Raw genomic sequence first — 144,179 nt, forward strand, 5'->3', positions numbered from 1 at the left:
CACACACACATCCTCATAACTCATCAATTGCAGAAATGCAACACCCAAAAATATAAGTGGGAAGTCAGAGAAACCCATCAGTATAGGTCTGACAGATTCATATTCCAGAAGAGAGAAAAGGAGTGGGCTGTAAAAAGATCTGAGAACACACACACATTCAAACTCGTGCTTTTTCTCTTCGTTTCACACAGATGCAAACACACACACCACCTACACATCCTTCCTCCACTGCCACCATCATAGGTTGAAGAGTCTTAGAGATGGCAAAACAATGGTATCCACAAAATAATATTTCTGCTTAGCAGAGGGAAAAAAATAAGAGAGAGAAATAGGAAGAAAGGGAGAAAAAGGTATGGTAAAGTGCTGAAGGAGTCAGGAAAGCAACAAGATTTGTCTTTCACAGAATGGTATGGCTGCACACAACTTGGATGGTCTTCACTCTGAGATGGGTCTGATTCTCTCCATTAAGAGAGCAGACAGTGAGTTTGGCACAATGGACCTGATTAGCTAATGGCTTAAAATGAAGCATTTTCCTAAGCTTTAAGTCACAGCTTGCACTCAGTCACAATTGAGAAAACTGCACAAATTTACTCAAATCTGTACCTTTCATTAGCAATGTTCACCAGGCCCACTCTCTCCATTCAACAGAAGCAAGAGATTCTAGTTCTATTTATAGAAGTACGATTTTCATTTCCCTCAATTAGACATTCGCGTGTGAAATCCAGGGATGTATCTTAATAAGATGGAGGAGGAATCTGAGTCTTTTCTACTTTAACAGTCGCAGGGTTGAGAGAGTGCGGAGAGTGATGAAGGTAGTTGTTTAGGCACTGATGAATATACGGATGTGACGCTTTTTTTTGCTTTGGAGGAAGTCATCTTAAAAACAAAATCAATTTGATAGCCCAGATGGTTTTTTGACGAATTACTGGCCATTGCTTTTTATTTTTATATCTAAATATGGTGACCAGAGGAGGATGTGTTCCTCCACCGAGTCTTGGTTCCTCTAAAAGGTTTCTTCCTCATGCTCTTAGGGAGTTTTTCCTCACCACTGTCACTCTTGGCTTGCTCATTGGGGGCTGAGACTCGGACACTTGTAAAGCTGCTTTATGACAACAACTGCTGTAAAAAGCACTATATACAGTTGTGATCAAATTTATTCAACCCCCACTGAAATAAAGTGTTTTGGCCAGTTTGACATTGATTTTGATCATTTCAGTCATCTTATTTACAATTATATCAAAGAGGCACTTATAAATTAGACAAACATAACATAATATTTATGATGGAATAACCACAAATGTCTTTACTGTGCTCACATCATTATCAGTTTTATTCAACCCCCTAGTGACATTATTTTTTAGTACTTAGTACAACATCCTTTTCCAGTTATGACAGCTTTCAAGCGTGAAGCATAGCTTGACACAAGTCTCTTGCAGCGACCTATGGGTATCTTAGCCCATTCTTCATGGGCAAAAGCCTCCAGTTCAGTCACATTCTTAGGCTTGCGCACTGCAACTGCCTTCTTTAGGTCCCACCAGAGGTTCTCAATTGGATTTAAGTCTGGTGATTGCGATGGCCACTCTAGAATGTTCCAGCCTTTCATGTTCAACCATGCTCTAGTGCAGGGTTTTTCAAACTATGGGTCGCGACCCTAAAATGGGTCGCGAGGCAAAAAAAAAGGGTCGCTAAAAAATAAATGTTAATATATTTAATAAATTATATTTATAGCGCGCGACTGCGCGAACGGCGGGGGCGTTAATACTTGGCGATCGATCGCGATATAATAGTTAAACTCCGTCAACAACTTACGTTCGCCGCCCCCCCCCCCCCCCCCAGTCAACAACTTACTTTCGCCTTTCGCCACCCCCCCCCCCCCCCCCCGGGCAACAACATGCGTTCGCCACCCCCGTCAACATCTTACGCTCGCGACCAAGTATACTGTATATATATTTCTTAGTAGGCTGGGTCGCGGGAAAGATCAGGGACAAAATATGGGTCGTTAGAAAAAAAGTTTGAAAAACACTGCTCTAGTGGACTTGGATGTGTGCTTCGGATCATTGTCCTGTTGGAAGGTCCAACGTCTCCCAAGCCGCAGCCGACTCCATCACATTTTCCTCCAAGATCTCCTGGTACTGAAGGGAATTCATGGTACCCTGCACACGTTGAAGCTTTCCTGTACCATTAGAAGCAAAACAGCCCCAAAGCATAATTGACCCCCTGCCGTGCTTCACAGTAGACAAGGTGTTCTTTTGTTCATAAGCCTGGTTCTTCCTCCTCCAAACATAGCACTGGTCCATTGGCCCAAACAGTTCTAATTTAGTTTCATCTGACCACAGTACACTGTTCCAAAACCTTTGTGGCTTGTCCACATGACTTTTGGCATACTGCAGTCGACTTTTCTTGTTCTTTGGAGTCAGCAAGGGGGTGCGTCTGGGCGTTCTGGCATGGAGGTCTTCGTTATGCAGTGCGCGCCTTATTGTCTGAGCTGAAACTTCAGTGCCCACATCTGACAGGTCTTTTTTCAGTTCCTTAGCAGTCACGCGGGGATTTTTCTCCACATTACGCTTCAGGTAGCGCACAGCAGTCGCGGTCAGGATCTTCTTTCTGCCACGACCAGGTAACGTTTCCACTGTGCCCTTTAACTTGAACTTGCGAATGATACTTCCGATAGTGTCTCTTGGAATATTTAACAACTTCGCAATCTTTTTATATCCATTGCCATTCTTGTGAAGAGCAATAACCTCTTCTCTTGTCTTCTGGGACCATTCTCTTGCCTTCACCATGCTTGGAAACACGCCAGTAGATGTCTAGAAGGAGCTGAGTATCACAGTCCTTTTAAATCTGCCTAATTGGTGCTTATCATGCTTGATTGCTGCTCGTTGACATCCACAGATGTTTTCAATACCTGATGGAAAACACTGGAATGAACCTCTGTTCTTAGGAGTGGTAGTCGTAAAGGGGTTGAATAATTGTGTCAATGAAGAAATCACAAAAAGGCCATTTAATACTTTATGACAAAAAAAAATTGATGCTATCTTAGTTGCATTTAGTTCTTTAACAAGTCCTTGTAAGATTTCATTATGAACACAATTACAAATGTGCACTGAATTCCATAAAACCCTTCGCAGCATTGGGGGTTGAATAAATTTGATCACAACTGTAAATACATTTTGATTGATTGATTGATTGATATGATAAAAAAAAATCCTGTTGAAATGAACTGCACACAAAGACCCCACTGTGAGTACATTTTGATTTGTTTGATTATTTTTATATCTAAAAAAATTGTATTGCTTTTTATACAGATATGTAAATACATCAAAAGTATCCATCAGGTTTATACTAATGTATCACAGTAATGATGTGAACACCACAACACTTTTGCAATTGAGAAAACTGAATAATATTCTTGGTATGCTTTCACTACAAGAGTTTGGCACTGCTCCACAAAGACCCTAGGGAGGCTGTGTTTATATAGGGATGTGCAATGAGGTGCATGTGTGCTCAGTAATGAGGAGAGAAGGATCAGGTCAGTCTGTGCTGTGCATTCTGGGAGTTGGAGTATTCAGAGCCTTGTCGCATTACCACAAAAAACTAAAAAAATAGCCTATTCTGTACCATTTAGAAAATTGAGCTAATATATAAATAACTTTGTTATTTTGTTTTGTTTATGTTTGGGGCAGGTTAGGAAACTGGTCTTGTGAACGAAGGGCCGTGAATTCGATTCCCAGGCATAAGGCCATGACTGAGGTACCCTTGAGCAAGGCACTTAACGACATCTGCTGCCTGGGTGCTGGGCTAGAGCTGCCCACTGCTCTGGGCACATGTGCACCACAACCCCGTAGTAATCACTAGTGTGTGTGTTCTAACTGCACAGATGGGTAAATACAGAGGACACATTTCTATTGGGGTGAAAATCACAATTGACAAATATGGCATGTTTATGTTCGCTGCTGATTTTTTTTTTACCTTTAAGTGATGTACCGGAGGAGTGTTCAACAGAGCAGGACCTCTCAGAAAAGAGGAAGCAGGAATTCAGCATCAACATATTTGATTGATCTGGTTTGGGCTGTGTCACTAGATGTACTGTCCCCTTCTAACACTGTGCCTGTGTTGTTTTTGTCCACTTACACACACGCTGTGCATGCTGTCACCTCAGAAGAATGTGCTACTTCAACCATTTCTAAGCATTCCAGTATCTACATTTTTGATCCCAGAGAGTTACAAACAGGGCCGGCGCCAGAACATATACAGTGGGGGGGGGGGGGGGGTGTCAGAAAATTTTGGGGTGGCGAAAGTAAATTGTTGAGCAGGGGGTGGCATGTAACGATTGTTTAGCGTGCGAGGGGGCGCCATGTAGCGATTGTTGTAAAAAAAAATGGGTCTTATTATTTACATTGAGGGGACGGGACTCATAATTATATTATTATGTAAATAATATAATGTATTATTTACATTGAGGCGACGCCCCCTTTCGCACCCCCCCACCCCATGGCGCCAGCCCTGGTTACAAATCCACAAGAATATTCCTCACAAACACCGTTGATATGATTATGAGGGCAAAGCATTACAGACCTCAGTTAAGACAAGGTTTTTTGTATTGATCAAATTCATACATGTACAGAGCCCCTCAGTTATGGAATAGCCTTCTAGCTCCGATCCGGGATTCTGAAAGAGTTCCACTTAAGACTCATCTATTTACAGTTTTTTATGACTGCTAACATCCTTTTGTCCAATCTGTAATCACATTTTCAAAACCCTAAACACAGTAAACACAACATCAGTCTTCAGTGACTATACAATTAGTAAAATTCATTTAATTCATAAAATTCATGCTGTCATTTAACATTCTATAATGCTTGCATTTTCCATTCACACAAGGTTATTCAATAACAAAATTCTGGATCATTTTTTGTCTTATTTACAAATGCTTGCACAAAGCATGTCAAAAATAAAAACCTAAGGTTCAAAACCTTAAATATTGTATAAAATGCAAAGTTCTGCAAAAACAAAGGCAGCTGAAAAGCTATTACTGTAATATACATTTTTGCACATATAGATCAATGAAATAAAATGAAGTACAGTAATGTACTGGGTCTGAGAGGAGCAAATATATTTGGTCCTTCACAAATGCCAGATTGGTACCTATAACAGTGACCTCCTTCTTTCATTTTTGAATGAACTCTACCAACAACTGGTTCCAGAAGCAGAAAAGGAACAGGTGGGAGGAAACACAAGGACATTTGTGATAGGACACTGTAGTATTCTGTCATTCTTATGTCATCACAAACTGGTTTATAGACCATCCAAGAGTTATGTCCCCTTTCCTCCCACCCTACACGCCTTTCCTCAACCCCACTGAGGAACTTTTTTCAGTCTGGAGGTGGAAGATGTATGATCATCGGCCCCATGACCCAATGTCCCTCCTAGATGCAATGGATGCCGGCTGCAAAGACATATCTGCTGAAGACTGCCATGGGTGGATAAAGAATGCCAAGCATTTCTAACCCAGGTGCATGGCAAGGACCAACATCAGATGTGGAACTATAACTATAACTATAGAACTATATTTGAACTATAAATACAGACTTCTGCTAACGGGCCTCCCAATGGAGGATGGGTTCCCTTTTGAGTCTTAGGGCTAAGATATACTTGCTGTTAACTACGTGTTCACATCATGGCTGCTTCGCGTATCCTGCGTCGGTTTGGCGCGTAGATCTTGCACGTCCTCCAATAGTTAACGCGACGCGTACGCAAACGTTGTCTACGCAAACGCATGGGCAAACAGCAAGTATGTTTCCAGCCTTAGTCCTCCCAAGGTTTCTTCCTAATCCATCCATCTTCCAACATAGGGAGTTTTTTTTCTTGCCACTGTCGCTTCTGGCTTGCCCATTAGGGTTCTTGACCCATACAATTGTAAAGCAGCTTTGTGACAACATGTGTTGTAAAAAGCGCTATATAAATAAATTTGATTTTGACTTTGACTTACAGATCAAAGTGGAGGGAAGTTACAGAGCATAGAGGGGCAGAATATGATGACTGCCCAGCAAACTCAGTTTGGCGATGATGGTTGTGTATTCTGTTTTGTGTGTATTCTTCTTATGTTTTGTGTTTGTGTATTCTATTATGTGTTTTGTGTCTGTGTATTGTTATGTATTTGGAAAAAACATTCCTCTCTCCCACTTACAAAAACCATGCCAGTCTGTGTGATTTTTGTGTCAGACAAATAATAATGAATTATGAATGAATAATGAATTATTATCGAATGTACATATCTATTTTGTATGTTGTGGTTCTGTGCCCTGTTTTAAGAAAGGTATATATTCCTTACACAATTATGAGTCCCAAAATAAAACCTCACAAAACTTTGGCCCTCAAATATGGAGGTTATTCTTTGTCAATATTAAAATGAAAATGTAATATGCAAAATGGCAATCTAATCCTAAATTCAAATGCAATTCTTAATGTGTGTCTGGTTCAGTGTTAACTGCAGCTCCCCGGTGCTTCCCTCCTAATGAATGTGCCTATTTGTTTGCTCTTGAAGAAAAAAAGAAGCCCCGACTGTTTCATCATCTCAAAAGGCCTCATTCTGAATTCCAGGCACTAAATGTAGGACTCCAGCATCTCACCACCAATGATACTCAGCCACTACAATCAATAAGGAACATGTCCCAAAAGAGGCAAGAAATAGTCCTAAAACTTAGTGGCAAACCACAATTCCTCCTTTTTATTTTAGATAATTGAATTATGTTGCATTTCTGTTGCAAATGCTTTTGTACATTTTGCAAATGGTCATGGAAAATTGTCTGTTGTTTTTTGCATTATCAATTGCTTATGTCATGTTTATCATAATGTGTTGAACAGATTGTCTGTTGAATTACCCTCCAAAACATTTAGTGTTTAGGTCATCACCTAGGTCATTACATGCAAAAGTGCTGAACATGTCAATTTCTAAGGCATCATTTAACATTTTTTATATATTTAGTTCTTTTGTTACATTTTAGTAATTTATCCTAATTTGATTAAATTTTTACAGGTGAACATTCAGTTACAGTAAGAAAGGGAATTTGTGAATGTTCAGAAGAACCAATGGTCTCAACCATAGGTCAGAGGTGCATCTCATGAACCTTTACTACAATTGGCAAACATTTATAGATGCTAAAAACTGCAGTATCACAAAGTCTCATAATGGAAAGACAAGGGCTATTCAACTGGCGGCCCGCGGGCCGGATCTGGAGTATATGTATAAATATTTAACTTAAATAAGTTTACCATGCTGGGAAATATTGAACTGGACCCTGAAAGTGACGTACAAGTGCTTTAATTCCACCTTATAAAGGTGTATGAACCCTGCAAACACGACTTTGTTCATTGCGCTGAGGCGCGGCATGCGCGAAGTTCTCGCGAATCGACAGCGCGCGAGGCCCTTGCGCACGGGCGGAGCCACAGCGATTATGTAATTTTCGCCGTGCGGACGCTCGTGCCGCGTCAAGTATAATTAACCAGGCTCTATGTTCGCCACCCCCCCCCCCCCCTCAACAAATTTCTGGCCCACAGGTCAGAGCTCTCTGCTAAATCTGGCCCGCAGATAAATATAGTTGAAAAGCCCTGCTATAGGGACTTTTGTAGTAAAAAGCAAGCAACTAGCGAGAGACTCTGAACACACACGCTCTTCAGTTGCTGTCCTCCCGCCCCACAACACTCAGTGCAGTCTCACACTCAGAGCAGACCCTCATCGCTCCACGTCCACACTGTAAATGAACTGCGCATGCTCAAAGTTGCCGCTGACGCCCCGCCCCATATTTAGAGAGCGGGATGTAAATATAAATGCTTTAGTCTTCAGTGAGACACGAAAAGAAATCACTGCATTTAACTCACCCTGTCTCAGTCATTCTTCACCTCATTCATTCCTCAACTGCTACTCTTATACTAACATTTAACAACACAGCAAAAAACTATTTATGTAATTTATGTAAAAATTATTTATACAATGCATTAAAGTCACGTAGTTCTTTTGAGAAGTGACTGCCTATTTCAAAGGCAACAGATGTTTTTCATTTGTAGTTCTAACATATATAGGGTGTTTTTTTTACTATTTTCTTCTCTTCCAACGTTATTCCTTTACAGCTTCAAAAACATGTATTATGCAAATTAAGTGGTGACGTCATTTAGCGACTTCTAGCGACTTTAAGGACAACCAATAGCTACTTTCCTTACTGAGGAGTTGGCAACACTGTTTGAGTGAGAGCTGTCACACTTCTTTGAAGTGGGCAGGGATAGCAGACTCCTCTCTCTCTCTCTCTCTCTGCTTGTGCCCTCTGAAGTACATTTTGTAGGTGGAAATGACAGCTGGTCAAATTTACTCAGAGCACACAAGCACAGAACTGGATTCAAAACCAACCATTGTTTCCTCTTTGCTATGGATAATTTCTGAGGGACTGGAAGGAGCTCAGTCTAATCTGCACCTGCAAATCTCATTTAGAGGCTGTGAAACTAATGATGGGAATGACAGCTCTGTTCTGCAAAAAGCATATTTAAGACAGGAAGTGTGGAAAATTGCATGGAGCAATGAGAAGAACACAAAGGAGTTCAGGTTGTTCTCTGCACACCACTTAAGCTTTGTTTTATTACCTATGAGATTATTGCCTATTTCACCTATCAAAGTTTCGAATGAGTTAATAGAGGTGGTTGGTTTTACAGTAAAACCTATATCTGTGTCATATTGTGGCTACTCCACCTCCACGCCCTGTGATACGGGGTTGATGAACATAACTGTATCCAGGAGGAGCTGCTTCATTAAAACTTACACATTCATCTACTCTAGCCCATGTCTCTGTTAAACAGAGTGCATTTAGTCTGTTATCTGAGATTATTTCATTTACTATCACAGCTTTTGATGCAAGCGATCTAATGTTTAGAAGTCCTAGCCTTAGCTTAATATTGCTGCTCACTTCATGTTGATTATTTAATTTAATTTTAATTAGATTTTTAAAACATATTGCCCTGTTATTCCTATATCTGCCATGGTTAACAGACACAGTCTCAATGGTTTGGTAGTAAGTTTTACTTAGCTGGGAAGGGAAGTAAGTTCTACTTAGCGAATAGCCGTTGGAATTTTATTATTATGCTGTTTTATTAAAACAGCAAACACTACTGAACAGGTATGAAGGTAGACCAAACAATACTCAACTAAACAAACAAAAAGCAGATACAAAACAGACTGAACAGGGGACATCTAAGGATCTTAACATAAGAACAAGGAAACATACCATGGAGTCACGGGATCACACACAAAGAACAACCGACAAGGGAACAGGGCAAACATGGGGCTTTTAAACACTGACTACAGGGGACTCAAACAAGACAAGGCTGGGAACGAATAACTAGAGGGGCATGACAGGGAACAACAGAAGACACGGACAGGACTGACTGGGGAGCGGATCCAGACAGGGTAAAATCAAAGACATGGACAGGACTAACACTAGGAATGGATCCATACATTACATCACAGTTGAGCCAACTTATTATTTCTTGTTCCAATTGTTTATTTTTCACAGGTATATAAACTTCAGATTTTAAGTCTTGCATACAAATAATTCCAAATGTTTCAAGTATGCTAAATTATTATATCTTGTTCAGATAATTTATCTTTCTCATGTATATGAACCTCAAAATTTTTGTTTTACATAAAAGTTTGGATGGGGGCCAATCTTCTCTGTGGCCAGTTTGGGCCCTTGGGGGCACTTTCAGGTGCCAGGGGAGCTCTAGAAACCAAATTTGGGGTACCCGATCTCATTCGTGACATCCCCAGGGTTCCTGGGTGCCCGGTTCACCCTAAACCCAGAATCTACACAAATCTTGTACCATGTGACCTCTTTGGCAAGGAGGCGGGACTGTGTTGTTAGAGAGGTGGGACAATGATGACAGAGGGTGGGACATGTCTTGCATGTTGAGTAGCCATATGCTTTACAATTTGCATGTCAAGTAGCCATGTGCTATGTACAACAAATGTTATAAACTATTGAATTTCATCATATTTATTATTTTTCTTTTATCATATGTTGATATTATGTATATATTTTTATCACACTTTTTATCATAATTTTTATCATCTTTATATTGTAATTCTCTATCATATGTTGTTAACTATTGAATTAAATTATTTTTATTATGATTTAGGAATTTCGGTTATGTTACGGTGGGTCAGCCCAGACACCACCAGAGGGCTCGTGCACACACACCTCCCTCCACACACATGCCCACTCTAGGGGCAGTCATGGCCTGGCGCTTAGGGAACTGGTCTTGTGACCGGAGGGTCGTGGGTTCGATTCCCAGACAGGCCATGACTTAGGTGCCCTTGAGCAAGGCACCTAACCCCAACTGCTCCCCGGGCGCCAGGGCTAGGGCTGCCCACCGCTCTGGGCACGTGTGATCCACAGCCCCCTAGTAACCACTAGTGTGTGTGTGTGTGTGTGTGTGTGTGTGTGTGTGTGTTCTGACTGCACAGATGGGTTAAAAGCGGAGGACAAATTTCGATTGGGGTGTAAAAATCACAATTGACAAAATATGGCACACACATAGCGCTGCGCACACCCTCTCACTCCCGGTCACTCCCTCACTCCCAATCGCCCGAGTACTGACACCTGTCGTTAATCAGATTCGGGCTCTTTATATTCTCACAGGTCGCGCTGTCCAGTGCTGTGCATACTTCCTGCACGCCTCGCCTCGTGGGAGACTGCTGCACCACTGTTCCTGCCCGACGTCGTTCTACAGCCTTACTTACCTTCAGTATTCCTTTGTTTTCCTGTTTTTTCTATACTGCCAAGTGGCCTGAGTTTTTTGGTTTTATGATGGAGAATAAACCTTTCGATACTCAGCCTCTGCCTCCTGCTGCCTCCATCCCCGCGTCACAGGGTATTGTCACGGGGACAGCTCCGGACCCCTCCTTGTGGGCGAGTCATGTCATGTCGTCTATGTGCAGTTATGTCCATGTTTGTAGTTCCGTGGGTGTGGATTGTTTGTGAGCGTGTTCGTAGTCTCACCTGTGCCTTGTCTCGTGATCACTGGGGAATGTATTCAACACCTATTTGTCGTCTATTTAATGTTTAATGTCATCTATTTAATGTGCGTTCGCGCAATGTCTCGTGCTCGTCTTTGTCTTGAGTTTGTGCCTGCGTGAGTTGTCTGTTTGTGCTTGCACTATCACGCTGGACTTTTTTTTGTGTTTGTATCATTAAAAGTGTATGTTCACCACATTACTGGTCATTGTGCCTGCCTCCTCCTCCACACGTTACAAAAAGACAAGCCAACAAAATGCCAGGTTATGTTATCCGGCCGAAGAAGTGGAAGAAGAAGGCTAAGCACCTTCACGCTTCTTCCTCTGCCTCTGTGCAGGCGAACGTAAAGGAGAGGAATGCCGATGTGTTCTTCGAGGCTGCGTGGCGAGAGGGCTACCATGCGCTTATGAGGGAGTCCATTCCCTTGGCATACCCGGAGGAGGAATCCAGCGAGCCCATCGTAGTGGGTACAGGTGTGTGGGCCTTAACCCCCCCCGGAATACGAGTTTTGGAGTGACGAGTCAGAAGAGGAGGAGAGTTTTCCCCCTTCAGAGGGCTTGGAGGATGAGAGCGAAGTCAGCTTCGCTCCACCCGAACACTCTGCTACTCCCAGGACTGAAGAGTGCGCTCTCCTGGAGCGCCAAAACCCACTTTGCGCGCTGGACAGTCAGCTCCGAGGAGCGGAGGGACTCCGTCTCTCATTTCGCCTGTGGTCCAAGGAGGGCTCCCGCCACTGATCGCACTTCTGCAAATGGGGAGAGCGATTACTTGGTTGCCTGTGCCCGTGTGTGTCAGTCCTGACGTTTCTTCCTAATCCCCTTTTCCCTCTTGTGCCCCTTGTGTTTCATGTGCCAGTGTGTGTGATTGTCAACGTGCCTCTGTTTAAGTCTGAGTCAATTGCACCACGAACCAAATGTTCAATATGCACTTTGTCCTTCTCACTAGCTAAGACACCTCCCTTCTTCACCACATTGGCCAGAAAGGGTTCAATTCTGCGAACATAGTCTGACAGCTTCTCACCGACTTTCTGCTGTATGAGCCGAAAAGAAAAGTACAGGTCTTCAGCAGACTCAGCGGAACCAAATGCACTGTCCAGCGCATCAAGAAACTCTTGGGCTGTGGCTCCTTGCTTACTGAGGCGTAGTGCCTTGATAATTTCGAGAGCAGGCCCTCTCAAGCACTCCAGGATTCGTCGCCTCATCTCCTGATCAGTGAGTTCACTCTCTTAAACCATCAATGTCACCTGCTCCAGCCAATATTCTAAAGATTCCTCCCCAGCCGGGGTGGGAGTGATTCCTGAAAAGATCTGCAGGCGGCGGTATCCATGGCTCTCCGTTTGATTTTTAGTAGTGCGGCTGACCAGGTCGACCATGGCGCGCAAGACTGACTCATCAGTGGAAGACATGCCTTGGATATCGGCAAGGGTCCTTCCTTCTGACATTAGAAAGTGTTGCAAACTGGTTGAAAAGTCCTCAGCAGGAGCAGTAGTAGTAGTAGGCTGTTGAGAATGGGTTATGATCTTCCAAAAGGCGCCATCTTTGGATCGGACTTCAGGAGGAACTACATTTAGATCAATGACTTCCCTGCATTCACAGAGAACTAGTAAGCCATCACCATCACTGTAAGGCTTGGTCCCCCTTACTCTCATACGACCCCAGCATCGTACTGTATGTAGCTCTTCTTCGATTTCGGCCACCCCTAGATCTGACCCCACCCCAACTACTAGTATGGCGTGAGTGACCTCAACAGTAGCAGTGTCGCACCACTCAGTAAGTTCCACCTGCAGTTTACTATCAGCCATGACTGAAATTAAAAGTTTCTAAATCACAACAAAATGTTCAAAAAATACACTAGGACAAAAGAAATAACCTTACAAACTCATAACAATCCCAGCGATGCCTCCATTTTGTGTAGCGCCCCTTTGCCTACATTACATGGCAAGATCTCTAAAACAGGTAAATCAACTAAATAATTATGGGGCACCCTGAGTTCTTATCAGTTGTGGTGATAAAACAGCAGTAGTTTTAATCGGATTGGTTATGAGTGCTATTACCTTGTAAATGTCTTGAAATACTCTCAATATTTTAAATAAGTAATAGGATAACAATGGAATAATGAGTTGTAAATAAAATGTCTTTACTTTTTATCTAAAAATATATTTCAATGAAATTACAATGGATTTTAAATAAAACAAAATGAAACGTGCAACAACACTTCAGCTCTATACCAGTAAGCATCCTAAGCTATGCCGGCTTTTAATATAAACTAAAATTTCCAACAAAAGTACCCTGTTGCAGGCCTGGTCGCCGCTTGGGTGCGTTGAGGCCTGGAAATTTAACACTGGCCGCTTCACTCAAAGAGTAAAATAAAAATGTAAGCGGACTCTGTACCCGTCCATTGCGAAGAGAAGGAGAGTAGAAGTGAGTGTTCACGTGCTCACGGCGTGATCGCGCAGCTGAAGCGTGGACCTGTTGTGGTGCGTTCCTCGCGGACATCGCCTGCGTTGACTCCCTCTAGGAAAGGTTGGGTTTAGCATATGCTAACGGGAGGAAAGTCGTCCGTCCGTCCGTCCGAATGAAGTCTTATCAGTGCTAATTGTGCCAGATTTGGCCACAGCTACAAAACATTCAGGTGTTTTAATGCAGGATTCCAAATAGTAATTGCTGAAGGGGTGTTACAGCTGCACACTTTGCTGGAGGTGTTCTGCTTACTTGTCTCAGTACCAAACACACACACAAAGGTCACCAGAAACCCATGATTGTGTTTCAACTGTGATTCGTTTTATAGCCAGTCAGTTCAGTTTGATAGTTTTTTGTTGTTTCCTTGTTCAAACTTTGACATTTCTATCAATCAAATGATCACTGGCATACCTAGATGTCACCATGATGAGATTCACCTATAAATGACATACTAAATGTTTTGGGTTTAGTCAAACTGCTGACTCTGTAAGTTCAGTCTTGAACTGCATATGATAATGGAGCAGTTTGACAAGGACCACAGTCCTGCAGCACCCCATGTCCTTGCCCAGGGCTAAAATGGCAGTGCACAGTGATCTCAAGTATTGGAAGCCTGTACAGCAATCCATATTTGTGGTCCAACATGCATATTTACCACCACTACTACTACTGTCCTTTTCAGTTTCTATAATGTAGGTGAAGTTACTCATCTCTCCAGTGGTCAGTTAGTAAGTTAAGATGTGACAAATGATGGATTCATTCCTTAGGAACACCTGCGTTCATAACGTTAAGAATGAACTTCACAACAAGAAGGAGATTGCAGGGTTTTAATAGCTATGGATTTGCACAAATGTACCACATCATCTTGTAACAAAGGAAAAATACAGGGTACACATGTTCTGTAAATAACATTAAAATGCCTTTTAAAGACAATTTACTGAAGGTGAAAATGTTTTACATATTTCATTCAGCTGAGGAATTCAATCAGATTGCATCCGTTTCTTTTTAGATTGATATCTCTAATTTCAGAAAGGAAAATGGCTAATTAAATGAGAAGAGAAATGCTGACAGAGCTTGTGATTTATTGTAAGAATGCAGGTTATTACCAAAAGCAGTCTAACTAATTACTGGAAGGGCAACTCAATACAAATGCTTGTGCTAGCTTGGAGACATCTGTCAATTCAAGTTTTTTATTTTATTTTATTAGCCAGTGTTACAAGCACTGGATGCTAGTCTGCTTTTGCAAACATCATTCTCCATCTGCAGACCACACATTGCAGGCTGTCATTACTTTGCAAGGCCTACAAGTCCTTCTATAGACCCACAAAGCAGGAAAATTGTGCTGAGTGAATCTCATGTTCTACATGAAGTGCTACAGGAACCTTCTGAACTCACTTCACTTCTGAACTCAAGAAATAAGAACCCCCCCTCCCTTCAGGTTCTAAATTTGGGTACCAGTGTTTTCACAGTACCGCCCACTTGATCTACTCCACTCAGTTTGAGACATCCCTCAGCCTCTGCATCCTGTATACTATTTTTGATCATATAATAGACTTCTATATAAAATCTAGTTATACAATTAAGGCTAAAATGAGAAGGTCAAGTCATTTTTCTTCTTGCATTCTAAAACGACACCTCAAAGTTATTCACTAAAATGAACTTTTCAAGGGAAAAGCTTTCTTAAACACAATGAATCATGAGAAATAAAACTTTCCATGAGCTTTGTTTTATCTTCAGCATGTGTGCATCTCAATCACTTCATGTTTTACATGTTTTGCTCTTGTACATTTTCCCCAGACTGAAATTGTAGGACTGGCTAAACACAAAGAATTTCAAAGTGATACATTTTCTTTGACATCATGTTTAAATTTACTGTTTGTGTTCATGTGCTTTGTTTTTATCCTGATGTTTGGAATTAGAATTTTTTTTTTACAACTTTCCATGATAAGCTGACACGTTTCATTAAACACAAGTAAAAAGTTAACCTTCAAGCCAACAGATATGTTCAATGTATGTAGTTATTTTTCATTTCAAATAGAACTGGGGGCTTTTAAATACAAACTGAGCACCAAGAAATACCAGCTGTTTACAACCCTTGCTGCACTCTCTTCCCGATTCCCTGTAGCAGTTTTTACGTTATGTTAGGTAAAGTGGCTGTTCCTACAAAATTCTCAGTGTGTGTGTGTGTATGTCTCCATGTCTAATAAACTGTTGTCTGAATGTGTGTGAATGAATGTGAGGCTGTATGCCCAGTGGTGGAGTGTGCTTTGTCATGGGTGTTGTGCTTTCTCCCCTCCCTGCACCTCATTCAATCCCCCAGGGGGTACTGGTTTCTGGTAGAGTACTGTGTGCGCAATTGGCTGAAACACTGTCTTTCTTCAAAGACTGAGTGTCCTCTTTAAGCATTGTTGACACTGGCCTATACTTCTACTAGCATGAGGATATTTTGATAGAGATTACTAAGCACTTACTTTAATCACTCTGGACAAACATGCCTGCCAAAAGCTGTAAATGTAAATATAAAAACAATATGGCAAATATGGCCCCCTCTGCCTTGCTGTTTGCTACATATTAAATTAACCTTTTAAGTTCCATATTTGTATTATTTATTAATAAAACACCCAGTAAGCACTATAAATCATTCAGAAACCACATTAAACAGATTATTGTACAGATTTGGAATGAGGAACTTTTGGACATCGACCTTCGTATTCTCCGACAGTTTTATCACCAATTTTGCACTCATTCTTGAGATCTCCAGGACAATATGCACTCTACCCTGCTGGGCAGAAGTGCTCAGAGATGATGTTGACATCTCTGTAAACAAAGGTGAAGCTAAGATAAAAGCAATGCTAAATCTAACACCACTCCGGCTTTTGTTGGCCAGCATTTTCTTTGCTGGCGTGCGGTCTTTGGTGAACAAATTGGATGATATTGGATGACAGTGTTACAACACAGATACAGATCACCATGTAGCCGAATCCAAAAATAGGTGCATCTTGTGCTGAAGACCCACAACTTCAGATTTTTCATTTTAATTTAGTTTTTATTTAATTGTGACTTTTTTCTATTTCAGTTAGTTTTAATTCGTTTTTAGCGCATGTTTGCTAGTTTTTATTAGTCAAAAAAAAATTTAAGCTTAGTTTTAGTTTAGTTTTCATTAGCTCTAGTATTAGTTTTGTCACGTTACGGTCCCCGAACCCTTCCTTTGGGGCGTGTGTTAACGTTGTCTGCGTCTATTCGTCTGCGTCAGTGTATCTCCGTGGGTGCGGGTGTGTCTTGTAATTGTCCGTCTCACCTGTGGCTCGTCTCGTCATCACGTGGGGTTGATGTGGTCTGTCTATTTAATGTGCGTTCGCACAGTGTCTTGTGCTCGTCGTTGTCTAAAGTCTGCACATTGTGTGTGCGCGTTTGTTACTCTTGCACTATTGCGCAATATCTGTGTTCTCAATAAACATGTCGTTGTTGGAAAACCAGCGGATCTGTGTCTCATCCGTCTGCCGCCTCCCAGCGTCACAAGTTTTTGTTTTATTATACTTTGGGTTATTGTCAGGTGCAGGATTCAAAAAGTTCAAAGTAAATATTGTGTAATAAAAACTCAAAGATATCATTAAAAAAATTGTTGAACAACCAACAGTCCACAAGATAGAAGCCTTAAGTGCAAAATGTGTAATATTGCTGCTGAAAATTGCCAGACTAAGCAAAGAAACAAACATAGGAGCGTAACCCTATTTGGTTCGTGTGAAAAGCCAAATTTTTTTAAGGCAAGCAAGCCACACAGTCGACATCCAGTCTCAACACATTAACTATAGTGCATCCACCCGCTTGGGGTTTTTCTGCATATTAACTAACCAGCAACTATTTGATGGTGAAAACGGTCCATTATGGTTTTCCTTCACGGTGCTACCTAGCCGGGATGGTGCTTCTCTTTTGCCGGAGCTACTCAAAGGCTATTGTCAAGATTGTCAAGGTACTGGCAGTTAGCCCTATTGTGTGAGCTTTGAGATTCGTGGGGATTTTCTTCTTGAGAACTACTCCATATATTTTATCACCTCTTTCCACTACAAGATATGTAGTATTTCTCGTACTCGTATTTAAAAAATCCCATACAGGACTCGCCGTTTTCTCCCAACTTTTGTCGTAATTTTGCAGGCTAGCATGGCAAGCAGGAGCTCTAAACAAGAGACGTGACGGACCATGAGGTACCGTACACTTCTGCCAGGTAATATAAAACTTCTAGTGAAAAAAATTGATTGCATTTATCAGTCCACAAGACTTATAAATAAATTGACAAAAACGAAAACGAAGGGTATCCTATCTATAATTTCAGAACATTTTAGTTAGTTTTCTAAACATGTAATATAGTTAATTAGTTATAATTTTTTTCTTTTAATTATCTCTATTATTTATTTCAGTTAACGAAAATGTTTTTTCAATATCAGTTTTTGTTTTTTTGTTCATTTTCGTTAACAATTATAACCTTGCTTCAGATCAGGCAGGCCTACAGCTTATCCAGGATAAACCTGAGAAAAAGCATCAAAAAGGTCAAACACTGCAACAGGCTAAAGGTAGAGAAAAAAATGTGAGTCGTGATGCATGTGGTAGGGGATCTAGACCATCAGTGACTACAAGACCAACAATTCCACCCTGATGTCTACAGATGTCTCCTTCATGAATGAGCTAAATGACTTTCATGCTGGCTTTGATGGACACTACAGGGAGATGGCTCCCAGCACCAGACCCTCACCAGCCCCTTACACGCTTTTCCGCAGACAACTACACTGCACCGAGTCAGATCAATGCACGCAAGGCTAATGGCCCACAATGACTTTCCCAGGCATGTTCTGAGAGCATGTACGGAGCAGTTCACTGTATTTCTTCAGACATTTTCAGCCTGTCCCTTGCCCAGGCAGCTGTGCCTAATTTGCTTCAAATCCACCTAGTAAAACTCTGGTAATCCACAACAGTTTCCAAGAAACAAAATCATTTCTTGAATGTCTAAAGTCCCTTTCAATGTTGCATGTGTGGCCAGTGACAATACTCTGATCTGCATATTTGTTCTCAACCACAGTTTTCAAAACAAAACAAAACAAAACCCTTCGCAAAAATAAAGACAAAAATGACAGGAAGACAAACAGGCTTGTGAAAACTTGAGGTAGGTCAGGGAGCGACGCAGGAGAGATATCTCGAAGGAGAGCAGGAGACAAAACAGAGAGAGAGAAAGAGAGAGAGAGGTGATGAGACACCTTGTACTTGAGAGTAGTAACCACAGAGAATGAGGATACCGGCTGAGAACGCATAGGGAAACCATAACGAATCAGTAATGATCAGTTTCCCAAAGTTTCCTTAAGACAGCTGAAACGGATCATTGCTGATTACATCCCGCAAGTCTGGGACTGACTCGGGTGCCCCTTCTGGTGGTAGAGGGAGTGGCAGCCAAGCCAGCCCTGACAGTATCTTCCTTTTCTCCTATTTTTGTGGGAGAATAGAGAGTTAGGGAAGATTGCAATACGGTCAATACGAGGCGCAGGGGCGCTGCCCCCTTAATATTGTTCCGATATTATGAGTTCATTATAAATTGCGATAGTGAGGAAATTACTTAGTCACACTGTGTGTCTAATATAGCCATGTTTGAATTTATTAAAAGAGTAAACAAATAATTGTATTTAATTGCTTACATTGTGCACACTCCCTGGTTGGGGCGCCGGTCTAATGGGAGTCAATGTAGATGCGTAAACTTTTGCCAAGCACATGATGTGAAGCTGCAGTTTAATTGGTCGGTTTCAGATTTTCCACGGGGTGCAGCTCTCTGCGCCCCGGACACTCCCACTCTGGTTAGACACCCCCCACTCTTGTTGGTAGTGTCAGTCATCTGCGGTTCGTTAACTTGGTTCACGTTGAATACTGTAGCTACAGGTTGGAGCAGCATCTTTTACAAAATGAGAGAAACTTCCGTTTTAGCTTTGCAAAAAAAATCCTTTCACACAGCGTTCAATTGAAGAAAAAAAAAGGATGAAGGAGCTTGGCCCGGATCAACCAAATTTACAAATTCGGCAGAACGCGAGTGATCGAGGACGAGCTTACACCCGAGCCTTTTCCAGGTCTTCCTATGACAAACGGAGTTGGCTAGCTGGATGCGATGTAAGCAATGCCTTTTACTGCTTCCCATGTTTGCTTTTTCAAAGTCTTGGCACAGAAAAATTGTGGACAAGGACCGGGGTATGAGACTTAAAACATCTTTCAGATAAATGCAAATGGCACGAAAACAGCCACAGCCACCTAGACAATGCGATGAAGCTAAGTTTTTTCGGGAAACTTAGCATTGCTCAGCAGCTGGATGAAGGCTACAGGATTGCTGTTAGACAGCACAATGAAGAGGTGACCAGAAATCGTCACATTCTCTCGAGGATAATAGACTGTGTTAAATTTTGTGGAGCCTTTGAGCTGGCCTTGCGTGGCCATGATGAAAGTGTGAGCTAAGAAAATCCTGGGATTTTACGTGGGTTGGTAGATTTTGTTGCTTCCCTTGATGGAGTGCTGAAAGAGCACCTTGAGCATGCTACTGTGTTTAAGGGAACTTCTAAAACTGTGCAGAATGAGCTACTGGACTGTATGCTATCTGTTCTGAAGGAACATATAATCAAAGAAGCCCAGAGCAGTCATTTTCTTTCAATCCAGGCAGATGAGACCGTGGATATTGCTACGCAGTGCCAACTTGTGCTGGTACAAAGCTATATTGATGCTAAACATACTGTGCAGGAAAGGTTTTTTGAGTTTATCCCTCTGCAGTCAGCTACTGCTGATTCCATTGCTACATCCCTAAAAGAACGTCTTGCAACCATTCTTCCTGAGGATCAAAAGGGTAAGCTCATCTGCCAGACATATGATAGAGCCATAATTTTTCCAACCAGTGTGATGCGAGGTGCCACTGCAGGCGTTCAGAAGAAGATACAAGATGTGTACCCAAATGCTCACTACATCCACTGCTATGCTCATCAACTCAATCTAATAATGCAACAGGCTACTTCTCGCATAACCAAAGTCAGGATTTGCCAGCTTTTTTTCCAGATCGGACAAGCGCACAAGCATTCTTGATAAAGTTGTGGCCCACAGACTACCAGCATCCAGCAATATCAGATGGAACTTTCACAGCTGTGCCATTAATACTGTGTTTGAGTACAGAGAGGACCTCATGCGCTGTTTTGAAAGCATATGAGACTCTGGTGACTTTGACCACATTACCGTCAGAGAGGCAGGAGCATTTGCCATGCTACTGGAGGACCAGGATTTTAAGTTCTTTCTGCAACTTTTCCACCATATCATGCCTCATGTGGACCTCCTCTATGCCAAGCTCCAGAAGAAGGACATAGATTCAGTCTATATCCAGGAGAGCATCCAGCAGTTCCAGCAGGACATTCAAAAGATCAGGTAATAGTTGTGAGTTTTCTTCGTGTATTATTAATAATAATAATAATAATATTAATAATAATGTACATTCTTTCTCTTTGGTAGAACTTCTCTCCACACCATGGTTGGACAAAGCAGTGTAGATAGCAGTCAGGCAGTAAAGAGGTGCCGGACACTAAATGTAGAAGACCATGAAAGGATTGCTGCAGAGGTGAGCTGTTGCGGAAATCACAGTTCATGTTACACAGGTTTATAGTGGTCTTACTTTAATCTAATAGGAATTTGTGCTTTGATATTTATAGTTATAGAATTAGATTTGTTTAGTTGTTTATTGAATTTTTATTGAATGTTTATTGTTAAATGATCAAGGTATGTTGATAAATGTTCGCCTGCAAGATATTTTATTATATCCTTAAGACTTTTCTGAGAAACTCAATGACCCAGGACAGACTGAATGCATTGGCCATGTTGTCAATGGAGAAAAGACTAGTCACAGAGATGACTGAATTTAATACAAATGTAATAGAGAAATTTGCAAGCCAGGAAAGAAGGGCAAAATTCATGTTCAAATAAATAAAGAGCACTAAGACTGCTTTATTTGTTTTTCATTTTTTGGCGCCCCCCTCAATTTTTTTCGCACCAGCTGCCACTGGTTTTGAGGGTAGGCCTGGCCTTTTGAAGCAGGACGGCATTCACCCCTCTTGGGAGAGTGCTGCTCTCATTTCTAGTAGCATATCTGCAAATTTTGTGAGCCTTCCGCAGGCATCTCTTGGGATGTATGGTCTCAATGGTGGGGAGTGAGGAGGCAGTGATGTGCTGGGCCATTTTCACAACTCTCTGGAGTGACTTTCGGTCCGCCGCAGTGCAGCTGCCATACCATACTGAGATGCAGTTGGTGAAGATGCTCTCAATAGTGCAGCAGTAAAAGTTCATCAGGATCTGAGGGGACAGCTCAGCCTCCTCAGAAAGAAGAGTCATTGGTGTGCCTTTTTCATAAGGGTTGAGGTGTTGAGGGTCCAAGAGAGGTCCTCGGAAATGTGGACACCAAGGAACTTAAAGCTGGTGACACGCTCAACCTCCACCCCATGGATATGGATGGGGTGTGTACTCCATCTTTAGTTTTCCTAAAGTTTACAATAAAATCTTTCTTGGTGTTGAGAACCAGGTTGTTAGTGGTGCACCACTCTGCTAGGTGCTGGACCTCTTCTCTGTAGGCAGACTCATTGTTGTTGCTGATGCAGCCAATCACCGTTGTATCATCTGCAAACTTAACAATTATGTTGGAGTCATGTATAGGTATGCAGTCGTAGGTGAAAAGAGAGTATAGCAGAGGACTCAGCACGCAGCCCTGTGGGACACTGGTGTTGAGGTTGAGAGTTGAGGAGGTGTGGTTCTGTAATTGGACGTGTTGGGGTCTGTTTGTTAGAAAGACCAGTAACCAGTTGCTGAGGGAGGTGTTAATGCCCAGATCCTTGAGTTTGGTGTGTAGTTTGGAGGGGGCGATGGTGTTGAACACAGAGCTAAAATCCATGAACAGCATTCTCCAGCATTGCACCAGTGACAGGTTGAAGATGTCAGTCAGCAGTCCTCACCAGGATTTTGCTCAGGCTTCCTGGATTGTGTTGATTCCACTAATTTTACCTGGATTGCTAATTAAAAAATCTAGCAAGCTTGAGCAAAATCCTGGTGAAGAGTTTTACTTTCTGAACCTGGAATTGACACCTCTGCATTGAGCTCTCTCTGTCCACACTTTGACTGTCCTCATTGTAGGTTTCACTCGTTTGATGAGAGGTGTGTATTTGGGGAGCAGGAACAATGAGACGTGGTCAGACTGACCAAGGTGGGGGAGGGGAATGGCTTTGTAGGCGTCCGCCATGTTTGTATAAAACATGTTAGTCAAATTTGAGGAGAACAGTCTTCAGGTGTGAGTGGTTAAGATCACCTGCAATAATGAAGGCTGCCTCCGGATGTAAAGACTGTTGTTTGCAGATGGGTGCATGAATTTCTTTCATTGCCTCCTTAGAATTAGCATCCAGTGGTACATAGGCTGCAGATACAGGGTTGCCAACTCTCACGCATTGAGCGTGAGACACACGCATTTGACCGTTTTCACACGCTCTCACGCCACACTTCCGATATCTCATGCCGAAAAAAAATATCCAGTTTATTTACCTCAGATCCACATATATGATTCAATACGTTACTAGTTCGCTAGCTCTGGCGCCATCCACCGGCGATATAACACTGAATCTGTGTCCATTTTACGTTCGCCACCCCCCCCCACCCCCCAACAACTTTCGTTCGCCCCCCCCCCCCCCCCCTTCAACAAAATACACTCCCCACCGGCTCCAGGTTAAAATCTCACTCCAAGCGAATGTCAAAAGTTGGCAACCCTGCAGATACGATAGTAGATTTGAATTCCCTGGGCATATAGAAGGGTCGACACTTGATCATGAGATACTCAAGGTTAGCAGAGCAGTGACTCTCAATGATAACAGTGTCCGTGTACCAAGCGCTGTTCATGTAAATGCATACACCACCACCTCTGTTTTTACCGGAGCCAACCAAGGACGTAGCGCCCAGTTAGCTTGATGGCGCTATCAGGAACGCTGCTGTTTCAACGAAGATCAGCATGTTGCAATCTCTGATCCATCTGTTGGTGGTGATATGCAGCTGAAGTTCATCTATTTTGTTTGGCAGGGACCGAACATTTGCAAGAAAAATGCTGGGTAGAGACTAGCTCTTTAGCCTAGCTCTTAACCCACCTCGTTTCCCCCGCCTTTGTTTACGGTCTTAACGGCGTCTGTGAGTCCTTCCAGTCAGCTTAGCCGGGTTGATAGCCACCGGTGTCCTGCGTACCTCTGGAGCGAGCCATAGATTGTCGATAAAGTTGTTGCAGGCGTAAGGCTGGATGACCAAAAGTTGTTGTCGGCTGTATGAGATGTCCGCCAGACTGATCTTGATGAGTAGACTCGTGATAAGCAGAAAAATTATTACTAATTATTAGTAGCCTGGCAGTTAGGGAACTGGTCTTGGGACCGGAGGGTCGGGGGTTCGATTCCCAGACCTAAGGCCATGACTGAGGTGCCCTTGAGCAAGGCACCTAACCCCAACTGCTCCCCGGGCACCGGGCTAGGGCTGCCCACCGCTCTGGGCATGTGTGATCCACAGCCCCCTAGTAATCACTAGTGTGTGTGTGTGTGTTCTGACTGCACAGATGGGTTAAAAGCGGAGGACAAATTTCGATTGGGGTGTAAAAATCACAATTGACAAAATATGGCACATTACATTATTATTATAATAATTATTACTAATTTGCAAAAACTGGAGAGACACTGAGCACGTTGTGCATGCGCTGCCAGCATGTTAATCATCTTAATAGTTAATAGTGTAAGTTAAGCTTAATAGTGGTAGTGTAGGAGTAGTTAATGGGGATTGTCAAACCAGAGCCAAGGCCAGGCAGCAGACAAACAGGCTAAACCGACTGTCTGCGGGCTGCAGGGAGATGACACCTAGGTCACACCGGATTTAAACTGTCTGTTCCTCGAGTACCAAAAAACAGTTCTCGCAAAATTTGTAGACAAAATTTTATCAATCTTAAATTCAATTACGCTGCCTCTAAGAATAATTTAAATCTGAAATTAGGACTGCTAAATATTAGATCTCTGTCATCTAAAGCATTACTTTATGCATGCTTTGCTTGACGGAAACCTGAACCCTGCCAGATGACTATATGGCCCTAAACAAAGCATCTCCCTCTGGCTATAGATTTGTTTATATCCTCCATCCAAATGGTCATGGAGACATTGTGATGACATATATTGTCACCAAAATATGACTCCGATATAGGCATCTCTCAAAAATGCGGCCTCAAGTTTTATTTTTTTGAATATCTCATCCTCACTGGATCAAATTTATCAACCACAAAGCGATGCAGTCGTTTATGTAGCAGCTCAGTGTGCTGAGTGAACGCTGGCGCGACTTGCTGCCGCTGCTCACACGAAAATTGCTAGTTTTATTAACGCTTAACTAAGTTGTGTCCAAAGTTTTTCTCCTTATCTTTTAAATATTTTAAAGCAAGCCTACATTGTCTGCCTGGACTATTGCTGGATTATTGCTATTGCTATTCTAGAAGAAGTTTTACACCTATGTCAAACGCGACCCCGTGGTCTTTTAACTGCAATGCAAACTAGTAAGATCCACACCTGGTCAGCGTTTGTCTGGATTCTGCTGGTACTTACTCACAAACTTATTCACAAACCTGTAATGGTCTCGCTTCAGTATTCTGTTGCTGAGCTTCTCCGTTACCGATTCAGTCGGTTTGCTGCTCCATCGGATCTACTGCTACACCCGGACATAATCTTCACTCCTCGGCGGAGATACATCCACCGCGGGTCTCGTCGGAATGTTCTTGAAGACTCATCAAATGCAATAAAATCTATCTGGTCCATCTCTCGCCGACCCCGACGCAACACAGGTCAGACTGCTGACCACAGGGTGCTAGCCTGCCTAGCCCGGTCGGCGAACACCCCAGCTACATCATTTCCCAACTCCACTGTCAACTTCGGTCTGCTTAACATCCGCTCACTCACGAACAAAGGACATCTCATCCGAGATCTCATCACGGACCGTAAGTTTGACTTTCTCTGTTTAACAGAAACCTGGCAAGTAACCAACAACTATACACAACTCAATGAATCGACTCCATCGGGGTTTGTTTACACCTGCAAACCACGTGACACCAGTCGAGGAGGTGGTATCGCGATAATTCACAGCGAGAAGTGGAAAGTCTCGCCAGTATCTGTCCCGACCTTCTCTTCGTTTGAATTGACAGTATGTAAACTGTCTGGATCTACCCCGATCATATTTACAGTCATCTATCGCCCACCAAAACCCAACAGTACATTTTTAAATGACTTCGCCACTCTACTCACACACCTGTCAACCCTGTCACCAAATAACATTGTGTTGGGTGACTTTAATATTCATATGGACAACATAAATAACCCTCTCACCAAAGATTTTATGTGCTGTCTTGAGGGTTTTGGGTTTCAGCAGTACACCGATGCTCCCACTCACTCTAAGGGTCACATTCTGGACTTAATTTGCTGCTCAGGTGTCTCTCCTCTCGACCTTACAACTGATGAACTCCCAATAACCGACCATTTCCTCCTCTCATTCAATGTCAGTCTTTCGATAAATGTCACCAAACTTCCCCGTCTCATTTCTTTCCGTAATATTAAGGACATTAATTTGGATTCTCTCTCCTCCAGTATTAACTCCATATCTGACACTCATCACCTAACCACCCCCGACGATCTTGTTGCTCACTATAATACTGGACTTCACTCTGTACTTGACTCACTAGCCCCACTAAAAACTAAGTCTGTAACTTTTACAAATTCAGCCCCTTGGTTTACACCCGAACTTCGGCTTATGAAGGCCAAAGGACGGAAACTAGAGCGGCTCTACAAGAAAACCGGACTTTCTGCTCATAAGGAAATGTATAAAAATCATATGTTACAATATAAGGAAAACATTATTCATACCAAAACAAATCATTATACTGATATAATCTGCTCTAATGAAGGAAATGCCAAGTCACTTTTCTCATTATATAAAAATATAACCCAAGCCCCGGACTCTATCCCATCTCACCTGTACTCTACTGATTTCTGTAACTCACTCATGTCATTCTTCACTGATAAAATCCGTACAATCCACCACTCTCTCAGTTTACAATCCATTCCCAGTTTTCTCCCTGACTTTTCTCCTCCTGCTCATCCTTGGTCTGCCTTTCATCTTCCTTCTGCCTCAGAAATCTCTGATATAATCCAGAAGCTGAAGCCATCCACCTGCAAACTAGACCCTCTCCCTTCAGTTCTAGTGAAAGCCTGTCAGTCTTCACTAGTCCCTATCATCACCAACATCACACACTCTTCCCTTACCACTGGGACTGTTCCTGCTCATCTTAAGACTGCTGTAATAACTCCGATTCTGAAAAAACTTGGCGCAGACCCCACTGATTTTAATAACCTACGGCCCATCTCTAATCTACCCTTCATATAAAAAATTCTCGAAAAGGTAGTAGCTTCGCAACTTCATAATCACTTAAAAAATAATAACCTCTATGAACTGTTCCAATCTGGATTTCGTCCACTACACAGCACGGAAACTGCCCTTATAAAAGTCACCAATGACCTCCTTATGGCGGCAGATTCAGGATTACTCTCCATCCTTATCCTCCTTGACTTAAGTGCAGCATTCGATACCATCTGCCACACCACCCTCCTAAACAGACTATCTTCCATTGGTATCACTCAAACTCCCCTAAACTGGTTTAAATCATATCTCTCTTGCCGCACTCAGTTCGTTCATATCAATACATTTACTTCTCAACCTTTCCCTGTTACTTCAGGTGTGCCCCAGGGTTCTGTTTTGGGGCCCCTTCTTTTCATTATCTACCTCCTTCCTCTTGGCCATATCTTTCGTAAGCACAACATTAGTTTCCATTGTTATGCTGATGACACCCAGCTCTATTTTTCCTGTAAACCCACTCCCACTCTCCCACTCTCCACCCTTACTGATTGTTTGACGGAAATAAAATCCTGGTTCACTGCAAATCTGCTAAAATTAAACAGTGATAAAACCGAGGTTCTACTTGTTGGCACTAAATCAACACTCTCTAAAATTAACAGTCCCTCCATTGACATTGATAATACATCTGTTTTCCCTTCCTCTCAGATAAAAAGCCTGGGTGTCATCCTCGACAACTCTTTATCCTTTAAATCACATATCAATAAAATTACCCAGTCCGCCTACTTTCATCTACGTAATATCAGTCGCCTTCGTCCTGCCCTTACACCACATACCTCTGCCATCCTTGTGCACAGCCTCGTCACTTCCCGCCTTGACTATTGCAATTCCCTGCTTTTTGGTCTTCCACACAAATCTCTCCATAAGCTTCAATTGGTTCAAAACTCAGCTGCCCGTATCATCACAAAAACCCCTTCATTCCACCATATCACACCTGTACTGTCTCAGCTCCACTGGCTCCCAATCAAGTTCCGTGTAGACTATAAAATTCTTCTACTCACTTTCAAAGCCATCCATAACCTTGCCCCACCCTATCTCTCTAATCTTCTCACTGTCGCTATTCCATCTTGCACTCTCAGATCTTCCTCCTCTGTTCACCTGACTGTCCCCTCTGCCCGTCTCACCACCATGGGGAGTAGAGCTTTTAGTCGCTCTGCTCCCCGGCTTTGGAATTCGCTGCCACCTGACATAAGGAACATAAACTCACTTCTACAGTTCAGATCCTCATTAAAGACTCACCTGTACAAGATTGCTTTTAATGTTTAACTGATCCATGTTTTACTGTGTCATATTTTATTGTTTCTCTTACTTGTATTTTATGTATGAGTTTATTTATTTTTTGCTGTTGTAATTGTAAAGTGTCCTTGAGTGTTAGAAAGGCGCTATTAAATAAAATGTATTATTATATTATTATTATGTTAATTACTATTTACCACCCCCCTTGTTGATACTGAGTTTTTGCAGGAGTTTTTGGACTTCCTGTCTCATTTGTCCCACGCAAATCTTGGAGCATAAATGGTGAAATTCTAAATTAGAAGTACATGGTATCATGGAAAAACAGCCTTATTCAATATAAGCATGCCCTCCATACGAAAAAATCCTCATACTTATCGGCCTTAATAGAAAAAAAGCCTAAAGGCCCATTCACACCCTACGGTAATTACGGATACGGACCCTTTCGTCCGGTTCCGGAGGTCGTTTCATCCGTCAGTGGGTCCGTTGCCAGAGCGCTTACGAATCCGTAGTAACGGAGCAATATAAACCAGAAATCAGGGGGCAGTAGAGAGTCAGAAGCATCAGAAGTACACCAATTCGGGAAAATCAATGAAGAAGAGTACTGGACTTAAAAAAATGGCACTCGAGTTAGAAGAGAAACTTTGCGAGTTGGTTAGAGGCTACATTGTGCTACGGTGCCAGGTCATCGTGATAAACAGCGATGCAAAAACAGCTGGGAGGAGATTGCTGGTGCGCCGGTGCCGGAAATTTGACTATACTGCCCTCTAGAGGATGTATTTAAAAAAATCATAACAACGTTGGAACCGGAAAGAGGTATAGTGGTCCCCTACGGAGGCTACGTTTGGTACGGACGGACGAAATTCGTCCGTGTCCGGAGGTATAAAGCAGGCTTAACTAGGTGTCATGAACAAATCAAATCACTAGTGCAACAGTAACAATTTTATTAAATTCTTTAATGATAAGTGATAAAATTTGGGAAAAAATTGTCATACTATCTCAGAGCCTGTTAAGCTGCCAATGCACCCTGATAGCTGTCTGGTCAGCTCTGATGCCCTGTTAGAGTCCTTCTCCCCAATTGATCATGATGCAGTCGAGTTCCGAATCAATCATTCCCATAAGAAATAACTGAAAATGGATGAACCCCTTCTAAACCATCAAGTTAAATTCCAATGCTAAGTCCATCTGTAACATACATAAGCAATAAATATATCTATATATATGTAAAATAAATATATACTCAACGGCTATAATAAAAAAATTTATAACTTACATTTGCATATACCAGGTAAGGTACAGCTTGGCCATTTGCTCCTTCTACCTCAAGTAAATCACCTAATGACTTGATCTGAAGGTTAGGCAAATGCGGGTTGACGATATCGTGGTCACTTGCGACCCGGTGTCCAACAGTTAGTTTTGACTTGGCCAATCTTTACTTCAGCAGTACACTTTGTTCCAACTAGCCCTCTATGAATAGTACGGGAAGGCTTTGTCTGTGTCTGTTCTAGCAAGCAGGTTTGTTTTCTGTTTATGGAGTTTAGTAAGTACCAGTTTCTGTCTGTCCCTTGAGAGAAACAGCAACCAAAGCAGGATTTGCATCAGCTTCACAGTTGGCTACGATGTGCCCATCATAAGCTTTGGCTTAGAAATGGCATCTTCACTGGTAATTTAACACTTGGTTTCTGTACACAGTCAGGTTTTGCAGATTCAGATGGGTTCCATGAACATTTTCTTTTAGGTTCAAGCTTTGAACTAGCTCTTTGTTCTTTTCTCTGTCAAGACTGAGGCTCTTGATTTGAGCTAACTCCTTCTTTAACTCACTCATTTCGTTTGGGACTAGTTTAACTTCAGTGCTGTTGCAGACACATTGCAACTGAATTGTTACTTTGGGTTTGAACCCAGCAAGGTGCTGTTTCTTTTGGACGACCTTGGCCTCCTGCTTGTTCTATGCTGTACGCAAATGGCGGTGGATCTTTCGCCCTGTGCTCTAATTGCAGGTCAGTAAGCAAACTGTTGTTCCAACAGCCTCTGCAGAATTGTTTGAGAAGGTGCACATTCATAGGGTAGGTGGGTAGGAACGCGTTACATTTACTCCGTTACATTTACTCAAGTAGCTTTTTGGACAAAAATGTACTTGTAGGAGTAGTTTTAATATGAAAGACTTCTACTTTTACTTGAGTAAATATGTGATGAGAAAAACGCGACTTTTACTTCGTTACAATCGGATTTGCGCCACGCGCTACCGTTACTTTCATTTTGTAAATAATTCGTCTTTTCCATTACAATAGGTCACATGCCCAAATCATGTAAATTAGCAGTTATTAAACCTCTGATTAAGAAACCAAATCTTGATCCTACTGTACTATCTAATTATAGACCCATTTCAAACACATCATTTATATCTAAGATCATAGAAAAAGCTGTTGCCCAGCAATTATGCCTATATCTGCATAGGCATCACATATTTGAAAAGTTCCAATCTGGTTTTAGGCCCCATCACAGTACTGAAACAGCATTAGTTAGAGTAACAAATGACCTCCTCCTTGCTTCAGATCAAGGTTATGTATCGCTGTTAGTGCTTCTTGATCTTAGTGCAGCTTTCGACACAATTGATCATAGGATCTTGCTAGAAAGGTTAGAACGCTGGGTTGGAGTCTCTGGCACAGCCCTTTCATGGTTTCATTCTTATTTAACAAATCGCTATCAGTTTGTAGAGCTCAATAATATTCCATCCAAACGTACAAAAGTTAAATATGGGGTCCTGCAAGGCTCCATTCTAGGACCACTATTATTTACATTATATATGCTACCATTGGGCACAGTTATAAACAAACATGGTGTCAATTTTCACTGCTATGCAGATGACACTCAACTTTACATGATGACAAACTCAGTTTAAGAAAAATTGAGGCCTGTGTAAGAGATATTAAATGCTGGATGTCTCTAAACTTCCTCCAACTTAATGAGGACAAAACAGAAGTTCTCCTTAAAAATTCCAGATCTAATGCTTAATCTCGCAGGCTACCCCATTACACCTGGCACAGTAGCCAAAAACCTAGGCGTCATACTCGACTCTGACCTATCATTTGATAAATACATAGATAATACTACTAGGATAGCTTTTCTACATCTCCGTAACATTGCTAAATTAAGAAATGCATTATCACAGGATGATGTGGAAAAATTGGTGCACGCGTTTGTTAGCTCTAGATTAGACTACTGCAATGCACTACTGTCAGGATGGTCAAATAGGAATCTAAATAAACTTCAAATAGTTCAAAATGCCGCAGCCAGGGTTCTGACCAGAACTAGAAAATTTCAGCATATCAGTCCAGTCCTATCAGCCCTGCATTGGCTCCCAGTTAAATTCCGTATTGACTTTAAAATTCTTTTATTAACTTATAAAGCATTGCACGGGCTTGCTCCTGAGTACCTTCAGGAACTTATTTCCTATTACGAACCCCCACGCCCACTAAGATCACAGGGTGCTGGTCTTTTATTAGTTCCAAAAATTAATAAGGTAACAGCAGGGGGAAGAGCCTTTTCTTGTAAGGCCCCCCAGCTTTGGAATAATCTTCCTAAATGCGTCCGGGACTCCGACACAGTCACAATCTTTAAGTCTAGGTTGAAAACCCACTTATTTAGTTTAGCGTTTGATAATTAATATCCCCCCTTAGATAAAGGTACAGATCCAGGGGTTCACAGGCGAAGGGTTTTATGGTAGACTGGGGCGCTGGTGCTGTCGTCCTGTCACTGCTTGTGGTCACTCAAGTTTGTTGACAGTGCAGTGGACGGATGCCATTGTCTCAGAATGCCCCCAAGCCTATGTTACCTTCTGGTTCTGCCTTTTTAGCTAGGCTGTAATAATTTAACTAAATGCCGGAGTTGCTGCCACACTCCGGAAATGTTTATAATTTCACCTGTCCTGTATATGTCCTCATACAGAGCTAATTTTCCCTGTTTCATTTCTCCACATGGCTGCCCGCCTGCTTGAGGAAAAATGAGATGAGGAGACCAGCGATCCATCCTGGGCCAGCCACCTCCTGCCTAACCGGATGCATACATCATGATGGACATTATTACATATTTTTCCTTTTCTTTCTCTTCTTTCTGTCTAAATTGTTGTTGTTGTCATGGTGACCGGTGTCGGCCAGAGGAGGATGGGTTCCCCCCCTGAGTCTTGGTTCCTCTCAAGGTTTCTTCCTCATGCAAAAAACTAGGGAGTTTTTCCTTGCCACTGTTGCCTTTGGCTTGCTCACTGGGGGCTAGGACTCGGCACTTGTAAAGCTGCTTTGTGACAACAACTGTTGTAAAATGCGCTATATAAATAAAATTTGATTGATTGATTGATTTTCAGTGAGAAGACTGACCAACGTCTCGTCAACTGAGTATGAGTGACCAATCAAATGAAGCCGGTCAATCACATGATCACATACGCAAACTTTCTCCACCGGTAGCAAGAAAGTGACAGAAAAACTTACCGAGCATCCCTGACCTCATACAGCCAATATTTACATTACAAACGTGTAAAAGGACAGCTATATTATGCGCTGCAGGGTTGCCAAGTTTTCAAGATCACTTTTAGTAAGATTTAAACGGGGGTGGGGGTTTGGGTGGTGAACGTAAATTGTTGGGGGGGGGGGGGGGTGTAAAATGGACACAAATTAAGTATTATATCGCGATCGATCGATCGCCAGTGGTTGGCGCCAGAGCGAACTTGTAACTCATTGAATCATAGATGTGGATCAAAGGTAAATAAACTAGATTTTTTTCGGCGTGAGAAATCGGATGTGTGGCGTGTAAACGTGTGAAGACAGCCAAATGTGTGTGTCTCACGCTCAATGCGTGAGAGTTTGCAACCTTGGCGCTGCCAATTGTGTCTGCAAACGTGTGGACATTTCAGCCTACAAGAACTCAACATCAAATATGAGGAAACATGATGCGATAACATTTGTATGATGTAATTATTAAATGTAACGCAGTGCAATACTAAAAACCAGTTCTCACACTGATTGTACACACTAGCAATATAGGATGATTAAGTCTGCTATAAATTTATTCAGTTGGTGTCAAGTTGTAGCTACACGTATTGGCTGACAGTCTCATCAGTTAGTGCCTTTGTGGAACACATTAAAGTTACACAGGCCTAATAATTAGGAACAAACAAAAATACATATTATTTATAATAAATAATTTATATATATAATATTTATTTATAATACATTATTTTTATCATTAAAAGTCATTGTTTCCCATAATTCAATTTCCCATGATGTAATTTACTGACACAAGACAGTACTCATGCATTTACTCACTACTTGAGTAGCTTTTAATCAAAGTACTTTTTTACTTTTACTCAAGTAAATTTTTGGGATGCATACTTTTACTTTTACTTGAGTAACATTTGGTTCAAGTAACTGTACTTTTACTTGAGTAAAATTGTTGAATACTCTACCCACCTCTGTTCATATCGCGGGTAAGAACTCCTCCAGCTCTTTCAGCAAGACTCAAAGCGGATTGCAAACGCTGCAGAAAAACTGCGGGTTTTTCACCTACATCTTGTAGTGTACCCATGAACTGAGCAAACAACTCTTCTCCATCTTCTACAGTGCCATAAGCTGAATCCAACAGCTGTAGGTAAGTAGTTGCTTCTGCTTCAAGAGGAATATGTTTAACAAGATCAGCAGCAGTTGGAAGCAAGCCCTCCAAAATTTTTCTTACTTTCTCTCTGTCTGGAATTGATGGAATGTCAAGCATCAGTCCGATTTGAGAACGCCACGAGTCATAATCAACTTCACTATAAGGTTTGGGAATTTTCCCAGAGAAAGCCCTTAATCTCACAAGTGAACCAGCATACAAGGAATTGTCTTCACTCCTAACAATGTGTTCTGAACGTGTTCTTTGTATGTGTTCAAAGTTTCTGAACTTCAGGTGGATTAAGAGTTGCAGGATCAATTGTGGAAGAATCAAGCAATGATGCAGGTTTGTGCTTTGACATTGGAAGACAATTTTCACAGTCACCCAAGACAGGCTTCATTGAAACATCAGACAAGCTCAAAGTTTCAGTCTTTTTCTTCTCTGGAGACTTGTCAGAATGCATTGCAGGTTGCACATCAGTAGCATGCTCACCATCAGATGAATCTACAAGTTCACCTATTTGCTCCAAACCATCTTTCAGAACTGCTTCTAGCCCTTTCCCACTTAACCTAGCTACTCGTTGTAGTTCACCAAGACAGATGTGTGCAAGTTTACTACTGTACACATTAGCTAGTGCTTGTACACAGCACGTCAGTAAGATCAGTGGTAAGTGCACAACGATAAGGCAAGTAAGGCTCTAGTGTTTGTAAAGCAGAACCATACTCTACGATTACTTGAGAGTGTAAATCTGAACTAGTATCACTTCCTCATCTCTATCAGACCCAGTTAACCCACTAACTATGACAGAGTTAGGGACCTTTACACTTTTACTTTCATTAAACTCCATTATTCTTAAGTTTAGTTGCATAGCAACGTACCCCTTGATAAGCAACAGTGCAAATAAGTTCTTGAGTTCTTAAAACTAAGCTCCTGGCTGGCTCACCAATTTTATGTAACGTACATAAGCAATACATATATCTATATATATGTAAAATAAATATATACTCAACGGCTATAGTAAAAAATATATTAACAGGTAAGTATATAAATAATCAGAGTTTAGATATGTGGACAGAGTATGTGTACGTTAAACTAGTATACACATGGGCCAATCAGAAGAGTACCAGGATCGCTACAGAGCTCAGGCAACCAGCAACTCAATAAAATTACGTGGCACTGTTGGGCATTTGAAAAGGCATTCACAATTTATTTACAAAGGGTAAGTGAACAAACAAAACACAAAATAACATTAGAAAGGACTATGTCCAGTCGGGGTAGAAAATAAATAAATCAAAATATTCAGGGTGATTAGATCAATGTAAATTCAATGTGTCTTTGTGTTAATGTCCTTCTATTTTAGTGCCACAGTTGATGGAATTATTCAGTCCATGGAGTTTGCAAGGTAAGTGTTCCTCCTACCAGTTCTTGTTGATATCTTCAGCTCAACTCAAGGAATCAAGTTTCAGTTCACTGGTTGTCCATAGAATGTAGAAAACACTCTAGGTTAGTCTGGGAGTCTCGCCATCAATGGATTGGTCCAAATGTGATCATCCAACCAAAAAAAAACCTGACCAGTACAAAAGTGTCATACATTCGTCGTTCCTCGACGAAATACTTTCCCTCAGGTGTTTTCAGATAAACAACAGGTTACTAAATATCTTATTAGATTGTCATCTCTTAATTTTAAATGTTTAATTCGTTTTCATCTGTTTTGCAGCAGGAGAACACTTAGTCTTGTCTGCTGGCAGGATGCAAAAATAACTGAAATCTCTGTCAGCGGGAACAAACCCTCCCCTTCTGTCCAAGCCGCCACCTGATTGGCAGGCTGGATTCAGTGTAAACCAATGGAAAATTTACAAAATAAATGAAATAAGTATTATTTTTTGTCATTTTTGTATTTATATCTGGAAAATGATTTCTTAATTAAATTAGAATATTTAATAACAGCTTTCATATTAAATTATGGTGTCCTGGTTTATAACCTGGGTTACACGTCGCACAAATGCCTTTTTCATAATTCTCTATGATCGCCTTTTTCAACTGTTGTTCTTACCGTTTTCCTCTTCTGCTTTTCTGCTATGTCTTTCTTGGGACCCATGTTTTTTGTCTAAAACAGTAAAAAAAACAACAAAAAACAGCAAATTTCAAACTGGTTTAAAACCCATTGAACAATAATGCCAACTTGCAGCATGTGACTGAAGCATGAACTGTATTTTGTTTACAAAAGTTACAAGAGTCGGGTCAGATTTTGAAGTTTTGTTTTGTTTGATGATATTCTAATTGATTGAGATACACATGTAAATTCTATTTTAGTTATTTACTAACACGCACTAACCTCACCTATGACCGAGAAAGAAACTTAGACTTGGTGAAACGCAAAACTACCTTTTCCCCCTCAAGTACATACAGGATTGTGCTTGGGCAAGCACATTGCAGCTAATTTACAAAAAGCTTCTCTGACATAAGCACAACGTGGAACATTTAACATAAAACCCAAGTAATTTTGCTTACACTCAAGCAGCAAAGACATACGATTATGCAGATAATTAATAACAGTAGCAGTACACTTCTGAACGATAGCTAGATATGTCCACAGACCCTCACACTGGGAGCACCAATATATGTAGCGGAAATACTGATTGCTCAGGAACCAATGTTTTGATAACAAGAACAGGTGGAATATTGTTGAATCAGTGCTATTACCAAAGGGTTAAGTTCTGAATCCACACAGTGACCTATTACCATTGACCAAAATATGTATTTACCACCGTGACCAGATTAATGAATAAATGTTCATATTTATTGAATGGTTAATATCACAATTGATGCATTATAGGGAATATAGTTGTCACGTTGAGGACCCCGGCCCCTCCCTTTTGGGCGTGTGTTTACGTTGTCCATGTGTACTCGTCTGCATCTGTGTGGTGGTGGTTGTGTCTTGTGATATCGGTCTCACCTGTGGCTCGTCTCGCAATCACGTGGGGCTAATGTGGTTTGTCTATTTAATGTGCGCTTGCGCAGTGTTCTGTGCTCGTCGTTGTCTAGTCTACACGTTGCCGTGTCCGTTTATATGTTCTACGTGCGCTATTGCACAATATCAGTAAAAATAAAAGTGACGTCTGTCCTAAGCCAGGGATTCTGTGTCTCGTCCTTGGCTCCACCCCAAACGTCACAGAACGACGAGCCATTGTAGAGACACCGAGAATATGCCAGGCTACACCACCCAGCTGAAAAAGGGACAGCACCCCAGCAAGCGGCATCACCGCGCATCTTCCTCTCCACTACGTCGAGAAGCCACGCCGACGCTGGAGCAGCTGGAGTCGGACCCGGTGTGCGCATACATGATGTGCGCCGCTCGGGAGACCTCCGCCCCCGATAAGGCGGCATACTACCGCGAGGAGGCGGTGCGGGCGTCGCGGGAGATGCATCCCTCTTCTTCCCGGGAACTCTCGCCCCTGCGGGTGGGCGTCCAGGAGCTTGAGGGGGACCCTCCCCGTCAGGAGGAGGGAGGAGAGAAAGAGGACTCCTCCCCGCGCCATGAGGCCACACCCATGCTGGAACAGCTGGAGCAGGTCCCGGTGTGCGCTGCTCAGCTGTCTTTGGCTTGTGAGTGCCTGGACCCCGAGATGGCGGAATTGTTCCGCGAGGGCCTCCGAGGGTGGCCGCCTGTGTCATCGGCGCCACCGCGTCAACCCTGGAGAGCGAGTTTGGGGAGGGGGACTCGGAAGATGAGCACAACCCTCCATCCATTTCCTCCGCTACCACTGTGGAAGACAGTGGAGAAGAAGAGGAGGAGCAGGAGGAGAGCTACCCGCCGTCCGTGTGTACCGCACCCACCGTAGACTACAGTGGGGAGGAGGAGGAGGAGGAGGAAGACTACCCTCTGTCGTTGTGCTCCGCCCCTACCGTGGACTACGGTGGGAGAGATGAGGACTACCCTCCGTCATGGTGCTCCGGAAAGTTTACATGGATTGGATATGGATCCTCTCCATGTTACTTGAATGGTCTTCAAGATATGACTGGAACCGTTTCCAAGCAGAGCCAGTCACACCGAGGCTAGAAAGAACAGAGAAGAGGATATTGTGGTTGACCGTGTCAAAGGCTGCAGAAAGATCTTGAAGAAAAACTGATGATAGCTTGTTAGCCTTGGCAGAATGGAGCTTCTTGGTCACTGCTTTGAGGGCCGTTTCTGTTGAATGTGCCCGTTTGAAGCCAGACTGATTAGGATCATGGAGTTGGTTCTGGGTGAGGAAGAGAAACAATTGGTCATAGACTGCTTGTTCCAGAGTTTTGATAGAAAAGAAAGAAGTGATACCGGTCTGTAGTTGTTTGTGTCAGAGGTGTCAAGTGTTGCTTTTCTCCAAGATTGGTACCACCCTTGCCATCTTGAACACGGTAGATACATGACTTGAAAGGAGAGAAGGAGAGAAGAAAAAATACTGAATAGCTTGCATGGGTTGAATGCAGATGAAACAAAATTCTTTCTGTAGTAGGCTAACTTTGCTGATGTGACTTCCAATTAAAACTTTGAAAGGAGAGATTGACATGAGCTGAGGTCTAAATCTAGGCGACTTCTCTTCCACCTCCTCTCTGCAGTTCTTAGATCACTCTTGTGGCTGTGTAGCACTTCAGTTAGCCAGAGGGTGGATGGAACAGATCTCTTAAGCCTGGGGGAGGAAGGACACAGAAGATTGATGGATGAAGAGAGCATAGAGAGGAAAGTATTGGTAATTGTGTCCAGTGAGAGAGAAGACAGACAGTTCTGCTGAGGAAGGGAGGACAAAATAGTGGCAGCAAGGGTTAAGGGATCGATGGAGCGTAAATTTGGGTGAAAGTAAGAAGAATGTATGGGGAAGTGCAAATGGAAATGGCAGGGAGGGAGAAAGAAAAGGATAGAAGGTGATGGTCTGACAGGTGAAGTGGGGTGACTGTGATGTCAGATGTTCTGGTGGCTTGTGTAAAGACCAGGTCCAGAATGTTGCCTGCTCTATGAGTCGGAGGGGACCGGTTGATAGCGAGGTCAAATGATGACAGCAATGGAAGGATGCAAGATGAATGTAGTTTGTCGGATGGAAGGTTGAAGTCACCAAGAAGAATGAGCGGGTTTGCTTCAATGGTGAATTGACTGAGGAGGGTATCAAGTTCTCAAGGCATCCTGGAGGGCGATAAATCACAATGATGTGAAGATTAGTGGGGTAGGATACAGTGACAGCATGGAACTCAAAGGAAGAAATTGAAAGAGCTGAGAAGGAGAGATGGGTGAAACATCACTCTGGAGATAACAGTAGGCCTGTGCCACAGAAGGTTTTCTTCCCATCACCTATGCTCTAAGGAACTCATAATTCACAATCCCAACAATCTTCTTTTCCAAAGTTTAGAATCCTAACTTTATCTGATCCCCTAAGTGCTAGGGAGAGGCAATAAAAGTGAAAGAGGGTGTTCTGGTTATGATCACCCTTTGGAAGGACACAGAGGAGTATCCCAGGAAGGACCTACACTCATAAACTCTAAAATCCAGCCTTATCTGATTCCCCAAGGTTTCACCCCAATTTACCATCTCTAGGAAGTTCTTTGTTAAAACTCATACTTAAGGATGCAAATATTTCAGAGGTCTTTATAACTTTAAATCCAAGATGGACACTGGATCAAAATCAAGCCTACAGGAAGTAACTCGAAGAGATCAGTCTAAAGACACCAAACTTGGCAGCCTTCCAACCAAGGGAAGGGTTATTATCCTTAAAAACCAGTGTTCATTTTACCAGCCCATTAAGGACCCTGGACTGAAGATCAGTGCACAAGCTAAACCTTGTGCCTATGACATTTGAACATTATGTGATCTGTAAACGCAAGACTTAGGATCCCTCATCTATTTGGTATTAATTGATTCCATAATAATACCTTTTACTGTATAATCACCCCACATTTATGCATACCTATGTATTCCTGTGTGTTTCAGTTGTTTATATACATATTCCTGTATTCTTGAATTGTATTATGAATCCATGGATGCATATGTATTCCGGTGTGTTCTGCTATTTTAGACATGCATGTCTATTCATTCCTGTATGTTAGTATCATAGAGACATGTATATCCCTATACTCCTGTAATGCGCTATTTTAGACATATAAACATCCTTGTATTCTGGTGACGGGTGATTGATAACGGATGATTGGGGGGGGGGGTTGGGTAAGGTTGTAAATCAATTTGACAGAAGAAGACCCCTATATCTCTCTTATAACATCTAATTTGCCCCTAATGAAAGCCTGTCTGCTATATCTTGATTAAACATAATGTTTAAAAACAATGCATAATGGCTTGTCTGCAGGTTACATTGAGTAATAGGCTTGCAAAGATAAGGCTATACTCCATTCACATCGGACACCAAGTCAGATGAACAGAGCATACTACCAGTGCATCCAAATAGATCTTTCTGTATTTCCTGTTACTGATTGTCGTGGAAATTTCCTGAAATAGATGAGGACTCAGACATGGTTAAAAGAGAAATGTATTAAAAAGTAAAAGAGCATGAGTCTCATCTAGAACAAGAACTCTGAGGAGAGAGGGCAGTTCTCTCTCCTTTATACCATTTTAGCAGGCCAAGTTGTTATCGCATGTTTACAGTACTTTTGGGCATACTGAGAAACTCAAGGGGGAAGAATGCACAGTAGACAGTTTTCGTCTCACATGCGTATTCCTCCTAATATGGAGCCTTCCTGTTTTTAGCTGAAGAAACTGACATATCAGTTGTACACAGAAACAGCTGACGGGTCAGCAGAGGAATGACAGGCAGATAACAGTGTTTTCTGTCTCTGCACATTTCTCTGATGCAGGTTACAATATACATACACACATGCACAACTACATGATTACATACTGAATCACACTTTTTTTGGGGGGGTCACGAGTAGTGTAGACTCCGCCCGCCTTGCGCGACCCTGCGCGAACGGTGGAAGCGTTTATACTTTCTGCGTGCAGTATTCTCCGAAACGATACGTGGTAGTATAAAGAAACACCCCTCAACAACAGGGGAATGAACATTTACCTGATGAATTTTAATGTTGCTTTGTGTTTCAGGTTTGAAAGTGCTGGAATTTAGGCTAAAGTACTTGAAAATGCTTGAAATTGTAATTACTTCGTTTCACAACAAATAGCTGTCTGACTGAACAGTTCTCTTACGTTAACAAATACGAGCCTCTTGTAATTCCAGGGCGAAACATGAGAGAACGGGAAGACGTTAAGATTGGGCGTTTTGAAAATAAACAACCATTAAATAATGTGATTTAAAGTGAATTATTTCGGATCATTTCGAGTATATGTTTAAATATTTAACTTATTTAAGTTTATCGTGCTGGGAAATATTGAACTGGACCTTGAAAGTGATGTACAAGTGCTTTAATTCTACCTTGTAAAGGTGTATGAACCCTGCAAACATGATTTTGTTCATTGCGCTGAGGCACGCCGTGCGCGAAGTTACAAAATTCGAGAGGTGCACGACCTCGCGAATCGACAGCGCGTGAGGACCACGTGCACGGGCGGAGCCACCGCGATTACGTCATTTTCGCCGCGCGGACCCTAAAACCAGGCTTAAAACGGATACAAATTATGTCGCGATCGATTCTTAATGTGTACTTACTCCCGCGGTAGCCCAACTAAAAAGTAGCCCAAAAAACATCACTGTTGGTTCGTCGTTCAAATTCGGGCACGAAGCCAGAACGCGGGCCAAATTATTTATCAACTGGCGGGCCGCAACGGAGGCCATTTGTGGCCCGCGGGCCGTATGTTGTGCACCCCTGTTCTAGACACATAGTCTTTTCTATTTTAAAGCGAAATTCTTAAAAAAAATTTGCAAGATGAGACGCACACTGTCATTTCCCTGTAAGGAATCTGATTATCAAAGTGAGCCACTAAGAGAGAAAGTAGCCAAGTTGTTATGAGAAAGAATGTTTGTAAGAAGAAGATACCACAGACCGTTCTTACTTTCTGTAGAAGCCATAGAATGTTTAATCTCTAACCATCAGCACTTTGCGAGTAAGTGAAGTGTCATGGGTTGACTGAAGAATAACTCAGTTGATGAAGAATGACTGAAACCTCACCTCAGCCAATGTCACTGGATCATGGCTAAACCTGCCTGCCAAGAGTGTGAGCTCCTGCAGGAGAACCAGGGGAAAACAGACCTTGAGCATCCATTTTCTTTTCAGGGTTGCACCTTTCTACAGCATTTGTTCAGCATTACAAATTTTTTTATTGCCATATTGTGTTAGTCACCAGACAGACACTGTTCTATTTTTATCAAGCACCTTAGAGTGGTGATAGAGGGCTGCCTCCCTGATGGCCTACATCTTATTCAATATGCAAGACAGCAGTAGCCCACAACTTAAAACACAAGAGAAATGTTGGCATCAGTGGGAAAAGGGCTGGCGGACAGGCTATTAGCATGTTTTGGGGGCACTTCATGCCAGGGCTATCAATGATTAGTAATGATGAGTGCTGAGAGTCTGGGATAATGGTCCAAATATGGGCTGTGGACAAGGGACACATTCTGATGAGTCATCCCAGCTAGGTCTCTGAGCCATGAGCCAGTGGTAAAGGAGAGAGAGAGAGAGAGAGAGAGAGAGAGACAGAGACAGAGACAGAGAGAGAGAGAGAGAAATGACAAAAAAGTAAATTGAGGAACAGAGGGCAACTACCTTTTTTTCCTATGAAGGGTATGGGTTAAGGAAAGACTTTTCAAACAATTGAGTTTTATTGGCAATATTTATTTATAAAGATACAGAACATTATAATGAGTGGTGGAGCTGTCAATATAATCTACATGAATGTATTTTAATAGCCTTTTTACAACAGTCTGCTGCTGCTAGATTAATCCTGGACCAAAGCTCAGAACTGGCGACATCTGCAATAACCTTCACTGGAACACAATACACACTGGGACATCAAAGCCAAATACAGGTGAAATACAAAGCTGTAGCAATGTATTGTTTTAAAGAAAAAAAAAACACATTTTAAAAGTTTAGAAAAATTCTTATTTTGTAGATTATAAACAGACATAACTGAAAATAATTGAATAGACTAAAGTATTCTTCACAGTTACCTACACCTATAGATCAGACACAAAATGTACATTAACAAAGGTACTAGAAATATTGTATGTCTACATAGAATGAAATTTTGCAATTTTGGTATTTTGGTGAAGGAAAACAGTAAACACAGGTTTAGGTTTTTAGTACAAAAATATTGCATGTGCAGTCATCTCTGATTCTCCACTTTTGATTGTACAGCACCATGTTTATCTAAAATAGTTTTACATAATTTGTACTTTGGCTATACTACAATAAAACATTTCTTGTATTCTTATTTCAAATAAACATTTTGATATATTTGAAAATTTACAATTTCATTAGTGCGTGGCCTGCACTGTCACCCATATCATTTTTTTTGGTTTAACCAAAAAAAGCAGGGAGTCAGAACATCCAATTCACAAAACAGCAGAACCCAACACAATAGCAAAAAAAACAATTCTGCTGTGAACTTATTATGCAGAATGCAGTTGTGGAATACATTACCAAAAGAGGATTACTTGAGGTTGTCACATTTTATGTTTTTATTAGTCAAAAGAAATGGGTTCCTTTATAATGTTTGTCAGTTTGGTGCTTTATTTTAAATGGGCCAGTCAGGAATGTGCACTTATTAGCACAAGTCTGTGGAACTCTCCATTGAGGTCTGGCAGAGGTCTGACTAAATGAGGTCTGGCAGAAACCATATTACCTCGTTATCTCTGTGGACTTGCATTACATTTTTCACACTTTTACCAGTGTGTGAACCTAAATTTGCAACAGAAGAAGTGTATTAAGTATTAAATATTCCAGAAAAAGGATTTTTTTTACAATATCTCAGGGGTTAATCAAATACAAAGATAAGTAGATATCAAGATAATCAACTCATCTTAGACACAATTTCTCATTTCATGGTAAAAACATTATGGGACTTCACATAGAATTGACAAAATACAGATTTAATATACAAGGTAGCTGTGAAAATGATACTTAAAAAAACATTTATGAAAACCATTAAGGAAATGAACGAGTCCTCCAAATACCTGTAAAACTGTAAAAGGTGAATTGTGCATGTTAACCCACTTTAAAATCAGGTGACTAACCTCTTGCGACCTGGAACAAGCTACTTTTTGTTTATATACAGATCCTCTATTTGCTCTGTTAGTAAACTGAGAACACTATTGCTACTGGTGCAGCTGTTTCATATTTCCATTGTGACTCTGCTCCACCCTCTGGTGAAGGGGCAGAGCATGCAGGTGATGTGCTGAGGGGGGAGGGGCCCCCAGTAGGAAACAGTAAATTAAAAAGAAGAAGAAGAAAAAGCCCTTCACCCTGCCTCATGAGGTGGTGCCCCAGAGTTCTCACTTGATATTTAATGCTCTATTCCATGTCGTGCATCATTATAAAACAATTATGTTTGTGGCACACAATGTGCTTTCAGGATAAATCAGAACAATTTAATGCACTTACAGGTTCTATGTACAGGTATATCAGGCCACCTTTAAATGTATTTTGGGACTAAATCCTAATGTCATATGACTCATTCAGAGTAAACACCTACAATATGAGGACCGAAGATAAGAGAGGTTTACAGAAGAGATTCTGGTGTGATGCAGTTCGCTTAGGAAAGCCCGATTATCCCCTGGTTTGGCTCATCCCTCTGATCTGCTGATGCCTTTCCATTACGGCACTTTCAACAAGCCCATGTGCTCCACACCACCCAACACATCCAGACATTTACTTCAGATGAGGGAAGTTTCACCTGTTTCAGGTTGTGTTATTTAGAGGTATGATGTTCAACCACATCGCTTAGAAGAACACTACAATCCTTGCACTCTAGCACAATGTGTGAATTTGTGTTCATAATGCTATTGTGCTAATGATAATTTTCAAGCTTGTAAAGTAAATAAACTTGAAGGCAAAAAGGAAATAAAATGAGCAAATTGGAACCTTTTATACTTCCCCAAAAACACACATCAAAATCTATGGTAAGAAAGTCTTTCAAACTATATTTACCTCCTAACCTATGATTTCACTGATTAAAATAATCATGGACACATACGTACAAATATGGCAGTCTGATGAAATTGTGCATGGCTGTGCCTGGAGCTCCAACTGACTAGACAGATGGAAACACTGAAGTGGACTTTGGGGAAGGTGGTGCTTTTTTTAAATAGCCACTCTCTTTGTTGAAACAAATTCATGATTGCAGATTTGTGAAAATGCAGGACATATTGCCTTCTTCTGTCACATAGGGTGGGTGCAACCATCCCAAGATTCTTATAGGCTCTTCTAGTAGATTTATTTTGGATCAGATGTCATTGAGGAATTCTTGATGTTGATCTTGACGAGACTAATACCATACAGTACACATTTGCTTATTTCTGGCTTCTAGCAGTATGAAGACAGGTGTCCTCTCCTACATCATTATAAATGATACTCCAAAAAACCCTTGTGGTCCACTGGAAAAAAAAATCAAAATCCTGGTTGACAGTCATGCTGTTTCAAAGTGAATGTACCCACAGAATGGTTCTGTAACTGCTGAAGCACAATGCACGTGAAATGAGTATGCCAATTTTGAGCAGCTTTTAATGTGGCATAACTACTGGATTAGAGCCATACTCTCCAATGTCATAACAATATTGGATTAGAGCCATACTCTCTGATGTCCTGTCTCTGGTGGAGAGGATGCTGTAATGCACACAACAGAACAAAAAATATTGCCTTTTAAACAGAACTAAACTGAGAATCTAGTATTGTTTAATCATAATGTTTGTATTGTCGTTTTCATTTCATCTCATCTATGAGACGCACATGGCAAACCACTTACACAGACATTCTTACCATGGAGGCTCAGAACAGAACAGCATCATGCTCGGGGTCTGGATAGCTCATGGAGTTATGCAGGATCTCTTGTGCCAGAGGAGAGTCCTCACAGCCAGTTGTCAGGACACTGGATGCCACACACAGTGAGACAGAGCCCTCCAGACTCACCCAGGGGAAACGTCCTGATGGACACAGGCAATTTAATAATGTTAGAAAATGAGTAGAGTTTTGACTATTGCAAACTATTCATGCAGTTAAGGAGAATCAGACACCTGAAAAAGAATTAGGGTTTTTTCCCCCCTACAAATCTACTGAGCAATTGATTTTGTCAGAAACACCAAATCTTATCAGAAATGCCAAATACCCCCTACCTTTCTTTTCTTGGTTTAATGCAAGCATGCATCCATCCTCAGCACTGTTGCCTCTTGTGTTGCTCAGGAATTCTCTCCCTCTGCTGATAGGAATTTTCAGGTCTTTGGCATGCATGGTGACACTGTGAGAGTCCCACTCATAGTTCTCATCCACGGAACCTCTCCTGGGGCTGGAGACACAGACAAACAGAGAACATTGGTGGCACATTTTGTTTAATTAATGAGACAGTATGTGTCCTGAAAGCCAGCTTTTATCAGGAAAGGCCGAACTTCTAAACTATTAAACTTAAAAATGTGACATAAATCGTTGTCTTCTTATTAGGTGTTCATGAAGTTTGATGGCTTTCTGAGTTAATGCTCAGAAGAAAAGAAGAACAGAGCTTCTCACTGTAGGTGGAGAAGCACAGAGTTCAGGCTCTATTCCGAATGATCACTGACCCACACAGCTTTGTGTTTTAACATTTCCAACACTCATGATTCAATTAATGAAGGGTTTGATTAATTTGTAGATGACAATATTAGATGTTGAATGTTGGAATCAGGAATGTTGGCATCTGGAAAAACACTTAGCCGAAAAACACAGACAGAGATAAAAACTTACACTAAACTTCACAATAATAATGGACTAAAGAATACGACTGTGAGCTAGAAATAAAGAAAGATTTAAAAAGCAGGAAATCCTGCTCTCACCATTGCTTCCTGGATGGCTCCTGTACACCTGCCTCATCCCTGTCACTCTCCTCTGCACTGGGTGAGCAGGTGAGGACAGGGCTGAAGGACAGGGAATGCCTGCTGCTCTGCTGATCCAGGCTTCCCCGTCCACTGCTCTGGCTGGTGTAACTCCGGCAGCTCCCCTCCAGCTCCACTGTGCTCCGATACCCTTGGAGTTCCACATCCACCTCTGGCCCGTCTTCCTCAGCCTCTTCCTGCCTACTCATCTGGCTGACTTTGGCTGCTGGAGACAGGCAATGGGACGAGGGCCAGCCAGTGCCACATTTAGATGTGTTAGGAGAACTACAGGGCTCAGAGTGATAGTGCTGATCAGAGGTATAGGAGGTAGGGATGTTGGAGAACCCTTGATGCTGTAAGTCTTGCTGCTGTATTTCTAAGGGAAGTGGTGTAATGGTTTCCTGGTTAGGAATAAACAAGGACCCTTGTGCAGTTGAGTCATGCTGAGGGAGGGACGATGAGTTTTGCAAAGAGTTGATCCAGGCATCAGGGGTCAGGAACAGCTCCTTATGCAATTTAGAGTTCAAGCTGGGGGCACTCTTGTAGTGTTTCATGTGTTGTGAAACCATGTGAAGTTGATGCTGAAGAGCTTGCCTGTGGCCTCCTGCTAAAGACAGGGTCCTGCTCGCCTCACTCAACCTTTCTTGATCTCCCCAGTATTCTCTTTCAGCTGTTTTGCTGTCTGCTGCTCTTTCTTCCACTGATTCCCTTTTTATCTGATATAAACTTGGCCTGTGATAATCTTCATCATGACTGTGGTCTGGCATGGACTTTGTACATGAGCCCTGTGTCTGAACCTCAGGTTCATCCACACACATTTCCACATAATCCCAGTCTGCCTGACTCCTCTCTATGCTGCTCTTCACAGTGTAATGACCTCTTTCTGCAGTGGGGTAAAAAGATTCATTGTCAACACAGACAGGCGCACCTTCGGTCATTGTGCGTCTCCGCTTCTGATCTTTAAAATGGGACTTTTGGTGCTCATTTCTCTCTAGACTTCGAGACTTGCGTTGGTTTGACACCTGCCTGTAGTGAGACCCCTGTGGCCACTCAGCACCGCTTCCTTGGGCTACTTGTGCTGGAAGCAAGCCATGGGCAGCAGTTGTGGGACTCGCCTCCCACGCAATGCAGGAAGAACCTCTTATTCCTTGAATACTGGGGTTGCTGGACACACAGTGCCCTCTGCTGGACAACTGCTTATCTTGTAGGTCTCCCATTGCTGTGTCAATTTCCTCATTTTTTTCAACAATTCTGTTTCGTTCTACTGTGAGTGACCCTGCACTCTTGTGGTGGCTGTCATGCCAGTCCCGGTTAAGAGTAAACCTGCGAAGCTCACGCTCCAGCTCCTCCCTCTCATGGGCTAGTCTCAAGCAGTGGCTCAGGTTACCCCGTTCCCTCTCATGTTCCATCTGCAGGACCAAGGTGCTCGCCACAGAACGCATGCTGCTGCAGTTCAGGGACTTAAGGACCTCAGAGGGTGGGAAGAGTGTGGATCGACTGCTCTCAGAGATTAGACTTAACTGGTCCAGGGGTCTATTTGATAATTCCTCCTCCTTGAACTGGACTGGAACTCTTTCCAAGGAGAACTGAGGCATCGCTTGCACTGTGCCCAAAGTCGGCACATCTACAGAAAGGACAAAAGGACGATGTCTTCTTCCTTCCCCACGATAGTGCATGGACTCTGACTTCTGACCCATGGAATTGTCATCTCCCTCTGACATCTGTAGTGAGCCTTGCCTAGGAATTGTACATGTTGGAGAAGCTGTGACATTGATTTCTTCCGACGGTTTGACCACAAAACGGCCATCTGGTCCACGGTGGATGAGCTCCACAGAGCACACCGGGGGTTCCAGGGGACTCCTGTGGAGTTGACTCTCCATTAGGGAGCTATGGGAAGTAAGAGTATGTGGTAGATTTGGCTGCCTCTGTCCATGGTAGTCACTGCAGCTGGATCTGCCAAAAGAGGAGTGCTCTGATGAGGAGGAGGAGCTGGAGAGGGAGCGAGGTGGGAGGAGATTCTGCTTCAGGATGCTGACAGGGCTATCAGGACCTGGGCCAGCTCTGAGAGAGACAAGAAATGTGGGCCAGATTGAATTAAAGCAGACCAGTTAAAAAATGATAAAGAAATGCAGCCGTTTGCTTTGGCATCACAGCTTGGTAGTGAATATATGTTTATTGCCAAAAGGGGTCTGATATGTAGAGCTCTGAGCTCTGTTGAGAAGAGCTGCTACCTGCTGCACCCTCCATATTTATGGAAAATCTATTTGCTTTTTGAAAATTTACACAGTTTTTATAAAAGTGGAAACAAAGGGAAAGAATATGAATTATGACACAGCAACTAAATATGCGTACTTCATGGATGGGTCCTTATATACCACTGGAGGGAGACCTGAAATGAGGGAAAGACAAAACAATGCAAATGAATGACTTGGCAAAGTGACACAGAGGTCAATTCTCTTCATTTCCTGGATCTGCCACCTGAGTGAAAAGTCAGTAAAGTGTTCATATTGCTTCAGGGCACATCAATGTGTAGTCACTTTACCCTTCACATATTTCTGCTGTTGCCTGCTTCTTCTCTGGATTATCACACATGCCATGGCCAAAGCTAGCAGAAATGCCAAGCACAGTAAGCCCATCCCACCCATGACTCCAACCAATAGCTGCTTTGGAGCAAACTCAAGGAGGTGGGAACTAGTCAGATACTCTTCCACACCTGTAATATCAAAAGAGAATTGTTCACTTTTACTGTTAAACAGTGATGTACTACGTTAAAATACTTTCATTTAGCGACTGAGCAGTACACACACACAAACTTCAAACAGATTATTATTAAGAACTGTACAATAATTTTGGGCTTGTGACAATTACACAGACATTAAACACTGAAAAGAGCAGCAAGATAAAAACTGAGGCATCACGGCACTGACCATGAGTGGAGATGTTGATGGAGCGGCTGGGCGTGCTGAGATTCTCCCCACTGCGAGACAGCAGTCTGAGCTCATAGTTACAACTCTGCAGAAGGTCACAGAGCGAGACAGTATTTATTAGGTCTGGAGACATGTCCAACTACTTAAGTCTGACATTGTTACCTGCAATTGAGCCTTACCTTTTGTAACCCCTTAATGAGCATGTTGGTTTTATTAGGATTAATGTCCTCATCCAAATTCAGCCACTCCCCTTCCTCGAGACGGGATTGTAGGAGGAAGCCATCAATGGGCAATTGTTGAGGTGGAGGCACTGCCCACCATAGATAAACACCCTCAGAGCTCTGATTGAATGACAGCAGTGTGGGTGGTTCCAGGTTGGACACCACAAGATGTGCATCTGAACAGGAAACCAAATAATATCAATAATAATAACACTTGTCAACACAAAATTTATTGTCTATTTTTTTTTTTGCTGATTTTGTAAAATTTTTAGTTGCTGAATCCAACAATCACATTGGTTTTGCTGCATCAGGACAGCTTTTTGAGCTATAGCTCAATATATACTATTTTTTGCTGGTGATCAAAATGGATTCAACCAGAAGATCTTGCAAAAATAAACCCGACGCATTCTGCTACATCTGTGGCAAATACACCATTGTGACTAACAGGAATCCAGTCACAGGTTTCATAAAGCGTGCTTACCATGCCTATTTTGGTATTAAACCACGGCACTGACTGCTACTTCTGTGCAATTGATGTGACTGGGATCAACAGAAAGAACCAGAGCAGCCTCAAGTATCCTGATCTTCAATCAGCATGTCGTCCTGTAGCTCATTGTGATGAAATTCCAGTACCTGTCTTTGGAGAACTTCCTGATATTAGTGACGAAGATTCCTCCAGTGTTGTACAAGATGAAGATGAAGAAATGGATTTTGATGGGGATGCTCCACATCCTTTTTCCCAAAATGAGCTAAATGATCTAGTTCGTGATCTCGGCTTGTCAAAGTCCTCAGCTGAACTGTTGCATCCAGATTGAAGGAAAAGAATCTCCTTTCTGACAGCGCTCGCATCACCTTCTACCGCAACAGGTATCAAGAGTATCTCCTTTTTTTCTCTGAAGACAATGACTTGGTGTACTGTACAGACATTGTGCAGCTCCTACATAAGCTTGGAGTGCCACAGTATGAACCCAAAGACTGGAGACTGTTCATCGATAGCAGCAAGCAATTGCTGAAATGTGTTCTGCTGCACAATGGCAATGTGTTTGCCTCTATACCCCTCGCTCACTCCACTACACTAAAGGAGAAGTATGAAGCTGTGAAGTATGTGCTGGAGAAAATTCAGTATGATCAGCATGAGTTCATTTGTGTTGACCTGAAGATGGTTAACTTTTTGTCGGGACAGCAGTCTGGGTTCACCAAGTACCCATGCTTTCTGTGCATGTGGGATAGTAGGGACACTGCTCAGCATTACACGAAGAGGAACTGGCCTGTGAGGGAGGAATTGGTGCCTTGCAGAGCAAGGAATGTCATCAACAAACCTCTGGTGGGTAGAGACAGGATACTCTTCCCACCACTGCACATCAAGCTTGGCTTGATCAATCAGTTTACCAAAGCTCTAAACAAGAATGGTGACTGTTTCACTTACTTGTGCCAGGCTTTCCCAGGATTGACCATAAAGAAGTTGAAAGCTGGAATCTTTGATGGTCCTCATATCTGTCAGCTCATGAGAGATCCAGACTTTGAGAACTCAATGAACAAAATTGAACTGGAAGCATGGAAGGCTTTTGTTTTGGTCGTGAAGAACTTTCTTGGCAACACCAAGGCCAGCAACTATTCAGAACTTGTCACCAATATGCTAACTGCTTTCAGAAACCTCAGATGCAACATGAGCATCAAAATGCATTACTTATTCTCACATATGGATTGATTTCCTGAGAATCTGGGATCAATGAGCAATGAGCAGGGGGAGAGATTTCATCAGGACATTAAAGAGATGGAGACCAGGTATCAGGGACGCTGGGATGCAGTCATGATGGCTGATTACTGTTGGACTCGGAAGAGAGACACCCCTGTCGCATTCTAGGATTTCCAAAAAATGGAAGGTCAAGCCCTAAATTTCCAACAGTGACGATGTAATATGCAATTAACATGTACGTACCTTTACCAATGCCCACTATAACATTCAATTCTTTAATAAATTGTATCTGAAAACAATTTCCCTTTTAGAAATCTAATTTGGATCAGAAATATTGCTAAAAGTCAGCCGATAATGTCACAAAATGTAATCCATTTAGACAGAAAATTGGATTTTAATTATGACAAAAACTTGACCTGACTGAAAAAAATGGATGTCATTTTCGGATTCAGCAGTGCAAAATTGTCCTAAATCAGTTTTCAAAACAGACAATTTACAAAAAATATTTTTTGTAACCCTGTTTAATTCTGTGTGGGAAGCTGCAGTTTTGTAGGATTGCTGTGGATGCACAAATAGATTCAGTTATAATCAGCAACAGAGTACAAACCTGGGTCAGGACAGCATGGGCTAGGGCAGGGGTGTCAAACTCATTTTCACCACGGGCCACATCAGCATACTTGCCCACAGAGGGCCATATGTAACTTGTAACTAATGTAACTACTCCTTGATGTTAAATAACTGGGAATGTATTACTTATTCGAGTTACAAATATTACATATATATTTGCATAGATGTAAAAAAAAACATGTTTGCTTGTTGCTCTATTTATGTTATTATAACATAAATTAAGTTTGCTTATGAAACCCACATTACTCCATCAATCAACGATCAAACTATCCCAAGTGAATAAAAAAAAGAACATCAAAGATACTGCATTTACTTTGTTCAAAACTTGAAATATCAAACTGTGAAAATAGCAATTGTGCTTCGTTTGCCTTTTAATTCTTTGGCAATTTGTTGTTTTTCTTAATTTTGGTCTCAAAATGCCGATGTACTCTGACAGCTGCCACCGCTTCATAACAGAAAAGACATACCGGTTTTTCTCCTTGAAGCACAACCATGTATTCGCTTTCCCATCTTTCTTGAAACACCCTTCCATCTGCATTGATTTTTCTCTTCCTGGAAATAATTTTTTGTATTTCTCAATTACACTTATTGGGAAAATCGCATCGATGTGGAAACACGTGTCGAGATGCCATCACTTCGGTGGTAACATAATTGTGGGAAATTTAGTTTTTGGTCACTGTACGTATTTGAGTTTTTAAAGTTCTTGTGGGCCACATAAAATGACGTGGTGGGCCACATTTGGCCAGCGGGCCTTGAGTTTGACACCCCTGAGCTAGGGGCAGATCTAACAGCTGTGTGCTATTAACATCTTCATAAGATCTTCATAGAGAGCTGCTGCTCACCCAGAGTTCTGGCCATGGCAATCTCGCTGAATGGGCCGCTACCCAGTTTGTTGTGGGCCATCACACTGAACTGGTACTCTGTGGAAGGAAGCAGGCCTGAGACCAGCAGGCTGGGGCTGGAGGAAGAGGCCAGAATAGATTGCCAGTGCTGGTGCTCCCCATCTGCACACACACACTTGAACCTGGAAATTAGGAAATAGAAATAGTGTATCAAGCATACACATATAATTATAGACACCTGACAGATTTTTTTTTGTTCTTTTGGGATGGCACACCACTCTGAACCCAACAATGACTCCAGCAACACTGCTGACACTGTGGTAGGAGTGGTCGGATGTTCCTGTGGGGCATGCAGGATCTGGTGTTCCTCCACAAAACCTTGGGGGGGGGGGGGGGGGGGGGGGGAAGGTCTGGTGGCAACAAACTCACTGAGAAGGTTTGTAGACTTCACCCCAAAGGTGGCAGTCCTGTGTGGAAATGCACTCTGTATGCAAATGTATCTGTTGTCTTTACCAGCAACCTGATTTTCATTGGTTAACCTAGTTTTTGTGACTGCTGTCCCTTTGAGATGCTTTTCTTTTTCGGCTTCCTTGTCTTCTATTTCTCCCTTGCACCGTGAGTCAGCCTGCACCTTTTTCTGCACCTATTTCTGTCCTTGGTTGTAGGCATCGCACAACTAAAACCCCTACACTGTGATACACTTGAACCAGCACAACACCTACAACCAAGCCAAAAAGGTGTGAGTGCTGGTGAATAGGACAGAGGTTTTGCTCTCTGGCAAATTATGCATAGCAAAATGGGAAGAGATCAAAATCTGTAATGAAACATCTATACTAATAAAATAAAATAAAATAATACAAACACACACAGAAAACCACACACAAAAGCACAACTCCCGAACAGCAGTGATTATCCACACACTGACCAGACAGTGAATGTCTGCGTATAGCCTCCATCAAAGCCAGGCTCCCAGGATATGAGGGCGTGGTATATCCCTGCTTCCACAGACACTGACGACACCACATGGGGGCTTGTACCTTTGAGAGAAACATACACACGCACGCACGCACACACACACACACACACACACACACACACACACACACACACACACACACACACACACGTGTGAAAACACAAACACACACACACACACACACATACAGCAGCACGGTGGCTTGGTGGTTAGCACGTTTGCCTCTCAGCACTGGGGTATTGGATTCAAGTCCCTATCTGAGTGGAGTTTCCATGTTCTCCCTGTGTTTGCGTGGGTTTCCTCCGGGGTCTCCGGTTTCCTCCCACAGTCCAAAAACATGGAGGTTAGGTAAAATGGCAATCCCAGACGATTCAGAGGTCTGCAATTCGATTACAAAACGATTATCGATGCATCTTGGTAGCAGCAATCCATGATGAATTAACGTCAATTTTATTTCCATTTTAAAACTCCCATTTTATTTTATATTTAATCAAATGAAAGCAATATGGCAAGTACAAGGCCACACATTCCAGAGAACTGAACAAAGAAATACAAACTGAAAAAGTGCACCTGTAGCAGCATGTTTGCAGTAAATTAACAGATTTCAGCAAATGCCAACTCTTAACCAACATTATGTGCAAACAACAAACAAATATGTGGTACCAAAACCACAGAGTCCACACAAGAGTAGAATTATATGCTAGAAGCTGACTTAAAACTATCCTGGGAATAGAACTCCTCAGACAAAATCAGAAATTTACCAAAATCACAAACAACTTTTCATACACACATTCAGAATTCTGTGCAATCAGCTCTAATTTAAAAAATAATGCTTGTACACTTCAGCATATTTTGAATAGCTAATAACTTAAACACATTCCTTATATAAAAATAAAGATTCCAAGACTTCAGACTAAACATTAAAAAATAATATCTCCTAGACGGGACGCTGTATCTCGGCTCCAATGTGTGCAGCAGGGCACGAAAGCCCTGGTTTTCAACGACTGAATACGAACGCAAATCATTCACTATGAAAGTTGAGATAGAGTTCCACACAAAGCGAATTTTAATGTTGCTTTGTGTTTCAGGTTTGAAAAGTGCTGGAATTTAGGCTAAAGTACTTGAAATTGTAACTACTTCGTTTCATAACAAATATCTGTCTGACTGAACAGTTCTCTTGTATTACGTTAACAAATACGAGCCTCTTGTAATTCCAGGACGAAACATGAGAGAACGTGAAGACGTTAAGATTGGGCGTTTTGAAAATAAACAACCATTAAATAATGTGATAAAAAAGCGAATTATTTCGAATGATTTCGAGTATATGTATAAATATTTAAGTTTAACGTGCTGGGAAATATTGAAATGGACCTTGAAAGTGACGTACAAGTGCTTTAATTACACCTTGTATAGGTGTATGAAACATGACTTTGTTCATTGCGCTGAAACGCGGCACGCGCGAAGTTACAAAATTCGAGAGGTGCATGACCTCTCGAATTGACAGCGTGCGAGGCCCTTGCGCACAGGCGGAGCCACCACAATTACGTCATTTTCGCCGAGCGGACCCTCGCGCCGCGTTTACTATAAACCAGGATTTATAGTTAATGCCGGCTGGACTTGCCGCTCTTCTTGCGTCTTTGTTATGTGCGCAGCACAGACTGTCTGGGTGCAACACTTCCACTTGTTCTCAGTTAGAGCTAACGTCTAGACAATCGATTGTTGTCATTTGTGAATCGATTCTGAATCGTCTACGTTGCGCATCGAGATGCATCTAAGAATCGAAAATTTCCCGCACCCCTAGATCTAGGTAGAGAGTACGCTGTGCGCAATTGGCTGCCGCTTCTCGCCGGTGTGTGATTGGTTGTCTGTGACGTAGCTGTGTTTACAATTGTAAAGCGCCTTGGGTATCCTGATAAGGCGCTATATAAACTGAAACATTCATTCATTCATTCATTCATTCACACAAACAGAGCATTCAGTATAATGCAGTAGAAACAGTGCAAAGTGCAAAGAAAGCAACTGTTCTTCCTTTATAACTAAAAAATGGAACAACGGTGACCCTGAAAGCCCATAGTGCTGCAAAAGAAAAACGCACTGCAAATATGCAAAGCAAATTCACCAAAATGACAACGCGCATGTTACATTTTGGAAATGCGCTGCATATTCAGAAATGCTGCAAATCCAGTACCAACACAACGGAGGTGGGCCACAACACAACAAAAGTGTTTATGGAGGATGGACACAAGTGCGATACAGAGTTTGTTTTATTGTGGAATGATGGCAGGACTTCTTGAAACGCAGCTGCGACAACTTGAATTGCACGAGATCAACGCGGCATGTTTACCTTCCTTACTCACACAATATACAGTTGTGATCAAATTTATTCAACCCCCACTGAAATAAAGTGTTTTGGCCAGTTTGACATTGATTTTGATCATTTCAGTCATCTTATTTACAATTATATCAAAGAGGCACTTATAAATTAGACAAACATAACATAATATTTATGATGGAATAACCACAAATGTCTTTACTGTGCTCACATCATTATCAGTTTTATTCAACCCCCTAGTGACATTATTTTTTAGTACTTAGTACAACATCCTTTTCCAGTTATGACAGCTTTCAAGCGTGAAGCATAGCTTGACACAAGTGTCTTGCAGCGACCTATGGGTATCTTAGCCCATTCTTCATGGGCAAAAGCCTCCAGTTCAGTCACATTCTTAGGCTTGCGCACTGCAAATGCCTTCTTTAGGTCCCACCAGAGGTTCTCAATTGGATTTAAGTCTGGTGATTGCGATGGCCACTCTAGAATGTTCCAGCCTTTCATGTTCAACCATGCTCTAGTGGACTTGGATGTGTGCTTCGGATCATTGTCCTGTTGGAAGGTCCAACGTCTCCCAAGCCGCAGGTTTGTGACTGACTCCATCACATTTTCCTCCAAGATCTCCTGGTACTGAAGGGAATTCATGGTACCCTGCACACGTTGAAGCTTTCCTGTACCATTAGAAGCAAAACAGCCCCAAAGCATAATTGACCCCCCGCCATGCTTCACAGTAGGCAAGGTGTTCTTTTGTTCATAAGCCTGGTTCTTCCTTCTCCAAACATAGCGCTGGTCCATTGTCCCAAACAGTTCTAATTTAGTTTCATCTGACCACAGTACACTGTCCCAAAACCTTTGTGGCTTGTCCACATGACTTTTGGCATACTGCAGTCGACTTTTCTTGTTCTTTGGAGTCAGCAAGGGGGTGCGTCTGGGTGTTCTGGCATGGAGGTCTTCGTTATGCAGTGCGCGCCTTATTGTCTGAGCTGAAACTTCAGTGCCCACATCTGACAGGTCTTTTTTCAGTTCCTTAGCAGTCACGCGGGGATTTTTCTCCACATTACGCTTCAGGTAGCGCACAGCAGTCGCGGTCAGGATCTTCTTTCTGCCACGACCAGGTAACGTTTCCACTGTGCCCTTTAACTTGAACTTGCGAATGATACTTCCGATAGTGTCTCTTGGAATATTTAACAACTTCGCAATGTTTTTATATCCATTGCCATTCTTGTGAAGAGCAATAACCTCTTCTCTTGTCTTCTGGGACCATTCTCTTGCCTTCACCATGCTTGGAAACACACCAGTAGATGTCTAGAAGGAGCTGAGTATCACAGTCCTTTTAAATCTGCCTAATTGGTGCTTATCATGCTTGATTGCTGCTCGTTGACATCCACAGATGTTTTCAATACCTGATGGAAAACACTGGAATGAACCTCTGTTCTTAGGAGTGGTAGTCGTAAAGGGGTTGAATAATTGTGTCAATGAAGAAATCACAAAAAGGCCATTTAATACTTTATGACAAAAAAATTGATGCTATCTTAGTTGCATTTAGTTCTTTAACAAGTCCTTGTAAGATTTAATTATGAACACAATTACAAATGTGCACTGAATTCCATAAAACCCTTCGCAGCATTGGGGGTTGAATAAATTTGATCACAACTGTAGAGCCTAGGTTGTTACAAAAATGGCAGGACTAACACGATAACGCTATAACCAAATAAACTTGATACATGGACACTTATTAATACACACAAACACAGCTATACAAGCAACCTCAGATGAAAACTCAACCATACACAAGGAAACCAACTTGAATCAACATATACAACCATTTACAGGATGGGTTATCGACTGAAAGAAAACCCAAAAGAGCAAAGGATCTCAAACATAGAAAACAAGTAGCAAAACAAGCTAGAAGACCAAGAAACTCAGGAATGCGAACACCGCCAGAAAAGGCTAAACTTATAAAAACAAAGGACAGAACAAACAGGTAAGCCAGAAAACCTCAAAACACAAATACAACAACACAAACTTCAGTGACTACGTGAAATACAAATGCTTGTAGACTTACAGGGAAGAACTGGAATATAAACCTAACTAATCGAGGAAAAACCCAGGAACAGCAGAACATTACTCACTGGGTGGGTGGCGAAGAACAGAGGGTGTGTCAATCTTAAGAAACAACTAATAAAATCAAAATAAGGGCAAACCTAGGAACCACAGGGGCATGACAAGTTAGGGAGGGGCGGATTGAACGTAACAAATGGGTATGTCTCAAAATTCCACAAAATAGACAAAACATAACCTGGTAAGACAAAGGGAATAACACTCTAGGATTTTCAGCTATAAACAAGAGTTGTTTCTTATTTCTAGTTAAAAACCTAGAGTGTTATTTCCACTTATTCCACTTATAAATAGTCATCTTCAGTTATTCTTGCATAATTCTGATAATATTCATGTATCCCCCTTTTCTGATGTAATGTAGGTGCTTAGTAAGTCTGTTTTATCATGCCCCGTCATCTGCATAAACGTGTATCTGCTCTTCATGTGAATAGTTTGTCTATTTCCTCTTATCCCACTAAAGGGACTTTTTGTATTTAAGTAATAAACCCTCATCTTCCTTGCAACTGTGTCCTCATGTGACTTCTGGGGCATTACACAGTGTTTCTGAATTTGCAGCGCATTTCCAGAATGTAGCGTATCATTTTGATTAATTTGCTTGGAGTATTTGCAGCCCATTTTTATTTTGCAGCATGATCGGCTTTCAGGGCCACCATACAAATAAAATCTGAATCTAAGTGTAACACATCGTTCTGTTGTTTTTGTGGTCTTCCTTTCCCCGTCTAGATTCAGCCCCCTTTTACAGTGCATCACCTGTGTCTCATTTTCCTCATTTTGATCTTCTATTTAAATCCTTAGTTTAGATACAGTCTTTGCTAGTCGCTGTTTTGTGTTTAGCGTGATTCAAGGCTTCTTAGAATTTCCAGCCCCTCGTCCCTAGCCGATCGTTATCTTGGTTGTTTTGGGTGTTCTTGTTTTTTGTAATGTTTTTGTCACTTAGCTGTGTGAGTTGTTCTGTTACAGTCATCAGGTGTGGGTTGAAGCGTACAGCAGGTTAGTTCATTTGGTTGGTTGACTGCGCGGTAATTGTATGTTGCGAGACTAAGTTTATTGTATCAATTGTCTTTTTGTGTCTTGGTTTTACTCGTCGTAATTATGTGTTGTGAGGCTAGGGTTGCCACCTTTCACAAATGAAAATAAGGGACGCCCACCACAGGCCGTGACCAACATGGCCCAAGTTGCCAGACTCGCATTTTATGTTGTGTTTTTTTGTAAAGGGGTGATCAGGAAAGCAATTAGCCATGAATAAAATTAAATACTTTTTAATTTTTTACTTTAAAATAAATAATGATAATAATAATAACATAATGTTCTGTACCATATCAGTGTCTGATGACTGTGGTATGAAGAACTGTTTCACTGATGCCTGGCTTTTCTCAGCTTTTACATTTTTGCCGTGTTGCTCTCTTGATCCATGCTGCCTGATATCAGTCAGCCCGCCGTGCGACACTGAAAATACTCGCCGACAAACCTTACAATTTGCTTTAAATTCATCCCCAATAACGCTATTCAGCCATAGATGCGCCTCTTCCCAGTCACTTTGTATCTCTGCAAGCGCTTTCGTTTCTGGGGACGTCGGGTGTAGCAGAAGACATTTTTTCAGAGGCGCGGGACGGGTGTGTGGCGTGACGCCTGCTAGGAAACGGTGACAGTAGCGCCAGCAGCAGGTAACACTGGTCCGTAGCAGGCCGGGGGTCCTAAGAGGATCCACGACCATTTTGCTGGCCTTAGTATTTCCTGTATTTTATTTTATGCATAATTGTTACATTTATTGTTGGTGTGTGTGTGTGTGACAGAGATGAGCATTGGGCACTTTTGAAAATACGGAACAAATCGCGTCCCGTATCGGTTCAATACGGGACGCAACATTTAACTGCCAAATACGGGACGATTTGTTTGTTTTCTTGTGTTTGGTTATACTTGATTTTATAACCGTGAGTATTTTGTTTCCCTTATATCCTTATTTATCGTTTCTTTAGGTCAGGGGTCGGCAACCTTTGAGACATGGAGTGCCAACTTCAACATTTGTAGTCACTGAGTGTGCCACTATCAACAAATAAAATTTGAGCGGGGGGGTGTTGCATGTTGCTGCGTACTGACAGTCATGCTGTCTACATTCTGATTAAGAACAGGGCTGCCCTCACTTTAGCCTAAATTCCAGCACTTTTCAAACCTAGAACACAATGCAACATTAAAATTGGTCAGGTAAATGTAAAAGTGTGTGGAGTCGTGCGCTACGGTCACTCGCGAAAGTATAATCCATAATAATTAATCCAGCCTTGACGCTGCTCAGGGATTACGTCACACGCAGTGCCATGCGGCCGTAGTACCTGTAAATTTTAATTTTAATGATCCAATGAAGGTAATATAAAAACCAGGACATTTCCTCGCTAAAAAAAAAACCCGAGACAGGATGTGAAATACGGACATGTCCCGGGAAATACGGACGTTTAGTCACCCTACTTTAAGAGAGCTGGACTGTTTGCCATACCTAGCCACGGCACGTTTAACGGCTTCGGCTCTTTCGGCGGAGTCTTTATACGTCTTGTCGTTTTGTCTCAAAATGCTTATTAATGCTGAAAGTTCAGCACACAACGTTGTCATAGCACAGTGTACACACAGCACAATCTTTGACATACACCAAACCATAGTCTTCTGTCCAGGGCTGAAATGCCCTCGCTTTGTTTTATTAACCAGAGGCTCTGTCGTCTCTTGTAACGCTATCAGGTAGGCTAACTGATTTTGATTAGGTTAAATTTAAACATTGGTCTGTGGCGGGAGCTGAGTGCAGAGCATTGAGGAGCGATTTCAATTGGAGGATCATGCTCTCTGTCTGAGATTTTCTATTTTATTATTTTTTGCTGATGCTGTTCCAGTGTGGCGTGTGCCAGTGATTATGCTTCGGCGTGCCATAGGTTGCCAACCCCTGCAAGTTATAGCGTGTATTATTCATTAGTCTTTAGTCTGCCTTTATTCTGAATATGTTTCTTTGGTATTGAACTCTTGTGATAGTAACTGCTTTGCATACAAGATGCCCCGTCGATCTCGTCATCGTGCTTCAAGATTGTCTGTTAGTTGTGCATCTCCAAGTTTGTCTGTTGGATGTATATCTCTGGATTCTAACCCCATTAATGTTGAATGTATAAATAAAACCCCTGATTTTTTGCATTTGTGTCCACCTCCGGTTACGATCAAATCTAGATTGTTACACTAAGACATAAATGTACTTAGATACATTTAATTAGATTCATAATTAAACATTCACTTGATGCAAACCTTTGTCAGTGGTTGGAGAACACAGTGCCAGAGCACCAGTGTGTGCATATGGGGCACCAGTGTGTGCAGAAGTGGAGTTGTGCTCACTGGTCGGTTCTACTCACCCAGTACTGAGACACGAGTGGTGGCTGTGGTGGTGGCCACGCGGTTAGTCACGTGACACTCCCATTCTCCATGGTGTTCTTTACCCAGCGGCCGCAGGAGCAAGGAGCCGTTTGAAGTTACAGGGTAATAAGAGCTAGAATAGGAACCCAACTAGAGGAGAAAGAGATAGTAAGACATTACATGAGAGAGTGGCAGAGAAAGAGTGAAAGAAACATTAAGTAAACATTAAGAGGATAAAAAAGGTCTATCAGGAGATACGCCTGGTGTTTTGTGTGTCTCTGTACAATAATTGTGTACTACATGTAACAAAACGTTGATAGACCACCTGATAAGTAGGAGACAACTAGTTTGAAATGTCCAGGCTACCAACCTTGGCCCACGTGATTGTAGGAGGAGGATCTCCATATGCCTGGCATGGAATCAGCAGTGTCTTTCCCACCTCTTGCCAGTACTCGCTATGAGGAGACACCCTGAGAGATGGAGGGTCCTGGAAGAGTGACACAATGTGTGTCAGAATGAGCAGGCCTGGGACAGTTCTTCCCACTCTGCTGGAGATTAGTGTGTTTTCTGCAGCAGCAAGCAGGTATGTCTCCCAACACATGGGGCCACAGATAACTTTTCGTCAGGTGTGTGTGCTTTCAAATTCTGACCTGTAGAATGACAGTGGTGGGCTCTGACTGGCCCATTGTTCCGTAGCTGTTATAAGGAGTACAAGTGTAAATACCAGCCACATCATCGTTAGTTGTTGCTATGACAATGGAACCTTCTGCAGTCAGTGTCCAGCCAGGGTACTATGGGGAGGGAAAACAAATGTAAATAATCACCATGTAATCACCAGTAACACACTGACCTCGCTCTGAGACCCATTATACACCACAACACAGTTCAATCACACATTAAATTTTTTTTATTACATTTAATAACAACTTGATATCATGTAATTTGTACGGGTTTTAAACAAAGACAAGTTTTCCTTGTATTCAATGCCGCCAGTAGACGTGCCAATGTGATCACCTACCTGAGACCCAACATCCAGATTGGAGGGACTGATGGGCCCAGATATACAGTCATTGTCAAAAGATTTGAGAATGGCAGAAATTCTGATTTTCACAAAGTTTGCTGCATCAGATTTTTTGCTGGAAGTTTGTATTAAATCCAGATTGTGAAGAGTGATTAGATGAATTGCAATTAATTGCAGTCATTCCCTGTCATGAAAATGACCTTCTCACAAAAAATACTGCATTCCAGCCACTGCATTTCAGCCCTACAAAATGTCCTGCTAACATAATTTCAGTGATGATCTTGTTAGCTCAGGAGAAAGAGTTAATGAGTACAAGACAGCTGATATCACTCTGTCATGCTGAGTATTTTCTTCTGTTAACCATGGTTACCTCCAAGGAAGCAGGAGCATTCATCATTGCATCAAAAGCCTTTCACAGGCAAAGACATTGCTGCTTGTTGCAAACCGGATTCCAAAAAAGTTGGGACACAGAACAAATTGTGAATAAAAACTGAATGCAATGATGTGGAGGTGCTAACATCTAATATTTTATTTAGAATAGAACACAAATCACAGATCAAAAGTTTAAACTGAAAGAATGTATAATTTAAAGGGAAAAATATGTTGATTCAAAATTTCATGGTGTCAACAAATCCCAAAAAAGTTGGGACAAGGCCATTTGTACCACTGTCTGGCATCCCCCCTTCTTCTTACAACACTCAACAGACGTCTGGGGACAGAGGAGACCAGTTTCTCAAGTTTAGAAATAGGAATGCTCTCACATTCATGTCTAATACAGGCCTCTAACTGTTCAATTGTCTTGAGCCTTTTTTGTCGCACCTTCCTCTTTATGATCTGGACTGCATGCTGGCTATTTCAGTACCCGGATCCTTCTCCTACATAGCCATGATGTTGTGATTGCTACAGAATGTGGTCTGGGATTATCTTGTTGAAAAATGCAGGGTCTTTCCTAGGGGTGGGTATCACCACTGATTTCCCATTTCGATTCGATTTTGATTCACAAGGTCCTGATTCAATTCGATTTTCGATCCGATTCAATATCGATTCTTGTAGGGACATTTCAGTTACAATAAAAAGTGTAGTTTGAATGTGAAATGATACAAGAAACACTCAAACTTTATTAAAATGTATTAGGATATTAGTGTTTATACTGTGAACAACAGTTACATTCTTTTTTTAATATCAATTAATGTACTTTTCCACATAGCTCCTTTACCAGAAAAGGCATTGAAAGCGGTTTTGAACAGCCTTTTAAAGTGCAAATAAAGTTTTTTTTTACATGTAACAAAAACATTTATGAACATAGTTCTGAATATTGTAAACATTAAGGTCCAAAAACTAAGATTTATTCATGACTGCTTTTTGACATCTTGGAGATTGTCAATTTTTTCTGCAAGAAAAGGAGCTGATCAACATGTTGAGGAGTGAGACAGCTCCTTTGTGCAGTAACAATATTGCCAACTGTTGAGAAAACTTCACAGCTTTATACTTGACGCTTCGCGACCGGCGTGAGGGTCCGCGCGCCGAAAACGACGTAATCGCGGTGGCTCCGCTCGTGCGCTGTCGCTTCACGAGCTCGTGCACCTCTCGAATTTGTAACTTAGCGCGCACCGTGCTTCAGCGCAATGAACAAAGTCATGTTTGCAGGGTTCATACACCTTTAAAAGGTGGAATTCAAGCACTTCGGTAATTTTTTTGGCACGGGGAGAACTTGTAGATAGTTTAATCGCAAATGCCTTCTCTAGTGGAGTTTGTTTGGGTTCTGGCATTTTTTGAATATCAGGATGGTGTCGCGTTAAATGATTTCTCAGATTTGTGGTATTCCCACAATATTTCACCTCCATGTTGCACAGTTTACACACGGCTGTGCTTTTATCCAACTCTTCCTTACCATCATGGTTTCTGAATCCACAATGTAACTGTGATGCTGGGGTCGCGGCGAAGGATGAGACATGGAATCCCTCTTGACTGACGTCACTTTTATTATATATACGTAGAAGCGCGTATGGCACGAAGAACATTCAAACATTCAAACATACCACGGAGACATGTATACATTAGACGACGAGCACAAGACACTGCGCGAACGCACATTAAATAGACAGACCACATCAACCCCATGTGATGACGAGACGAGCCAGAGGTGAGACGGATAATTACAAGACACACCCGCACCCACGGAGATACACTGACGCAGACGAGTAGACGCAGACTACGTTAACACACGCCCCAAAGGAAGGGTTCGGGGACCGTAGCGTGACAGTAACCATACATCTGCAGGGTTGCCAACTTTTCAAGATCGCTTGGAGTGAGATTTGAACCTGGAGGGGGTGGCGGTGTAAAATGGACACAAATTAAGTATTATATCGCGATCGATCGCTCGCCAGTAGTTGGCGCCAGAGCGAACTAGTAACTCCTTGAATCATAGATATGGATCAGAGGTACATTTTTTACTCTTGCTGCAGCCATGCTTAACTGATCACCCCAGCCAAGTGACGGTGCTCGAGAAAAAAAAAAGTATGATCTCGCGAGATAAAACACGAGACGTTAAAACGGTACGCATATGCGGGGAAAATTGGCTAATTCTAAAGATCGATCTCAGGTTTCATAAATCGATATCGAATTATTCAAATGAAGATCGATTTGAATCGAAAGATCGATTTTTTAAACACACCCCTAGTCTTCCCTGAAAGAGATGACGTCTAGATGGGAGCGTAGCCTATGTTGTTCTAGAACCTGAACATAGTTATCTGCATTAATGGTGCTTTTCCAGACATGCAAGCTACCCATGCCACAAACACTTGTGCAACCCCATACCATCAGTGATGCAGGCTTCTGAACAGAGCGTTGATAACAACTTGGGTTATCCTTGTCCTCTCTGGTCCGGATGACATGGTATTCCAGTGTTCCATAAAGAACTTCAAATTGTGACTCATCTGACCACAGAACAGTCTTCCATTTTGCCACACTCCATTTTAAATGACCCCTGGCCCAGTGCAAACATCTGAGCTTGTGGAGTTTGCTTAGAAATGACTTCCTCTTTGCACTGTAGAGTTTTAGCTGGCAACAGCGGATGGCATGGTAGATTGTGTTCATTGACAATGCTTTCTGGAAGTATTCCTGAGCCCATTCTGTTATTTCCTTGACAGTGGCATTCCTGTTTGAGGTACAGTGACGTTTAAGGGCCCGGAGATCACAAGCATCCAATATATACTATATATAAGTTTACATCAACTGTTTTCAAACTAAGTGAGTCTTGCTTTGCCTAATAAATGCTTTAGTAGTTTGCAGGAATTCTGCAAATGGTAACCTACTTATCAAGTCAATATTTCAAAGGAAATATCTCACGGGTATAATCCTTCTTTGACAGGGCTAGCTGTTAGATAACACTTATTATGTAAATGCATTAGGCTACATGGTGTATGGCTGTTTTTATGCGTTGTTGACACACTGGCATTACAAATGAATGAATTAGAATGCAAGTTACATATGTAAATGCAAGCGATGTAAAACTGAGTTGATAGCATGTGAGATGCTATTATGACCACTTTATTCACAATAGCATTCATGAGGGCAATTGAATAGCAAAACAGTTTGCGTGACATCTCGGTGCATCAGACAGTTTCACTTGATAATGGCGCAAAGAAATTGCAGCATGCCTGAAACTGTTTCCTATTACAACACGACTAAATGTGGCATTGATGTTATGGATCAAATGGCATGACTGTATTCGGTGAAGGGAGGCACCCGTCGTTGGCCTGTAGCTGTGTTCTACAATCTCCTAGACCTGGCTGCAATAAATGCACATATATTGCTCAAACAGTGCATGAACATTAACCTGAGCAGACGGAGGTTTATTCTCGAGTTGGTAAAGGAGCTGTGTACACAGCAAAAAATGGTGAAAGTGGCTAGGCTAGTGGCACAAAAGCAAATTTTAGCTGAAACTTCTTCCCGGAGCAGACGGAGGTTTATTCTCGAGTTCACAATTCAATACATAAAGGGAACTTAACTTCAGCTGGGGAACGAAACGTATTCAATATGGAATTATTCGCTAAAGAGAATGTTAATTGCAGAATGGTGATAACACTGCTTGTGAACCTTCATACTTTGATGGAAACATCTTCAAACAACTGGTGACACGTTCTTTAGGACGTGGGATCACACATCGGCTATTCACCGATCAAACACCTCTCCATTTGAAACAGCAACACAATACGGTGAGAGAACAAAGTGAACATTATAGAGAGGAAAGAGGTAATTATATTTGTGAAGCCATCAAAAAATAATGGCTAAAAATAATTTTGCGTTTTGTTACGCAAAGGTACATGGCCTACCTTTTATAATTATATTTTTGTCATTGATTTTGCCTATTTGTGCTTTTTGTTCTTTGTCAAACATAAAACATTAACCTAGCCACTAGGGTGCTTACACCAGTGTATTTTAGTGCCGGTCCCAAGCCTGGATAAATAGGGAGGGTAGCGTCAGGAAGGGCATCCGGTGTAAAAACTGCGCCAAATCAACTGATGCGGATCAAAAAAAAATTCCATACCGGATCGGTCGAGGCCCGGGTTAACAACGACCGCCACTGGTGCTGTTGTCCAACAGGGCATTAGCGGAAATTGGGCTACTGTGGGACAAGGAGGAGGAGGAGAGGGGGGAAGAGGGTTCTGAAGCTGAAGGAGAGAAGGCAGAGCAGGAAGGTGGAGGTTAGAGTTGGTACATGAATGTGGGCTCTATGACAGGTAAAGGGAGAGAGCTAGCTGATGTGATGGAGAGGAGGAAGATAGATATACTGTGTGTACAGGAGACCAAGTGGAAGGGAAGCAAGGCCAGAAAGCAATGGTGATGGCTTCAAACTCTTCTATTATGGTGTAGACAGGAAGAGAAATGGAGTAGGGGTAATTATATAAATTATAATTATAAAAATAGGGGTCATCTAAAGGATGAGTTTAGTAAGAGTGTAGCGGAGGTAAAGAGAGTAAGTGACAGGGTGATCTGTGTAAAGTTGGAGATTGATGGGGCGATGATGAATGTCATCAGTGCTTATGCTCCTCAGGAAGGTTGTGATGTGGAGGAGAAAGAAGAATTCTGGAGAGAGTTAGATGAAGTTGTTTTGCAGGTTCCTAAAGAAGAGAGAGTGGTTATTGGAGCAGATTGAAATGGACATGTTGGTGGAGGGAACAGTGGTGATGAGGAGGTGTTGGGTAGATATGGTGTTAAAGAAAGGAATACGGAAGGACAAATGGTGGTAGATTTTGCTAAAAAGATAAAGATGACTGTTAACACTTACTTTAAGAAAAAGGAAGAGCACAGGGTAACGTATAAGAGTGAGGGAAGATGCACACAGGTCGACTATATCCTCTGTAGGAGACAATACCTGAAAGAGGTTAGTGATTGCAAGGTGTTACCAGGAGAGAGTGTAGCTAAACAGCATAGGATGGTGATATGTAGGATGGTTTTGGAGGTGAAGAAGAGGAAGAGAGTGAGAGCGGAACCTAAGATCAGGTGGTGGAAGTTAAAGGATGAGGACTGTGGTGTAAAATTCAGGGATGAGGTGAGGCAGGTACTGGGTAATGGTGGTGGTGTTCTGGATACCTCGGATGAGACTTCAAATGCAGTGAGGGATGTGGCTAGGTAGGTACTTGGTGTGTACTTGGTGGAGATGGACATGTGTTGTCTGGTGAGGAGAGTGTCTTGGGAAGGTGGAAGTATTTTGAGGAACTGATGAATCAAGAGAATGAAAGGGAAAGAAGGTTAGAAAAGGTAGAGGTTGTGAATCAGGAAGTGCCTCAGGTGAGCAAGGAGGAAGTAAGGGCTGATTTAGGAGAATTGTGGTAAGGCAGTTGGACCGGATGATATTCCAGTGGAGGCATGGAAATGTTTGGGAGAGACAGCAGTGGAGTTTTTGACTGGGTTATTTAGCAGAATCTTGGAATGTCAGAAGATGCCTGAGGAGTGGAGACGAAGCATAATGGTGCCGATTTTCAAGAATAAGGGCGACATTCAGAGCTGTAGTAATTACAGGGGAATAAAGTTGATCAGTTGATCACAGCCTGAAAATCTGGGAAAGAGCAGTGGAAGCTAGGCTTAGAGGAGAGGTAGAGATCTGTGAGCAGCAGTATGGTTTCATGCTAGCTAAGTGCACCACAGATGCTGTTTGCTTTGAGAGTGTTAATCGAGAAGTATAGGGAAGGACAGAAGGAGTTACATTGTGTGTTTGTTGACTTGGAGAAAGCTTATGATAGAGTACCGAGACAGGAGTTGTGGTATTGTATGAGGAAGTCAGGAGTAGCAGAAAAGTATGTGAGGGTGGTGCAGGATATGTATGAGAACAGTGTGACAGCAGTGAGATGTGTGGTAGGAATGACAGACGGGTTTAAAGTGGGGGTAGGACTACATCAGGGATCAGCCCTGAGTACCTTCCTGTTCGCAATTGTCATGGACAGACTGACGGACGAGGTTAGGCAGGAGTCTCCTTGGACTATGATGTTTGCTGATGACATTGTGATCTGTAGTGAGAGTAGGGAGCAGGTGGAGGTGAGCTTGGAAAGATGGAGATATGCTTTGGAGAGCAGGGGAATGAAAGTGAGCAGGGGTAAAACAGAGTACATGTGTGTGAATGAGAAGGCAGACGGTGGACAGGTCCAGTTACAAGGAGTTGATTGGGTGAAGGTTGACAAGTTTACCTACTTAGGGTCGAGGGTACAGAGTAACGGAGGAAGTGAAAGAGAGGTAAAGAAGAGAGTGCAAGCAGGGTGGTGTGGATGACATAAAGTGTCTGGGTTGATCTGTGATAGAAGGATGTCAGCTAGAATGAAAGGAAAGATCTATAGGACAGTAGTGAGACCTGCTATGTTGTATGGACTGGAGACAGTGGCACTGATAAAGAGACAGGTGAGGGAGATGGAGGTGTCTGAGTTGAAGATGTTGAGATTCTCATTTGGAGTGATGAGGAAGGATAGGATCAGAAATGAGTTTATTAGAGGATCAGCACATGTAGCATGTTTTGGAGATAAAGTTAGAGAAGCGAGATTGAGATGGTTTGGACATGTACAGAGGAGGGAGGAGAGGTATATTGGTATGAGGGTCTTGAGGATGAAACTTCCAGGCAAAAGGAGGAGAGGTAGACCTAAGAGGAGGTTTATGGATGCAGTGGTAGAGGATATAAGAATGCCTAGTGTGTCAGTGGAGGACACTCAGGACAGGGCCAGATGGAGGAGTTTGATCCACTGTGGCGACCCCCAAACGGGAATTGCCGAAAGAAGAAGAAGAAGAAGAAGAAGAAGAAGAAGAAGAAGAAGTCAAACATAAAACATTATAGATATTTATTTGTAGATTTCTTATGTTCACCATAGCCTGCAACACACTAAGAAACACAACTTTTAGGCTATAGACATTAAAACTTGATACGGCGTAACATTCATTGAGTATATAAATAAACTTGCTTTGGCTCGAGCTCTGGGCTTCACTTTTGGTACTTTAAGAACTGAACAAGCCTTCTGTGGATGTGGGGATTGAAGGTTCCAGCGCACTCCGTTGCATTAGCAAGACAAAAGACGCAAACGCTTCAGAGCAGGAGGTGCGGGCCAGTGTGTTAGTGGTGTGCCGTTCGAACATGATAACCTAGTGACATATATGCCAACAGAATAACACACAAATAAGCAAACAATTACATGAACCAAGCAAACTATTACACTAACCAAGAAAAAACTAAACCAAACGTTTTCGCACAAACCAGGAAATGCAATATTAAACTAAACAAAATGCACAATGGGGAAACTACTGAAAACAATGTCACAAGACACTGATTCTAAAAGGTTATTTAGTCACATTAATTTGTTAACATATTAACGTTACGTGCAAATGTCACGAATTACGAATACTTTGTTTCAGCGGCTTATTCTTCATTTTGTGCAAAACGCCATCTAGCGTTAATTATGTGTCAGTACCAGCTTCCTTGTGCAAAGACTCAGTGGTCTTTTGACCGTCTTTTTTTTTCTCTGTAGAAGAGGTGAGCGCTACCATGAGTCCTGAGTCATACCAACAGTGAAGCATCCTGAGACAAAGAACATAGCCATGAATAAGGAATGGTATCAAAACATCCTCCAAGGGCAACTTCTGCCAATGATCCATTAGCAATTTGGAGATGATAAATGGCTTTTCAAGCATGATGGAGTACTATGTCACAAAGTAAAAGAGATAATCAAGTGGCTCAGTGAACAAAACATTGATATTTTGGGTCTGTGGCCAGTTAACTCCCCAGATCTTAATCCCAATGATAACCTGTGCTCAGTCTTCAAAATGAGGGGGACAAACAAAAACCCCAAAACTCTGATCAGCTCCAAGGACTGATTAGGCAAGAATCGGTTGCCATCATTCAAGATTTTGCACAGAAAGTCTTAAAGAAGGGCCAAAACTGTAAATATCAAGTCTTTGTTTAAACTGGATGTATCTGTCAATATAAATGTATGGAATGCTTATGACTGTATGTTATTATACCATATAAACATTTTACAAAAGGTTAAAAAAAACTGAGGCAGCAAATTTTGTGAAAAAGTTGTGGGGGGTAGAGAAAGAGGAAGACAGAGAAGGACAAAGAATGAGTGGAAGAGAGCAGTAAGAATCCTGACCCTAAACCTCACCATGTGTAGATCAAGTGCTTTGCCATCTTTGGTCCAGGCCACTCGGAGCAGTGGGGGTTCAGCCACTAGGGGACAGTAGATAACCCCCCTCATACCAGTGGGAAGGAAGGTTTTTTCAGGCATCTGGGTCACCTGAGCAGGGTCTGGTGAAATAAAAAACATGAACACAGTGAGTTTGGGATGGAGGTTAATCAAAAATGATTTCTTAAAGCTTCATTCAGTTAATTGACCATTTGAGGAATCCGGTCCCCAAGTCGCAACACAAAAACACACACATGAACGCACACTGAACAGTTAGGATGGCTGAGGCCGTGGGTGGGGCTGGAAGGCCATTTGTGGGCATGCACGTGTAGTTTCCAGAATCCCCCGGTTTCAGATGGGTTATGAGAAGGGTGCCATCAACCATCACCTTTACACGCATCTGCAGAGATCTGACAAAGCACACAACACACACACACAAATACACCCACATGCATGGACACACACAGGCACAAAATAATGTGAAACAGTAACTCTCTAGCAGCTGTCTGGAGCAGGTGATGGAAGGTGGGGGTGGAGGTAGAGGTGGTGTAGCTCACTCTATATGGTGTATGTTCTCGCCTTCTCTCAGCCACACATAGGTCATGTTGGGTGGGTCTGCTTCCGCCTGACACCGCAGCAAGGCATTCTGGGATACGTTGAGAATCATGTTTGTTGGTGGTGTTATTATAGCTGGAGGACCTGTTATGAAGTAGAAACACTTAAGAAATGTAAAATATTTTCGTTTATCATATAATGGAAACACTGTGACCATTCCAATGCATAGCAAAAAGGTTGAATGGTAGAATGAAGCATTATGTTGTATTCATTTTCTGAAGTTATTTAATTGAATGCTAAATTAGTATATTAGTATATTACTACTATAAATAGTAGAATATAAACAATTTGTTAGGTTTTTCCCATACCATGTCAGCACAGATTCATAGTCCTTTGCATATTTTGTTTTAACTCACTACTAGATAAAAGCATTTTTTCAACTGACTTAACTGGCCCTAGAAATTCCAGTAAAGCTTATAGTCAACACTATTCTTACTATGAATGAATGAATGAATGTTCAATTTATATAGCGCCTTTCAAGATACCCAAGGTCGCTTTACAATTTTAACACACGACCAATCACACACTGGCGAGAAGCGGCAGCCAACTGCACACAGGGTACTCTCTACTAGTATCCACAGCCCCTTGGGGGACTGAATGGAGTGTAGGAAGGGTAGAGAAGACAGACCCTAAGATCATCCACCAACATCCACCACTGGGCATAACAGCACACACAGTTACACACTCAGGGAATCAGGGAACGCCAATTTACCCAACCTCCATGTTTTTGGACTGTGGGAGGAAACCAGAGACCCCAGAGGAAACCCACGCAGACACAGGGAGAACATGGAAACTCCACTCATATAGGGACTTGAACTCAAGGTCGCAGTACTGAGAGGCAAACGTGCTAACCACCAAGCCACCGTGTTGCCCCAATCTTACTAATGGATTTTCTTTAACCTTAATTTATGTCCCCAAGAGAGTAATAGAACAGAGAAGCTAGTGTGATGAATCAGACTCGGAGGCATGTGTGGGATCCATATGTAGGGGTTTAATAGAAAAAGGGCTAGTCGAGAGAGTAATGAATCTTTCAACTTATATAGCGCTTTTCTAAATACCCAAGGTCACTTTACAATTTTAATACAGTTACAACTCTTACACACACACCGGCAAGAAGCGGCAGCCAGTTGCACACAGCGTACTCTCTACCGGGATCCACAGCCCCTGGGGGAATGAATGGGGTGCAGGAAGGGGGGAGAGGACAGACCACCATCCACCACTGGGCATACAAGCACACACACAGACAACTGCTTTTTATTGGACATGAAGAGACACAGACACACACTCAGGGAGAATTTGTCAGGGAATCAAGGAATGCCAATTTACCTAACCTCCATGTCTTTGGACTGTGGGAGGAAACCAGAGACCTGGAGGAAACCCACGCAGACACGGGAAGAATATGGAAACTCCACTCAGATAGGGACTTGAACCCAAGACCCCAGTGCTGAGAGGCAAATGTGCTAACTACCAAGCCACTGTGTTGCCCACTGTGTAATCCAAAATATACAGTCCAAGATCAATATCAGAAAACAGAAGACTGGGCAGAGGCACAGGAGAGCAAGACAGGCAAGAAATCCAGAAAAACAAGGAGGTCTAAACATGAAAGAACATTCAGGTAAGAAGGAGAAATGCTCTGTATGCTCACAGGAAAAGAGGCAATACTTTGCACTGAACAAACTGTGAGAGTGGTTAATATAGGACAAACACTTAGCAGTAACAGGTGGATGATGTGGTCACGTGGTCACCGAATACTCAGGTGATGAGGACCTCTGGTGGTGAGGTGGAGAATTGTGGACTCTATTACTGACAGCCAGGGCTACACTGGTGAAACACTGCTCTTCTGCTTTATTGCACAGTGGGAAGTAGGTGTGGTGGTTAAGAAGAACTGACCTTTGACCCTGAGCTGCGTGGAGCAAATTTCATTGCCCTCACTGTTGGAGGCTTGGCACTGATAGTGCCCTGCTGCGTCTCTGCTCACTGAGGCAAATGATAGGCTGCCATTCAAAACCTGTCAAAACAACAAAAGATAAGGGAATGAGAGAAAAAAGACAGGATAATAAAACAGAAGGAGAGAAGGGAGGAGAGTCTGGGAGACAGGGTTATATAACCATGTCATGTACATACATAAGCAATGTCATTTGTGATTTCAACCTGGTATTTACAAACACAATAATAAATTCCATCATTAAGGAACAATTAACCACAGGTTATTCAGTTTAATTAGCCTTTTCTATGTTTTTACCAATTCAGGGAACAAACTGTATAAAAGTGAAACATTTTTTTCATGATGTTTAAAGGATTTTTCCCATAATAAATAATAATTATAAATATTTCTCACCTTAACATTGCCTGTCTGATTCATTAGGACACCTTCTTTAAACCATTTGATAGTGGGTGGAGGGTTGCCATGGGCAATACACTTCAGCATAACAGGTCTACCCAAGAAGGCTTCTGTGACCAAGGGTGGTGTTTCACTGAACACTGGTGATGCTATAAGTACAAATGAACACAACAAACACTTTATACAAACTAATAATGTTAATTATTTAAATATTTGGTATGTGTATTAGTAATGAATTTCTAACAGCTGGTTTCTCTGACATTTAGGCCTGTTTTAAAGTGCCCATTGCCATATTCCTGCTCCAATTCTGCTCTGAAGCACCAACACTTGGCCGAGGTTTCTGACTTATCCACATGTGTCTGCCAGTGTGGCATGTGTGTAGTGTCTATGAATCCTGCACTATGGGGAGAGAGGACCAAGTGACTGTGTTTTGAGCAGTTCCACCAGGGAACATCTTCTCCATCAATTAACAGGTGAAGAATGAGTGGGCATTAATTTTTCAACACGCTTGTGTAATAGGAGGATGCTCCATCAACAGCTGTGTGGCAGGGCGAAGCCAATTTTTTGACAATGCACAAACTCAAATTTACATTTCTGGATTCTTAAGGTTCTCACCATGGAACTCCCAACGGCCATATGTGAACACCATCTTTCTGGATTCTGCAGGCCAGCTCACCTGTGACAGATAGCAGCGTCAAGCTCCCATTTCGAGTGTCATCAGATGGTTTGTCCAGCAGAAGAATGTGACATTCATACCAGCCCCCATCATCCAAGGTGAGCCCCTCCACTAACAGTCCTGTAGCGCCAGAAAGAGACACACGTCCTGGGAATGAAACAGACATGAGAGAGTCAGAGAGCTGAGTCACCAGAACTCATCAATATTCATCATTACACCTGCTGTGCAGCACTGTTTTTTATTTCAGAAAGCTCTTAAAGTTTTTTAAAATATATATATATATATATTAATTTACCTGGCTCTTCCTCTTCATATATATGATCTGCATCAGTAAAGATGCCTGGCTAAAAGCATTGTATATAATCTAATTTCAGACATATATGTGATAACATCAAACATACATCATCATGTAAGAGGAAATGGTTTAAATAAACTACCTGCACATTATGCTATTTCCAAGTTTTTAAATTTCAAAACAATCAGCTGGTTTTTGCCAGTCAAAAGTGAATACACATGGTGCTTCTACAGGTTCTGAAAAAAATCTCTCAGTTGCCAGGTGACTAACCCTGGGGTGATGGTGTTTGCTGACTGCCCCCTCCCCCTTCTCTTATTTCTCCCTTTGTTTAGCTGAAATCAACTTTTCAGTGCTTCTTTTACCCTCCATCCTGGAGAGGTCCTTTAACAAGACCTGGGGTTCAAGGCTTGCAAAGCCTTCTGTGTATCCACAGACACAGCAAAAATGTTTTCCTCTCTGCCTACAATTTGCAGTCTCTTCTGTTATAATTGATTCAGGTCATGATTCTTGTGATTCAGGTGTCAGCAGTGATAGCAGGCATTGACTGATGCCTATCAAATACATACACATTAAAGTTTACTTTTTATTGCATTTTGTTACAAGGCACTGGATCCCTGGACTAGGACAACACTGCTCCATCAGAACTACAGCACATGTGTAGTGCCACAGCATGGCTTATGTCCTGTTTGTGAGATGGTGAGTAGTGATGGTAATAATTAACCATGTCCCAAGAGTTGAGGAAGCCCTGTGGAATTCAGCTTGTAATTACAGCACCACCACAGCAAACTGCTCAACTCTTATTACTCTGCTTCACAAGGAAGTCAGAGGTTTGGAGAAACACACTGCATTAAGTAGACTGTCCATATACACACAGGTTGTATTCCATGCCTCAGAGTTATGCTGCACTGAAGCACTGCCACCTAACCATGAGCCAGTGGTTTGCATTTGAATTTAGTTGCCTTGGTGACAAGGATTAAAATCAGGCACGGGTGGCTTAAGAGGAGTCTGGCTGCTCAGGTTACTCACCATTAGGGCTGGGATAATGTCTATTTAGAAATGTCAAACAATGTGTGTGTGTGTGTGTGTGTGTGTGTGTGTGTGTGTGTGTGTGTGTGTGTGTGTGTGTGTGAGAGAGAGAGAGAGAGAGAGAGAGAGAGAGAGAGTGATAGAAAGATGAAGAGAAGGATAGTGGTGTGTGAATAGTGATTAAAAAGACATGTAACTTTGTAGATCTTCAAATGTAGTTGAATTTTAAGGCAAGGCTGACTAACAGAATAACTAAGTGAAATTCTCAAAACAGTCAAAGAAAATTATTCAGCTCTTTTTTATAAACACACACACAAACATTGCACAGTGAGGATGGCTGAGGTTTTCAGAGTGATTAGCCACACCCTACTGCACAGAGTAAACTAAGGACGCCCAAATACACACTCAGTCTGTTGCTAAGTCATCACATGCTGAACTCTCTCGACAACCACAGGCCAGCGTCCTATGGGAGACCTATGTGCAGTGTGGAAATCCAGGCTAAGGAATTTAGGATTAAGGTAATAAAAGGATGAAAACTCTCAGGTCAGATGAGGTGACCTGAGAACATGCTGCTGTATGGGGATTCAAGGTGCGGGGTAATGGGGTAAGTGCTCTCCACACCAAGGAAACCCCTCCAGTATCCCAATAAATAATGTTTGTGTCCAGCACACTGAATCACTGCATGCCAGCTAAACGCTACATGCTAAATGCAAAACGCTAAAGGCTGCATGCTACATGCTGGGCTTTCTGTAAGTGTTGTAACGGCTGTCACGGCAGCTCTAACAAAAATCTGAGGTCGCACCGGTGTGACTAGCTGTTCAACAGGAAAAAGTCTCCGCTACTATGAAAGTCTCCCTGTGGTTCAACAACAGACACAACCAATCGGTGTCTAAAACAATCAGATATAGTGAAGGGCACCTCTGCCTCTAAATCTGATTGGCCAGGACCCCCTCTCTGACTGGCCTTGGTCCAGATATTCCTGCATGTGTTTGTACATTTGAAAATGCTTGTACTACAGTCAGACAGAGAGAGGTGAGTAGCCTAGGCCCATCAAATAAACAGAGTGGATGTAGCAGTGGATGATGAAAAAAGATGAAAAGAACGATTGACAACTTCTTTGTTAAGAATGTTAATTTAAGGCCTGATTCGTCCGAAAATCATAACCAATGATCTGACATGGAGCCATCAACCTCACAGGTTATGTCAAGCCCTAGTCCAGAGACGGCATCAAGTCGACTCCATACGATTGACTCCATGCCAGAGCCCACTGAAATTTCGATGAGAGTGGCTTGACCAGTTTCCCTGGCTAAAATACAGTAAACCTGATAAAATAATGCACTGCATTTACTGTAAAAAGTGTGGGAAGACCAAGGATGGTGTTCTGTCGAGTTGTGCTTCACATCGAAGTGTGCTAGTTTTGCATATGCGCAGACCCACAGGCTTGTCATTTGTTTCCACGCCCATAAATATATGCTCCCTTTCTGTCGAGTTTACGTTCAGGTGAGTAATTTCTTATCTTTTTTATTATGTTTTAAGTTCTAATAAAGAAGTTACAATAAACTGCATATCCATGTTTCCCTTGTCCATGCAGTGCACACAGAGTTAGTAGTGATGTAAAAAAATATATGGGTCTGTACTGGAAGCATGATTTGATAAGGGAAGCATTATTTGATGTATGATATCAGCCTATCGAGATATGCTACACATGTAAAATATTAATAAGGAAGCTATAATGGATTTAAATCCATGCTTCCCTTGTCCATACATACAGTGCACGTACTTGATTTTATAATTACAATGTGTCTTAATACTGAGTTAGGCTATATTTTATGGGAAATGCACAACTGGAAGCGTAAATCTCCATGGAGTCTCGACAGAACACCAGCAATAGTGCATTTGTGACTGGTTCTAATACATTTTGAATCGAAACGCTAAAAAGCACAATGCATCCATAAAGCACATTACGTGCCGCAATAAATGCACTGCCCAAGCGTCCCCTCTCCCCGCTGCCTTTTACCGGCAGGCAGCAGCAAACAGATCATCAGATGAGGCCGAGATGATAATCAAGTTTAACGTTACCTACAATATTGCAAAAGAAGAACTTCCCTTCACTAAATTAAAGTCAGAAATAATTCTTCAGAAGAAAAATGCCTTGAACGTAAACCCGACATACAGCAATGATGTCGCATGCACCCACTTTATAGGCGTCATATAGGCGTGTTTGTGGTCATCTTCAGTTGGGTTAATAATGTTATATCCATATCAATATTTGTTATATCTAAACAGGCAGTTTGTGGACTTGAAAAACTGCTAGTGACCACAGAGGCAATGGTGGCGAGACCCAAGCCTGGTGGAAGACTGTCAGAGTTCCTGGCTGACATTAGGCTGCAGTGGAGGCAGCAGCAGGAAGAAAGTGAAATGACAATATACAAATTCCAGGTATGTGTGGTTCTGTCTCCCATTTAAACAGAGAACAGTCTATTTGTACAAATATTTCTGATATTTAACTCTCAATCTATATTTATGGTTTATGCAACACACAGACAATAAAACTCAACGGAGGGGCATCAAATTTGGCAGGAGATGGTGTTGCTGCCACGGATCTTAAAAAAGTAATGGATGCAACAATCAAATCCACTGTAAAACATCCGAAAGCAAGATTCAGTGGCCTCCTATGCACGTGTAGTCACCTCTCTTATAAATACTTGTAGATGAGGGATTGGTAGTCATTTACTAAAATGTATTTGTTCTTACAGGAGAGAGTGCTTCTGAGTCTGACACAACCAAGGCTGTCAAATGCTTCAACATTTTCAATCATGATAGCTGGCCAGAAAACCAAGAGGACTTATTGGACCATGGTGCTGATGACCCTGCATTTCTCTTGGATCACTTCTCCACAGTCCTGAGAAGGTAGCTGGAGGATTACAACAATATTATGTGTTCTGGTGGTAGATATTTTGTTCATGTGAACACTGATTAGCTGTGTAATCCACATCATTTTCAGAAATGGTGTAAACACCGACCTTGCAAAAGAAGAGTGTAGGCTTGAAGCTGTTAATTTCCAGGATGTTCAAAGACAAGACCTACCTCTGCCTTTGGGAGCTCATGTTGACCAGAGAGCCCTACTGCTCAGAGTACAAGGTCAGTTTTTGTTAATGCTCTTTCTTAACATTGTGTCAGTTTTGCTATCTAACATTCATTGCTTAAACAAATGTCTTTAATGTTTTTTTTCCCAGAACATCCTGCACCTTGTACACATTATGCTGGTCCTCCCTGTCTCAGCTGCAGTTTGTGAAAGAGGGTTCTCTGCACAGAAGAGGATCAAGTCAGACACTAGAGCATCCCTTCATTCAGACACAGTGGAAGATCTGATACGAATCAGCGTAGAGAGGCCAAGTCTGAAAGATTTTAATGCTAGAGAGAGTGTGGAAAGCTGGTTTAGCCAAGGCCAAATATCAAGAAGGCCAAGCTACAGGAGTTGGCCATCCGAGGGGCATGTTACTGCGATAGAGGATAGTACATAAGACACTGAGCCATGAGATGTTCACTTTGAAGCCCTTAAAACACTTAATTTAGATTTCATTTATATTTAGATGTTTTAAGTTTAAACTTCAGCTCAGTGAAGCACTTTAAGCGCCAACACTTTTTCAGTAAGTTACTTTTCTTGTAGCATTGTTCTTCAAATAAAGAACTTTATGTTCACCAAATTGATAGTTAATTATTTACAAGTCAATATTGTCTATATGGACAGCAATTTTTTTTTAAGTGAAACCGGTAAAGCTGCAACGTTAAAAAATTTGGGTGCATCTAACTTTTGTGCTGGTGCACCTAAGAAAAAAAAGTTATGTGCACCTGTGCAACCAGTGCAAAAAGTTAGTCTAGAGTCCTGTCAGGTCAGCTCTAACTACAGATGTCAGGGCAGCTCCTACTACAGCTGTCAGGGCAGCTCTAACTGCAGCTCTGCAGACTGTGCTCACGTCCCATTATGCAGCTTCCACGATCAAACTAATTATGCAGTACTTATATAACTAGTGAGCAAAGGTCTGAAATTGCCAATAATGGATATGTTTCTAGTACTTTTATGTGAGTAGCTCTGTTTAAAGCCTGTAAGAAGTAATGCTGTGAGGGTTTTTTTTCCTCAAATCATTGATCCTCTTCAATAAAATGATCAAAGAAGGATGAGTTGGAAAAACTGAAAATGCTGGCAATATCATGGCATTTGTTAACCCCTTGAATGGAAAACGAATGACTGGTGGTACTGAACATTTTTGGCCAATCTATTGTTTCACACTACCTAAGACACCTACTTCACCCCACACAATACTACAAAGCTGCTGTCTGCAAAACCTTTTGGCCTGAGGATGTGAAACCAAGACTCTATAGAGTCTGGCCCACCTCTTCTGACCACAGACATTGTGTCATTGTGTCACTCCCTGGTAAGGATTTCCCTTTTATGGACTCTGCAGTTTCAGTTAGAAGGAGTGCAGGTTGGATTTCACCCTACACCACACCCTCCATCATATTTGTTGCCGTTGTGCTTTAAGGTCTTGTTTTTGTTTGAAATTTGAATCAAACAAGGTGGAATGAAAGGTGCAGAGAGGTCAAAACTACAGGAGGAAGCTTTAAAAGGAGGAGTTTAGTGAGGGGGTTAGTGAAGGGGTTAATGAGGGGTTAGTGAGGGGTTTTTATTGACGGGGTTAATGAGGGGTAGAACAGACCCATGAGCTAGGGATGTTCTCTCTAGATATTGGGGCTGGAGTGGGGAGCCACTGAGAATGAACTAATGCCAGGTTCACACTACACGACTTTTTCAGGTTTTTGTGCCGTTCGCACTACACGACTGGTTGTGCTGTAATCGCGAGTCTTTCAGTTGTTGTGGCTTTCACACTACATGACTGATCGGCGACGCGGGCTCACGAATTACACGACTGGGGAATCGCCGACTCATCTGGCTGCCGTCCAAAAACACGAGAACACGAAAACGAAACTCTCGCGAGAACCAGCAACACCACGTAGAAGAAAAAAAAAACAATGTACATGTATTCCACATTTTCGTTATTACTTTTTTTACCGTTTAAACACTCCATAGTCCCAAGTGAACATAAATATAATCAATCGCACTATTTCTCCAGTGCTGTCACAATAACTTAAACACAGTGTTGTAGTAAAGTTGTAAGAAAGGTGAGGATTTTGTGTGTTTGCTGGGTTACTGTTTTGAAAGTATTCTTGAAAGTTTTTTACATTCTTCAGAGATATCTTCAGCAGTGCGGTTCTCTCTCCGCGTTCCCATTGACTGTAGCTAGACGCTGCTGCCGACTCTCAGTCGCCGACTGGGCTAGATATTAAACATGCTAGATATCTGCCGGTCGTCTGCGACGAGTCGGCGACCAGTCGGCGACTGCTCGGTGAGCGTCTTTCAGCAGTTCACACTACACGACTGAGCGAGCGACGAGTGATCGCCGATTTGCCTCCGACCACAGTTTCTGTCGGCGACTGTCGGCGACTAAAAAACCAGCCTAAAATCGTGTAGTGTGAACCAGGCATAAGGTGTTTCTCAATGACAAAAAGACTGAATTAATTTTTTATTCTATGCACTCAACATTTACCCAAGAGTGAGTATTATCAGGAAAACCTTCTGTACCCAGTGATGGCTTAGTTACCTTGAAGAAGTAATATGATTACTGATTACTCCTTTAAAAAGTAACTTAGTTACATTACATATTACTTGATTTTCAAAGTAATTACATTAGATTACAAGTTACTTTAGTAGTTACATTCAGCAGCAATATTAGTTTTCCCAATACTTACTTTTTAACAGTAACAATGTATCTCCTGACATAGCTCCTAATTTTGTGTAGCTGCGCAGTATTATTTGTAAATATATTTGTAAACGTAATACAAGCAAACTACTCAGTCAGACAGCTATTTGTTGTGAAACGAAACACCATTACAATTTAAAGCATTTTTAAGTAGGCTACGTTAGCCAAAATTCCAGCACTTTTCAAACCTGGAACACAATGTAACATTAAAATTGGTCAGGTAAATGTTCATTCCCCTGTTTTTGAGGGGTATTTCTTTACACTAACACATATCGTTACGGAGAACACTGCACAGAATGACGTGAACGCGCTCGCACTCTCACATGTTCGCGTGCAGCGTGCAGAGTCGAGTGCTACGGTCAGACGCAAAAGTATAACTGAGCCAAGAGGAAAGCAAAAATATATATTTTTACTAAGGAAAATAAAAATAGTAATGCACAGTTACTTGGCTAAGTAACTTTAATCTGATTACTGGACTGGAAATAGTAACTTATTATATTACTTGTTACTGAAAAAAGTGGTAAGATTAGAGTATGACATCACTGTCTGTACCAAACTCTTTTATATAAGTGTATGTTTCACACTCCAGCTAACCATACACTCGAAGACTTTGAAAACTCTGAAAATATTTTTTAACAATAGTTTTTTTTTCTTTCACAACATGCATACATGAAAAAAACTTATAAAAAACTTTTAAAGGCTTAAAAATTATGCTATACTATGAATTTATGAAAGAAAATACTATGGATTTGCAGAGACTGAGGATCTTTCAGGGTCAAGAAAGATTGTAACTTGATTCTTTCTGCAATTATTTACCATCCCCACACCAACTCCACACAGAATTAAAGCTACCAACTCCATAAAGAACTACAGCTACCAACTCCTCACAGAACTACAGCTACAAACCCCACACAGAAGTACAGCTACCAACTCCACACAGAAATACAACTACCAACTGTAGTTGGACATAACATTAAGACAAGACTCAATATTAAGACAAGATTCAACATTAAGACAAGAGGGGCGCGTTAGAGAGTAGCACATGGAGTAGATGTGTTTTTGGGGAGCTCCTTCGTGCTAGTTATATATTGGGTTTTTTTAATCACCATCTCTCACACTAGGGTCTGTGATCCGGGCCCGGGCACGGTTCCCTGCTGAAGCATGGTTTGTTTGACTAGTGTGATCGCTCCGAACCATGCCCGGACCCGGCCCAGTTAACCGTGCCCGGGCCCGCTTGAAGAGGTGGGCCAGGGCACGATTCGCGTGGACTCGGGCACGGTTCGCTTCTAGTGTGAGCGCTATCCGTGCCTGGGCCCGCTTGGTGCCTCGTCTGATTGGTTCATTTTGCCGGAACTCAAACATGACGTCAGTGATGCGACGCTCATGTTAAACAGTCATGGCGGCAAATGACAAATGATCGATAAATCTGTGCTTGCATTGTGTTTCTGCACTCCCAAAACGACTCCAAAAATACAATAAAAAGAGAATAGGAAAATCCATAGTGTTGTGCGAGCGTGCTTTTTTTCCAAATAAAGTGGGGTTGTGATGACGTAAGCGTGCTCGGACCGGCTTGATAAAGGCAGTGTGAGTGCAGGCCAGAGGGGGAGTGTGGAGGGGGGATAACCGGGCCCCAGCACGGAACCAGCAAACCGTGCCTAGTGTGAGTACACCCTTACTTTAATTTTGATATTTTGTTTTGTTTGATGTAAAATTGACAACTTTGGACCTCAGTCGTCACATTTTTATGTTGAGATGTCATGGAAGCCTTTGAAACAACAGAGATACTCTCAACAGTTAGATTCAGCTGCAGTTCACTCCGCTAGCTGTGTGGCTACTCAAGTAGCAGATGATTAAGATCTTCCCCTGATGTGGGAGAAGATATCTAGCAAAATACTGCAAACTATCAATGAGTGGTTGGACAAATTTGAAAATTAAAATTGACAAAAAGCATTTGATCAAATAGAATGGCCATACATATTTGAGGTACAGTAGAAACCTGGAACCCAATGCTAATTCATTCCGGAAGGAGCGTCGAGAAGCGACGCAGTCAAGTTCCGAATCAACTTTCCCCATAAGAAATAATTGAAAACGCATTCATGCTTTCTCAACCATCAAGTTAAATTCCAATGCTAAGTCCATAACACTATTGTTGTTCTTTTTTTAAACTCTATTGTTGTCTGTTTTCCTGCTTTTCTGCTATGTCTTTCTTGGGACCCATGCTTTTTGTCTAAAACAGTAAAAAAAAAACACACAAAAAACAATAAAACTACAGCAAAAGCTTGGAGCACAGCCTGAAACTGGTTTAAAACTCATTGAACAACAACGCCAACTAACGCCAACTAGCAGCATGTGCCTGAAGCATGAACTGTATTTCTCGGGGTTCTACTTAAAAGACTTGGATTTGGTAACAGTCTCATTACCTGTAGAATGCTTTATCTATGACCAACATTGTCTGTTTTATCCAATGCAGATTGTTCAAGGCCATTTGAACTACATCACGGGGCTCGACAGGGCGAACCTCTTTCCCCACTGCTTTTCAATTTGGCTTTAGAGCCATTGGCAATTGGGATAAGAAATCATCTATGTATACATGGTATCAAAATCGGAAATATTGAATGTCTGGTGAAGTTATATGCAGATGATTTGCTGTTGTTTATTTCAGATCCAGTTATTTCTGTGCCCAATTTATTAAATTACATTAATTCATTTAATGTATTAAGTAAAACTCTATCAGAGGGAATGTGGAGAGAGAACTTATCCAGAATCCATCGTTGCTTAATAAATTCTACATATAGACTTTTACAGTTTAAGTTTCTTCACGTTTTATTACTCCAAAACAAAACTGAACAAAATATATAGCTCTGTTTCTTCACAGTGTGATAGATGCCAAGATTTCGAGGGATCTTTGTCCCATTTAATCTGGTTTTGCCCCATGTTACACAATAATTCGGTTGCCGTTGTCAATTGTTTTTCAGAAGCGTTTACAGTGACTATCCCTCTAGATCCTACTCTAGCTATTTTCGGATATTCAGTTAGAACCCTCTCCCTGTCTTCCACTCAGCAACGGGCCTTGATGGCTGGCATGTTCGCAACTAAATAAGTTATACTTTTGACATGGAAATCCCCAGTCACTCTGTATTTTAGGAGATGGCAGAATTATATGCTCTCTATCATACAAATGGACCAGTTACATTGCAGTGAGTTGAAGACATAGAGGTGCTTTTGGGTGTAGTGTAGCCAAGGCCACTTCACCATCACACACAGAGAGGACCCCTCCTCCGCAGAGTGTGAGAGACTGACTCATCTAATCCCTTTGATTGTATGAAAACATAATGCTACCTGGTGTACATGTCTGACACCCCTTTTTCTCTTTAAAAAAATTTTTATTTATACATATTAGGGGTGGGCATAGATTATTTTTTTAAATCTAGATTAATCTCACTGAAATCTTGAAATTAATCTAGATTAATCTATATTAAAATGGCTCATATGCGTTAGTAATTACTAAAATTCAGTTTTTGAGATAGGGTTTCTTAATACAGAGGGTGCATTAGACCAGGGGCTCATCTCCTGTTTCAAAAATGCATCAATGACTGCTTGAGAAAGCTGTTCTACTTTGATACTTGAAGAAAAAAAACATGCTCAATAAAATGTAGGCTACTCGTGTTCAACGGTTTATTTAGTTAAACATGAATTTGTAAGCCTACATACTGTACATTAAAGGGGGCTGATAACATGTTTATTCAGCTAAACATGATATTTGAAATGTAAGCCAACATTTAGTACATTTAACCTCATGGACGTAATTTGGGGGGGACTTTTTCAAAAGCCGGTTTTGGTCCTCTGCAATTTCAACGGTTAAAAAGAAATATTTAAATAGCGACGAATCTAGCGCTAGGACCATGCAGAAAACGACCGCTCCGAGCTCCGCTCTGGTAACATTTTACGTTCCTAAAAATGAATTTTCTATGAAGCAAACCTGGTGACTTTGTGGCTGCATCCATGTAAACACACGTCCGATTTGTAATTCACAGGTTTGAAAACTCGTTCTCGCCCCTACTGTGCAATTTGGTTAGGAATACAGCCGAGCTAAACTATCAAGTTGAAAGTCATCATAGTTTACTTACCCATTTTGACCCAGTTCCCAACCCAACTTTAAGAATAGATTAACGGCGATAATTTTTATATCGCCCGATAAGAGTATCAAATTAACGAACGCCGTTAACGCTGTTAACGGCCCACCACTAATAAATATACATATAAATATATATATATATTTTATATATAAACTTTTTTGTACTGTCCATGTTCTATGTTGTATTTTTGGAAAATGTTGAAAAAAAAGATATATATATATATATATTTTTAAGACTCAATATTAAGACAAGATTCAACGTTATGCCAAGACTCAGCTGATTGTTATCATGGAGACAAGAAAAGGAACAAGAGATATTCTGACCACCTTATAGCAAATGTTCAAGATAAAGGGAGTGCATCACAACTGTAGCAAAACTGCTATCATTTTATTTTAACTTAGGAAACATGACAGTGAAGCCACTTGAAAAGTAATTTGGTGTAAGGCCAACATCAGTGGCACCTACTAAATATCCACATTCAGATTGTCCATGAAACAGCTGTGGGTTCATGTAATAAGTATGATAATAACTACATATGAAATGTGCCATATTTGTCAATTGTGAATTTACACCCCAATCGAAATTTGTCCTCTGCTTTTAACCGATCTGTGCAGTTAGAACACACACACACACTAGTGATTACTAGGGGGCTGTGGATCACACGTGCCCAGAGCGGTGGGCAGCCCTAGCCCGACACCCGGGGAGCAGTTGGGGTTAGGTGCCTTGCTCAAGAGCACCTCAGTCATGACCTCAGGTCTGGGAATCGAACCCACGACCCTCCGGTCACAAGACCAGTTCCCTACCACCAGGCCATGACTGAGTGTCCATAACCATTTTGCCATGGTACAGCCCCTGACATGCGTATGACTGGTGATTTGTTGAGGAATTGGAATATTTTTAAAGCTGATTTTGAGGATTACATTTTAGTTTGAGGAACATGCAGCGCCTAGATCACAGAACTGTGGTTACTGCGTCAACAGCCACAGAAAAGGAAAAGACTACTGTCCTGCTTTTGGTAAGACCTGCAAGTCCTGCAGAACAGCCAATCACTTTTCCAAAGTATGCAGAATGAAATGCAAAGACATCCAGAAATGTGCAACATGATGGATAGTGTCAAGCCAGAGCAAGATTCTGATAATGATGATAGACTTTTTACAGTAATGGAGTGTGTGGGTACAATTAAGTCCTCCAGCCCCAAATGTTTATTAATCTTAAATTTAATGGCAAGAACCAACCTTGTCAGATGGATACTGGAGCCACATTAAGAATAAATTGTTACCAAACAGCTTGTTACAACAGCGCAACACAAAATTAAAGCTGTATTCTGGTGCTCTAGTGAGCTAGTGGATGCAGCTCAAGAACCACTGATCTCAGGTACCACATATGACCGATTGGGCCTTATGAAATTTACCATACCAGAGAAGCTTCATAATTTGGACTTGGAATTGGTCACAAAGTGTTTCCCTAACAAAACAGCAGATGTTAAGCAAGTATGAAGATGTCTTCAAGAATCCAGTAGTGTACTTGCCAGGAGAGGTTCAGTTTGTGCTAGATGAAACAATTGCTCCAGTACAATGTGCACCACAAAACGTACCAGTAGCTTTGAAAGCGAGGGTAAAAGCACAGCTTCACAAGTACAAACAGGATGGACACATCACATCAGTGACCGAACCCACTCCCTAGATTAGTAACATGGTGGTTATTGCAAAACCAGAGAAAGGGCGAATTTGCATTGATCCCAAATTCCGTAATCAGGCCCTGAATAGGGCACATTACATTATGCCCTTAATTATATTACATAACTCTTGAGGACATACTGTACAAACTTCCTAAAGCACGACTGTTCACATTACAGGATGCACAGGATGCCTTCCTCCAGTGTTAGCTTGACGATACCACCAGCTACAGGTCTTCGTGGAATAGAGCCAATAGTAGTAGTGGGCTGTGGTAATACTGATGCAGAGGCTGTGTCGGACCACAACAACAATCTTCAAGCTCGATTCATTGGGTCGGTCACATATCTGGCCAAATTCCTTCCAAAACACTCTGAGGTGAGTGAGCCACTCCGGTGACTTCTGGACAAAGAGGCTGTGTGGCATTGGCTGCCGAAGCATGATGAGGCTTTGGAGGAAATCAAACGAATGGTTTCTATGTCAATAGTGCTGAAATATTATGATGTAGAGAAACTGGTAACAGTTTTTTTTATTATTATTAGTAATTTTTTTTGCAAGCGAAACTGGACTGGGATGCTGTTTGTTACAAGATGGACAGACTGTTGCATTTCCTTCACGTGCATTGACACGGACGGAGCGGAATTATGCACAATTTTTTTTTTCAAAAAGTCTCTACTTAGTGCACCAAAATGGCTCTTGAGTATGCTGCTGCAATTACAAAACTACAACCTAGAAGTGGTTCACAAACCAGGCCCTGCAATGTTCATAAGTGACATGCTGAGCAGAGGGACCATAAACAAACAGAACTACACGCAGTATGATGGCACTGAAGAAGCATTCATACACATTGACCAGGCTATATATCTTAATGTAATGTTAGACTATATTAGATCGCTTCACTAAAAGAGAGGATGACACATTGCAGGAGCTAAAATCTGTGATTCAGTCAGACTGGCCAGAATGCAAGGAAGAGACACCGTTTGTGGTGCATGAGTGTCACGTCTAGCTCCGCCTTCCTCCCCTGTCTTGTGGTGTATGCCCGTACGCTCCCTCCACGCTCTCCAGCGTCCCCCTGGCCTCCACACTCCCCAGCATCTCCCAGGCCTCCACACTCCCTAGCATCGCTCAGGCCTCCACGCTCACCAGCGTCTCCCAGGCCTCCACACTCCCTAGCATCGCTCAGGCCTCCATGCTCTCCAGTGTCCATCCATGATTAGTATGAATGTTGCGTTGCTGCAGGGTTCTGTGTTCTTGTTCTGTGTTCCTGTTCTAAATCTTCTGTGTTATTATTGTTGGTATATATGTTATTAAAAAAGGGGGGGGGGGCTGTTTGGTGAACACAAGTACATGATGTCATCAAGATGCTCCGGTAGTAACTGACTGAACTCAGAATAAATTGGCACATGTTCGAACATGCACCTGCGTATTGTTGGCATAAAAGTACTAACACTCCCCTGGGCCTTCCTCCGAGGCTCAGTTTTTCCCCGATGAGGTAGAGAGCTCAGAAGAGGGTGGTGACTGCCAGGAGGAGAAACATCTCCAGGAGGACCAGGAAATGGCAGACCTAAATGAAGTTTCCAAGGAGGAAGAAACAATCCCTTACCTCCGCCTGAGACGGAAGTGGAGGACGATGGTAGTGTGGCAGCATCCCATCACAAGGCCCACAAATATGCCACCAAGACAAAGCCCACCAAGACCAGGACACTGCCAGGAAACAGTTGCACGCATAGGTCAAAACCCGGAAGCCCCCTCCAGTGGAGGAAGAGATGTCTGAGGTTTTAGGAGGAATTCATGCTGTGAGTTCCCTAGCAAAAATCCAGTTAGAGAGACGTCCAGTTAAAGGAGAGCAGGCCAGGTGACCACCACCCCACACCTGCCTCACTCTGTCAAATGCAGTTTTCTAGGTGTGGCATCCAGGAAACCATTTTGTTAGTGTGTGCGTGATTAACTTTGTCCCCAACCTTGTGTTACCGTTTGTTACGTTAGTGTTGCGTGTGCCTGTGTTTGTTATTGTAAATATCCCCGTCCCTGTGTTTGTTAATGTAATCATCCCTGTTCCTGTGTTTGATCATATAATCATCCCTGCCCCTGTGTTTGTTAATGTAATCATCCCTGTCCCTGTGTTTGATCATATAATCATCCCTGTTCCTGTGTTTGTTAATGTAATCATCCCTGTCCCTGTGTTTGATCATATAATCATCCCTGTTCCTGTGTTTGATCATATAATCATCCCTGTTCCTGTGTTTGTTAATGTAATCATCCCTGTCCCTGTGTTTCTTCCCTCTTTGTTCCCCTCTGTGTCCCCAGGGAGGCTGTTTTAGGCTGTTCTAGGCTGTTCCGTTGGTGGACTTCTCCCCAGAGAGAGGCTAACAGTAGACATCATAACCTTAAACAAATCACTTCACTGCTTCAATGATTTTTTTCCTTTAGTATAAATGAGAAATTTATTATTACAATGAAAATGCCCAATGTCCAGTGCTTCCAAATTGTTTTATTGTGTACATCTACTTACACACGATTCACAAAACTGACATTTCAAAGTCAAGCTTTCTGCAATTTTACTACTGCAGATTTTCACTAAAGCTGTTCACAAGTACACTTCGTGTCATGTGTGTAACACCATGATACTTGCCAGTAAGCATTAACAATACTTCTGTGAGTCAGAACTGACACCTGATATATAGACTAAATGGGGTGAAATTTACACCATGCTCTCCCTCTTCCTCATCACGTTGTGTCTTTCCTTTCTTCCCTGTACCCGAGTAATCCTAATTTCACCAAAAAAAGTTGTAGTTCAAACAAAAATCGTGATGTTAAAATCATTAAAATCATTCCAGACATCTACATGTCTTCTTATGACTTCTTATGTCATCCACAGGTCTGTTCATATTTTAAACAGAAAATGTGTTTTCCAGTTGGGGAACACCAAAAATGTGAATGAAACTTGACTGTACAGGGCGTTTCCCATACAAAGAACACAAAACGAAAACGGAAATTTGTTAAAATATTCATTTTTTGATAATATCAGTTATGCCCTTTTCAGTCCTTAGTGGTGCTACAGAATCACTATCCACTTATGCAAACCATGCCACTTATACATACATGTATTTTTTCCATATCTTTGCTTTGTTCTTTGATATGCTTTTTCTGTCTCACTCTCTGCAAGTTACACAATTTATCAAAGCTGAGTTGTTTTAAAAGGACTGGTCTCTCCTGGTTCAAACATTTCAAATAAAGGACCAGTCTCTCTTGCTGCAAACACTGTTCAAATAATGACTAAGTTATAGTGGTACTACCAGTGTACCAACAGTAAACACATTCAAGCAAAGGGCACAGTAATGTTTCTCCATATGACCGAGTGCAGCTCTCAGCAGCAAAGTCTCTCAGGGTCTGCGGGATAGGCAACAAAGAAAGGTTTTCCCTGTCTATTGAGAGCCCCTTTTTACCCAGACAGAGCCTTTGAGTCATAGCCCCAGAGCAGACAATAGGGATTTTTTCAATGAGTTGGAAGAATAGTGAACAGATCCAACCATACCCACAAGAGTATAGTTACAGCAAGCACACACCACTCAACAATGATGAACTAACAAGGCAGTTATAAAAAAAAGATGAGACAAAATTATGAAGTTACTGGATTATTATTATACGTTAAGCGTGTAATTAAAAACATTCATTTATAGAAACACCTTTTAGGTGTACAATTAGAAACTCTAGACCTGTCTAGATCTGTTTCTCTGTGCATCATTAAAACTCACAAGGCCACTGCTGGGTGAACTGTTTTAGTGGAGAGTGACTCTTATATCAGCATGTGTAGAAAAGATTAAGGTTAAACCTGGTAAGTCTAGATGTCAGTTAAAGGAAAACTTGTACTGGAGAAGTTCATAATGGAAGGAGAACTGAATCCACCCATATTGGAGAGACCAGTTCAGAGGTGATAAAGGTGCACAGCACAGCTCTAAAGAGATGTGGCTAAAGCAGTGATGAAGACTATTAATAGTGTTGAGAAATCATACCTACCAGGCAAAATGAAATTGTAGTTTTCCAGTTTAGCCTGCTGCTTCATATTAAAACATTTTATAGTGTACGATGATCATGGTGTATGAGGTCCCAATTACAAAAGTTAAGGAAATTAAGGAAGTTGCCAGGCATGTGGCATTGTTTAATAAGTATACCATGGGAAGTGCTAGAGCTATTGCTGACAAGCTTAGGTGAGGAAATTAAATGTGCTCATGAGATGATCATCATGAGATTATTTTTTTAGGATCAAAGGATGTGGTAATAAAGATAGGAAGTAGAGGAATTGATTCCTAGAGAGCATTTAATGAGGCCACACCCCCAGAAAGGTGTGAATGATTTGATTTGCAGGAAGAAGATGCATGATGCGCAGCTGCAGTGTCCCCAGGGAAACAAGTCCAGTGTCTTCACTGGGAAAGTTCAGAGAAAAAGACAATCACCTGGTGAGAGCTGTGGGGCGATGGATGTGATTCGCTGTGAGTGCGGGCTTGGACCCTAACCTTGCACTGAGGATGAAGACCCGAAAGGTGTTCATTGCAGGGTCAATATGCGCAGAGATGTAATCAAGTGCTTAAGAGTGTTGTTTTGATAGTAAACACATACCACAACCTAGTGGTATTTGTAATAAAGCAATTACGTTTGTGCAAGAAGGACAAAGTGCTGGGGAGCGAGCACAGACTGTAAATACTGGTAGATGGGAAGAGGCTTGAGACAGGAAGAGGCTTGAGACAGGAAGAGGCTTGAGACAGGAAGAGGCTTGAGACAGGAAGAGGCTTGTGGACGTACATAAAAAACTGCATGTACACTGAGGCCAGAAAGTAACCGATGTTTTTGGAAAGGTGTTATGAATTCACACACACAATTTTAGATGCACCCTCAGCAAACAGATTTTTCTGAACTGTGAGTGCTCTGCATATGTCAAAGTCAAGTTATGCTAAATAAAGTTAAATATGTGCGAATGTGTTAAAGATTGATAAAGAAGCATAATAAGGGGCTGCCTCATGAAGCTGGTTCAGATAACACAAGACTATGTAAAGCTGACTTCTAAGCATAAAAGATAGTCAATGTTTGTTTATCACAGCATAATCAAAGATGTGTTTCATACGTTCCATCTTTTTAATGTATAAAATACAAAAAATAAGCAAAGATTATGTGTGTCCATAAAAGAGTAGGTGTGTCTAAACTTTTGACTGGTATTTTATATGATGTGATCAACTAGGGGTTGCTCTGTTGTGGGAGGCACATTGTTGCGATACAACAGTTTGTGAGTTATTTCATATTCATGTTTGAACAAAAATGAATGAAAAAATTAGCAAAGGTTGTGGGAACTGACCTTCATAGTGTGGATGGATACGTGGTGCATGCGCTCCAAATTTGATGAGGATGGGGGTGTCGTAGCCCTGCCGCACCCACTCCACCACGTGGAGTGTGGCTGTTGGGCCATCAGGTGGAAGACCCACACTGCAGGTTAGCAATACTGAGCTCCCCTGTTTGGCACACACCGCCAGTCCAACACCACCTGCTACATCTAACACAGCCAGGACACAATATTAGTTACACTGAACACAGCTAGGAGAGAATAACAGAATACCAGTATGACAGTATAACACGGTATAATGGTTTAACAGTATAACAGCGTATAACAGTATTACAGTATAACAACGTATACACTGTGCTTCAACAATAACCATATAATTTCAATGCAGTGTTGTGTTTAGAGAAATGTGGCAGGAGTCCGAAGATTATTACAGTCATGTATGGGAGTCTTTGTGCATGTGAATGTGCATGTGTGTGGGGTATAATAGACAAACTCACCACATAAGCAGACCACAGCAACAGTTATGAATCCAGCTAGATGTTCCCCTTTCGGTGCCATGGCAAAGAATAAATCAGCCTTACGAAACCTCTTACCTGCAAAGAACACTCAAGTCAAATCTTATTCAATATCCTTCCACAACCACTCACAATTATATGCTGTTATAATTAAGATATTGGGAAAGCATTCAGAAAATGTTATACTAAACAAACAAGTAATTATTACGTTTTGATGATTTCAGTGAAAACAACTGTAAGGGTGGTATGCTGGAACTGTGTGTGACTGTCAGAAATCCTTAATAATCATTCTCATTATTACTTCTTCTTCATCATATCAGAACTGCAGAAAGCAAATTCAAATAAAAGGTAACTTGTGTTCCCTTTCATAATACAGCATATATTGGATGACTGTAAATTAAGTACCATTAGAAAAAGTCAGATTTTAGTCATATGTCATATGTAAGGTTTAGCATATTGCAGCCAGCAGTCTAGACATCTAAGCTGCTTGAGCTCCTAATAGGCTCCTAATCATTCATCATGGAACAGTTATACTGTATGCTTATGATTACATTACAAGACTCAAACGGTTTTGTTCCATTTGAAATAGCTGTTTGAAATGCACCTTTTATTAGGTAACAACTTTTTGCCACACACAGAACTCATAAGAGGAAAACAACAGGCAAAAACACCTGCTCAACCTCATCACATGTTGGAAAAATAATGAATGTAAACCCTGAGAAGAACATGTTCAACACACTAATGTCATCTCCTACTTTTTGAGCATTTATTCCATTGGATTCCAGTTCTGCACTCTGCTCCAGATACATGAGTACACACAGTCAAAAAGATTTCAGTTAGTGTGATGGGAAGTATTTTTACACATTTAACTCTGCTATTAGCTGCCTAAACACATCCCTGACCTCACAATAGTGCCCAGGTGCATGACATTAATGTTGTCTGACTACTTCTCTCAAAACCTCCTTAAACAATGAATTCTATAAACTTACACATTTCTGCTTATACCAATGATGCCGTTTTATTTTTTATTATTTTTTTGGTTAATGTATGTTTCATAGATTTTCTTGAATTATGCTGCTGAAATATGTATGTTAGATGGTATTTTCAAGTAGAACAAAATGTAAACATTACAAACACACAAACTGAAAATGTATTATACAACAAATAAGATTTTAAGACAGAGAGGTTATGCATTGAACGTCTAATATTGCATATGATGGTACTGTAGGCTAGTAATGCAGTCATGCATTTATAGCACCATTCAAGACTAAAGTGCAGGCATTCCCAGAGTGTTTAATGACAGCACTGAATATCACGCAATATCCTTATCAAATTTCAGTAACAAAGGTTGCATTGCTTTAGTATTATACAGATGTCAATCACCTTGATTTCTCCAACATTAGAATTGCTAAAGGATAAGTGACTGGTGTGAGAAAAGCCAAGGAGAGAATCAAGAAGGGCGTAATAATTGCTGACTTGTATGCTAGATATTCAGATGCCACCCCATGCTGAGCATGTTAGCATAGCCACTCACAGCATTTACTCACAGAGGGAAAGGAACAGCTGAATAGAGCTGTTTAGATCCCACTGGGCTCAAAAACAGGTCCCCTGCTGAGGTGATCAAAGATTTAATCAGCCAAATGGGTAAGTCATTGATTTGCAAAAGGCACCGAGGCTAAACCTATTCACCTCATTTCAATGGCAGTAAAAGTTGCCTGAACAGATGTTACATGCACATACACATACAAACACATTTACAAGCTCTTTCTCACGTAACAGAAATTACTGGAATGAGATTACTTGTTGCTTGCGTTCTGCAGAAGAAATTACAAGCATTGTTGCCACAAATGGGAAAAAATATGACACGCGATTTCCCAAGATGACACAACAAAAGAGACATAATAATATTTTCAGTAAGATTTTCAATAACAGAGTAAATTACATATTTCTTCTAACATATAGGGGAAGCCATGCACCTCCACTGCAGCAGGGAAATGGAGACGCACATGTACATGCTGAAAGTGGAGAGGAGTGGAGTCTGAACATAAACAAATAAAAGATGTGACCATATGCTACTTGATATAGCCTAGACCATAAATTCAAACCTGAGATGAAAGATGAAGTTACACCCCTTTAACTATAATACACTAGCAGATATTTTCATTAACTTTAAAATATATGAGTTCACTGCATTAACTACTAGGCTACATATAGTTCCAACGAGTGGATTAATCATTGGATGAACAAAGCATGCAGAAATAAGCTTTCTTAAACTAATTGAGTGCCTGAGACGACCCAGTTCGGCATCAAAGGGAAAATTGATACAGGCAAATTTTTTTAGAAGTGACATCTCCTGAGTGTTTTAAATCCCCTTAGTAGACATATCTTTGGGACTATGGCGATCGTGCAATTAGTTTAGTGTAGACATATTCTTAAGTTTCCAACCTCAAACCCAAACACCAAATACACACCTGAACACACAGTAGGCCTATGTGTGTATTCGTCTCCCAATTTCATTGTACTTTATTGTTGCATTCCCTCTGATCTCTCTTACAAACACAAAACCCATTTGTTAATGGCTAACATGTAGGATGAGTGAGAAGACAAATGTAAATGATAGCTTTTCTGTTACATAAATGTTCTTAAGGTTGAAGATGTAGTTAAGGTCAAGACAGACAATACGTCTATTTACATGTGACATATATATCTTCGTATTGCCTGTAGTTCTGTTTAACAGTTAGAGATACGCCGAAAAGTAAAATGATATGTTCATGATCGAAATTCTCAAGCTGAATGATAAATAGAAAATTTCGTTATTTCCGTAGCATATATTACGACAAATTTAGTTATTTACTTATGTATCCTTCAAATATACAGCGAAAACAGTATTTTGATTACCTTCCTGTGTAGATAAATCGCTGTCAGAATCGAATAAAATATTGGTCAGAACTAACATCCACATATGTTTCCTGTATCGACGGCGATTATTTTCAGTTTTGAGTTATGTGATAACTAGGACAACCTGTGCGTCTAAAATGTACGGGAGAACTTAATTTCAGCTCTTCGGCCGGCGTTGGTGTTTTAGAGGCGGCTCCACTGTACTTCTGTCCAGGGTTGCCAGGTCTTACAAAATATCCATCCAAAAGTCAGTTTAAAACCCGCCCTTCTGAAGCTTAAACTTATGGAAGGTTTCTGTCTCAATATTAAAATGAAAATGTAATACGTAAATGTAATGATTTGTAATACGCATTTGCCTGAGGTGGAAAGCTGTGGAGCCCGATTGGCCAAATACCCGTCGCTGCAGAAGCAAAAGTCCAGGGGGTGGAGCTGTATCTCCGATTGGCTGAATAAAGAGGGCTGTGGAATCTGATTGGAAGGCTGATGGAATCTAATTTGACTATAATTTGAATGTAGTGGAAGACCATGGAAATGAAAATGCATTCTGCTCGGATTACATTTTCAAAATGCATTTTGACACAGTTTGTTGGTATCGTAATGTTATTGCAAACAGGAGAGGCGCTATTTCTCCATTAACATTTGAATATTGATATCTTTTTAGCATGGTGGTGAGGTTGAAAATTACATTTCAAATGCGTTATCACGGTATGCAAAGCATTTTAAGCGAATAGCATTTTAATTACAATTTTATACAACCTTTGCATGATCACATGAACTTGATCATTAAAATCGGGAAATACATTTTCATTTCAATAAAGGCACAAATAAAGCATCAAAATGTATGAAATATGAATAGACGTCTACCACATTGCAAATGTAAATGGAACTATTGCATTTGAATTTTGAGCTCAAAGTTGCTTGTATGAGTGGAACATGTAAATGCAAATATTCCGTATTTGCCCCATTTACCTGGCATATTAGCTAGTTACTGCTGTTTTCTCTTTACATTGTGTGTCTGTTTCTTTCTCTCTCTCTATCTCTAGTTCACTCTCTCTCCCGCTCTCCGTTTCACACTGTCCTCCCTCCATTACGTCGTTATGTTCTCCTCCTGGTTCTTTGTTACGGACCAGCTCCGGACCCCTCCTTGTGGGCGTGTTGTTGTGTCGTCCGCGTCTGGTTATGTCCATGTTTGTAGTTCCGTGGATGTGGGTCGTTTGGGAGCGTATTCGTCGTTATCGCCTGTGCCTCGTCTCGCGATCACTGGGGATTGTGTAGTTCGTCTATTTAATGTGCGTTCGCGCAATGTCTCATGCTCGTCTTTGTCTAAAGCTCGTGCCTGCGTGTGTGCTTGATATGTTTAAGAGTACCGTGCGCTACTCGCGCTGGACTCCACCACTGTTTGTAGTAATAAAGTCTATGTTTCACCGCATCGTGCTCTGTCGTGCCTTCCTCCTTCTATCATCACATTCTTAGTGTCGACTTGTACACGTTTGACTTGTAATTTAGTAGCCCAACTAAATAGTAGTCCAAAGAAACGCACCACGCCATCCCTGAATATTCAAAGAAGCCCAATTTGGCATGAAAACCGCGAACCTGTCAACTTTGCTTCCGTCTCTCCCTTGACTACGCTGGTGCACGCAGCACCCTCATCTCCCAGAAGGAGGGAGAACGTGATCCACAGAAACAAGATACAAATCTGAGGTCAACTGTTCAAAATCAATAGACGTCTGAAAAACATAATACGATAAAAAAAAATTCCGATCCATGCGGTTTCTTTCTTTCTTATTTACTGAACATTTTATCATTGTATCGAATATGCCTTAATACGTTTCCAGGAGAGCCTGCTTAAGCTGTGATATCCAGCACAAAGACTTTACAGTGTTTAAAATGCATGTGCAACTGAAGGGGAGAATGTATTATTGTTTGGGACAACATTATGTATAATTTGATGTATGTGTTGTTGTTATTATTATTACAATGTATTCATGCTTGGGACAATGTATTAATTTCTATTCACTCATGACAGTGAGAAACGTCATATAGTTCATGTGCTGAAGCTGTATTCATATCTCCATACACCTGTATATAAAGAACCTACGCAAAAACCTGACTGTAAGAGACAGGCTGAAACCATGGAAACACCGGACGATAATCATAACTGTCTTTATCAGCTATTCTATACAGATATATGGCAGTTATACTTGGAGTGCATTATATCAACTATGTGCATTTTTAATCTCACAAATTCACCAACAACATTTTTAAATCCTTGTAGCTGTAGGTATAGACATTTTATGAATACACCATTAAGGTCATCTTCCAAATGTCCATCAGTGGACTGATGTGCCAGACCACACTTTTTAGCATGGCAGTGTCACTACTGTGCTGAGAATGATCCACCCTTTAGTTTACTCCTGGTTTAGTGTACAGGGTGGGCGATTTATATGGATACACCTAAAGAAAATGGGAATGGTTGGTGATATTAACTTCCTGTTTGTGGCACATTAGTATATGGGAGGGGGGAACAATTTGGTGACCATTCTGAAGTCTGCCATTTTGTATCCAACTTTAGTTTTTTTCAATGGGAAGAGGGTCATGTGAAACTTATTGAGGATTTCACAAGAAAAATAATCTGGAATCTGGAATGTCATCATAGAAGTAACCATGGTAACCCTTGAGGCATACTAGGCAGTCCTCGAGTGACAGAATCGAGGAAGAAAGATTATGAGTACAGAGAACAGAGAATGAGAACAGGGATAATACTACTTATTAAAAAAACAGCAATGACTCATAATGGGTTTCGGGTCTGAGCATTCCTAGATGAACAGTTTCCTGGAAAGTGAATTGGTTGTCATGGGCCAGGTGAATGGTTCCCAAGGTCTCCCAATCTGACCCCTTTACACTTTTATCTTTGGGGTCATATAAAGGAAATTGTCTATGCTGTGAAGATACGAGATGTGCAGCACCTGAAACTACAGATACTGGAAGCCTGTGCTAGCATTTCTTCTGCTTTGTTGCTATCGGTGTGTGAAGAGTGGGAGAAGAAGATTGCATTGACAATCCAACACAATGGGCAGCACTTTGAACACATTTTATAAGTGGTCAGAAACTTGTAAATAACTCATGAAATAATACAGTTACGTTAAAACTAATGCCATTGTTTTTCTTGTGAAATTCTCTATAAATCTGATGTGTCACATGACCCTCTTCCCATTGAAAAAACTAAAGTTGGATCCAAAATGACCAACTTCAAAATGGCCTGTATGGTCACGACCCATCTCGAAAAGTTTTCCCCCCTCCCATATACTAATGTGCCACAAACAAGAAGTTAATATCACCAACCATTCCCATTTTATTTAGGTGTATCCATATAAATGGCCCACCCTGTACATCTGGTTTAGTTTATTCCTGGTTTAGTGTACACCTGGTTTTGTATACTCTTGGTTTAGTGTAATCCTGGTAAATTTTTAAATGATGTAGTGTACCAGTCCACTTGGTATGTTACATGATTAATAACTATAAATTCATCATGTGTAACCAGTGATGTCAGTAACGCGTTACTCTAATCTTACCTTTTTTTTCAGTAACGAGTAATATAACGAGTTACTATTTCCAGTCTAGTAATCAGATTAAAGTTACTTATCCAAGTAACTGTACGTTACTATTTTTTATTTTCCTTAGTAAAAATATATATATTTGTTTTCTTCTTGGCTGTTATACTTTTGCGTCTGACCGTAGCACTCGACTCTGCACGCTGCGCGCGAACCTGTGAGAGCACGAGCGCGTTCACGTCATACTGTGCGGTGTTCTCCATAAAGATACGTGGTAGTGTAAAGAAATACCCCTGAAAAACAGGAGAAGGAACAATGACCTGACGAATTTTAATGTTGCATTGGGTTCCACGTTTGAAATGTGTTGGAATTTTGTCTAACGTAGCCTACTTAAAAATGCTTGAAATTGTAATATTTCGTTTCACAACAAATAGCTGTCTGACTGAATAGTTTGCATGTATAACGTTTACAAATATATTTACAAATAATACCACATAACAACACAAACGTAATGTCAGGAGATACATTGTTACTAGGCAGAGGAGGTCTTTGCATAGAGGCGTGGCTAGGCAACTGCCTTGGGCCCCTCCCACTGCAGCCCACTGTAGAGGCCCCCTGATTAGCTAACTTATTTCTCGCATATTAATGTTGATGGGCCCCCTAGCTAAATTCGCCTTGAGCCCCCAAATTGCTAAGTCCGCCACTGTTACTAGGGTTGCCACCTGTCCTGGTGTAACGAATAGAGGGGCGGGTGTGACGCAAATGCAGACTTCAAATGATTTATTACAGAAACGGAACTAAAACACTAAACGCAGGAGAGATGACAAATGAAACGGTAAGTAGGACAGAGAAACATGACAACTAAACGGCTGACAGAACGACAAGGAAACGGAATCAACATGAACTGGGGAGAAAACCATAAACGCTAAACTAATACCGGGATGGCAACAATGACGTGGGGAACACATACACAAAATACTGTATGACAGGACATGAAACTAAGGTGGACTATATGAGCAAAAGGCTCAGGGTAACAACGGGGATAGCGGCAACACAAGAACAAAACCATAGGCTACCAACAGCAACTGCTCATGACAAGCACAATATGACAAGCACAATCTGGACTGAACAAGGTAACAAAACCGAGGGAAACGACGGAACAAGAGGGCAAACATCAAGGAGGCGAAAAACATAGACAATAACAACTAGGACGTAAATGAACAGAGAAACACGGAGGGTAAAGGCAAGGAGAGCGATGGCAACGAGTACTCACGAAACAAACACATACAAGGACCGACACGGAAGTGAAACACCACGGGGAATATATACTCAGAGACGGGACGGTGAAACAAGACTCAGGTGTGCGAGACTAACGACGAGGGCGTGACAGACAGACGGAGGGACGAATGGGAGCGGGAGCTAGGCGGGACCAGGGAGGAGGGAGGGGCTGGACGTGACATAACCCCCCCTCAAGGCGTGCAACTCCGGGGCACGCCAACCAGGGAGGGCCGGACAGACACTGGGGACAGAGACACCACGGCACAGAGGGAAACGAGAGGACGAGGCCGGGGCGGGACGGACACAATGGCTTGGGCACCGAACGCACGGGAGGACCAGGACAAGGAACGGGGCCAGACGAGACAGGACAGGGGGTCGACACAGGGGGCGAGACCAAGGGGGCCGGACAAGGCGTGGTCAAGGGTACAGGACTGGACACTCGGGAAGGCTGGGACACAGAGGCAAACAGATGGAGGACGACGGAGACAGGGACGGGAACAAAGTGGGTGACTACCTGGGGAACAGAGACTGGCACAGGGACATGGAGGACACCACCAAGGACGGACACAGGGACAGGCACGCGGACGCGGACAGACACGCACACAGGAACGGGGACCAACAGGAAGCCAGGGAGGGGACAGGGCAAAAAAGGGGACACAGGCGAGTGAAAAACAGGGTTAACAAGAGTCTCAGTGTTCAGACAGTTCAGCCTGGAGCCAGCCCCAGGCCCACAGGTGGGCAAGGCAGTCACTGTGGGGGCTGGCGTGGGCTGAGGAGTGTCCTGGGGAACCGGCAGAGCCGGAGGAGGGTCCAGGGGAGCCGGGGAGAGGTCCATGGGTACGGGCAGGTCCGGCCGAGGGACAACAGAGACCGGAGAGACCGGCGGAGGGCCCGCAGGGACTGGCGGGGTCCGCAGGCGGGCAGTGGGAACAGGCGGGGTCCGCAGGCGGGCAGCGGGGACAGGCGGGGTCCGCTGGCGGGCAGCGGGGACAGGCGGGGTCCGCTGGCGGGCAGCGGGGACAGGCGGGGTCCGCTGGCGGGCAGCGGGGACAGGCGGGGGCCGCTGGCGGGCAGCGGGAACAGGCGGGGCCCGCTGGCAGGCAGCGGGAACAGGCGGGGTCGCCGTGCAGACGTCATCAGAGGGCGAAGCCGCCGTGCCGACGTCATCGGGGGGCGTGTCCACCGTGCCGACGTCATCGGGGGGCGTGTCCACCGGGCCGACGTCATCGGGGGGCGTGTCCACCGGGCCGACGTCATCGGGGGGCGTGATCGCCACGCTGACGTCATCGGGGGCCGTATCCGCTATGCTGACGTCATCGGGGGGCGTGATCGCCACGCTGACGTCATCGGGGGCCGTATCCGCTATGCTGACGTCATCGGGGGGCGTGGCCGCCACGCTGACATCATCCCGGGTCCGAGCCGGCCAAACACATACAAGGACCGACACGGAAGTGAAACACCACGGGGAATATATACTCAGAGACGGGACGGTGAAACAAGACTCAGGTGTAATCTAGTTACTTTTTAAATCAAGTAATATGTAACGTAACTAAGTTATTTTTTGAAGGAGTAATCAGTAATCGTATTACTTTTTGAAGGTAACTAAGCCATCACTGTGTGTAACAAACCTGGCACATAAAACAGATTCTAATGGGAACTGACTAATAGGCTTTCACACTCACTGTTGGCTTGCTCACTGGGTACTTGGATTCAGACACATGTAAAGCTGCTTTGTGACAACATCTTTTGTAAAAAGTGTTGTAAAAATAGCTTTTTGACTTTAACATAGGCAACCCATAAACCTAAGCACTTTTTAAAAAGTAAAAATTTGCCAGTTTTGGTTCTATTTCAGGAACGCATTTATTTTCAGGAAAACTATTTCAGTTTGCCATTAGGGGGCAGAAGACAGCTGCTGGACTTTACAGTTTTAAAATGATCAACGAGTCTGTCATTATTAATTAAATGTTATCCATCAATCATTAATAAAACTGTTATTAAACCTTTTTTAAAAACATACATTAAACACAAATATATATTACAAAAATATTTTATTATGAAAATATTTTGCTTAACACTACATTTGTGGTTTAACTTAGTGTGTAATCACTAACACAAAGGCAAATATTGCAACTGTTTTTTCATTTTCAAACCACCAATCCACAGTAATAATTTTATTATAATACATTATAATACTCTTAAAACAATGCCTCTTCTTGCAACTACATATACATCATATAAAACTCTAAGTATTTACACAAAAATACTTAGAAGACCTGGCCATTCATTTTTGGCTTGTCATATTTAGGACTAAATAAATATTACACTTAATATAAATATTACATATAATGTAGGTGTGCATTCAGACTTTGGTATGATAAATTAACATAGTACATGTACTATTCAGCACCCACATGTCTACACTGCCTTTACTGTACCTCAGATAAGCTATAGCTGCTTTAGAGGATGAAGGGTTTTCAAAGGTTTGAAAACCTGAAGGAGTATCATGCACATTCTGCAAAAGCACAAGAAACCAAACATCACCCTTTCAGAGCACTGGGGTCAGAGGTCTGAGCCTTCAATACCTTCAGTCATCAAAATCTGGAATGTCATCATAGGAGTAACCACGGTAACCCTTGGAGGCATAGTAGGCAATCCTCAAGTGATAGAATCCAGGAAGAAAGATCAGAACTCCAATGATGAGAACTGGAATAGTACGATCTGGATACTAAGGAACAGGGATAATACTACTTATAACAAAAACAGCAATGACTCGAGACGGAAAAACATTGAATTAAGTTCAGTGCAAAAGTTTAAGGTGGGTGTGAAAAAAAAGTGTCAATAGAAGGGTTAATAGAAGAGTTAATATAAGTGTTAGTTTATTTTTGTCAATTAACAAAATTCAAAGTGAATGAACACAGGTACCTAAATCAAATCAATATTTGGTGTGACCAACAAATCAAATCAATATCAATCAAATCACTAAATCATATCAATATTTGGCATGACCAATTCTTACTGATACACATTAGTTTTTGATGGTTGTTCCAAACATCTTGAAGTACTAACCACAGATCTGCTGAAATACTTCTGTCTCGTTATGTAATCCCAGACTTGATGATGTTGAGATCTGGACTCTGTGGGGGCTATATCATCACTTCCAGGACTTATTCTTATTCTGAATGGTTCTTAATGGCATTGGCTGTATGTTTGGTGTTCATTGTCCTACTGTAGAAAAAGCAAATTTGAGCCAATCCCTGATGGTATCACATGATGCATAAGTATCTGCCTGTATTGCTGAGCATTGCTGCTCTTCACCTGGCAGAGATCTTAATGATACACCTTGCGTCTTGTTGCTGGTATAGGACCTGTCACATGAAGCTTCCACAACCTCACCTTTGTAGGAAAGTTTGGCTGCCCCGCACTGTTTTAAATTACTTAAGCTGTTTGTGTTTCAGTAATGACTATGTTTCAACCTATATATGAACATGATCATGTTTCAACCATTTTGTGTAACTGGTTAATCACCCATTTGACTGTGTGCACCTAGAAGAACTGAAAATCGATTAGGATTTCTTTGTGTTCATTCATTTTGCATTTTGTTAATCTACAAAAATAAACTACAACCACTTCTATTTTTAAAAGCATTTGTACTTTGCAGCATTTCCCCACATCTGCCTGAAAAGCTTGCACAGTGCACACCTGTACACATCAGACATACTGCTCACATTTTCGCTATCTCTATGGGTAGGCTATTTTATCAGATTTAATCTACGAATTTCCCTCTGGAAATTACAGGGGATCAAGACAGTGTGGAACTTACAAAGGATAGAAGTGACGTGCACAGCTGACTAGTGAACAAGACTTCAGATGTGTTGAGTATCCCTGTGTGTAAATCAGGATTCCTGCTGACCTCAGCTGTTACTGGTCACCGAAACCTCCATGTTTATTTATTTTCTTGCTTTGCTAACTTACTGTAACATGAATGTACCCAGCCAAAAGCAGAGATCCAACAATAATCAGCAAAGATCCGATCACGAACAGGAACATTGCCAAAGCAATCGCCTTGTATGGTACTTTAGGTGGGGTTCTCTTGAACTGTGAAATAAATTAAAAATATGATTCATGATAATATTAATACACGATTAAAATTGGAACACAATCCTGACGGCACCTCAGTCACTTACCTGCAGATCAATATAGCCTTCATCACTGTCAGGCAATCTTGAATATTTAACACTGTTGATTCCCCCGCCGGCTGTGCCACCTCGGGTGGGCACCATAATCTGGAGTCATGGTGTGACAAAGAAAGAACACTAACATACAGCAAGGTGCATATTTTTATCAGAGAGTTCTACATAGTACTGATGACTAACATAAAATTGTAATATTGCTCTAAAAGGATTTCAACCTTGCAGCTAGTTAAAGGTTAGCTATGGTTAAGGTCAGTGTTATTTTTTTCCATCTACTTAATCACTCACTAATTCATAATTAATATTATTTTTAGTAAGCAGTACAAAAGCTTTCCATCCTCTTCTGCATTCAAAAGAAAAAAGGCAATGTGAACAATATCCACTAATTTGTCTCAGTAGTATTCTACACATAGTGTTCCTGAGATATGAAAATAAATACATAATATATGAAAATAAATTAAAGTATCCAAAATACCACTATGACTGAGAATATCCACGGAAATCCTCAGGAGAATACAAATTAAAAGCCCAACTAAAAATTACTATATGACATTTCTTTTGCAGATATTCTCTTATTTTCATAAAAGCATTTATTTCTAGATGAGCGCAGTAATTAATGTTGGTTAAGGTTTGCGCTTGCAGTGTCAAACATACAAGGGGGTTCAGTCCAGTCTGTGGAATAAACCTGCATTATTAAAGAACAATAAACTCCATTTTATTTAAAATCTGTTTTAGTCAGTTCTATCGCATTGCCTGCTTTTTCTGTTGACCCTTAAGAGGGTGTCTTAAGAGAGTGTCTAAGTGAAATGTCTTTGTCAAAAAAGAGAAAAGTGGAGTGTCAGATTTTTCAAGATAAATGGAAAAAATGGAAAGTTGTGTGTTCAGAATTGCTTCCCAGATGTGGAAAATATCACTGTGATCAGTTTTATGCATAATGCACTAAAATAAATGTTTAACTGAGTAAAAGTGTTGTTGAAATTGCACATACTTTTCTTAAAAAGTTGTTCATAATATATTTAGTAAAAGGACAATTTATTTCATATAAAGCTTTTTTAAAATTTACTTCTTTGCACTAATACAAAAAGAAAAAAGTGGACTTATTGTGAGTTCCATGTAATTTTGGAAAGAGTTTACTGGTCTGGCCCCCTTGAGATCCGATTAAGTTGTATGAGGCCCCCAGACCAAAATGAGTGACACCAGTGGTCTAAACCTTTCCGTGAGAAGCAAGCCACCCTATCTAGCTTGCTGGCAACTACCGTCAGTCACAGCAGCGCGTGTCAGTCGCGCACATGGGGACGCAACAGATCAGCGCACGTTTAAACCCGTACAGACATTTACAGCGTTTGGAGCGTTTAATATAAGCGAACTAACGCACTACAATGTTAAGTCTACCTACTTTAACTAGGTAGCAAACACGGCAGCGTTAGCCTGGTTAGCTACCGTTGAAAACAGTGCATTTGGCCATGTTTGCACAAAGTTTTTACTAATATAATACAGATATATTTGATTACTGACTGTGATGGAGGGAGTCAAAGTCCCACAGACTGCTGAAATTCAGAGGACAAAATACCGAACAGCCTAGACAGCTTCTTAGATCCCCACGTTTACTTCCTGTTTCCATAACCTTGCGTTAAACTAGCATGTGATTTGACTAGTGATGTGTCGGTCACGAACGAACCGGTTCAAAGAGCCGGCTCTTTTAAGTGAACGACGAGAGCTGGTTCCCCTCTAAGACCGAGCCATTTTTTTCTAAGGCTTGTCATTCAACAAATCAGAGAACAACAACAAGCAGAGGAACCAATCATCGAAAGGGTTATACCACCAAGCAAGGAGGGGAGGGGTGGATGGGGTGTGCACAGTGCTGCAATCACGTGACAGCGAGTCGTCATTTCCTGGTCTCAGGGATGAGATCGGTCTCAGAGAGGAGAGATTTACGGCCAGACTCTCGTGAGTACATGGTCAAGGTGATGGCAGGGCGACTGTATTGTACTGTATTGTAGCGACATCAGTACCCTCTGAAGAATCTTTTCCAATAACAGAGAGAAGAAACCGGATCAACCCCTCCAAGTTGAGGCACTTGGTCTTCCTAAATGCCAATCTGCCTTCCAAAAATAGTTGAAAAGGTTAAATCAGTTACATATTGCAAATTGTGGTTATTTTAATCACTACTGTTGAATGCTGCTGTTTTGCACTTTCCAGAGTATTTGTTTATTACCCAGAAATGGATGATTATTTAATATAGTAAGTTATTTTGTAACACCTACCTTTTGGCGTCCATTGGCCATATTTCAGAGATCACAAGTGATGCTTTAATAAAGTGTTTAAATAAAAAATAATTTATTGATACAATTGAATGTGTGAGTGCAATCAGTGAGTTATTACAAGGCAAGCATGAAAACAATTGGCCACAGCAACACTATTTTTGAGCTTTTTTGCACTCTTTTGTGCATATAGTCATGTAAAATGTAGGTAACATGGTTCTTTACCACTGGAAATAAGTGGCAAAACAAAGAGCCGAAAAAGTCGACTCTTTATGAAGAGCTGAGCCAAAAGATCCAGCTCCCTAAAAAGAGCTGAAATTCCCATCACTAGATTGGACAGTTAGGTGCCGTGCGAAAGATTTATATATGCATTATCTCCGTAAATCTGCCCAAACATACACAGATAGTAGTTAAGTGTTCATACTTATGTGGTAGTGGAATTGTTTTGGCATTATGGGACATTCTTGAGAAATACATATTCAGCCTCTCTGACATGAGTGCTTTAATGATATTAAAATGCATTCATGAGGAAATGGTACAGTGAAATCTGCACAAAACGTACTCTGATGATAGTTAAGAGTTGATTCTCTTATGGAGCAGTGGAATTGTTTTGGCATTATGGGAAACATCTGAGAAACTGATAATCAGTTTCTGAAAATTTATCTCCAAGCTCCAACAACATTACGACTTCAATGTGTTTTTATGGTACAATGTGTAGTATTTTATGGTACACTGTAAAAAAACAAAACAGGTTTACAGGTTTTTCCCAAAAAAATTGTGGTAGGGCTGAACTGTTTGCGTGCTCTTACTGCCAGCTAGTGGAATTGGAAGGTTACTGCAACCCATAGACTAATTCACATACACACAGGCCACTGTTTTTTCCACCACTGTCTTATACGGCTAACACTGAGAGGAGGAAATATTTGTACCAATCTGCCTGAGTAGCATTAGTTTTAAATATTTTCCTTAATCGTTCTAATATAATGTGTTTACTAATACTAGGTTTTATCCACGGGCGTGAGGCATTATGTTATAGTACCCTTGTGACGGTGGGTGCGGCGTCAAGGACGAGACACGAATCCTCTCTTGCGACAAACGTCACTTTTAATTCCAACACGAATATAGCGCAGGTGATGAACACCTACCCTCGTGATCTCGAGACAATTAAGGCACAGGTGTGACTACGAACACGCTCACAAACAACCCACACCCACGGAGGTACATACATGGACATAACGACACGCAGACAACGTAACGGCACGCCCACAGGGAAGGGTCCGGAGCTGTCACCGTGACAACCCTATTGTTTGTTTTAGTCATTAGTGTTTTATATTGCCCAGCTATGCATGTTATAAGCTATATGAAGTATTCAATTTATACTAGCCTTGGTTTTTCTTTGGTGTGAGTGTATCACAGTGGTTCTACAGTGTTATTTTCATTTTTATTTGGCTTTAATAAGCTTTTTGTTGTGATTTTTAGTGTGTGCACAGCTATTATAGTATGAAATTCATAGAGCTATATAATTGGTGAAGCAATTCTATTGGCATTTCGTTGCTGTTGCTGACTAGAAATGAGTGGATTTATGTAATTGCCCATACACCAGTGTATAAGTACTAGTTGTACATTTCAAGTATTATGCATGTCTTATCATACTATTTTTAATATTTGTTACTGAATAAAATTTCTGAAGTGTGGAACAGCTTGCTTAACCAATTTATTTGAGTATCTGTGGCGTGGGATCCCCTACCCATTCTAAATTGGGGTGGCATAGTCTAGAACAGGGCTATTCAACTGACGGCCCGCGGATGAACTTGATCCGGCCCGCGGCCCGTGTACCCATCCATCCATCCATTATCTGAACCGCTTAATCCCGCTAGTCGGCGAAAATGACGTAATCGCTGTGGTTCCGCCCGTGCGCGAGGGTCTCGCGCGCTGTCGATTCGCGAGGTCGTGCACCTCTCGAATTTTGTAACTTCCGCGCGTCGCGCCTCAGCGCAATGAACAAAGTCGTGTTTGCAGGGTTCATACACCTTTAAAAGGTGGAATTAAAGCACTTGTACGTCACTTTCAAGGTCCATTTCAATATTTCCCAGAACGGTAAACTTAAATAAGTTAAATATTTATACATATGATTCGAAATGATTCGAAATAATTTGCTTTCAATCACATTACTTAACGGTGGTTTATTTTCAAAACGCCCAATCTTAACGTCTTCACGTTCTCTCATGTTTCATCCTGGAATTACAAGAGGCTCGTATTTGTTAACGTAATACAAGATAACTGTTCAGTCAGACAGCTATTTGTTGTGAAACGAAGTAGTTACAATTTCAAACATTTTCAAGTACTTTAGTCTAAATTCCAGCATTTTCAAACCTGAAACACAAAGCAACATTAAAATTCGTCATAAATGTTAATTCCCCTGTTGTTGAGGGGTGTTTCTTTATACTACCACATATCGTTTCGGCGAACACTGCACACGGATTTTGACGAATTATGACTAATTTTAATGTTGCTTTGTGTTTCAGGTTTGAAAAGTACTTTAAAATCCTTGAAATTGTCATTTTCAATTTATCGTTTTCTTGTATTACGTTAATACGAGCCTCTTGTAATTCCAGGACGAAACATGAGAGAACGTGAAGACGTTGGGCGTTTTGAAAATAACCACCATTAAATAATGTGATTAAAAGCAAATTATTTCGAATCATTTTGAGTATATGTATAAATATTTAACTTATTTAAGTTTACCGTGCTGGGAAATATTGAACTGGACCTTGAAAGTGACGTACAAGTGCTTTATTAATTCCACCTTATGAAGATGTATGAACCCTGCAAACACAACTTTGTTCATTGCGCTGAGGCGCGGCGCGCGAAGTAATTACAAAACTCGAGAGGTGCACGACCTCGCGAATCGACAGCGCGCGAGGCCCTCGCGCACGGAGGGAACCACAGCGATTACGTCATTTTCGCCACGCGGACCCTCGCGCCGCTCGCGACGTGTCAAGTATAATTAACCAGGCTTTACGGTCGCCACCCCTCCCCCCCCTCGTCAACAAATTACGTTCGCCACCCCCGTCAACAAATTTCTGGCCCACAGGTCAGAACTCTCTGCCAAATCTGGCCCGCAGATAAATATAGTTGAATAGCCCTGGTCTAGAAGCTTGTGAAGGGGTATGCCCATGGACGTAATTTTAATTTCAAAAGTGGGGGGGACATGGATTAGTCGCTATTTAAATATTTGGTTTTAACCGTAAAAACTGGGGGGGGACCAAAACCGGCTTTTGAAAAAGTGGGGGGGGACATGTCCCCCCCGTCCCCCCCCCCCCCAAATTACGTCCGTGGGTGTGCCCCTTGATCAAGACAACTCCCTGGGTGCCGGGCTAGGACTGCCCACTGCTCTGAGCACGTGTGCACCACAGCCTCCTAGTAATCACTAGTGTGTGTGTGTGTGTGTGTGTGTGTGTTCTAACTGCACAGGGGTGGGTTTCCCGAAACGTTCTTAGCGCTAAGTAATTCGTAACCTCGTACATTTCATACGAGGTTACGAAGTACTTGGCGCTAAGAACGTTTCGGGAAACCCACCCCAGATGGGTAAAAAGCAGAGGACAAATTTCGATTGTGGTGAAAAATCACAATTGACAATTATGGCACATTCATTCATTAATTCACAAAATTTAAAATGTTACTATAATTTGTTTTTACATTTCTAACATTTTAATAAATAACCTAATCCCCAATACACAGGAAAAGTTTGGTGCAACTGCTAATCAATCAACCTATACACTGTAAACCCAAACAGTATTGTTAACTTATACTTTTTATTGGTATAACAATCAAATCTTGTTATTTAGTTAACCCAGCATTAAGGTGTTGCTCTGTCTTAACTTTTTGTTATGTTTTAAATGAATTTGTGTCACATCCAGCTCCTCCCTCCTCCCGCCAATTTTCCCCGTTCCCTTGGTTTCTCCCTCTGTCTGCCACGCCCCTGTCTTCATTGCTCCCACCTGCGTCTCATTTCACCTTCATGTTTTCTGTGTATTTAAACCCCTCCGTTCAACCCCTTGTCGTCGGTCATTGTACGTGAGTTTCCCCTTGTGTCGGTTCTAGTCGCCTTTGTTTGATTATGTGTTTCTCCCCGTTACCCTCTTCTACGCTCTGCGTAAGTCACTTGTTCCTCATTTGTATTGATGTTAGTCTCTCTGTCGCTTAGGTTTTTTCATTGGCTGTATTCTCTTGTGGTCTGTTTAGTTGTTAGTAGCCTAGTACTGTTGTTCGTGCTCCACTGCCCCGTAGTCATTGCTCCCCTTGTTATTATGGTTCTCCTCTGTACTTTTGTGAAGCTTGTTTGTCATGCTCTCATGCATATTACCTTGTTCTAGTTATCTTGTAGCCCCTTTCGTTAGCACTAGTCCCTCGTTGTGTAGTTTCATCCCCATCAGCATTCTGTGTTTCTGTCTCGCGTTTTGTTGTTTCATTTTTAATAAATATTCATCACTCTGCATTTGCATCACCCCTGTTTTTGGTAAACATAACAATTTGCATATTTTTAGGGGGGCATGTCACAGGAGGAGTTAGCCACTCTCTCATGTGTGCTCAATTCCACGTTGATTGGGATGTACAAAAGAAAAGTGTGTGAATATCGGCCATTTTCTGGATTTGTACGTACGCCAATTTTTAGTAAGAAATCCACGCAAGTCTTTGTACATGAGGCCCCAGGTCAGTGGAGTAGGGTGTTTTTTCTCTGTAAGAACAACTGTATATTTTTGTCTGGTGTTTGCAGGGCTGATGCTGCATTAGATCATGAAAGATCACAACTCACTTACATGCACACACCAGCATTATGTTGTCCAGCTCCTGCCAACTCATTCCTCGGTCTGGCTTCCTCCAGGCGGGGCTCCACCCCACAGCCTTTTCTCCCCCAAGAGCTGCTCTTCAAGCTATCAATTCCCAGCTAGGTTGCAGACATACATTCAACCCCAAGTAAAACAATCCAGAGCTCAGTTTTGTTTGGATAGGCCAAGCTTTGAGCTGCAGAGACATTAATCCTTCTGTCACAAGTGCATTACATCCTTACTGTTCTAAAATGATATTCGTAACACACTTGCTGGAGGCTTTAAATGATAATTTATGGCTTAGAAACTTTCATGAGGAACACAGGCAGGCTTAATGTATATGAAACACAATGCAAACAAATGTCATTTCAAGAGGACGTGCATGAATAATGCATGCATGCAAATGTAACACCACTCATGCATGCAAATCTAACAACACTCATGCATGCAAATCTAACACCACTCTCCTGCACATGGTGCCCAGTGTATTAAGTGGATAAATCCATCGCCATGTTCAACGGGAGACACTGAAGGGCACAAAGCTCCCTCCGCACAAGATTAACAAATAAGGTTCACTCTGAGATTTATTGCCACTACGAGATGGCGTCCTCCCTCTGTTGCTCTAAACCACGACTCACACGCACATTCATCACCTGCAGACTTACGATTTATTGGCAACCCTGTCATCAGTGGCTGGCAATGAATATTCAGAGAGGTTTACAAAGTTGAGCGATCCCAAAAACCCATCTTGTCAAGCAGTGACGCATCTGTGTATCGGAAAGGGAGTATTGATTAAGTAGCGTAAAACACATCTACGTTCAGTCTTCATCAGTAATTTACATGAAGAAGTACGATTTTGCTGCTTCATTGCCACACACCCTGCATGGTATTAAATCTATTGGCCATCAAAGAAAAGTGATACTGATGAATAAAGGAGATGAATTAAGTTGCATAGGCTATTGTGTGCAGAACACACTGTACAAAGCACATACTGTCACATTCATAATAATTCAACTCTCAATAACAGTTGCATATTACATCCTTAGCTACATGCAATCATTACATCATTATTCAATTCAGTGAACACAGTGTAATCGTCAATAGTACATGACAAGTATTATAGACATTGACATTCAACTGCAGACTGTTTCTCTCAAATGAATTCACAGGCTTAGGCTAGAACAGAGGCGTTTCAAGATGACCTGCTGTACTGGCGCACACTCAGAATGAAGGGAACAGAGTGGTACTGGGTACCCACCACAATTTGCAGGGAGGAGGCCTTTTTAAAATGTATACATCTAAATAATTTATTTATATATTTTTAACAATTCACAATCATTTCTTGTGGGGCTCTCTCATGTTGAACTCCCCTCTCTCGCAGTGTGTGAGCACAAATCACTTTGCTATTACCTTGTTATTACATTATTATTATACTGTTACTACCTTGCCTTACTACAGTGTCCTTTCATTTTATTAGTGTATTGTTAATACGCTGTTGTCACGTTATATATATTACATTGCTTTATTACATGAGTGAAGGCCAATTTCATTGTGTCGTTAAACTGTAACAGGTTAACACTGATAAAGCCACAGGTCGATAATTAATTGGAACTGTTGGGCACCAAATCACCTCCCCCTCCTCAAAAAGTGTTATGGAAGAATAAAGACTGAACAAGGTTAAGAGGTCCTTGCTACAACCAGTCAAGATGCATAGCACTACTGATTGTTAATAAAAGATATGATTCTGTATATTGGTTTCGTTTAGGGTCATCCAGGAGATTTAAGGCAAAAACAAAAGTTGTGTGCTGTTTGCACATGTCTCTAAAACTGCATTTGCTGCCTTTATATTGGGATATTAAAGAAAAGAAATTTTGCAATTATTTTAAATAAGGATATAAAAAACATTTTAATAAAAAAAGCCCACAAAAGTCTATATAGGTAGGTGAATAGCTCTGACAAAGTTTTGCACCAATAATAAAAGGTAGTATTGAATGTTGTAACGTGGGGTGTTGCCAACAGCAGGGAAAAACCCCTTAGATGTTAAACACCTGGCTGTTCGACCACCACAGGTTTTTTTTAATTAGGTGTGAATCCACGTGATTTATCAGAGATGCAATGTGGGTAAAAAGCATTCTGGCTAAATTTAACCCAGAGGAAAAAAACAAAGGATGCCAGGCATAGAAATGGCACTCTCAAGGAGTGAGAGAAACAACAAAAACAACTTCCCTAAAATCAAAGACTAAAATATCAGGTAGGAAACTTTTAGAAAACCTGAGAAAAAAACAGATAACAAACGGGAAAGAATCCCAGGAGGGGAAGGAGGATTAGTAGGAACATTCCCACTAATCAAGATTATTATTTATTATTTAACTTTATTTAACCAGGAAGGTCCCATTGAGATTAAAATCTCTTTTTCAAGGGAGTCCTGGCCAAGATAGGCAGCAACAAAATACAAATAAAACACTGTTGCAAAGAATTACATGGTTAAAATACATGTTCAAAAGACAAAAGTTAAAATATATATTCGTAGAATAATTAAGATTTTACAAATAGGTTAAGTAAAACAAGTACAAATTATAGAATTAGCCACAAAAGTTTGCAGTTTTAGTTTGAAAGCATTCAAAGAAATTAATTCTGTCAGTTTCCAATCTTTCTGTAACCTATTCCATGAGGAGGGCGCAGAGTAAACAAAAGCCTTTTTTCCCAAATCAGTGCGGGCATAAGGGATAGGAAGTAGCAGCTGATTCTGAGATCGAAGTAAGTAAGGAATATCGCTTCTCAGTGTAATTAAACCGCAAATATAGGTTGGCAGTAGCCCAAGTAATGCCTTGTAAATAAAAGTGTACCAGTGACAGGATCTACGGATGGACAAAGCAGGCCACCCCACCCGAACATATAGATCACAGTGATGAGTTGATACCTTACAATTGGAGATAAACCTAAGAGAGGCATGATAAACAGTATCAACCATCCGAAGACATTTTACAGAGGCATTCATATACAGCAAATCTCCATAATCCAATATAGTCAAGAAAGTTACTGCAACCAGACGCTTTCTTGCACTAAAAGAAAAACATAACTTATTTCGAAAATAAAAACCTAGCTTAAGCTTCAACTTCTTTACAAGGTATTCCACATGTGGTTGGAAAGTAAGAGAATCATCAAGAAGAAGACCCAGGTATTTATAAGTGTGCACCAACTCTATTTTATGTCCCTCCAGACTGAGTACTGAGGGAGTTTGTTCTTGCTTCATCCTGGAGTTTGAAAATACCATTAACTTAGTCTTATCTGCATTGAGAACAAGTTTTAAGTTAATTAATAAATGCTGGACAGCAACAAATGATTGTTGCAGGGATTCAAGAGTCTGAGATAGAGTTGGACCACAACAATAAATAACCGTGTCATCAGCATAAATATGCAAATTTGCACCTGGCACATTTAGATCTAGGTCATTGACGTAAATAATGAATAAAAGAGGACCTAGTATAGATCCCTGGGGCACCCCCTTGTGGACAGTAACAAAATCAGAACATAGATCATCATGTTTGATGCACTGTGTTCTATTACTAAGGTAATTTGTGAACCAGGCGACTGCATTCTCTGAGAAACCTGACTGGAGGAGTCTAAGTTTTAATATATCATGATCCACAGTGTCAAAAGCTTTCGATAAATCAATAAAGAGTGATGCACAATATTGTTTCTTATCAAGTGCCACAGAAATATCATTAACCACCTTCATTGCAGCTGTGATGGTACTGTGTTTTTTTCTGAAGCCTGATTGGTACTTTGATAATATATTGTTATGATGTAAATACTCCTTTACCTGCTCACTCACTAAAGCTTCCAGAATTTTAGCTAGCACTGACAATTTGGAGATTGGCCGATAATTCGTCAGCACCGCTGGGTCACCGCCTTTTAATAAGGGAAAAACAAAGGCTGATTTCCACACTGACGGAATTTGATTTTTTTTTACTGTGAGGTTAAAAAGGATAGTAAGAGGCTCTGCTATAAAATCAGCTGCCATCTTGAGAAATAACGGCTGGACAAATCAGGTCCACTAGACTTCCTATGATCTAAAGCTACAAGGGCCTTATGGACTTCACTAACAGTAAAAGGAGCAAAATTGAATTGCTCCCCAGTATAAACTGGGTGATAAGAACAAGGGGTCACTGAATTAGCTTTAACTGAGTCAAATAAGAAGCCAGAAGAAATAAAATGCTTGTTAAAACAATTCAGCATTTCCATCCTGTCATAGACAGGAACAGAATCCATCAGAACATATGAAGGGAGAATCTGGGAGTCCTTACTGACTGAGAGAGAATTTATGACTTTCCAGAATTTCCGAGGATTATTTAAGTTCTCAGTGGTCACTGACAAATAATACTCTGATTTAGCTTTCTTGATTAAAAAAGAGCATTTGTTTCTTAGTTGTCTAAAAACCAACCAATCACTGACCGAGCCAGTTTTTCTAGCCTTGGCCCAGGCCAGGTTACGCTCATGAATAAAATCTGCTAATCCCGGGGAAAACCAGGGATTCTCTCGGCCCTTAACCCTGAGTCTTCTGAAAGGGGCATGCTTATTTACAATTTCCATAAGACAATCCCTAAAGAATGTCCAAGCTGTTTCTACATCAGGGATCAGATGTATTTTCTTCCAATCAACAGCAGACAAGTCATGATGATATGCTTGCTCATTAAAATGTTTCAAACTCCTCTTATAAATTACACGAGGTTTAAATTTGGGTATTCTGGTATCTCTAGTGACAGCAACAACACAGTGATCGCTTGAGTCATTGCAAAAGACACCCAGAGATGAGAATTTATGGGGTACATTTGTCAAGATCAGGTCAATCAAGGTGGAATTCTCTGGGTTTTTAGGGTTTGGCCGTGTGGGTAAGTTGACCAACTGAGTAAGATTCATAGAGTCACAAAAAGACTTCAAATCTTCTGATACAGGCTTAAACCAATCCCAATTCAAGTCCCCAAATAAAACAAGTTCACCATAATTTAATCTGGATAGAAGTTGTTTTAAAGAATGTAAGGCTTCCTTGGCAGCAGATGGAGGCCTATAACATCCAACAACAGTTATACAAAGTCCTTTGGCAATTTCCAAATTTATTGCCAACAGTTCCAGTTGTTTGCAGATTGATTCAGATAGAACAACTGAAGAGTCAAATCTTGATTTAACATATATGGCAACACCACCTCCCTTTGAAGGCCTATCGGTGCGATAAACATTGTACCCAAATATGTTAATATCATCATCAGCAATGGATTTAGTTAACCAGGTTTCAGAAATTACAACAATGTCTGCACCAGTTGATTTAACCCAAATTTTAACCATGTCCATCTTGGAAAACAAACTGCGAACATTAAGGTGAATAAATTTAAGACCAGACAATGATTTAAAATCAAAAGGTGTTGAGATAGATACCAATTCAGGACCTGGATTAGGATGGACATTACCAGATAAAAGTAATAATAAAACAATCAATAGATTCTGTCTTGTTGCAGTACGTGTTGAATCAGTTGATTGATAGCAAGATTTCTCATGGAGTGTGAGGTAATTATGCAGAGCAAAAAGGCTTTGAATTTGAGTTAAGTCTCTAGGCAAGTCCGGTGATAAGTTCATGTCCTGTGCCAGATGGACTGGGGACTGCTCAGAATGTATAGCTGTCCTGGTACTAGTGCAGCCCTGGGTGTTAACCCACAGATTGACCACAGTAGTTGTACTCACCCAGGAATAAGTGCTTGATCCCATAGCCCGCGCAGTTAGAAGACATAGTAAGGTTATTTGAAGTTTCATTTTGCAAAGTACTCAGCACCAATGGATGCAGAGTAAATAAATGCAGAGCATAGGCCTCACTCTGGGATGGATGGTGCCTTCAAGATACACAGGCTTCGATCTGATAAAGATGGTGTCTTCAAAAGAGCACAAACCTCAAAGTAGAGTAGATTATATCTTCAAGCAATACAACCTTCAGCGTGGGGTAGATGGTGTCTTCAGACAGCACAGGGCCTCAGCAATACAGGCCTTAGTAGCACAGGCCTAAGCATAGCCAGTATATTTGAGTTGCTGCTGTGGATTTAGGCTGAAAAGGATCTTCACTGCAATGACTGAAAACTCTTCTTACCAGTGAAGTTCCAATACTGTGCAGCTGTCAGTGCACTAAGTCAAAAACAAGCCAAACCACACCACAATTCCAAGGCCACTGGATAGATGTTACTAGCTGCAGCTAGAGGATAGACCTCAAGGCAGGTGGACCAAGCAGGAATAAATCCTCAAAGCATAGAAGTACTTACAAAAAACAACAGGCAATCAATGCGGCCAATTATTTAAAGAACTCTTATTCTTTTTAAAATAAAAAAGGGGTGACTAATTCAATTAAAAATTTCCAAAAACAGGCAAACACTCAGCAGACAAAAGACAGACAAAAGGACATGCCGCCATCTTGGATTTATCATCTTGATAAAGATACTGTACTGGCTGACCTGTGACATGAGAACACTCGTGAAAAGACTCAGCAAGAAGTATTTGCTGAGAAGTCAGTCTATATAAAACCCTCAAAGGCAGGTGTAGCACATCCAGCCTAATTAGACTGTTTTAGCAGATCGGCTCCCTCTAGTGGTGGCTGGTGATGTAGTCTGGGAGCCAACCCCTACAAGTATTAAAATTTAACTTGATTCAGCACCTGCAAAGGCTGTTTGAGCCATATAGGGAAAATGATCAGCTATAGATAAATGAACCGAGATTAAATAAGCTGTTTAAGTCAGCAAACTGCAGTCAGAATACAGTTACACCTCTGAATTTATGCTTTCATTTCTGCTTAGGATGAGTAGTTTTAAATATTCATAACTCAAAAATAGATAAATGGAGGATTTTATCACCATCCTTTTCATCTTAAACATACCAATTTACATATGCCCCCAAAAGAAAAAAAAAAAACACCTGACATTACTTTCTCTCTCTAATGGTGTAAAAATCAAACAGGAGCTAAAACACACTATGGCAGAGAACACGTTTTACTTGGGTGTTAGAATAACCACATGGCTCATTTAGAGGATAAACTGAGATTATTCCAAGGGGTTACACACCATCCAAAAATATGACTGAATTCTTCATTTCGTTGCTCTGGCAGGCATAGTATTAAGCCTGTAGTTTAGGTTTGTGGGCTTTCTGAACCAATGGAGAGGGGGACATTTGCTTTCCTAGAGGCCTAATTACTGCCTGCCAAGAATAAACTTTGAAACAGAAGCCAGACAGCAAATTCAGACAACGTGTAATTAATACCCGAGACCACGAAGCCTCTGGACGATGGGCTCAACATCCCCATGGAGCTCCACCTGGTGGAGACACGTGCGGCAACATTCATCAGACACTCAGAGTCTAATTACAGATGAGACACAGTCATTAATGGCATGAATCCCTACCATATGGGTTTGTTCAGGCTATTTCAGGCCATTTGGCCCAACCCAGTCTGCCCCGTTCTGGGAACGTCAAATTGGACTGTTCTCAGAAGTGCTATCTAAATGCAAACGCTGAGCACCTCTCTAGAATATTAAATGGCCATCTCAGGCCTTCATGAAGTGAAACGCATAATTGAGTGTTTATTTATTTGTGTTTGTAGTCTGATTTTAATTATCCTGATTCCTATCTTCTCTGTGGCCTCACTTTAAATGGGTCGATTTTTACTGAGATAGCACGTAAGAAGTGGAAGCTGTTGGTCTTTCTGTTTTCAAGGGAATGACAAGCCCTGAGCCACTAACTTAGCCTCTCCAGAAGAAGCAACATCCATGCCTGCTTGCACAGTCCTAGATGCAAGCTATGCCCATGTATGTGAATCCTTGTTGCTGAGAACCTTGCTCCAAGATAAAGAAAACTAATGGTTGGTAGAAAGTTCATCATTTCCCTCTGCTTTGTTCACAGTCATTCATTAAACAGTTTCTTTGGCAGTCAGACCTGTTAGGAAACAATCACTAGAATGTGCATACAAGAGAAAAGGATCCAAATGATTGGATACAGCCGTACACATATATAGCCAGATAGCAGTAGTAAACAAATGGAATGAGTGAGTATGAGTCAGTCAGATGCCTGCCTTCATCTACAGGTCTAACCACTACATGCTACTAAAAATCTGGTTGTTTTTGTAAGATAATACAATTGAAAACCAAAACAACCAAAATCCTACAGAAAGGGGACTGACTGCCCCATGTCAGTCATGTCTTTCATTGTGTTTTTCCACGTATTCTCCTGCCACGCCCCTGTCATTCGTTACTCCTCCCCCTTTGTCATTATAATCACCTGTTTCTAGTTTGTTTGGTCATTCAGTAGTAGTAGTAGTAGTATATATTTCTCTTGTTTTCTGTGTAGGGTGTGGGTCTATTTAATGTTATTCTGGTCTACCAAGAACTGGGCTGATTTGCCTATTTACCCACATGAAGGTTATGTGACCGACTGCATCTTAACTAACAGTAAAACACAGATCACTGAACACTAGAGGGAGATCAAGATAATGAAACAAGACAAACGCAAAGGAAGATGCTAATAAATCATAACATATTTACAGGAAACAAAACATGAGCAGTGCACAGGCTACACAGAACTATCATAGATACTACAAGCCTGACAATATACATCAAGACTACTACCAACAACCTACATGAACATATATCTACAAAAGGGAAGAACTAGCTGATAACCATCACAAACTGAGACATGACATATGTAGTTGTATTTATGCATTTGTTTTTTCTGTTGACACAGAGATGTGAGTATGTTATGCTGTACCGGAAGCAAATTCCACCAACTTGTTGTGTGGTCATTAATAATAAATGAATGAATGAATGAATGAATGAATAAACACACTACAGAGAACCAAAGGAGAAAAACAAAGGAAACCAAACCGAAGCCATTACCATGAACTGGAGCAACTGGTAGAAAGGCAACCAGAAAGCACACAGACAAACCAGAATAACATTAAACCCTAACTCAATAAGAGGAATTATGGGCGTGGTAGTGGGGGGAAAAGTGGACTTGACTACCCAGGGCCCGAGTAGAGAGAGGGGCCCATTTTGCTCATGTGCCTCGTTTACTGGCATTTATAGGGGCCCACTGACACAGAGTGTACAGGGCCCAGAATTTGCTGCAACGATCCTGAGAGGAATACATACAACGACTGAATGACCAAACAAATTAGAAACAGGTGATTGCAATGACAAAGGGGGAGGAGTAACTAATGACAGGGGTGTGGCAGGAGAACACATGGGAAAACCAAACATTAGCACATGGAAAAACACAATGAAAGACATGACTGACAGGGACTTAGAAGTGACACATTAGAACATAACATGATATTATATTGAACAGAAGTTCAATACAACAACAGCAGGGCAGTGAAAGCAAAGCCTTGGACATTCTTATATTCTTGTCTTGGTTCAGCTCGTCTTTCTGTAATGCTGAGGCCCTGAGAAAAGGAGGAGGCACAAACGTGACTTTAATTCACACAAATTAGCGCAGACAGCGCACGTAGAACACTTACACATTCAGACGTATAAGTCTCTGACAAAGACGAGCACGGAACACTGCGCAAACACACATTAAATAGACAAACCACATAAGTCCCGAGTGATGACTAGACGAACCACAGGTGAGACTGATGAACACACTCGGACACAACCACACCCACAAAGATACATAGACGCAGACGTCTAGACGTAGACGACATAAACACACGCCCAAAGGGGAGGGGTCAGGGGCTGCACTGTGACAATTCTTAAATATTAAAATATATGTTTACTGACAACTCGTTAACCCCCAACACTCTAATGCTAAGTTATCGAGCCCTTCTCAAGCAGAGATGTAACAATATTTAATGTGATCGAATAGGCATTTACATGCCTAAGCACTGAAGCTTAACAGAGAATAAGTCACAGAAAGTTAATTGCAGTATCTGGCATCCCAGTGCCATAAATACCTTAACATTGACCATGTTTTTGGGGGAAAACACTCACCTATGTTTTGACCTTCACCGTATTTCTTCATGACCTTATCTGATGATACTCCGTCAAGGTGATATTTCATCTTACTTCTTACCTTTATTGACTATGCTGTAAAAATCTTCCACTTCGGCCTTTAGAAAATTTTTATACAGGGGATTAGACATAAAATATTTAGGTATTGATGAATCTGTCTGCCACCTCTAAAGTGAGTCAGAGCCAGAGCAAGAGAGACAAAGAATGAAGTCTTAAATGTCACACTTGATTTTCCACTTTGAAACCATGTTGAGCTCCAGCCATAAAATAATCTTGTCCTCTTTTCCATTTACAGAAGCTCAAAACACATGGTAAAGTGAAAATGCTGTTGCTCTTTATGCAAGGAATAAACATCCAGATTCTACAATGTTTAAGGCTACAGACACACTAATTGGATCTCACACAAAACTATCCTCCATATATTAACAGTGGAAACACAACCATTGTACCACTTTCCTGACTCCAGCCATCTCCAGTCCAAGCAACCTGCAGCAGTCAGAGCTCTTTTTAATGTATTTATTTATTTTACCAAGAAGACAGGGCTACCTCAATAAATGAAGTGTATCACCTTTGGCCTGCCTTGAGATCTCATCTTACTTTGCAATTCTACCCCCCCCCCCCCCCCAAATTGCTACTGAATCAATTTATGTTGCCTACCTGATGCTAATGAAACAATATCTGCTCATCTTGCTCAGAGAGGAGTCTACAAGCCCAATCCAGTGAGTGTGGGGATATAGCAGCCCAGGGTACTGACTGCAGAGAGGCACCATTACACTGGCTCTTCACATAACACAGAAGAGATGACGGCTGTTTTGATGGACAGAGCCATATTACACATTTGCACTGTAGTGCAGCCTTTGTGTATACAGTATATTGTAGAGGAATCATCCCTTTCTAGTATGGACAATATCAAGGCAGAGAAAAGTTCTGCTGTAACAATGGTCCTAGTAGTTACTGTTACATCTAATATGTTTCAGCTACGATATCTGGAATGTACTGTTTTGAATGTGCAGTTATTGCATTGCAGATGTGACAGATAATTTTTTTTAATGCATTGAGATCTGTTCTCTACTCCCAACGCTCTGTTAATAAGGCGACACGTCATTTACTCCATTACTATACATGGCCAACAAAACATCCATGGTGGCCTGTTAATTAGAGCAGCACAGTGCAGTCGGAATGATTAAGGCCAGGCAGCATGGCACCTTGAGGCATGATTAGCCTTTCTATGCCATTAAACGGTAATCTCACTGGCTGCTACTGAGCAGAGTGTCTCCAATTATGCATGGTGGGTCACCATTAAGGGAAACCACAAAAATCTGATGAGGAACCATTTGGGGTTTGATAACTGTACAGCAACCATATCTGGAATTCTGTGGTGGTGATGAACATTCAACTTGTAATTATAGTTTTTGAAAAGCTGGCTGCTCGTTACACGTTCTGACCAGTTAGCCTGTTGTGACAAACCACTTCCAATAAGCAGACAATCCTGCTCATCAATTACATTCCTGCTGCCTTTATCGAGGCATGTAATGCAAAAGCCTCTAATTGGAAATGTTAGTTCCCACCTGGGAGATGAAAAACATCTGCAATTAAAGCACAAAAACAAGAGGGATTTAAAAGCTCTCTGGAGTTGTAGTATTTTAGCTCAAAACCAGTGAGAAAAACCCCCCACAATCCAGAAAAAAAAAACACAAAATATAAGAGTTATGGAATAGGAAGCAGTCACATGATTTTGGCAGTCACCCTTTCATCTAAGGGTTTATCTATAGTGCCATGCTGCTCGCCTGCTCATCAGACACCACTGCTTAGTGACATGTTCAATAAATGTTTAATTTCTGCACACACTACCTTAACAAGTACTGTGTGTCAAGCAGGTGTGAAAATTCCTAACTTGTGGCAGGTTTTTGTAGCTGCTCCCCCAGAACTGATCTGTTCGCTTGCTGCTATTAAGTTGAATAGGACAACATAGTTAACTTCATTACTGCCCATGGCCCGTCTTGCTGTGACTGGACTAGTATCGCTCATCCATTGATTGAATCCTTATCATTTTAGATGCATTTATGAGAATGTGGGTATTAAAGCACTAAGCTCTAATCCTTTTTTTAATAATGTGTCTGAATGAAGTTGGCATATTCAGGAGCGGATTCAGTGTGTTGTTATATGGGAAGAGAGCAGGCAGGAAACCCTCTAAAGCAGGACTCTAAATCTGTTTACCAGCTTGCATAGGTACTGTGTCTGTTAGCCGTGGCAGGTATAAGAATAACAGGGCGATATGTTTTAAAAATCTAATTAAAATTAAATTAAATAATCAACATGAAGTGAGCAGCAATATTAAGCTAAGGCTAGGACTTTTAAACATTAGATCGCTTGCATCAAAAGCTGTGATAGTAAACGAAATACTCTCAGATAACAGACTAAATGCACTCTGTTTAACAGAAACATGGGCTAGAGTAGACGAATATGTAAGTTTTAATGAAGCAGCTCCTCCTGCAGTGGCATGCACAGCCATTTTTTCACACGCTCTCACGCCACACCTCCAATATCTCACGCCGGGAAAAAAAATCTAGTTTATTTACCTCTGATCCACATCTATGATTCAGTGAGTTACTGGTTCGCTCTGCCGCCAACCACCGGTCGATCGACAGATCGCGATATAACACTTAATTTGTGTCCATTTTACGTTCGCTAACTCCAAGCGATCTCCAAAAGTTGGCAAACTTGTTATTCAGTTCTTTTGATTGTTATCTATCATTTTCTTGATGATTTTGCAGAAATGCTTTCTAGGATTTTAACTGATTTTGATTATGTTTTAATTGCTGGGGATTTTAATATTCACATGGATATATCCACAAATCCAATCACTTCAGAATTCATGAGGATGCTTAACTCTTTTGATCTCATACAGCATGTATCAGGCCCAACTCATAAGCACAGCCACATTTTAGATTTGATCATTTCTAAACGCATAGAGGTTGATAATACTGAAATTACTGATGTTGCAAGCTCTGATCATTTTGGTGTATTTTTCAATATGTCATTATCTACTAGAACACTATCAATAACCAAGCGGAAGTGGAGGCTCGGATGCTCCTGTATCTTTTGCTGGACGGCATCAGAGTGAAGAGACCCCAGAATTACAACAGTGAAGTGAAATCAGAAAAGAATAAATTATTCCAATAATAACTCAGCTGCCTTGTTCAGAAGTATAGATCAGCTAGTAAACCCCACCTCCTGTGTCTTCCCTGAAACTGTTTCAGTTGAAAAATGTGATGAGTTTGCAATAGGGGTGTGACGAGACACTCAGCTCACGAGACGAGATGAGACACGTTATTGGGTTCACGAGAAAGAGACGAGACGAGATTTTAAGAACACAAAAATTACAAATTATATGACTGGACAATAGACTTCTATTTAACTGAGTTACACATGCATTTTGAAATGTTTTATTATAACTCTTAACATGCATTATGTAAGCATTAACTTTTAATAAACTTCTTCCTCTACAAATTGAATTAATATAAAATTTCATATAGGGCCTAAGTTAAAATAAAATAAATAAGATTAAATTTCTCCTTTTTTCAAGCACAAACAATATTACAGTGAGTCCCCGCTTAATAACGGTGTTAGAGACTGAAAAGTCCATCGTAAAGCAGTTTTCGTCGTTAAGCGTGACCCTAGATTTAAATACGCTTTGATCATAAATACAGTACAGAAAAAAACTATCAATGTTCTTGTGCATACAGCGTGAGAAAGAGTGATCGCGTTGCCGAGATGGGCTGCAGTGGAGGCTGCGCTGCCTCAGCTTATTGTACACAACACTCCACAGTGCTGCCACTGCTCCTCCGCACACCACGCAAAATAAAATAAAAAGTCGGTCTTAACTCCGGTCCGTCGTTAACCAGACCCGTCATTTAGAGGTGACTCACTGTATTATGTGCATTATCTTCTCTGTCAATACAGAGTGCAAATAGTGCACAGAGCCTGACCAAGTATGTCACCGAATTTGCTGCAACTACACTGCCATGTTCATTTTTAGGAATATTAGCATCCCCACACTGCTCCCAATATCCTTTGCTGTGTCAACTTGCCAAAGCGCCATTCTGTCCCTGCTACCTCTGTTCAAGTGAGATATGTTGATTTGAGTACTGAGCTGTGGTGATGCTGTAAATGTCTCTGCATCCTGCTCGTATTAGGCGCGGTGTACGGCATTATTTTCATACAATGTTTGCATATGCACCGTGTCTTATCAGTCACACTCTTGCCATGTATCATTTCCACCGGGTACCCAAAATGCTGCCAAACAAACGATTTGAAAGTGGCGGGGCATCTTCAATAACACCTGTATTTTCCGACTTCATTCTAGCTGCTTGCTGGATCACAAATCTCGCGAGACAGATTTTAACGGGACGAGAAATCTCGCGAGATCTCGTCACACCCCTAGTTTGCAATATTTTTTAGGGACATGATTACTAGTATAAGGCAGAACATAGCAACAAGCACTAATAGACTATCAAACCTTATATCAGTTACTCAGCCTAACTTTAATATGTCTTATTTCCAAGAAGTTGACATGTTAACACTACTTGATGTGATTTCATCACTAAAATCCTCTACATGTGAACTGGACCATTTACCAACATGTTTTTTTCAAGCAGATTCTGAACTCATCATTGAAGTTCTGAACTAATCAGTGAAGTTCTAAAGATTGTCAATCAGTCTCTGCAACTGGGGGAATTCCCCAATATTCTTAAAACTGCTATGGTTAAACCACTATTAAAGAACAGAAATCTTGATTCCACAGTTCTCAATAACTATCGACCTATATCTACCCTTTCCTTTCTTAGCAAAATCATTGAAAAAGTTGTGTCAATCCAGTTGAATGATTATGTCAAAGTAAATCAGATAAATGACACTTTTCAGTCTGGTTTCAGAGTTCTTCACAGCACTGAAACAGCACTAGTTAAGGTAGTAAATGACCTGAGATTGAATAAGGATGCAGGCAAACTCTCAGTCCTTTGTCTGCTAGATTTAAGTGCTGCTTTTGACACCTTTGATCATTAAATACTTCTTGATCAACTGCAGAGCTGGGTAGGCCTTAGTGGTTTAGTCTTAGACTGGTTTAGATCATATCTAACGGCATGATTACTATGTTGCATTAGGTACCTCTTCCTCCACACGTCAAAAAATAACTTGTGACGTTCCCCCAAGGATCAATTCTTGGGCCGTTACTGTTCAACCTATATATGCTTCCGTTATCACATATCATTAACAAACATGGTATTAGTTATCATCAATATGCAGATGACACTCAACTTTACATTTCTCTAGAACCTAAATGTCACGTTGAGGACCCCGGCCCCTCCCTTTTGGGCGTGTGTAAACGTTGTCCACGTGCTCTGTCTGCGTTTTCGGAACTCCGTGGTGATAGCTTTGTTGTGTGAATAATGTGTCTCACCTGTGAATCGTCTCGTAATCACATGGGGCTAATGTGGTCTGTCTATTTAATGTGCGCTCGCGCAGTGTCCTGTGCTCGTCGTTGTCTAATGGCGCATTTCCACTAGGGCCTGCTTGGCGCGGTACGGTTCGGTACGGGTCGATTCGCAACGGAACGGTACGGTCGCGTTGTGTTTCCATTACAATGGTGGACCAACACAATGTGGGTGGAGTCGCTGTTGGCGCGCGGGTTGTAGTGTCGTGACATCATTTGTATACGACCACAACACCGGTCGACGCCCCTTAACACATAGCATTATTGTATCTTATTTATCTTTATCTTCATTATTGTATGTGGTTGCTCTAATTATTGATAATAATTTGGTATTACTCAAACAGGCTGAACACACCCTGCATAAAAAGCATCAGTCATACAATCAAATGAAATCAAACTTTATTATGAAATATAGATATTTAAAGTACAACATATGTAAATAATATAGTTATAGTTTTAAAAAAGTGCAAAAAGCAAATATATACGTATAGCTTTATATGAAATAAATATTTATAGTACTACAAGCAACATTTTGTGTGCTTTTACTGGCGTCTGTCTCGCATGGTGTTCACAAGTTCGCCAAGCACCCCGAGGAAAGCCCGGTTGAAGGAAACATTTTCCGCCAACTCCGCTCGCCTCGTCAGTGGAAGGGGAATCTTGAACGTAAAAAATAACAAATATTAAACACAAGTATTCCCGTGAAAGCAACAACAATATAGCGTAACTGCACAAAATGTGTAGCACGTCATCGCTGCTCATGCTGTGTTTATGGCTACAGCTAACTAGCAACTAGCAAGGCTAAGAGCTAGCTATTGTACAGTAGTGACTGTGGTGGTAACATTAACTACAAACACAGCTCTAAATTCCTGCGTTTACAATAGATGCGTTCATATTACGTTCATATTACATCTTTTACGAGCCTAGTAGTAAAACTGTGAAATCACAATACACTCACCATTCTCCGTGGCCTCCAGCACCGACATTGTCCAGCACGTTTTCTCTTCCGTTACTGGCTGGCCGGTGACCGTATATGACATCCATTTGCTGGAACCATTTCCAGTCTTTGCGGTTTGCTCCGCTGCGTCCGTTATGGTCCTTCACCGCCCGGTAATCGCGTTAAGCTTTTTTAGCTTGGACCGACCGGCACTGCTGAACGGACCGCTGGTAGCCATGAGTGGCCATTAGCGCGGAAACCTCGCTAAAAACCTTTACATTTCTAGTGGCCCCGTCCAGTTCGCCCTGGATTTTTTGATCGCTGATTATTAACAGAAAGGTTTGTACCTCGGCGTTTGACCAGGGAACAGACTTCGCTCCTTGGGTTTTAAAAATGGCTGAGGAGTCCATAGCATAGCGGAGGAGTCGCTCTCCTGACGCAACCTGTGACGACACTCCCTGGCCAATCAGTGTCATGCTGTTCCTCCACGTCACAGAACTGTACCGCTTCGGAACGGTTAGAACCTCGAGCGAGTCGGTACGAAAAAAGTACCCAAAGGGGCCGGTTCACAGGGTACTGGTACTAATGGAAACACTCACAAACCGTCGCGAATCGAACCGTACCGCGCCAAGCAGGCCCTAGTGGAAATGCGCCATAAGTCTACACGTTGTGTGTGTGCTTGCTCCGTGTTACTCGTGCGCGATTGCGCAATACTTGTCAAATTAAAGTTACGTTTGCTCCGCAACCCGAGGATTCTGTGTCTCGTCCTTGGCTGCGCCCGAACGTCACACTAAAGCCCTAAAATCAATTTGCTCACTGCAAAAGTTTGACTGCATAGGTGATATACAGACATGGATGTCTGACAATTTTCTGCAATTAAATAAAGAGAAGACAGAGGTTCTTGTTCTTGGTAGTGATTCACAAAGGAATGATGTCCAGATTTATTTAAATCAAATGAATCTGAATGCCAAACTGTGTTAAGAACCTGGGTGTCACCTTTGATAATGAGCTCAGCTTCAAATTACACATCATGACTACATGCAAGACAGCTTATTTTCACCTTCAAAACATCGCTAAGGTCCGAGATATGCACTTTCCTGCTGACAGTGAAAAACTTGTCCATGCATTTATCACATCAAGGCTAGATTATTGTAACGCTGGTCTATCTGCTCTTCCAAAGAGCTCTATTTCTCACCTACAGCGAGTTCAGAACGCTGCTGCAAGGGTTCTGACCCGCAGGAGAAAGAGAGATCATATTACACCTGCACTCCACTCACTGCACTGGTTACCTGTCAGCTTTAGAATAGATTTTAAGGTTCTAGTGATGGTTTTTAAATGTCTTCATGGTCTTGCTCCTCTTTACCTCAGTGAAATGATTAGATATGTTCCAGTCAGATCTCTCAGGTCTTCAAACAGTAATCTACTGGTGATTCCTAAAAGCGGATTAAAGATTGGCGAGGGTGCTTTTAGCTACTATGGCCCAAAGCTCTGGAACTCTCTTCCTGAAGAGCTCAGATGCATTTCATCCCTGCATAGCTTCAAGAAGAGTCTCAAAACTTTCTTATTTAGATCTGCTTTTAGTTAAGAAACTCTAATTCTGTTCTAATCATTTTAATAGTTTTCCAGATTATTATTATCTTATTTACTTTACTTTTTTACATTATTTTATTTAGTTACATTTGATGTTATTTTAATATTTTATTACATTATTATTATTTTATAATTTGTCATTATTGTATTATGTTTGTTTCCTTTTTATCTTTACATTTCTTTTAACATTTTCTTTTTGTCTCATCTTTGCTTCTTTTTAATGTTTCTTTTTATTTATTCTGTAAAGCACTTTGAGTTGCATGTATGTATGAGAGGTACTATACAAATAAAGATTATTATTATTATTATTATTATTGTCACGGAACAGCTCCGGACCCCTCCCTGTGGGCGTGTGTCTACGTCGTCTGCGTCTTGCCGTCTGCGTCTGTGGATCCTCGTGGGTGTGGTTGTGTCTGCGTGTGTTCATTCGTCCCACCTGTGGCCCGTCTCGTAATCACTCGGGGCTCATGTAGTTTGTCTATTTTATGTGCGTTCGCGCAGTGTCGTGCTTGTCGTTGTCTTTAGTGTGCACGTTGCGTGTGTGTGTGAGTTTCTGTGTTTTCTGTGCGCGTATTGCGCAACACAACTTAAATAAAGCAGTAACGTTGGCTGCGTATGCAAGGATCCGTGTCTCGTCCTTCCCACTGCACCCCAGCGTTACAGAACGACAAGCCTCGTTGAGACACCAGGACAATGCCCGGCTATAAATCCAAGCCGAAGAAGGGTAAAAAAAACCCCTGCAAGCGACATCACCACTCTTCGCACTCGTCTTCACGGGGGAGCTCGCCCATACGGGTTGGCGTCCTCGAGTGGTATGAGATGGATACGCCACCAGAGGGCGCCCGTGGAGCGGAGGAGCACCAGCTCCCACAAGACAGGACCAAGCCGACGCTGGCGCAGCTGGAAGGGGATCCGGTGTGTGCGTCCCTGCTGTGTCAGGCTTGGGAGCACCGTAACCCGGAGGCGGCGGAGGGTCTCCGCCAGGAGGCGTTACGGATATGGGGGGTATATCACCCCTCGTCCTCCAGGGAGCCCTCACCCCTGCGGGTCGACGCCGTTGAGCTCTGCGGGTTGGTGAGGGACCCCGAGAGCGAGCTGGAGGAGGGGGACTCCCCAGACGAGGAGACGGAGCAGGACTATGGTGGAGGGGATCACCATCCATCGTTGGACGACGCCTCCACCGTGGACTACGGTGGGGAGGACTACCATCCGTCGTTGGACGACGCTTCCACCGTGGACTACGGTGGGGAGAACTACCCTCCATCGGTAGACGACGCCTCCACCGTGGACTACGGTGGAGAGGACTACCCTCCGTCCGAGGGCTCCGGTAGCAGAGAGAACGAGGAGAGCCCTCCCACCTCGGAACTTTCGGTCGAGACCACGAAGGGGAGGTGGACCCCCTCTTCCGACCGCTCCAGTGACAGCGACATGGACTGTGCCCGGGGTGGCAGCCCGGAGCGACCCATGGACTGGAGCCAAGGAGAAGAGGTGGAGGACATGGAGACCGAGGGGGACCGTCCGCACAGCCCGTTCGGCACGACCGCCAGCAGCGCTGCGTCCGACGCGTCCTTCAGCCGCGCAGCACCCGTCACGTCAGCCGGCCGCGCAGCACCCAGCGGAGGGGCTGCAGCTACAGCTGGAGGTGGAAAGGTGCCCGCAGCTCCCGATCTCTCGCTCCTCTTGGCTGTCTTCTTGGCGCGTAGCTGGGCGCCTGTTTCGTGTTTGTGTGTGCCTGTGTTCATGAGTCTTCCCGTTTGTGTGCCTAACCCTTTGTTCCCTTTCGTGCCTCTATGTCTGTGTGTTCGTGAACGTCCCGTTTGGTGTGTCTAACGTGTTTTCCCCCGTCTTCCCAGGGAGGGTGTTTTAGGGGGTTCGTGGCGGTCCTGCCGGGTGACGGCTCTCGGAGGCTCGTAGACCAGCGGCTCCGGACCTGCCCGTCGGTGTAGGTTCGGGGCATTCCAGCTGCGCCGGACGCTCCGGGAGTAGCGAGCCCCTGGTGGCGGGTTCTGTCACGGAACAGCTCCGGACCCCTCCCTGTGGGCGTGTGTCTACGTCGTCTGCGTCTTGCCATCTGCGTCTGTGGATCCTCGTGGGTGTGGTTGTGTCTGCGTGTGTTCATTCGTCCCACCTGTGGCCCGTCTCGTAATCACTCGGGGCTCATGTAGTTTGTCTATTTAATGTGCGTTCGCGCAGTGTCGTGTGCTTGTCGTTGTCTTTAGTGTGCGCGTATTGCGCAACACAACTTAAATAAAGCAGTGACGTTGGCTGCGTATGCAAGGATCCGTGTCTCGTCCTTCCCACTGCACCCCAGCGTTACAATTATTATTATTACTTGAGGGGGAATAAAATTGAGAACCCAAGGTCCCAGTTTTTACCCCAAAATAGCAGCAATACAATAAAAATAGAATAGAATAAAACAAAATAGAATAAAGTAGAATAAAAAGAAATATGTAATAAATAAATAAATCCTACTCAGTTTGTAAGTGAAAAGTGACTTACGGCCCTCCTCCTACATCTGGAGGTGTAGATGTCTGTTGGTGGGGAGACTGAATCTGACAGTCCTCTGTGCAGCCTTTACCACTCTCTGCAGAGCTTTCCTCTATGCAGCCGAGCAGCTTCCTTGCCACACGTTGATGTATGCTCTCCACCTCACATCCATAGAAGGAGAGGAGAACTAAGCTTCTGAGTCCAGCTCGTCTCAGCCGCCTGAGGAAGTAGAGCTGCTGATGAGCTTTCTTGACCAGACTGGAAGTGTTGTTCCAGCTGAGGTTGTCACCCAGGTGCACACCCAAATACCTGTAGCTAGAGACCACTTCCACAGCAGATCCTCCGACTTGCAGAGGGGGGTGGGTGTGTCTACCTCTTCTGAAGTCCACAATAATCTCCTTCATCTTCTTCACATTGATGCAGAGGTTGTTCTTTCTGCACCAACCCTCCAGGTGTTCCACCTACTGCCTGTAGCCGGAATCATCACTGTTAGTGATGTGTCCGACCACTGCCGTGTCATCTGCAAACTTCACAATATGACAGCCCGGATGAACGGCTGAGCAGTCATGTGTGAGCAGCGTGAACAGGAAGGTGCTCAACACGCAGCCCTGAGGGGAGGCTGTGCTGAGGGTGATGGTGGAGGAGGAGATGTTGTGGATCCTCACAGACTGTGGCCTGTTGGACAGGAAGTCCATGACCCAGTTGCAGAGTGCAGAGCTTAGTCCACGTGCAAAGAGTTTGTTGACCAGGGTCTGGGGACTCATAGTGTTGAAAGCAGATGTGAAGTCCACAAACGGACATAGGAATACATCTGCTCCAGGTGGGTGATGGTGGTGTGGACCACAGAGGAGATGGCGTCCTCTGTGGATTGTGGATTGGTTTGTTCTGTAGGCGTACTGGTGTGGGTCCCCAGTGACGTTGATGGTGGCTTTAATGTGGGTCATAACCAGCCTCTCAGAGCATTTGGTGACTATCTGCATGAGGGCTACAGGCCAGTAGTCATTCAGACCCGTCAATGCGGAGCTCTTGGGGAACAGGATGATGGTGGCAGTCTTCAGACAGGTGGGGACAGAGGCTTGGATGTGGCAGGAGTTGAAAATATCTGCCATGACCATCGATAATTCTCCTGCACAGCCCTTCAGCACCCATCTGGGGATGTTGTCTGGGCCAGCAGCTTTCTGATGGTTGATCCTTTTAAGGGTCCTCCGTACTTCTGCTGGGGTCACGCTGAAGGGCTCTTCTCCAGGTGATGTGGTGAGTCTGGTGCTGGGGGGTGTGTTGGGGTCCTCAAAGTGGGCATAGACTTTATTTAGAGCCTCAGGCAGAGAAGGGTCTCTGGGGCTTTGTGCATGTTTTGTTTTGTAGTCCGTAATGCACTTTATGCCCCTCCACATGCGCCGTGGCTCCTGGGAGGAGAAATGTCCTTGGATCCTCTGAGCATATGCAACTTTTGCCCTCCTAACCCCTGCAGTCAGCTCTCTTCTTGCCCTCCTAAGTACATGTGAGTCGCCAGACCTGAAGGCAGCATTACTGGCTTTCAGCAGAGAGCACACCTCTGAACTCAGCCAGGGTTTCTGGTGCGGGTAGCAGCTCACAGTTTTGGTTGTGGTGACATCCTCCACACACTTGCTGATGTACCCGAGCACAGCAGATGAGTACTCCTTCAGATCCAGCTCTCCTTCATTCTCAGCAGCCTCCCTGAAGACCTGCCAGTCTGTGCAGCTGAAGCAGTCCTGCAGCACAGCATCTGCATCCCTGGGCCACACAGTGATGGTCTTCTGTGTGGGTCTGGAGTGTTGCAGCAGGGGATGATAAGCAGGGACGAGCATATTGAAGATATGGTCGGAGAGGCCTAGGTGGGGGTGGGGAACAGCTCTAGGTGGGGGTGGGGCACAGCTCTATATTCGACTCTCTGGCTGGTGTAAACCCGGTTGAGAATGTGGTTGTTCCCTCTCGTTGAGATGCTTACATGCTGGTGAAACCCTGGTAGAGTGTCGGCCAGGTTTATGTGGTTAAAGTCCCCAGCCACCATGTAAAATGCCTCTGGATGCTTGTGCTGAAGTGAGCTGATGTTGTCGTGTAGCTCCTTCAGCGCATTGTTAGTATTAGCGTCTGGCACTATGTACACAGTGACGATAAAGACCGCCATGAACTCCCGAGGCAGCTAATGTGGCCGACATTTCACAGTGAGCTGTTCTTTTGCCTCAGAACAAATACTGTTTGTAAACACACAGTTCATGCACCGACCTTTGTTTACATAGAGACAAACGCTGCCTCCATGTGATTTTCCCGAATGCTGGTCACGGTCTGCCCAGAAGAGCTGCAGTCCGTCGAGCTGGAAGGTTGAGTCCGGCATGCTGTCGTTCAGCCAGGTTTCCTCATCTCCTCTAAAACGCTCATCCTCAGCCGCAGCAAATCCATCTTGTTGTCCAGAGAGCAGACATTGGCCAGGAAAACAGATGGGATTGGGGGTCTGTTAGCATTAGCCTTTAGCTGCGCTAGCACCCCCAAGCATTTGCCCTACACTGAATACAGCAAACATTAAATATCAAGGCTGCAAGAGGACATATGTTGTGCAAAGCAATTTGCTAAATGTACAATATTCACATTAGACAGTACTGCTGTAGATTCACCGTTGTGTGTATACAATGTGCAAAGAGAAGTGCAGGTTGGTAAGTAAAGATGATTATAGTTGAGGAAGCTGATCCTCACTGCAGATTAACCAGTGACCTGGCCCTTGGACATAGTGTCTTCATACTACTGGTTTTAGTATGAATAGATTTAAAACACTTTGCAGGGCATCATGTTTTGAGTTGAGGGGTCTGCAACAATCTCGGGTATTCAAATTAGTATTCTGGATTTGTAGATATCATTAGCGGCTGACAGCATCCTGCTAAAATTTGTCCTTGGGTAGGACAGTGACAGAGCCTCACCATGTAATCATGGATGATGTAATGGGGTTTTCAGTCATGGCTCTGTAGAACTGTACCAGTATGTTCTGTTAGATATGATTTGTTTTTCATTTGCTGCTGAAGTGTCACTTTTTGTTATAATCAAAAATTTGCTGAGGGTGCTAGGAATGGTAGATCCTAAGAAATCAAAGTACTCCACCACATTAACAATCCAATTGTAACGCGGAGTTAATAATAGCTGGATGCAAGAGAAGAGAGGAGCGAATCCAGAATCAGGGTCGTTATCCAGAATTAGGGCAAATCCAGAATCAGGGTCGTTAAGGCCGGGATCAAGAACTCGTTGGAAACACGCCAAAACCATCGCAACCAACAGAGTGCTGGACTCACGCCGAACACCGCAGAGTTCACTGGAGCGAGGCCAAAAGACCGCCACTAAAGCTCTCACGAGCGCATTTTCTTTCTCAGTCAAGTTATCTGCACAAGTTGTCTGCGCCCTCCAGCTGAGACTGTGAAGTCACCACTAAGTCTTGGCGATTCGAGCCGTCTCACGTGACCCGCTCCATAGGATTTAGCCACCTCAGAAAACGAACCGTGAACACGCACTGGTTGGTCCGCGTCACCACGCCTCTTCTTCGAAGTAAGAGGCTCAGTTCATATGCTGTTTTGGGGTTGCCAGCTTCTATTTTTCCCGGAGTCCGATCTAGCAAATACTGTTACCATTAACCTGCCCAAACTTTCTCTCTCTCCTTTCCCATTCTCTCTCTAAAGACCTTGTGTCTGTCCCTGGGTCCGACGCTAGTTAGGAAAGCCTTAGGGTAGTCATATAATCCATTTAAATCTAATGATCACCGACAGTTGTTTATCATTCGCTGTCGTTGTTTAATTTTCTATTCTTTGTTGTTTACTATTATATCTCTGGTTAGGTTAGTAGATTTACATATAGGTTTAGTTTCATTTTGAGCCAAATCATTCCATATGCTATTCTCTATATCAATTGTAATATTAACCATTTAATAAATTTAGACATTTATTCAATAATCTGGTCACGGTGGTAAATACATATTTTGGTTGATGGTATTAGGTCACTGCACGGAACCAGAACTTAACCATTTAGTAATGAGACTGATAAAACCATATTCCACCTATCTCCGTTATCACAATACTGGTTCCTGAGCAATCAGGATGGTGCCCCGTTCATAATCCATAAACTAACATACGTATCCGCTACATGCATGTAACGATCTGCGCTGGGCAGAACAGGGAGGCGGACACAAACGCTGAGGAGAGCGAGATTTATTCAAAGGAATTTCAATGGCAGAGTCGAAGTAGCAGGCACGGGTCATAACGGGAGGGCAGTCCGGACAAGAAATATACACAGGCATACTTGGGATAAGACAACTGAACACAACGGGAAACACAGAACAGGCAGAGAACAATGTATAACGAAAAGCACAAAGAGCAAACTCACAACCAGGAAGCACACTGGCTAATAGCACAAAATAACCGACACCAGACACACGAGACACCGGGACTATTATACACAGAACTAACTGGGAACAGGTGCTAACAATGACGACAGGGGTGTGGCAGACAATAGGGAATCATTGAAACAAACGGGCAGGGCGGGATTAACAGGCAAGAAACCTACACAGACACGGGGAACAGGAAGATTGGAGTGACAGCTAGGAGAGGGGGCGTAGCCCTACGTGACAATGTACTTCCAATAAAGTGTGTATTGGAAAACTTATTTTGCTGCTGAATGTAACTACTAAAGTAACTTGTAATCTAACGCAGTTACTTTTAAAATCAAGTAATGTGTAACGTAACTAAGTTACGTTTAAAAGCAGCAATCAGTAATCGGATTACTTTTTCAAGGTAACTAAGCCATCACTGATCCCTAATGGTTGAGCTAAGGGTTTAAGGTTACAGTATGTTAGTTAGGGTTATGGTTAGTTAGAGTTAGGGTTAGTTAGGGTTATGATTAGATAAGTGCTTTTCATAACAATGGAAAAGACATGGTTTTAGTTTTTGTACAATACTTTAGTGGCTGTATGTGGCTGCTCGCGGAAATGCATGTATGGATTTTCAGTGTCTGTTAGCTTGCTGATGTTGGCACATGGTCTCCTGCAGATGTCGCAGTCAATTAAGTTGGGGCAACCTTGGAATACCTCTACTTCAGCATGAATTGGTTTCCTAATTGGCTTTTGCAGATCAGTTTTTTGCTGTTTTGGGAGTAATAACTGTACCTTTGCCTGTTCTGAGCTCCTTGAGAGGGTCATAGGAACAGCACAGTATGCATCTGTTATTGGGCTGTAACAATTATACAACATTTTCCTTTCTGAAGTAGGACACTTGATTAAGTAGTTTTTACTTTGGAGGAACTGTGTTCTGTTGTATGGGTTCCTCTAGGTTTTACTGACCAATAGTGAATAAGCACTAATTGGAAAAAATTCTGTAATGATCAAGGACAAAAATGACTGACATGTAGTTATGGTGTGTTATTAAGGTATACAATCGTATTATATGACTTCTGTTCAGATGTTTTTGGTCTTTTTGGGGAAGACAACAATTTTTAAAACATTAGTCCTTAAAAAATTGTCAGTATAAAATCGAAATGTTTAACATTCATTAAGGTTTTCTGGTCATCTGAAGAACTCATCTTTCACCAAGTTATAATTAAATAAATTGAATGGTAAAAAAATTACCAAAAAACCCCAAAAACAATTCTTGCCAGGAAGAAAAGCTTAGCTGGTTTTACATAATGTGGTCATTTGACAAGCAGCTCATTGAACTTGTCAGCATTGGAAATAAAATGCCAGGACACACATCCACTCCTGCGGCTAACTGCAGAATCCTCATCACACGTTTGGCATTTCCATTTTACGGGAGAATCAAGGACTATTTCAGCTTGTTGTACTTTGACCATTGCCAGAGACAGTTAATAATTGCAGCTGTCAAAATGATGAGCGATGGGTTTCTAGCTGCTGATGCTCACATTTTCTTTTTAAAATTCTTCTCAAATAACCATTTTCATACTAACTAATGTAATAGTGTGAAGGTCTAGCAAGTCCATGAGAGAGATATTGGCTTCTTTACATAGGGAGACACATAGGGAGACGAACACAGTTTTTGATCCACGCATGCACATAGTCGCACATGCAGACTGGAGCAGATAAAAGTCATCGATCTGGACATATGAATGAAGGAGAAAAAATAGAGAAAGACCACAACAGCTTCATTGACTATGTGGGCTTGGCTTAACTTACCATGACTTCCCAAACCATTATGTTAGGACACAGAGAGGAAAGGAGAGACTGGGGACAGAAAAGAAGAGAATAATTGCACCTGCCAATGGGAGTAGTCCACACATCCATTACAACAACAGGCAAGAAATACAGTTTTAATAAACTCCCCTTCCAATTAATCAAATTTCTTTTAATAAAAAAAAGAAAGAAAAAAATAACAGGGTGGGGTTAGAACACAGGTATAATGGTATTATAATGGTATTTATGACTGGTGGGTAGGAAGCATAAAATCCAACTGATTAATACGTCTGCAGAGTATCAGTATTAATCAGTATTAGCGGCTGCTATCGCTGTTTCTGTTGCTCCGGGGTGTTAGAACAGACCTTTGTTGTTTCACCATGATGAAACAGAGCACTTGCATTTTTGATCATTGTGGAATGTAAAGAAGGTGAAATTAGTGCTTTGTTTGTGTGGTAGTAGCAATGTAGCTTCACATGTAACTTTAAATGGAAAATGGATAGAGAGAGTTGGTATAAGGACATTTTAAAAAATTAGCTACTTGGTATAATTGTTGCATGACCATGTGTTATAATAAAAAAAAGAAATTCCAGTCTGTTGAGATTGATTCCAGTTGAAAAGAACACAGGAATCTGAGTGTGCCCAGCAGAGACAGATTTGCTCTCCCTCTTCTGTTGCTCTCTCACTGAAACTGTTATTGAGGTTTTATTGAAGTGTGTTATTGATTGTGCAGCTCATCACATTTGTCTAAATGCTCTGAATCATCAGAGCCATTACAAAAGTGGCTGCGGCTACTTCTGTGACATAAGGAAGGTAATGCGTTTTCCCCCACATGGTGTATCACACCCATCTCAGCACGTGAACTGCCCCAGCTTTCCTGCCTTTATACTGGGTTTATGAGCCTGCTCCCCTCTCTCCTGGTCCAGTGATCAATGAGCAGTTTAAAGGAGGGGAAGCCTAGCTGCAATAGCAAAGGGTGTAACAGGCACATGATGAATCCAGCATTGGGCTCTTCTAAGTTCTCCCAACAGGGGATGCGGAGGTGTGATAGAGAAGTGGTGTCACTTTAGCCTTGGTTATGGGAACAGAGTACAAATACTAAAGGTCTGTGACAATGTTTGGGATATACAGAATAAATGGGATTTATGAAGCTTAATACATCCTGGCTGTGATGACTGACCCTGTAGGGGAGATAGCAGGTGGTAGGACTGTATTAAACTAAATAGGTTGCACCGTTCAGTTTTCCATCAAACACAATCAAGGAATGCCGGCCAGAGCACTACTTAAGGCGTGAAGATTTTGAATGGTCAGAATGGATGACGCCAGACTGGTTTAATTTAACTTGATTCTCTTCTATTAAATTTCAAAGGTATACAATTTACAGGGTTCTGATCTGCATTGATGTTTGCGTGATCCTGAACACAACAGAAATAAAAAGCAATAAATAATTACAATAATTACAATAACATTCACACCACACTAAACTACATACTACTCACTGCTACACATACCTGAGAGAGGTGAACTGGATTTACACCGATTACATAGGCAGCATGTAATTTAACTAGGTTCACCACGAGGAGGACTGCCACTTCTGTCTGAGCTGCAGCCCAGGTAAGTACAGACGGATGAAGCGAGCCCAGAAGTGGTCTGTCAGCACCTGAGCATGCTTCCACCTCCGCTGGCTGAGGAGCTCGTCTCTGGGGTAGACGACTTGTGGGAGAGACCCATCGGGCCGCCCCAACAGCAGACAATTGGGAGTAACCGGGTCTGGGTCACTAATATTGGAGGGCACGTAACCCAACGGTTTGGAGTTCAGGATTGCCTCCACTTTGATGAGGACAGTCCTCCTGAAGGGGTTGAGTGCCTACAGTGGTGTACAAGGCACTCTTCACTGAGCGAATCTCTTACTCCCACACTCCTCCAAAGTGTGGAGCAGCAGGAGGGTTGCAGTGGAAGTGGATCCTGAAGGGTGCCAGGAGAGACTGGAGGTCAGGTGACATGGCCGCGAACGCCTCCCGTAGCTCTTTGGCTCCGGCTTTGAAGTTGGTCCCCTGGTCTGAATAGAGCTCAGCTGGGGTTCCTCTACGTGTGATAAATCTTCGTAGGGCCATAAGAAAGGAGTCAGTGTCAATGGAGGTAAGTAGATCGAGGTGAACTGCTCTGACAGTTAGACATTTGAATATGATCCCCCACCTCTTCTCCAGACGCCTTCCCACATTGACTTCCAACAGCCCGAAGCAGTCTATGCCTGTAGAGTGGAAGGCAGGATTAAACAGGCGTAGGCGGGCTAAGGGCAGGTCAGACATTCGAGGGACAGTAGGCTTAGTCTTCCAGCGACGGCAGTCTGCACACGTCTTCTTGAAGCTGTCAGGGCTGGCTCGGATGCCACACCATCTACCTCCACAAGGGGCAAGGAAGCTTGTGGAGACGGATCATTGCTGATTCGTTTTGGTTATGCCGGTACAACTTCAGCCCTTCTCTGCTTTCTCTGCCGTTGTGCTGTTTTGTGAGGTGTCTCGTCACCTTCCTCTCTCTCTTGTATCTCTTGCTACTCCTGTCACTTATTCGAGTTTCTATCTCCTGCGCCGCTACCTGGCCAATCTCAAGTTTTCCTCCATCTGTTTCTCTTCCTATCCGTTATTCATTTATTTTGGGAAGGTTTTGTTTTGTTGCGACGTTTTTGCCTGTAGCCAGATTCTTCCCCTGGTGTTCTTATTTCGGTTTTATTTAAGTTTTTTCCGCATCTTTTTAGTTGCCTTTGTTATTTTTTTTCCACCCTCTCGCTACGGGTGAGTTTTGCTTTTCATGCGTGAGTTTTTTTTTTTTGTTTGTTTTCTCCTGAGTATCTACGGTTGACTTTCAGTTCACGCGTTGAGTCTTCCGCGTTGTTTTTGTTTCCTTTTTCTACCAAGTGTTCACGGTTAGGTTCATTTTGAGCATTGAGTTTTTCCGCGTAATTTTGTGTTGGTGTTTTTCCCATTGTGTGTGTATGCGTTAACTTCGCACTTACTAATTATCTCACATCTTATTGTGCCAGATCGAGCCGGCACTTCAAATCAAATCAAAGTTTATTTGTATAGCGCTTTTCACAGCACAAGTTGTCTCAAAGCAGCTTTACTGGATTTACAAGGTTAAATCGAAGTCCTGAATAAGCAGGCGGGTCACTGGATGTGAGGGGTCTTACACCACTGGGTCTAGACTGGTGTAGTTCAGGTCCTCTGACTGGTGGAGTTGACCACCAACTCTGATAAGGTCGCTGCTTTCATCGAGTTCCGGAGAGAGGTTACAGAGACGGCTGCTCCGTAGGACTGGTTTCTTAGTTTTAAGAAGATGAAGTTCATCTGGGAAGCAGTCTTGCTGGGCCTTTCGAAGGAGGTGCATCTCTGCATGGCGGCAATCCTCTGCACTAGCGCATCCATCCTTAGAAGCTCCTGGGATGTAGCTCCTGGGATGTGGCCTGCAGCAGCTCCCTCCAGGTGTTGTACTGGTTCAGCTCTAGGTCAGCTTGACTCACAACAGTGGAGGTGGCACCACAGAAGGTCTCTTTACGAAGTTCTGAGGGGTCTGGAGGATCTCCCACGGTGCCTAGAGGCTCCGCTGGCCACTGGTCACGAGCGAGGAGGAGGAACGGAGGGCCTTGGTTCCATCGGTTGGGTTAGGCTAGGTCCTGCAGTCTCTTGCCACGAGTAATATAGTCAACCGCATTCTGGGCAGAGTCAACATACCGCCATGTGTGTTGCTGAGTGAAATCTTGAATTTCAGTGGAATTTCAGTGGCAGCTGGCAGCAGCATCATTCTCTTTGACCCGTCGACTAATACAGCATAGGTGTCCAGAGTGCGGCTGCCATGGTACAGGAGCACTGGAACCACTTTCAGCAACATCCTGCTGCCTTCAGCTGGCCGATCGAGGTATAACACCTCGGTTGAGGTTGTGCCTCCTTCTGGAGGTGGCGCTGTTGCTTGGGTGGAGCCTCTCTGGTTTGCTGCATTGACGTCGTGTAGACACTGTAGGTGGCGACATTGACAGAGGTTGCAGGTCTTCTTTAAGGTGCACTGTGGCGCCTGGTGTGAGCGTGCACAGCGCCAACATCTCCTTTTGGTTTTAATCCACTCAGTTAGCTGTTCTTTGCTAAGCTTGCGGATGGTTGTGCACTGACTCAGGTGGTGTTCTCTGTTGTCGCAGAATGCACAGTAAGGTGCTTGCTTGACCTTGGCTTGACTGTCACTGGTAGGTTTGACCTCCCTAGGTGTACTGTCTGTTCCGTGCAGCACAGTGACGGAGGACTTCTTTGAGTGGGTGCTAGGCTTAGCACTGGGCTTGGCTTTCCCTCCTCTGAAAGACAGCTGGCCATCAAAGTCTTGACACCAGGCT

At 42.1% G+C, this 144,179-nt stretch overlaps 2 protein-coding genes and 1 long non-coding RNA gene across 5 annotated transcripts; all 3 read right to left on the reverse strand.

Moving 5' to 3' along the window:
- Positions 1-42,639: 42,639 nt before the first annotated feature.
- Positions 42,640-98,359, reverse strand: igsf9a (immunoglobulin superfamily, member 9a). Of its 3 annotated transcripts, none has more exons than XM_077019217.1 (22): positions 97,957-98,359; positions 94,072-94,167; positions 93,590-93,784; positions 75,294-75,440; positions 74,615-74,766; positions 74,167-74,284; positions 72,219-72,360; positions 71,926-72,071; positions 71,641-71,783; positions 62,628-62,768; positions 62,348-62,464; positions 61,977-62,127; positions 54,105-54,216; positions 53,180-53,361; positions 49,973-50,190; positions 49,794-49,878; positions 49,409-49,579; positions 49,219-49,255; positions 46,828-48,927; positions 46,138-46,307; positions 45,785-45,948; positions 42,640-45,631 (listed from the first exon to the last, which is right to left on the reverse strand). In XM_077019217.1, exons 1-21 carry the CDS (start codon positions 97,961-97,963, stop codon positions 45,794-45,796), a joined length of 4,785 nt encoding a protein of 1,594 aa, XP_076875332.1. In that variant the 5' UTR covers positions 97,964-98,359; the 3' UTR covers positions 42,640-45,631; positions 45,785-45,793. The 3 variants fall into 3 exon arrangements, with proteins under 3 accessions (XP_076875332.1, XP_076875333.1, XP_076875331.1); XM_077019218.1 differs by lacking the exon at positions 97,957-98,359 and adding an exon at positions 96,988-97,358 and having other exon boundaries at positions 46,828-48,819; XM_077019216.1 differs by lacking the exon at positions 97,957-98,359 and adding an exon at positions 96,988-97,358.
- Positions 98,360-101,303: 2,944 nt separating this feature from the next.
- On the reverse strand, positions 101,304-107,784 carry tmem230a (transmembrane protein 230a). Its single transcript, XM_077019219.1, has 4 exons — positions 107,522-107,784; positions 106,001-106,099; positions 105,789-105,911; positions 101,304-104,541 (listed from the first exon to the last, which is right to left on the reverse strand). Exons 2-4 carry the CDS (start codon positions 106,094-106,096, stop codon positions 104,401-104,403), a joined length of 360 nt encoding a protein of 119 aa, XP_076875334.1. The 5' UTR covers positions 106,097-106,099; positions 107,522-107,784; the 3' UTR covers positions 101,304-104,400.
- A 21,211-nt stretch (positions 107,785-128,995) lies between these two features.
- LOC143526253 (uncharacterized) lies at positions 128,996-130,111 on the reverse strand. The gene is made up of 2 exons (XR_013133844.1): positions 129,574-130,111; positions 128,996-129,274 (listed from the first exon to the last, which is right to left on the reverse strand). It is a non-coding gene; the product is annotated as an uncharacterized LOC143526253 (long non-coding RNA).
- Positions 130,112-144,179: the final 14,068 nt, after the last annotated feature.

Source organism: Brachyhypopomus gauderio, chromosome 10 (assembly GCF_052324685.1).
Source record: "Brachyhypopomus gauderio isolate BG-103 chromosome 10, BGAUD_0.2, whole genome shotgun sequence".
In the NCBI taxonomy this organism is placed as follows: domain Eukaryota; kingdom Metazoa; phylum Chordata; class Actinopteri; order Gymnotiformes; family Hypopomidae; genus Brachyhypopomus; species Brachyhypopomus gauderio.

Excerpts from the sequence above, each read along its gene's own strand:
- igsf9a (XM_077019216.1), bottom strand. The coding sequence starts at position 97,051 with ATGTGGATGTTAGTTCTGACCAATATTTTATTCGATTCTGACAGCGAT. Across the intron at positions 50,191-53,179 it reads TGCCATGGCCAGAACTCTGG|ATGCACATCTTGTGGTGTCC; the intron begins GTGAGCAGCAGC and ends TTTCCTGTTCAG. Across the intron at positions 48,928-49,218 it reads TATAAGGACCCATCCATGAA|AGCTGGCCCAGGTCCTGATA; the intron begins GTACGCATATTT and ends TGTCTCTCTCAG.
- tmem230a (XM_077019219.1), bottom strand. The coding sequence starts at position 106,096 with ATGGTGCCCACCCGAGGTGGCACAGCCGGCGGGGGAATCAACAGTGTT. Across the intron at positions 105,912-106,000 it reads AAGGCTATATTGATCTGCAG|TTCAAGAGAACCCCACCTAA; the intron begins GTAAGTGACTGA and ends TTTATTTCACAG. Across the intron at positions 104,542-105,788 it reads CTGGGTACATTCATGTTACA|TATCCAGATCGTACTATTCC; the intron begins GTAAGTTAGCAA and ends CCTGTTCCTTAG.